The 120,976-nt window shown below is 41.9% G+C and overlaps 1 protein-coding gene across 1 annotated transcript; it reads left to right on the top strand.

Moving 5' to 3' along the window:
- Positions 1-30,192: 30,192 nt before the first annotated feature.
- Positions 30,193-103,619, top strand: LOC308086810 (mucin-2-like; the record flags this gene model as incomplete). Its single annotated transcript, XM_080430455.1, has 43 exons — positions 30,193-30,312; positions 32,680-32,764; positions 49,020-49,143; positions 53,828-53,964; positions 54,651-54,920; positions 55,180-55,440; positions 57,839-57,871; positions 58,661-58,919; positions 60,216-60,330; positions 61,003-61,093; positions 61,987-62,093; positions 64,079-64,211; positions 66,038-66,178; positions 67,358-67,483; positions 68,598-68,715; positions 69,530-69,668; positions 70,990-71,100; positions 74,655-74,658; positions 74,747-74,911; positions 75,351-75,445; positions 76,266-76,392; positions 76,825-77,083; positions 77,890-77,942; positions 78,138-78,242; positions 80,914-81,085; positions 81,666-81,804; positions 84,354-84,464; positions 84,916-85,095; positions 85,951-86,190; positions 87,394-87,550; positions 89,411-89,539; positions 91,837-91,987; positions 92,109-92,152; positions 92,514-92,810; positions 94,212-94,444; positions 94,607-94,772; positions 95,395-95,621; positions 96,961-97,168; positions 97,658-97,829; positions 98,207-98,385; positions 100,383-100,452; positions 101,953-102,086; positions 103,531-103,619. The coding sequence occupies 43 exons, from the start codon at positions 30,193-30,195 to the stop codon at positions 103,617-103,619; spliced, it is 6,276 nt and encodes a 2,091-aa protein (XP_080286581.1).
- Positions 103,620-120,976: the final 17,357 nt, after the last annotated feature.

Here is a 120,976-nt window from a genome sequence, read left to right on the forward strand (position 1 = left end):
GCGCGCCCTAAGGGCGCGCTCTCACCAAAAGTTGGCTGGCCGCTGTTAAACGCAGGTTGTGCGCGGCCACAGTTTTTTGCAGCCAGCGGATAAAAAAAAGACGCTGTGACGCACCTGTCACTCACATTCAAGACCGTCCCCGTAGCCCGCACCGCCTGCTGCCTTGAGCATCATGGTGCTTCCTGAGTCTTGGGACGGTCCGCCTTCAACTCACCCGATTGGACAGAGGGGGAAAATCAGCTCCTGCCTCCAGCAGTTTTCTGCTTACAATGGACAAGTCGTGTAGAGCAGATAAACGCAAGGTCTGCGCGACAGGCGGAAAAATCCGCTCTTGCGTGAATCCACGCATTTACATTGACAATGCATTGGCAGATTCTGCCCCAGAGGTAAAATAAAAGTGCGGTGAGAGCGCGCCCTAACACAGGTGGGAATATACTCTAAGGGCGCGCTCCCACCAAGAGTTGGCTGGCCGCTGTTAAACGCAGGTTGTGCGCGGCCACAGTTTTTTGCAGCCAGCGGATTCTAAAAAACGGGAGTGTCGCGCCTGTCACTCACTTTCAGGACCCACTGCCTGCTGCCTTGAGCACCATGTTGCTTCCTGAGTCTTGAGACAGTCCGCCTTCCACTCACCCGATTGGACAGAGGAGAAAATCGGCTCCTGCCTCCAGCACTTTTATGCTTAGTCGCGGAGAGCAGATAAACGCAAGGTCTGCGCGACTAGCGGAAAAATCTGCTCTTGCGTGAATCAACGCATTTGCATTGACAATGCATTGGCAGATTCTGCAAACAGCGGCCAGCCAACTCTTGGTGGGAGCGCGCCCTAAGGGCGCACTCCCACCGCACTTTTATTTTACCTCTGGGGCGGAATCTGCCAATGCTTTGTCAATGCAAATGCGTGGATTCATGGTCTTGTGGATTTTTTCCAAGAATCCACGCATTTGCATTGACAAAGCATTGGCAGATTCCGCCCCAGAGGTAAAATAAAAGTGCGGTGGGAGCGCACCCTAACACAGGTGGGAATATACTCTAACACAGGTGGGAATATACTCTAAGGGCGCGCTCCCACCGCACTTTTATTTTACCTCTGGGGCAGAATCTGCCAATGCTTTGTCAATGCAAATGCGTGGATTCCTGGTCTTGTGGATTTTTTCTAAGAATCCACGCATTTGAATTGACAAAGCATTGGCAGATTCTGCCCCAGAGGTAAAATAAAAGTGCGGTGGGAGCGTGCCCTAACACAGGTGGGAATATACTCTAACACAAGTGGGAATATACTCTAAGGGCGCGCTCCCACCAAGAGTTGGCTGGCCGCTGTTTGCAGAATCTGCCAATGCATTGTCAATGCAAATGCGTTGATTCACGCAAGAGCAGATTTTTCCACTAGTCGCGCAGACCTTGCGTTTATCTGCTCTCGGCGACTAAGCAGAAAACTGCTGGAGGCAGGCGCTGATTTTCTCCCTCTGTCCAATCGGGTGAGTCGAAGGCGGACCGTCTCAAGACTCAGGAAGCAACATGGTGCTCAAGGCAGCAGGCGGTGCCTTAACTCTATGGGCTACGGGGAGGCTCATGAAAGTGAGTGACAGGCGCGACACTCCCGTTTTTTAGAATCCGCTGGCTGCAAAAAACTGTGGCCGCGCACAACCTGCGTTTAACAGCGGCCAGCCAACTCTTGGTGGGAGCGCGCCCTAAGGGCGCGCCCCCACCAAGAGTTGGCTGGCCGCTGATTGCAGAATCTGCCAATGCATTGTCAATGCAAATGCGTGGATTCTTGGAAAAAATCCGCAAGACCAGGAATCCACGCATTTGCATTGACAATGCATTGGCAGATTCTGCAATCAGCGGCCAGCCAACTCTTGGTGGGGGCGCGCCCTAAGGGCGCGCTCTCACCAAAAGTTGGCTGGCCGCTGTTAAACGCAGGTTGTGCACGGCCACAGTTTTTTGCAACCAGTGGATTCTAAAAAAAACGCTGTGACGCACCTGTCACTCACATTTAAGACCCGCACCGCCTTCTGCCTTGACGTTGCCAGGCAACCACTGACGCACATCAGCATCTGTCACTTGCTTTCAAGCCCCTCCCTCCCCGTTGTGTTGCCCGTAGACTAGCTTTGTCTGTAGCCCGGCCCGGTTAGGTTGCGACTTTATCGAGTTTATTAAACTTTATTATAGGATGGACAGGAGGAGGGCACTTGCCCTTGCATTATTGGAAGGGGATGAGATGCAACAGCTACAACCAGTTGGTCCACTGAGAGCACCATGTTGCTTCCTGAGTCTTGGGACGGTCCGCCTTCGACTCATCCGATTGGACAGAGGGAGAAAATCAGCTCCTGCCTCCAGCAGTTTTATGATTCCAATGGACAAGTCGCGTAGAGCAGATGAACGCAAGGTCTGCGCGACAAGCGGAAAAATCCGCTCTTGTGTGAATCCACGCATTTACATTGACAATGCATGTGACAATGCAGGTGCGAGCGCGCCCGCACTTTTATTTTACCTCTGGGGCAGAATCTGCTAATGCATTGTCAATGTAAATGCGTGGATTCACGCAAGAGCGGATTTTTCCGCTTGTCGCGCAGACCTTGCGTTTATCTGCTCCATGGTGCTCAAGGCAGCAGGCGGTGCGGGCTACGGGGACGGTCCTGAAAGTGAGTGACAGGCGCGTCACTCCCGTTTTTTTAGAATCCGCTGGCTGCAAAAAACTGTGGCAGTCACAACCTGCGTTTAACAGCGGCCGGCCAACTTTTGGTGAGAGCGCGCCCTAACACAGGTGGGAATATACTCTAACACAGGTGGGAATATACTCTAACACAGGTGGGAATATACTCTAACACAGGTGGGAATATACTCTAACACAGGTGGGAATATACTCTAACACAGGTGGGAATATACTCTTACGCTGCATTCACACTGGCAGCTAAACATTCACCCAAGTGTTGTTTAACCGTTTCTACTCACCTTCTCTCTTCACACGACAGCGGGGGGACGGGGGGACGGGGGGCATTCATCATTTCTGTCAGACAATTCCCTGTTCTTTTTAACCCCAGGCTTTATATTTGCTTTATATTGCTGACGTCAACAATCTCCTCTCATGTCATCTAATGTCCTCTAATGTTCTCTATTGTTCTTTATTGTTCTTTATTGTTCTTTATTGTTCTCTAATGTTCTCTAATGTTCTATATTGTTCTATATTGTTCTCTAATGTTCTCTAATATTCTCTAATGTTCTCTATTGTTCTATATTGTTCTCTAATGTCCGCTTATGTCATCTAATGTTCTCTAATGTTCTCTATTGTTCTATATTGTTCTCTAATGTTCTCTAATGTTCTCTAATATTCTCTAATGTTCTCTATTGTTCTATATTGTTCTCTAATGTTCTCTATTGTTCTATATTGTTCTCTAATGTTCTCTAATGTTCTCTAATATTCTCTAATGTTCTCTATTGTTCTATATTGTTCTCTAATATTCTCTAATGTTCTCTATTGTTCTATATTGTTCTCTAATGTTCTCTAATGTTCTCTAATATTCTCTATTGTTCTTTAATGTCCTCTAATGTTCCCTAATGTTCTCTATTGTCCTCTGATGTTCTTCAGGACTACTGTGGCAATCAACAAGCCAATGGCAGCTTCAGAGTGATCACTGAGGACGTTCCCTGTGGAACCACAGGAACCACCTGCTCCAGGGCCATCAAGATCTTCCTCTGGGTAAAATTACACCTATATCTTCAAAAGTAAAAAAAAAAAAAAAAAAAAAAAAAATATATATATATATATATATATATATATATATATATATTTATATATATATATATATATATATATGTGCAGTCCCTTGCTTGAAGGTCCATCTCTTTTTTACATTTTATATACCTGCTGACTAGACTTGCACCTCCAACGGGGTTTTTTGGATGTGCAGGAGTCCCCTTTTTTGTTCTTTTTTTGTTATATATATATATATAAAAGATAATCAATATAATAACATGTGCAATTGTCATGTATAAAATTAAATATGAATATGACTGGGATATGAATGGGAAACAAAGGAAGGCTAATACTATCACTGTACATCAGTGATTCTCTAGCTCCCTTTTACACCCAGTTTGATATGCATATTAGACAATGGACCCCCATTTGATAGGCCTATATTTTTTTTTTCTTATCTCTGGGATCCCAATCATGAATCTACACTGTAAATCATCAGTGTTTATTTAACTCTGAGAGTGTACAAATGGAACCAAATGGTTCCGTCCTGTGTACATGTTCTTTTAGAAACATTAGTATCATATATCACTGTGTGAAAAACGTGCTGCCATAAGGCTGTGTGAAAATAAATTAAATTTAACACTAAAAATAAAATTTAAAAAAACAGCAGAAACAGAGTCACACATTGCATGTATTTGTGTCCTTAGGACTCAGAGTTGCAGCTAAGCGACGGCAGCTACCAGCTGGTCCACAGCGACGGGAACCAGGCAGTCCCGTTCCACTTCAGTTCTGTAGGAATCTACCTGGTGGTGGAGGCCGACAACGGACTCATCCTCATTTGGGACAAGAAGACAAGCATCTCCATCAAGATCACTCCAAAATATGCGGTACATTAACCACCTTGTAGTCAGCATAAGGTACAGTAACCGCCTATAGTCAGTACAGTAACCGCCTACTTTGACCTCACTTTGAGAACCACTGAATTAGAGAAATGTAAACCGGGTTAGAATCTAACTAGAGTCTACTCAGGCTTTTGTGAGCACCCCAGACAGTATTTAAGTAGCTTGATTCAGTATTTAGATATTTGGTATTCATTTTATCTGACACGCCCCCTTCTTATACAAACCCATTGTAACTTCAAACTCTATTTTAGCCGTGATGGATTCATCGACAACACCCGTCTTTGGTTCTGGTGACTAATATTGTCCTTGAGGGATGCATGAGGGGGCCGCATTTTTTCAATTACTATTTTCATTTGTTTGATTTTATATAAAATAAAATAAAGAATTAATTTAAAAAAAAAAGTAATTTAAAAAACACGGCCCCCTACCTCCTCCCCCACGACAGCCGGGGCGCCTGATGGAGGGGAAGGGAACTGGTTGGAATAATGTGTTCCTTCCACGCGCTACGTCCTACCGGGGAAACTCCCCCCTGTCAGGTGACAAGAAAGTCAGTTGGCTCTCATCCATTGAAGGAGGCATGAGCTCGGCCCTGGCCTCCGTGGGCTGTGGGGGGGCTGGTGTAGCGCTGGTGTAGGGCTGGTGTAGCGCCCAGGGTTACAAAAATCGCGGGATAACATAAAAAATAAAAAAAAGGCCCCCTCACGCATTAGAAGGACAATATCACTCACCAGAACCAAGGACAGTGTTTCCAATGCATTTATCATGGTTAAAATGGAGTTTGAAGTTACAACGAGTTCATATAGGAAGGGGGTGTGTCTGATTATAAAATATCTAGATATTGAACCAAGCAACGTAAAAACTGCCTGGGGTGCTCACAAAAGCCTGGTTAGACGTTAAAATTATCCCAAACATGGTTGAAAATCTGAAATATCCCTTTAACACTTTTACGGACTGTTGGGCTGAAAAATGGGCTCTCGAACCATAATGGGCAGAAGTTAGAACCCCTTTTTGTACTTCCTGAAAAAGTTACAGTTTTATAAATCCAAGGTTTCCGCCCAACAACGACAAATGATGCCATTTTTTGAAAGCCAGGTTAGGGTTCTGATCATTCAGTCCAAATGACCTTACATTTGTTCTGTTTCTTCCCCCTATACGCAGGGTCATTTGTGCGGTCTGTGTGGGAACTACGACGGCAACGGCAACAACGACTTTGCCACCAGGAGTCAGGCGGTGGTGGTGAGCCCCGTGGTGTTCGGAAACAGCTGGAAGCGGTCCGACAGCTGTCCGGACGCCACGGCAGACGGGCCAGACAGATGCAACAACCCGCACCGGTTGTCCTGGGCCCAGAAACAATGCAGCCTCCTCCAGGGCGAGGTCTTCTCCGACTGCCACGCCGTAGTACGTAGCCGATCAGCCGTCCGGGCTGGTTCAGATTCTATTACCTAGAGGTCCCGGGTTTGTTTGTCACTATGTGTATGTATCGTATGGAGTGGATTCGAAAAGACCCATACTCAGGGCTGATCGGGAGAGAAAAGAATGAGGTGCTGTGTAACTTGTGTGATGATTTATCGTCTCTTATTGTAGGCTGCTAGCAGCTACTGTAGATTCCCTTATGGCAGGGGGGGGGCAACTTTGATGATGGAGAGGGCCACTATATTTCTACACTCACTCCAGGGGGCCACATTGCTTATACCGTCGGGCAGACACGTCTTATCTCCGTATTTTAACTTTTTCCGTAAATTAATGCCATACATGACCATTCTGTGTCACCCAAAAGTAGCAAAAATAGCAGATCTACAAGCTCAAAACGCATCGCACTGGGACGTGTTTTGATCTGCTATTTTTTAATTGGAATCCAGATTTCTTTTTTCCATTTTTGAATTAGAATCCTGAAAAGTTACATTTTTATTTAATTTCAAATGCATTTAGTTATACTTATGTTAACTTTGTGAATTTAGCCGGGGCGCCTGATGGAGGGGAAAGGAACTGGTTGGAATAACATGTTCCTTCCACCCGCTACGTCTAACCAGGGAAACTCTCCCCTGTCAGGTGACAAGAAGGTCAGTTGGCTCTCATGCATTGAAGGAGGCATGAGCTCGGCCCTGGCCTCCCTAGGTTGGCAGAGGGAAGGTAGTGCCCAGGATTACATAGACAATTGGCAATGGGTGTATAAAATGGGGTTACAAAATCGTGGGATAAAAATTTTGAGAGATAAAAAACTTTGTGAACTTAAACACAAATACATTGGACATAAAAAAGACAATAGAATTTTAATACTAGTCATTAAGCTACTAATATAGACTGAAGTAATTAAAGCGGGTCATGTTTGCATGTTTGGAATTGGAACAGCTGAAATCAATAATATATCAGTATTCCGATATTAACCTGCGGGCCGCATTAAGTGAAGGTGGGGGCTGCATGTGTGCCTTATGGAGTAGTCTATAACTGGCACGTACAGTATACTGTACTGGTAGAACGGCATTTTTACCAGCAGTTGTCATTATTAGATTTGTCGGTTGGTTCTGTGATATCTCAGAGCAAAGCCCATGTGGCCTACACGCCCTAACCACTCGGCTATCGGGTGGTTCCTGTCACCCCAAGACATGCTATATCTCACTAGAATTATATCTAACGGTTATGATTTCTCTGTAGGTGGATCCCACTCCGTACCACAATGCATGCGTGTTTGACTCGTGCGCCTGCGACAATGGTGGAGACTGTGAGTGTTTCTGCACGGCTGTGACAGCATACGCTGCAGCATGCAATGCAGCTGGTGTATGCGTCGCATGGCGAACTCCCAGCATCTGCCGTGAGTATACTACCACCATACCGCTGGTATTTAACCAAAGCTATACACAGTAAAAACCTGAGAGTGAGTAAAAGGGATAGCATTTCACTTTCAAACATGTTTGGGGTCATTTGAACATCATCATTTTGTGTGCACCCCAGACCCCAGTTTTTAAGTTGCTTGATTCAGTATTTCGATATTTGATATTCATTTGATCAGACACGCTCCCTTCCTATATATATACCCATTATAACTTCAAACTCATATTTTTTTAATGTATTCTATTTGTTCTATTTATACATTTTTAAATTTTCCCTAAAGAATTAATACATGAAAAAAGTTATAAAAACACGGCCCCCTCACGAGTTAGAAGGAATATCAGTCACTAGAACCAGGGGCCGTGTGTTTCCAATGAATCTATCATGGTTAAAATGGAGTTTGAAGTTACAATGGGTTTATATAGGAAAGGCGGCGTGTCTGATAAGATGAATATCAAATATCTAAATGCTAAATGCAGCAACTTTTAAAAAAAAGAAAATCTGGTGTGCGGGTGCTCACAAAAGCTTGAGTAGGCGTTCAAATGACCCCAAAAGAAAATGAACTATCCCTTTAACAACTGAGAGTGTACAAAGGGTCCATGTGGTTGTGGATTGGGTTTCAAGAGCCTCACATTTTGCATTGGAACACCATGGGCTTGTAAAAGTCCAGCAGATTAATACTAGCAATACTATTTGTGTTTTTCAGCTCTCTTCTGTGACTACTACAACCCCCCTGGTGGATGCGAGTGGCATTACAAACCATGTGGATCTCCTTGCCTGAAGACGTGCAGAAACCCCTCAGGAACCTGCTCCTCACAGATACCTCCTCTAGAAGGTACTTTGTGCAATATATACCTCCTCTAGAACAGTGTTTCTCAATCTTTTACATTTCAAGGACCCCCTTAACTTTGACAGTTGTATACCGTCAGAGTTACAGACTTTTAAGGGTCAATTCAGAACTCCCTCAAGGAACACTGAGAGTCCCTGAACCTGACTTTGAGAACCACTGCTCTAGAAGGTACTTTATAGAACTAGAGGTTTGGGCTGCTACGCGGCCATCACATCTAGAGTTCGTGCCGCTACGTGGCCCTCACCCTTACTGTACATCACACGCCAATCCGACCTATATAACGGACCGCGGTCTCTGTCTGACTGCCGAGCGGCTGTGCCGACAACGGAGTTATAATATATTGCGACAACTACGCAGCAGCAGCAACAACTCTCTTCTTCCGGTCTTACCTTCACTATAAAGTGATCTCCCATTTACTTCCTAATGCAGCACATTTTACGCTGGTTATTATTAACAGGAAATAGGTGTAACTTAACAGCGTGTGACACACTCTTTCTCTCTTTCTCTCTCACCCAGAAACACACAAGAGAGAGAGAAAGAAAGAAAGAGAGAGAGAGAGAGAGAGAGAGAGAGAGAGAGAGAGAGAGAGAGAGAGAGAGCTTGCAAAGCAGAGGATTTGAAATGTGCCTGATTTGCGGTGATAATTAATGACCGGTTGTCATTGACAACCGGTCAGGATGTCCGGAGAGATTCATTTTTTCCAGTCTTTGTCAGAAACAATTATCAGACTAGCGCGACCTCTGATCCATATATGCCTATATATGGGCATATCGGTCGGATCGGCGGTTCTTGGCAACCGCATATCCGAACGACTCGGCGGCAGGCACCGCACTCCCTCGTGTCCTTGGCGATGGTCGCGCGCCGAGTTTGAAGTCGGTCGTTCCCATATATGTGCATGAACAAATACAGCCATAGCTGTAGATCTGTGGCTCTGGACAACCAGCTCTCCATGACCTATATATGGGCGTATCGGTCAGATCGGCGGTTCTGGACAACGCCTATCTGACTGACTTACAGTAGTAACCATAAAGACCGGAGTTCTAAGTTATCCCTACCCAAATGTATATGGGTCCTTATGTGATTTGTTTGATCGTCTACAATCATTGTAGAGATTGAAAAGAAATTTAAAGCCTTTCTAATTTCTATGTTTGACATGAAGCTATCCTGAAAGTAATTACCGCAGTGTGTCCCCTGCATACCGTCCCCTACGCCACAAGGTGGATTTAAGCCAGTTAGCCAGATAACTGAATAATTAATAATATAAAACTGTATGAATCCAAGGCATTCACTGGCCCTCATTTATCAATGGAGCGTAAAAACTGGTTTATTTTTTGCCTTAATTCTGGTCTTAGGCCAATGTCTAAGTGGCATTTATCAAGCGATCCTATACAGCCAATGCTAGCGTACATGGTCGGAGCTTTGATAAATCTCACGGCTGAAAACGAGCGTCATTTAAATAACACACCCTTAAATATTCTCGAAACGGCCCGATTTTCCGACATGAAGAACCAGAATACCACCAAACAAAGCATGGAAAGTCAATAAGAAAGCGTTTCCGCCGCTCGCCTCGCTGCCTGTCAAGTCACACACACACGCACGCACACACACACACACACACACACACACACACACACACACACACACCTTGCACACCCAACTGCGTAACGATAAATCTTTGTCAAGTAGGCTAGTAGTCTACATGAATGACAGATTGTGACACCAATCACATCGCCAAGCAGTGTGCGTTCGAGTTACACTAAAATAAAGCAGTCATGTAGGCTATTCCCCGTGAGACTCGGGCGGGCTGCATTCAGTCCTGTGTTAATGAGAGATAGCCTGGTGAGAAAATGTATGCTCACAACGCGTGGTGATGTGATGTGTTGTGTCCAGATGCCTGTCAGACAGTGAGACAATGCTGCTCCACAGATCTAGGATGGAACAAACAGGTGTAGCCCAAGTCAACAACTGCCTCCGACCTAGTCTGGGAGGCTTCGGCTCAAAGCCTGAACAACAGGGGCGCGGCCACTGAGTTCTGATTCAAATCAACAGCCAATGAAGAAAAGGGGGCGGGATCCACATGCAGTGGGTGTTAGATGTAAATAGGAGCGACGGGAAGCAATTTCCCCTTGAGACATTGCGGCCGCCATTGTTGTGTACTGCTGTTTGCCTCTCGTCGGACTTTTTAGACGAGTTGCACAGCTCTCAGACCGGTAAGTGACGTGTCCGCTCAGATTCTGAGCGTAAATTACATCCCGCCCACAAATACCAGGGCTCTGGCCCAGAAGTTCCTCGCCGCTCCCGTTTGTATGCGAGGCGAAAAACTTCTGGGAACTCAGATTACCTCCGACCTGACGTGAGATCTGATCGGGCCATACGCTCAAGTCAAAGTCGGGATATACTGATAAATGCCGAAAGCTGCGGTGACGCTGCCGTACGCCCATTATTTGGTCTACATCACGTTGATAAATGAGGGCCACTGTGTCTTGTTTTCCTAATAGGTTGCTATCCAAAATGTCCTCCCGCTCAACCCTACTTTGATGAGGATTCCATGAAATGTGTGACAAAGGGACAATGCGGCTGCTACGACCAGGACAGGAAACACTACAATGACGGTGACACCGTACCAACGACAGAGAACTGCCAGACCTGGTAGGCCTAAACACCCACTACCACTGTCACTTACACATCTCTGTTAGACACATCCAAAAATGAAATCTGAACATGCCCCTTTTATGTTTTGTTGTTGTTGTCGTTTTTCCCTCTCCTGAAGCATTTGTAATTCCTCTGCCATCGAATGCCATTATTATACCCAAGGTATGGACGCATTACTACTCATAGAAAACAAAAAACAAACAAAAAATTGGGGGGGGGGGGGGGGGTTGAAAGTGGTTAACATTCTGCTGAAAATATACATTATGTGTTCCACATTACAGAATGTTATTGTACATACAATCAAACGGAATATCCCACTGGACAATCCATTTACAACACAACAGATGAACATGGTAACTGCATCACAGCTGTCTGTGGGGCCAATGGTACCATTCATTATGATGCCCAAGGTATGGACGCATCACTACTCATAGAAAACAACAATGTTTATTTTTTTGGGGGGGGGGGGCAGGTTGAAAGTGGTTAACATGCTGCTGATAATATACCGTATCTGTATGTGTTCCACATTACAGAATGTTATTGTACATACAATCAAGTGGAATATCCCCCTGGCCGATCCATTTACAACACAACAGATGGACATGGTAACTGCATCACAGCTGTCTGTGGGGCCAATGGTACCATTCTGAGGACGGTCTCCCAGTGTCCAACAACTCCATCACCAACTCCATCATCAACTCCATCATCAACTCCATCACCAACTCCATCACCAACTCCATCACCAACTCCATCACCAACTCCATCATCAACTCCATCATCAACTCCATCACCAACTCCATCACCAACTCCATCATCAACTCCATCACTAACTCCATCACCAACTCCATCACCAACTCCATCACCAACTCCATCACCAACTCCATCATCAACTCCATCACCAACTCCATCACCAACTCCATCACCAACTCCATCACCAACTCCATTACAAACTCCATCACCAACTCCAAGTATGAGACATTTTACTACTATTAAAGGAGCTTCACCCATTTTCAACCTTATCTTTGTATAATTTGTATTTTAATAATAATAATAATATTTTTTATAACTGTCTACCAGTCATAGTGACAGGTGGACCAACTACAGCACCTAGTACCGACAAAGTACCGACAGCACGTAGTACATGTGTCTGCCATCATGAACGAGCAAACTTTACTGTTGGTAAGTTCAGTTATGCTTTTTGTTATTTCCTGTCATATAGTTACAATGTTGAATGCTAAAACTTTAAGTACACTTGGCCAAAGTTTCAAATAATTCAGACTTTTCTGAACGCCAGTTTTTTTCTACCTGTGAAGCTGACATCAACTCGTGACAGAACTCTTTGGTCATCGTCTTTGCCTACATTGCATTTGGCCAATCAGAAGAAAGTGTGTTGTTAGGGAGGGGGGCCTTAAAAAGACACGACTTAACTTGGCTTTTTTCAGATAGAGGCTGAACTGAAGGGCTGCATAAAGAGTCATACATGTTCACAATATTTATCTGTGGAAGCGAGTGAAACTAAATGTAATGCCTAAACTCCTACAATTCCAAGTGCTTGTCAGGGTGGGAGGTCCCCAGTTCAAATATGATTATTTTGGGGGGTCCCCAGTTCAAATATGATTATTTTTGGGGGGTCCCCAGTTCAAATATGATTATTTTGGGGGGTCCCCTGTTCAAATATGATTATTTCGGGGGGTCACAGCCTGAAAAGGTTGAGAAACACTGAAATAGGCCAACATCTAATCTAAGATTACTAGTGGGACTCATTCAAATGTGTCCCGGGACTCACTTAATTGAAAACCTAACAACATCACTGTATTATATTAGATTTATTAGATATTTATTAGATATTATATTGATATCATATAGCCATTTGATTTTATTAGATATGTGATGTTGATACCTGACCATTAGTTGACTTATGGTGAAAAAGACTGCATATATCGGTATCGGTTGATATCGGTATCGGAAATTAAGAGTTGCACAATATCGGAATATCGGTAAAAAAGCCAATATCGGACATCCCTAATGTGAACCATACAAAGCTATTTTAGTGGAGTCCCATAAGAATAAGAATGTAGGTGCTAGACACAAGCTTATAAGGTCCCTTTTAACTAAACATGTTCCTTAATATGATTCCTTCACCCCGCTACTGTACAGTAGGACTTGTGGTGGAATACACACTCCTGCGGAAGAGTTGAAATGATTATATTACTTAACATCAAAAATGGATTCTGTCTTAATTCAAATACAATGCATAAGTGGCCTTTAAAAAAAAAGTGTAGTTGTATTGGGGAATGTATCCCACTGTGTGTGTCATACAGCATTAATACCACGGCTCTATTCTCATCTAATAAGCGTTCGGTGCCACTGATCTACAGTATTTAATTGATTGTCTCTCCCAATACCGTCTTTAGGTTCGGTCGTCTACGTGTCTGACGACAACGGCTGCACTGAAACGTTTTACTGCAACGACAGCTGTCAAGTACAGACCCTCAACTTCACCTGTCCGCCTACGCCTACACCTACACCTACACCTACAGGAGACCCTACGCCTACACCTACACCTACACCTACGCCTACACCCACCACGAGCTGTACCAACACTCATCCTCACCGAAAGGTACATACTGTAGCAGCAATTGAGAACCAACGTCTGACATCACTGCCGCTCGAGGTGGCTATCCCCCTGGGTCACAGAGATATTTTTTTTCATTGAACATACCATAGGGTCTCAATATAAAATATTTTATTGTATATCATTGTGATTTGTTCCCAATTACAGAACGGTGAAAGTTGGATGGAAAACGAGTGTCTCAGAGCGGAGTGTTTCAACGGAGAGATCCGTTATGAGCGTGAGGTCTGCCATGATGAAGATGTGGTGTGTGCAAACGGATACCTTCCTGTTCCTGTCAATGTGTCTGGGTGCTGTGTTCAGAAACAATGTCAATGTAAGTCCTACCTGTTACCAGGGACGATCTCTAAACAGGGCAGGAGTTTTTTTTAGTTTTTTCTTTTTACCCCTTTTTCTCCCCAATTTAGTCATCATGCCAATTGATTCATCCCCACACACATTTTAAATGTGTTGTCACTGCTGTTGTATCCTACTGGCTCACCTGCCAGTAAGAAGCCCCCACCGGGAGGACGTAGGCTACTCCTCCCACCCAACACTCTCCGCTGACAGGTGCCGCCGCAGCTAGTAGGAGCTCGCCTGGTAAACCATCCCGGTCACGTGAATTCACATTTTCATGTGTCTTCCGCAGAATGTGAATTCATGTGACCTGTATGGTTTACTAGGCTACAGTGGGAGTATGTGCATTTTTTTTTTTTTTTAATCAGCCGGTGTTTTGCCTACCCAAAATGTAAATCCTGGCTACGCCACTACTGCAGATAATGATCTTTATATTGTATTAACATACTCTACCATACGGATCTACTAGTTATGTGGTATTAATATACTCTGGCATACAGCTTGGTTAAACTCACCTTTTATTCATAAAAAATGTAGGCCCCGGTTTGTGAACTTAAATATTAGTTTGTAAATGACACCAACCTCTTTTCCTCTATAAAGGTGTCTGCCACGGCTGGGGTGACCCCCACTATGTCACCTTCGATGGAACCTCCTACAGCTTCCAAGGCGAGTGCTCCTACTGGCTGGTGAAGGAGATCGTCCCCAGGTACAACTTCAGTATCCTGGTCGACAACTACTTCTGCGGCTGGGGCGTGTCCTGTCCTGGGTCCATCGTGGTCTTCTATAGGAGCTACAAGATCCTTATCAAGAGGGTTCCCACCAGCTTGGTAACAAAATGTCTCTTTTCAACTACAAAAACTAAACGAACCGTGTCGGGCCGTGTGATGTATGTAATGGGTTCCGGATAGGGTTGGGATCCGTAACCGGAAGAACCGGATCCACCATTGAGGGGAACCGGAAATCGATTCCATCACATTCGGAAGCGTTTCTGGAACCGGGTTTTATCACACTGTCAGAGCTGGTATGTGGACTTCATGTCTGCTATACAATTACAATTCCGGTGGTTCTCAAACTTTTTTACATCAAGGACCATAACTTTGGAATCGTATAGGAATCGTTAAAGGGAACCGTTAAGGAACCGCAATCGTTAAAATCCTAAAGGATCCAAACCCTATGGCTCAGTTTCAAATAATGTTATGAATTTGTGTCCATACTGTCATGTACTAGGGAACACATGGCAAAAGAGGGAGTCCACACACAAGTCAAACTTTTAAAGATATATTTATTGATCTAAATGAATTAAAGGATGTAAATAATCAAAAACAATCAGGTATGAGATGTGAGCAAGTCAGTAATCAGTAATGTCTGCAGTGTATGCTGCCCTGCCAAGGTAAAGTGCAGTAACTACGTTTTTGGACACACCGACTTATTTGTGTATCCCAAAGGTCAAATTAGCCTTAGTGATTTTGGGGGATAAACAATTAGGCTACCTCAAGAACAGATGTAAAATTTGTGTAATATCACTTATATGCCGATATCTCATTTGGCTGACCAGTTGAATCACCTTTAATTTTTCAGTGATTTTTTTTTCCGTAGTTACTGCACTTTACCTTGGCAGGGCAGTATGGATGTGTGGGATGTGCTGTGTGAGTGTTGTATAAAAGGTGTGTAAAAGGAATTGAAACAAAAGGGTTAGGCCCCACAGGCCAGGTGGCAAGTCTGGCAACCCAAGCAGAGATCCTGCTTCCAGGGAGGAGAGAGAGAAAGTTAGATGCTGGTGGGAGAGGTCCCTATATACTCTCCCAAACCACCCCACCCAACTGTACCCAGTTGGTCTGACGGCCTGCTCCACTCCGCCCTACTCACTCAGGCTGCCGGCTAGCCAACAGTGAAGGCAGAGGGGGCAGGGCCGTCACAATACGCTATGGCTTGGTTTCAAATGTTCTGGATTTGTTTCCATACGTTATGGCTTGGTTTCAAATAAGGTTCTCAGAACTGAATGTGGGCCTTGCTCATCAGGTGGTAGGCCTACTAACCCTGAGTTCTGGGAGCTCAGAACTCAGAAAGTACACATTATTTTTGCGTTTGTTTTTGTTCTGAAATGTTTTTGAAATGTCTGAAATTGTTTACGAAACAGCGCAAATCACATTCTCTTATAGGTTTACGTGAACGACAAGCTTGTGAGTGCCGCCGCCTATAAGAGCAAGAACGAAGACTTTGTGATCACCACCTGGGGTGTCGGCACTCAGCTGCTCGTCCCTGCCATCGGTGCCACCGTCATCCTCGGCAGGCCGCGGAATGGCAGGCCGTCCTTCGTAGTCACGCTGGCCTACGACAAGTTCCATGACAACACCCAGGGACAGTGTGGTCAGTGGCCCTTTTCACTATCCTTCTGTAAAAGGAAAATAACTGTCTGTCTGTCTGTCTGCCTGTCTGTCTGTCTGTCTGTCTGTCTGTCTGTCTGTCTGTCTGCCTGTCTGTCTGTCCTCATCCATCCATCAGCTCCTTATTTGATTGACCAGTTGATCTCAAATTGCAGGGAATGATTCTTCACTTTTCCCACTTTTTATTTGCATTTACGCCACCGACTATGGAATCTGTAAAATGCATACATTTAGGCAGGCCTTAATGGCGTCGTAATGCATGATTTATACTTTTGGCTGTGTGCCAAAAAGTGCTGATTTTACCTACAAGCTCACAACGCTGTGAGCTTGTAGATAAAATCCTTAAGTGTTGATTTAGCTCTCAGAGTTACAGACCCGTAATAAATGCTGAGAACCGTTGGAATAGACTCTGCTGTGGCATGTACAGTAAATTATTAATATTACAGTACATGTCTCGTTATGGATGTCATAAAAATTCAGGTACATGTGACAACAACCAAGCTAACGACTGCAGGCTGCCCAGTGGCAGAATCGACCCGTCTTGTCCCAGCATGGCAAACGAGTGGCGCCTGAACGATAACTGTGACGCACCCCCCACCCCCCCTCCCCCAACCCCCTGCCATCCGGACATCTGTGATGTCTTCAATAGCAGGTATGTGTGTGTGTGTGTGTGTGTGTGTGTGTGTGTGTGTGTGTGTGTGTGTGTGTGTGTGTGTGTGTGTGTGTGTGTGTGTGTGTGTGTGTGTGCGTGCGTGTGTTTACAGCCTATGTCATACCTGCCAACACTCGGCTCCTGAATTGAAATTTATCGTGAAATTCTTCTTATTTTTGGGGCTGAAGTGGTTAATGTATGTTTTATAATAATAATCAAAATCTACAAAGTAACTAGTAACTAAAGTTTTCAAATAATTGTAGTGGAGTAAAAGTACAACATTTGCCTAAAGAAAGAAATACCTCAAAATTGTACTTAAGTACAGTACATGAGTAAATGTACTTCGTTACTTTACACCACTGCGTGTTGTCTGGTCCTGGCAGTGTGTTCGAGGCGTGTCACAAGGTGCTCCCCTACGAGAACTTCCTGGCGGCGTGTCAATTTGACGTGTGTCATATGAACACCAGCGCCGCCGGCTGCGACAGCCTGCAGGCGTACGCTGACGCCTGCGCCAAGGCCGGAGTGTGTCTGGACTGGAGGAGGGACACCCACGGCCAATGTGGTGAGCTTTGATCATGTGGTTTATTGATTGATTGATTGATTGAACACTTTATCAGTCAGAAATGTAAACAGCAGGGGGTACAGTCACAGACAGGGACGCATCTGTATCATTTTAGATTTCTTTGGCTCACAGAGCTTGTACATCTGCTATTTAAAAAAAATCGTGAAACTGTTTATTATGTAAAGTAAACAAAGTGAGTAAGCGACTGTCCACGGTGGCGTTCTACTGTATGTAGTGACTTTGTTCATGGTTTAAGTTTGAAATTGTGATCTGAGGTACCCTCGCCTCACCAGACTTTCCACCTTTTTTCTGCGCCGCTTTCTTTTCGTTCCACCTGTTAGCATTGAAATGCTAAATCGCGTATAACTACTAGTTTAGTCTCGCCAGTCGCTACGAGTTGGAATAAAGGATGGATATACCAAACAAACTATTTCTACAAGTTAAAAACGCTGCATCAAGGGTTTTATTGGGCAGGCCCTAAAAATGCCCTTGATTGCAGGGAATTATTTTGAGGTGATGCACAGGCACCCGTGGTTCCGGCTTGTGCGGGTTCCGGCCGCCTGACCGGATCAGAAACCCGAAAATGGTATTGATCCCAGGCTACAGTAGATCTTAGGGGTTACAAAGGAATTGGGACTTGTTTGGGTTGGGAGGGGCTTGTGAAACAAATATGGATTGTTGATGTCTTTGTTTATTTATTTTGTTTATTAGGGAAAGAGCTATACTAGGGACAGTAGTTAAAATCCCGAAGTGTTTACTATTTGCTGTGTCAATTGGGAATTTTGTGGCTTAAATATAAAGTAGTCCAGTTGAACACCTGCCGATCCCGTTGTTTTTTCTTTAGTTAATAGTTATCCTTTCAAAGGTAAAGGCAGATTGTCACATAATACGTACAAAGGAGAAAAGGGGAAAATGTCGGCAGAGAATGTCACCTCCTTTCTATGGGACATTGCATTTATCTCCCCTTGTGGTCTCCTGATAGATGGTTTTTCAGGTTAGTTTTGAAAGAATCCAGTGATTTACATCTTTTAATGGATGGCGTCAGGGCATTCCACATTTTTGTGGTAGAGCAGTAGAATGAGAATGTTCCAGGTCTTTTTCCCATAAAGACCTGAGTCCGATTCTACAAATGCCTTTTAAATCAGTAGCCTAGTTCTCACACTTTCAAGATTTTGCAAAACAGTGCGCTTGTATATCTGCTATTTTTGAATAGCCAACCCAAAAATCTAAAATGACACAGATGCTTTCCCGGTTTTAACAGGTTATTCACCCACAGTCATTGTGGTAAGCTTTTATCATGTGATTTATTCAAGGTTCCAAGATTATCTTTATTCATTGAGACACCCTTATGGGTATTTGGGGGTGTGGCCAAGTCCGCCATTGTATTGTAGGTGTAAACAACCCGTATTAGTGTCGCGAGCCAGACGGTTGCCTCCCACAATTTTCAAATGCTTCCGTCATACAGTCTGGACGCCTCCTCCCCGCTTCTGTTTCGTCTTTACAGTCGCTCAAATTTGTCCTAATATAAATCAAAATAATCAAAGCATACAGAATATAGCTAGCTGCTTATCAGAAATTGAAATTCTAAAATAAAATGTCAAGATACTTTAAAATATATTTTCGTGAACAGATGACAACTTCCGTTCTCGGCTTTCGGGAGGTGTAGTTCCTGACTCTACAGTATAGCATTCTATGAGATTGTTGAATAGTTGTTTGGCTACGCGAGCCTACACGGGTATCAGCATTGATCATATACAGCATGCATCTGGGACCCCTAGGGGTCCTCAGTGTTACTACAGGGGGGACAGATCTACAAATAAATATCTTCAACAAGCTGAGTGGCTGAGTAGTCAGTATTTGGTGTTCAATGTTGACATGTTTACTGCTTCTCTGTACAGATTATGGATGTACCAGTCCGAAAGTGTACCAGGCCTGTGGTCCCGCTGTGGAGCTCACATGTGATTTCAGGTACTGTAGGTTTTCACCATGGCATTGTGGTGATCATAATGTGGACTGTATGTATGTATTGTGTGTGTGTGTGTGTGTGTGTGTGTGTGTGTGTGTGTGTGTGTGTGTGTGTGTGTGTGTGTGTGTGTGTGTGTGTGTGTGTGTGTGTGTGTGTGTGTGTGTGTGTTTGTACAGAAGTATCTACGGATACTTATGTATACAAGAGATGCTGATTTGTATTGGATTTTGTTCATTTGTTTAGGAGGAGTCAAATTGTCGTTTTGCACCCTGTCTGTCCGTCCGTCCGTGTGTGTGTCTGTCTGTGAACAGCTAATCTCCGGCACTGTTGGCCCGGCAGCTGCAAAACTGTGCAGACACACTCCCTGGATGTCAAAGCCGAACTTCTGCCCCAAATCTTTCAGATTAGACTGTTATAGCGCCACCAGGAGGCCAATTATTGCAAAACCATTTTTTTATATCACTCCTACAGAGTTGGTCCAAACCTCACGCAAATCGGTACACAATATCTCTATCATGTGATCAACACGGATCTGTCGATTTTCCATATTCCATCTTGATTGGCTAAGATAGGCTTCCAAAGTTTGCAGGATTGGTTTGTTTTGAACAAAATGCCTCAAATCACGCAATAACGCAGCATGCGATTTCCGTGAAATTGTGCACGCACATTCCCACTAGGCAGTGGAAGAAATGCTACTTGAAATTTTTTAAATCAGCCTCATGGTGGCGCTTACAACAGGCCAATTCACGTTTTTACCTATAACTGCACCGATCTACGTGAAACTTCGCACGCACTCTCCCTAGAGGACAAGGAAAAACCTTTGCCATGCATTTTTCACATCTGCCTATTAGTACGCCACCAGGAGGCTGACATTTGTAAAAAAGAAAAATGCTATTACTCCTTCAGATTCATATCGGTACACAGAATCTCTATAGTCATTTGATTAAGACGGAAGTGTCCGATATTTCATATTCCATCCTAATTGGCTAATATTGGCTTCCAAAGTTTGCTGGATATGTCCGTTTGGACAAAATGCCTCAAATCATGAACGCAGCGTGCAATTTCCGTGAAATTTTGCACATACTAGGCCAAAGAAGAAATGCCACCCTTTTCACATTGTTCTGTTATAGCGCCACCAGCAGTCTAATTTAGCAAAACACATTTTTGGAACAAAATGCCTCAAATCATGAATGCAGTGTCCGATTACCGTTAAAGGCCTAAGAACAAATGGCGCCCCTTTTCACATTGGCTTATTATAACGCCACCAAGAGGCCACAATAACCTACCTGACCTGGCGGAAACTTGTGCTCCGAGGAGCACTTTTTCATTCGTTTTAGTATTTTGTGTCTGCTGCTGTTTACACTTTTGTGTTGTTGTGTACACAGTGCTTTTGACCCAGTGTGTTGTTGTGTACTCAGTGCTTCTGACCCAGTGTGTTGTTGTGTACTCAGTGCTTCTGACCCAGTGTGTTGTTGTGTACTCAGTGCTTCTGACCCAGTGTGTTGTTGTGTACTCAGTGCTTCTGACCCAGTGTGTTGGTGTCTACTCAGGTACAACCATGATTTCATCCATAACTGTGAGTCAGACTTCACCACCTTGATGAAGCCTGAGGGATGTTACTGTCCCAACGGAACCTTCCTGTACGGTCCAAACTCCAACCAATGCCTGCCCACCTGCGGTAAGAGACCACCTCACACACAGACCACCTCACAGAGACCCCCTCCAGGGGTGGAAAAAGTACTCAAATGTTTTACTTAAGTAAAAGTATCAATACTGCAATGTAGAAAGTACTCTGTTACAAGTAAAAGTCCGGAATTCAAAATTGACTTGAGTAAAAGTACAAAAGTATTGGTAAGAAAATGTACTTTAAGTACCAAAAGTAAAAGTACAAAAATGTTTGAAAATAGCAGATCTACAAGCTCACAATGCTTTGCGATGCGACACTTTGTGAGCTTGTAGATCGGGTATTTTCAAATAGCCTAGGTATAAAATAGGGCTAAAGTGGTTAATGTATGTTTTATAATATAATAATGTATATCTGCAAAGTAACTAGTGACTAAAGATTTCAAATAATTGTAGTGGAGTAAAAGGACAATATTTACCTCTGAGATCTAGTGGAGTAGAAGTAAAAGTATAGACAATTGGAGATACTCCAGTAAAGTAAAATTACCTCAGAATTGTACTTAAGTCCAGTACTTGAGTAAATGTACTTAGTTACTTTACACCACTGACCACCTCACACCTGCACGGTTATCAACTGAGGGTCATTTATTGATTTGATTGATTAGAGCAGTGGTTCTCAACCTTTTCATGCCGGGATCCCACCCAAAATAATCATTTAAACTGGAGACCCCCCGACCCTGACTAGCACTTGACGATAAAACATTCATTTTTAAAAAAAAATAAGAAAAATAAAGAAAACAATCTTACTATGTTGATTCCATTGATCAAAACCGGAAGACAATTGATTGATTTATCATTAAAATAAACAGAAAAAGCGAGTGAAAATAAATATTGTCTACTCTAAAAAATAAAATAATAAACAAGCCAATGTTTTACCATTCTAGCATGTTTCCATTGCTTGTGTGTTGTATTGTATGCTGTAATTGATCTTATTCCAATTTCTCCTGTATCCAAAGATACACGTAGGCTAAGAACATTTTTATACACTATGTTCTCGTCTCTTTTCCAACAGACATTTGCCGGCTGCCGAATGGAAAATGGAAGCAGGTAAAATCACTCAACAACCAGTTTTGCAATGTGATGGACTCTCACACTAGTTAACCCATTAAGACCGGGAACGTGTCTGTGTCATTTCTAGATTTCTTTGGCTATTCAAAAATAGTGGATATACAAGCTCGTAGTGCGGCACTATGAGCTTGTAGATCTGCTATTTTTATTTTGTTATTGTGACAATTTTGTGCAAATCTTTGAATATATATATCTTTTTAAAGCGAACATTTGTAACTCAAATCTTTGCTTCTGGGGGTCCCTGGAACAACATATTTTTGAGATGGGGGTCCGCGGCCAAATACATATCATTTTGGGGGTCCTTGACATGTAAAGGTTTGAGAACCACTGATATAGCAACATACATTTTTTTTCAAAAAACTGTTAGGATTTAGAAGACATTTGTAGAATCCCCCAGAAGCAAAGATTTGAGTTAAAAATGTTCGCTTAAAAAAAGGTATATATTCAAAGATTTTCAGGATTAAAAAAAAGAATAGCCAAAGAAATCTAAAAATTACACACAGATGCTTCCCTGGTCTTAAAGGTATCATGACATTCATTTTCACTTTTTTTTTTTTCAATGTTTTATTTGGGGTTTTATGACCTCAATTACACCCAAAAAATCTGAACTTAGAACATTCAGTGGATTTTCTGTGGTCTTGGGTTTTCTGAATAATTAGGCTGAAAAGTAATCTGAGCTTGGCCCTTCGACAGTGAGGTCACAGTCAATTAATCCCGCCCACTCTCCTCCTCGCCCCTCCCCTCCCCTATCCTTTCCTTTGGGGGGGGGGGGCGGAGCAGAGGCGATGATTGACAGGCAAAATCCCTCACCAGCGACACCCGCAGGCAAAGATTTCTTTTTTCATTGCAGTTGAAAAGGCTTTAGAAATGTGAGAGAAAAACACCTGCCATGGATCACTGGAATGGAATTTTCACTTAAAACTTTTTGTACACTTTTGAAGGACCAGGACAAAGACTTTGAATGTGGTGTAAAAGTGAATGTCATTAAACCTTTAATGGGTTGATAATGACATTTTTTGAAAAACTTCAAACTTTTTATTAAAAAAATACAAAAGATTTATGTTGCTATATAGTAACAAGTAAAATGACACAGAGGTGTTCCCCGCTATAAAGATATATATAGGTCAGTGTAACAGGTCTAAATGGGCTATGCAGTACATCACTTTGTATCTGTTATCGGTTCAACTAAACTTTATTGTCACATCACAACTTTACAGGTGTAAAGGAGTGGGTGAAATGCTTCTGTATGCAAGCTCCCCGTCTTTCGAAGTTACACAATAGTCCTAAGAGAAGAGAAAGAAAGAAACAAATGAAAACGTTTGATAACAGGACAACAATGTCATATATCCCTTGCATTGTGTTAGAAACCTGCTGACACTTTTGGAGTTAGCGGGTCAAATTTGACCCGTGATTTAACTCAGCCCAAAATACTCAAAAGATTATAATTTGCATTTATTTTTTCCCCCACCTCATAGCTGACTTGTTATGCACATATCCATGTAAACACTTTTTAAAATATTATTTTGGGTTAGGGTTATGGTTTCATCTTTCAATATATCTCGTTTTCAATTATAAGAACGTAAACATTCACTCATTACATAATGAAGACAATGGATAATGATGTTATCTAGCTATAATAGACTACCGGTAATATTAGAACACACTTACAAATGTATTTATTTTTTTTAATACTTTTTTCGTTTTTTAACTTTAAAAAATGATAATATTATTAAAAATAGTGACATCTGTGGTGTTAAGGGACAAAATTGACCGATATACCATAGAAGGTAAAAAGTAATTAATTTTTCTCCTAATAGCAAATGCTAATTGAGGACAAGTTTCTCTCACTCTCAATGTAATTGAATATTGACAATTTGTGGGGAATTGAGCCACACTTCTCTGCCGGGTCAAATTTGACCCTTAACACCACAGATGTCACTTTTTATAGAAACCATCAGAATCAACCAAAATGGTAGTAATTCATTTTGCTGCATTAAAATAGCTGTTTCTGAGGATATCATGAAGCCTTGTTCCTATAAAGAAATGTAAAGGGTACTTTTTACCCATTTAAACTTGAATGGAAGGGATATACATGTTTTGAGGAGTGTAAATGTGATTATGATGATTATGATCATTATTATTTTCATCAGGTCAATGACAGGTGGGAGGAGGGTTGTGACGAGTGTCAATGTGAGGAGACGTTGGAGATCACCTGCAACAGGAAGTCATGTGCAATCAGCTGTGAGGAAGGTCAGGTGGAGGTCACCCAGACCCTGGACTGCTGCTCAACACAGAGATGTGGTATGTACCCTAAAATCATTATGTACCCCTTAAAATCATTATGTACCCCTTAAAATAATTATGTACCCTAAAATCATTATGTACCCCTTAAAATCATTATGTACCCCTTAAAATCATTATGTACCCCTTAAAATCATTATGTACCCTAAAATCATTATGTACCCCTTAAAATAACTATGTACCCTAAAATCATTATGTACCCTAAAATAATTAAGTACCCCTTAAAATCATTATGTACCCTAAAATCATTATGAACCCTAAAATCATTATGTACCCCTTAAAATAATTATGTACCCATTAAAATAATGATGTACTCCTTAAAATAATTATGTGCCCGTTAAAATCATTATGTACTCCTTAAAATCATTTGTACCCTAAAGTTATTATGTACCCCTTAAAATAATTATGTACCCATTAAAATCTACAGGTACTGACACAGGTGAGGGCGTAAGCCTAATAATGACGCCATAGAAGACTGTGTTGAGTGTCGTGATGGAGGATGGGACGACAAATCATGTTCCGCACATGACCATTTGATTTGTGAAATAGTTATCTAGTGTTATGCATCATCTAGTAATAGTTAGGTTTATTAGTTATGTGCAGGGCTGTGCAAACCAAATACACGACACGATGTGAGCTTGTAGATCTGCTATTTTTGGCAAATGTTCTCCCCAGAATAGGCATGCTGCAGGGTTCAAGAAAATATTCATATTTTCATGATTTAGTTAAAGGGGAGACTATGTAATGTAATATGTAATAAATGAGTAATAGCCATCTGTTTCATTTTAATACCATATGACAGATAGATCAATAAAGTGTTTTGTATTCTGTGTTGTATTGTGATGGAACTGGATTTGGTCCAAAGCAGTTTGTTGAAACAGTGAATGTTAAAACACACATGAATAAAACAGTACATGAACACAAATTGCAGACTGCACTGTAAATTACTGTTACATTTCAGAATTAATCAAATCAATGTTATGTTTGTGACACCAGGGAGTTGATATAAACTGTTGCACCTCTATGATTTAAAGGGTAAACATTTGTAACAAATGTACAGTATGTGCAAATGAATGATAAACGCCCCTGGGTTTGGGCTTCTTTAAATGTAGGGCAACAGATAAGGAACAACTTCAGATACTTACATATAAGCCCATATCTACACAACTATATCAGTTGCATTTTTAAATATAATTATCTGGAAATGACTTAAAACACAGTGATGACATCACCAGTGGAGGAAGTTACAAGTTGTACATACTATAATGATGGTACAATATTGGCCTATAAATGTATATTGTAAATATCTAGCATTCAAGGTTTTGTTTTTCTATCTATCTCAAGCTCCTTACCAAAAATAGCCGATCTACAAGCACACAACGTCTCACGCTGCGAGGCGATGGAGCTTGTAGATTGGCTTGTAGATCGATCTGTCTGTCTGTCTGTCTGTCTGACCTGTCGAAGCTTGACAGGTCAGTGACACAGAACAGAGATCACACACAATTCAATTCAATTCAATTCAAAGGGCTTTATTGGCATGAGAAAACATACGTTTACATTGCCAAAGCAGAAAGCACAATACAACAATACAGCAATACAATCAAAACAAAAAATACACACACACACACACACACACACACACACACACACACACACACACACACACACACACACAAATTAAATATGACCGCGTGCGTGCGTAATGACGCACAGATAAGCAACGATGTTAGGTAATTGTACCAGCTGACAGGTGTGGATAACACTGGGGGGCTGGTGGAGGGGGCGAGGGGGGGCGTGTGTGGGTCCTTGTCATGCCAAGGACCCCCAAAATTTGATTTAGGTTACTTGTCTTCAGAACACAGCATTCCATGCGCTTTCTCTCTCCATCTCTCCTCTCTGGGATCCACGGCCAAATACGTATAATTTGTGGGGTTCCTGACATGAAGGTGTGTCCCCCCCCCTCCTCTGAATGGAACAACTACCGTAACAGAGGAATTTCTGAGGTTACATTTAGAAGATGTCAATATAGCCTTTATTTGTACGCAAATAAAACCACTCAATATTATCACCCAAAATCAGTTTCCACAGCTGTTGCGTCGCATAGCAACCGATCACGCCAGCTGCGTCAAATCAATTATAGGCCTACATTAGAAAACTTGTGAAATGGGACCTTCTGCATTACGAGTACTTGTACTTTTGGTATTTTAAGTACATTTTGATACCAATACTTGGGCTATGTAGTAGGCCTCGGTGATTACTGACCAAAAGCAACTCAATGTCGTCATTCTAGGCCGCTGTCAGTCAGAGAAACTCAATGTACGACAGTGTATTGACAGCAGTATTGACAGCGTCCTTCCATTTGTTAAAGTGCTAATAACAATAACAGTAAGTTGTTGCGTTGAAATCCGCAGCGTTAATGTAGGAGCAAAGAAAGTCTGACTATATTGTGGTTAATTTAATATACATGTTGATTAATAATCATCTTATTCATCTAAACACTGACAAGATGCAGCAAGGTGGATCGGCAAAAATAACATGGGAGACAGTTATTCGACCTAAAATCCCAACAAATGATGACACTGATGAAGAGGGCACGGAAGAATGAAGATCTCCATTTATGTTAAAATGTCCATTAAAGCCGGACTTTGATACAATTTTTGGTATTTTTTTTGGAGCAAAAACATCTCAGACATTTGTCTTTTTTGTTTAAATGGAAATAAATATCATTTAATAACTTCAAAATTCACTTTATTACAGCTTAATTTTTGCATTCGAAAAACATGGCTCTGAAGTCAACAAGATAAAATAATAAAAATTCGGGGGAAAAAAGGTTCTGCTAATAACTTTCATTGGCATCAATCCAATCTACAATGTCACAATGCGTCGCTTGTGTGAGCTTGTAGATCTGGTTATTTCAAAAGATTTGTATGAAATTTGGACATTTTAAAACATTTTGATTACATTGTAGGCCTACAGCTGCTTTACTGGACCGGCCATAATACACGGACTGTGGGGCTCCTTTCTTTAATATCTAATTTCATTGATTGATATGATCATAACGCATAACGTTACAGCTTTGATTATGTGGATTGACTGCCCTTATCAAAGCATCAAGTAATAAAACGTGCATACCCAAATGCCGCAGTATTTTATTTATTTTGGCTAATCTATTTGAGAACGGCGTAGCCTAATCATGAACGAGTTTAGCCCTGAAACATCAATGTCATATCATGACAGTCATGGATGAACTTCAACCTGTTGTTTGCAATGTCTCCCTTTTTAGACCGTAAATCACATAAACGTTTATATTTTAAATAAATAAAGTGCTGACCTCATGGCCACGGATGTTACATTTATGGACGTTTACTCATTAATACCAGTATCTTCTGTATTGTTCAATAAAAAACATTTGAATCGGATTGGTGGACATGTCTTCCGTATTTTCTCTATGTGCTTTAAAATACGTGACCCCATTGGTTGAGAGGTGTATTGCACTCATATACACATGAGACAATGGCCACCGATCGGATTAAAGTATTTTTATTGAACAATACGGTCCGGACGAGACGAGTACTTTGGAGGGCCCGAACATAATTTTAACATCCCTGGCCATGGGGTAAGCAATTCATATTTGGAATTTGAACGTTTAGGCAGATGAGTCGAACCTATAAAGTCTGTTCACACCAAAGTAGCCTACGATAAATATAACTGCATAACAATAATCGTCCACACTGATGAACATCCCCCCCACCCCCCCAGAACAGAAGTGTCATTTTATCTGACGGTCTGAGGTTGGCAGGTATAGCCTATAGAGAGACAGCGGTATCCGAAATCGACCTGATAGCCTATGCCAACAGCAGCTGTCTTTTTTATAAGTTTCCTTTTTTCCTTTTTTATTTTCTGAAACCGCTGTCTTTGTTTTAAGTTTCCTTTTTTCTTTTCTGAAACCGCTCCATAGGTGGCGCTAAGGAGGAGCTTGGGGGTCCCTAAGAAGACCCCCAAGAATGTTAGCCTACAGTGAGCTATATAGGTACAGTACATGTTGTGTATTATTATGTTACAACATGCACGTATACGTGCGTAATTACGCACGTGTAAATTTCCGCTGTTACGGTAGTTGTTCCATTCAGAGGAGGGGGGGGGACACCTTCATGCTGTCAGGAACCCCACAAATTATATGTAGCTTATTTGGCCGTGGACCCCAGAGAGGAGAGAGGGAGAGAGAGAGGGAGAGAGAAAGCACATGGAATACTGTGTTCTGCAGACAAGTAACCTACATAGTGTCCCAGGCTTGTATTTGTTTCAACTGTAGTGGGTACCGGGCTTTTATTGAAAGGAGGCATGTATAAGAGAGAGGCCTATAATTCTATTTTTCAAACAGATCAGAATGAATAAATCAACATTTTGTGTCAGTTGGAAGTGGAACCTAGTAAAATGTACTGGGTTCATTTATTGAAATCAACTGTGTGAAATAAACAGTGCATTTACAGGTGGTCGCGGCTTGTTTTCATAGACCTCGTTGCCACTAGCAGTGTTGCTTAATCTCTCGCAGAATCTTGCAACGCTGCTCGCCCAAAACGGACGCTGAGCAGCTCGTCTGCAGATGTGTAAAGTAACTAAGTACATTTACTCAAGTACTTTACTGAAATGTTGTCTTATACATTACTCTGTGTCACGGTGATTTGAACCGACGGCAGGCGTATATAGTAGCCGAGGCGAGAGTCTTCAGACTTTAAAAAAAAGAGGATTGTAATAGAAGGGTCGGCTTCTATTAGAAGGGAGGCTTTTAATTACTTATTTCAAGGCGCTCCCGGTCATTAATAGAGGGCCGGTTTTTAATTGAATAGAGGTCACTATTAGAGGATTTACTCACAACGCCTCGCAGCGTGTGGCGTTGTGAGGTTGTAGATCGGCTATTTTTGGCAAAGAGCTATCGGTGTAGAGGGAAAAAAGACCAGGAGACCTGGTTCTGCCAGACCCAGACTTCACGTGACGTGTCAGCCTTATATGCCCATTAATGGCCGGGCTTCGCACGACGTGTGTCCCTTCTATGCCCATGTATGGACAGACTTTTTTGGGGGACAGAATTTTTTTGGGCTGGGGCCGGAGGACAAAGTGACCATGCCCATGTATGGACGAAACAGGTACAAAGCCTCATGCAAGCCCGACCCCTTGGGTCTGGCAAAAAGAGCAGACCACGTAAACAAAAGATAGATAGACAGACAGACAGACAGACAGACCCAGGCCGTTGGAGCACACTCACTTTGATTTCGTTTTGATATGATTTCAACGGGGCATCATTCGAGAAGGCTTTCTGTCCGTCAGACATTCACTGTTTGTCATTATAATAATAATATGAATAATAATAACCATCTTATTTACTATATGCGCGGAGTGTGAGCTTGGAGATCGGCTATTTTTGGCAAAGAGTTATCGGTGTAGAGGGGGGGGGGAAGAGCAGACCACGTGCGTAATTACGCACGGAAAACTCCGGCTTGATATCGTTTTACATTATAATAAATTATACAAAAATATATAATCATTTCATGACTGATAGACCGGAAAATATAAACTTGACAGATCATATAAACATTAAAATTATAAGAATTCAAGTAAAATTGAGAAAGATCTGGCCGAATGAAATCTCAACTGCTCCTCTGTCTCAATGCGCAAAATATGCCACGGTCATGGCGGAGGCTTGGTGCTCGTGCCAGAGGCGCGGCGGAGGCTTGGCGCTGGTGCCAGAGGCGTGGCGGAGGCTTGGCGTTCGTGCCAGAGGCGTGGCGGAGGCTTGGCGGTCGTGCCAGGTGTGGCGGGTCCGTGGCGGGGCGTGGCGGGTCCATGGCAGTCAGTGGCTGTCAGTGGCGGACCGCCACTGAGAGTGGCGGGTCGGGCGGTCAGTGGCGGGTCGTGGCTGTGAGTGGCGGCCAGTGACGGTTCGTGGCGGGAGGCTTGGCGTTAGTGGCGGGAGGCGACGCTCGTGGCGGGAGGCGGCGCTCGTGGCGGGAGGCGGCGCTCGTGGCGGGAGGCGGCGCTCGTGGCGGGCGGCGGTCAGTTGCGGTCAGTGGCGGGTCGTGGCTGTCAGTGGCGGTCAGTGACGGGTTGTGGCGGGTCCGTGGCGGTCAGTGGCTGTCAGTGGCAGTCGTTCCGCCATGGCGGTGGCGTCTCCGCCGCCGCGGGTGCGGCGGAGAACTGACGGTCTGTGGCGGAGAGGCAGAGGCTCGGCGCTCGTGGCTGAGGCTCGGCGCTCGTGCCAGACGCGTGGCGGTCGTGCCAGATGCGTGGCGGAGGCGCGGCGGCCGCCAACGCCGTTTTGGGATCTCGCTGTCTCTCACTTTTTCCACCACTGATTGTAGGAAATCAGTGGTGGTTGTCTACACCCTCCCCAAGAGCAACCAGTAGGGGTCAGCAGCAGTGTCAGGGACTATAGACGGGTTTCCTGTTTGTAAACATGAGAGGATATGCGCGCGCAGTGGAGGGGTGAGCCTATAGAGGGCGCTATAACCCGCAGCAGCTCTGGTCAAATCTACATTCATAAAATAAATGGTCTTCACCGGGTTTAATGAAAGATTCAATTATGCAGTTTGTAATATCTTGTTTACTCAATAAAAATTTGATTTGTCGAAAGTTGGATCTGTTCGTCTTTTATTTGTATACAATAGCAGCATTATGCCTATTATGCCTATAATAGCAGCATTATGCCTATCTAACTCCCAAACACAACAACGGAGTGAAGGGCACTTCCGGGTTGGTTCTACCCCGGGCATGCGCAGATTGCGCATTCTGCTCTGTGATGACGTCGTGCGGAAACCTGTCTATGTGGGGCTGGCAAAACAAATAAACTGGGAGAAAAGGGCAAAAAATTATTGGGGGGAATTTGATATTATACTGGAAAAGAAAGGCTTGCAGTGCGCTAGTCTGACCAGCAGAGAGTAGTGTCTCCATTTATAACAATTTATTATTGATCTAGTTCCCCAGCCAGTGCCTCAACTATACTAACTCGACACCTGGGTGCAGGAGATTTAATTCCTGGAACAGTCGTTTTGTTGCACTTTGACTTTATGTGGCCATGTAGCAAATCTGTGACACGCCTCTTTATATTTCACTTGATTTATTCCTTTCTCAGCCGCTAATCTCCCATCCCTGGGACTGGTTTCAGTGCTGTGTGTGTGTGTGTGTGTGTGTGTGTGTGTGTGTGTGTGTGTGTGTGTGTGTGTGTGTGTGTGTGTGTGTGTGTGTGCGCGTGTGTGCGTGTGTGTGTGTGTATATATATATATAGTTAGTTAGTCACTTTTCATGACCTTGCTGGTTTTTAGTCATGGCTGCCAGTTTCCACCTGATGTTGTGTGGGAGTTCTGACTGCTCCAGATTGTACTGAATCACTGCCAGCTGGCATAATGTCTTCAGACTAGGACTGAAGTCTAAGATGAACAGTTCAGGGGTGTAGTGGAGGGGGAACGCGGGGGAGCGGCGCTCCCTCACTTCTCTAACTGCTGATTGTTTTTTCTTCTTTTTTTTGTATCATTTGCACATTTAAAAGCAACACATTTCTAACAACAGCATAATATTGGGTTGTGCAGGTGAGATTTAGAAAACCCTATCTCACCTCATTTAACAACAGGTCAAATACAATAAAATACGGGCGGGCGCGGGGGGGGCTAAAGTGGGTGCGGGGGGACTATCGCGGGGGGGCTATCTGTCCACAGATTGCTGAAGATGTCTTCACCGCATCTGTACAGCCGTGAAGCTCTCAGTCTCTAGGAAAGGCGACAAAATATGTACAGCTCTCGATTGTATGCAAGGACTGATTGATTGATTGAATATTTTATTAGGCAAAAAATCACAATTACATTTATAATACTTTGTCTAAAAGGTCCTTTCAAAAAAGTCCTTGCGGTCTTGTTTCCATTGGGGTCCTTGGTATGAATGGTAGAATGCTTTTGGTTGAAGCAGTGCAGAAGGCACGCTCAGCCAGCAGGACTCTGTGTCAAACACTCTGATGTTGTTGTAGTCATAGTCCCCAAACGGTTGGCCCTCAAATACAAACATCTTCCCGATGATGGTGGCAGAGTGCCATAATGAGACGTTGGCACGGTGCCATTGGTGTTAATTAAAGACCAGACCATTGTGGTGGTCATAAGCGTTATTATCTCTGCAGCACATATCCTCCACAGATGTACATGACCTTCCCCAAGACGCAGGCTGAGGGGTTCTCCCTCCCCTCTGGAAGGTTCCATAAACCTCAGGCTTCAACCACCTGTGGGTGTCCACATCAAACGCATAAAGAATGTTGTCTGCGAGGCCTCCCCACATGTAGATAGTATCTTCTATCAGCACAGCTGTGTGGTAGGAGCGTCCGGAGGGAACCTCAAAGGGGATTTGATTTTAACAGTTGACAATGGTAACCCTGCCATCCTTGTGCTCCTTGATTTATCTGCTGCTTTCGACACAATAGACCACCAAATTCTCTTAAATAGGCTCCAACATTACATCGGTATCACTGGCTTAGCCCTAACCTGGTTTGAGTCATACCTCTCAAACAGAACCTTTTCCGTTCACTTGGGGGAAATCTCCTCGCCTAGCGCCCCCCTTACATGTGGGGTCCCCCAAGGCTCCATCTTGGGCCCACTCCTGTTCCTTTTATATATGTTGCCTCTAGGGTCCATCTTTGACAAACATAATATATAATTTCACTCCTATGCTCACGATATCCAAATTTACCTACCCATACAATCAAACTCCACTAACTCTTTCCAGTCACTATACTCACATGTCTACATGACATAAAAACGTGGATGAACAATACATTTCTCACTCTTAACGAAAATAAAACTGAAATCATACTATTTGGCCATGAGACTATCCCACCCTGCAATATCCCGGACACTGTCACCCCTCATATCCGCCCATCTGCCAAAAACCTCTGTGTAACCCTTGATACTGCCTTCAAATTTACTCAACATATCAGCTCTGTCGTTAAAACCAGCTTTTTTTCAGTTAAGGCTTCTGGACAACAATTAATGCAAGTGCAATTGTTAAAGATAACCTGAAATGCTTATTTGAGAGTATGTCTTTTCAATGTATGACATACTTCATTCTGAAAATAGCCGATCTACAATCTCAAAACTTTTCAGATAGAAACGTGTTTCTGAGCTTGTAGATCGGCTGCTTTCACTGGTTCAATTTTATCTTCAACAGACAACCTCAGCCTAGACAAAGCTATAGCACTATAGGTAGTGTTGCAGCCTGTCAATCCGAAGGTTGAGGGATCGATTCCTGTTAATGGCAATAGGTTGAGACGTCCAATCAATCCATTCTGCTTCCATCTTTCTCTCTCTTCAATCTATTATGTTTCCATGTCTCTCTCTCTTCAATCTATTCCTTTTCCATGTCTCTCTCTCCGCCCTTAGATTGTCCGCAATTTTGAGCAGTTTGAAAAACACTTAAACCCAGGATTTTTCAGTTATTTGCATGAAATGGTATCATCTGTTTGACCTCCGTTTTCACTGGATCAGGTCTGTTGGTCCAATGGCTTCCCGCTTAAGTGAATGTTTCACAACATCAAGGTTGCCGGTTCAAGCCTCACTTGGTGGAGACTTCATTTAAAGTGCATTGCAAACAACAAGACTGTATTAATGAATACATATGCAATTGATAAAGATAACATGAAATGCTTATCTGAGAAGGTATGTTTTTGCAATGTATGACATACTTCATTCTGAAAATAGCCGATCTACAATCTCAAAACTTTTCAGATAGCAACGTGTTTCTGAGCTTGTAGATCGGCTGCTTTCACTGGTTCACTTTTATCTTCAACAGACAACCTTAGCCTGGACAAAGCTTGTCAATCCGAAGGTTGAGGGTTCGATTCCTGTTAATGGCAATAGGTTGAGAGGTCCAATCAATCCATTCTGCTTCCATCGCTCTCTCTCTCTTCAATCTATTATGTTTCCATGTCTCTCTCTCTCTTCAATCTATTCTGTTTCCATGTCTCTCTCTCTCTCTCTCTCTTCAATCTATTCCGTTTCCATGTCTCCCTCTTCAATCTATTTCGTTTCCATGTCTCTCTCTCTCTCTCTCTCTCTCTTGAGGGGCGGCCATAGCTGAGTGGTTAGTGAGCCAGCCTAGGGAGCCAGAGGCCCTAGTTGCCCCAGGTACGATTCCAGGAAATGGAAATGAAATTTGCTGAAATTTGCTGGGTCACAGAGATTAAGAACACATTGTATGTATATGTATATAACTCATTGGTGTTATGTATCAGTGTAATATGACTAAGAGGAGGAAACTGGCACCGATAGTTACAGTAAGTCGAAACAAACAAAACAAATAGTGGTGGCCTGTGAAAGAAAGCCGATACAGAAATGAATTAAACTGGTGTAGAAAAACATCCCGTCTCACACCCTGTGTCATTTTAGCTCCTAATCCTTTTATACTTTGTTTGCCTTCCAAAAAAAAACGCTTTGTGTTTTAGCCCAAGTGTGTCATGATCACGGCCCCTGTTTTGTCCATGCTCCTATTTCTCCTCAGCCTCTTTCTCCTCAGGTGGTGGACATGAGACTGTTCATGTCCACCACCATTTTGCCAAGATTAGACAGACTGTGTGCAACTCACCATGCTCACAATAAAGTGTAACTTATAAAAGTTATTGATGCTCAATTCTTTAACTTTTTACTTCAGTGATTGGAATAGGCTTGAATTGAAACGCTGCATGTTTATGGTTTTGAATTGTCAAGAAGCATGTACCTTGTACTCATTCATAAAATATATATATATGTATACAAATAAAGAAAACAAATTTTGCATTTGAAACTTGTATCAAGCCTGCTGTGAAATGTGTCTTCAGCGTTACACATTTGTCTCACATCACACACATGTGTGATTGACTGAAAGGGACTTATTTTGAGAGAGGACTGAGGCTGTCCTGCTTGGTCCAGGGAAAAAATATATAGTTGATGCATTCAAATGTGGCAGTATATCCAACAAAAAGGTTGTGCTTCTTGCCAAATGATTTCCCTGCTCTTTACTGATATAAACATGCTTTAATGTAGCCTGTGACAGTGTGATTAGTGAGTAACAAGTAAGAAAAAAAAACCTATAATCTTTGTATCAGGTGAAGACAACAAGACAGCTAGAAGAAAAGAAACGATTGCCAATAGCTGCCTTAATACTGTGAAAATCCTTTGTTTGGTTTGTTTTTAAGACAACGGATTAATGGAGTGTATGTGGTGTGATCAGACAACGAAACAATTAAAGTCAACGACATGCAAGGGAACACAGTGCAAAATGGCGCAGGAAAGTTGAGAGAAATTAAGTGTTTCAAAGTGTCCAATAATGACAACAACAATAACAAATATAGCTGCAAGCAGCGATAAGCGGGGCCAGGGAAAAGAGACTAATGAGGAGTGAGTGAGGGCAGGTGTGATTATGGATTGAGAGGGAATGACAGCAGGTGAGGTGGGTAGATCCAATCCATGGGAATAGGCCAGGTGGACTGTTGCTGTTGCTCACTTTCTAAAAGAACATAATTAGGAGAGAGAGAGAGAGAGAGAGAGAGAGAGAGAGAGAGAGAGAGAGAGAGAGAGAGAGAGAGAGAGAGAGAGAGAGAGAGAGAGAGAGAGAGAGAGAGAGAGAGAGAGAGAGAGAGAGAGAGAGAGAGAGAGAGAATAGATTGAAGAGAGAGAGAGAGAGGGAATAGATTGAAGAGAGAGAGAGAGGGAATAGATTGAAGAGAGAGAGAGAGAGAGAGAAACTGAATAGATTGAAGAGAAAGAGAGAGAGAGAGAGAATAGATTGAAGAGAGAGAGAGATAAACGGAATAGATTGAAGAGAGAAAGAGAGAGAGAGAGAGACAGAGAAACGGAATAGATTGAAGAGAGAGAGAGAGAGAGAGAGAGAGAGAGAAACGGAATAGATTAGAAGAGAGAGAGAGAGAGAGAGAGAATCGGAATAGATTGAAGAGAGAGAGAGAGAGAGAGAGAGAGAGAGAGAGAGAGAGAGAGAGAGAGAAACGGAATAGATTGAAGAGAAAGAGAGAGAGAGAAACTGAATAGATTGAAGAGAAAGAGAGAGAGAGACTTGGAAACGGAATAGATTGAAGAGAGAGAGAGAGAGAGAGAGACTTGGAAACGGAATAGATTGAAGAGAGAGAGAGACACATGGAAACGGAATAGATTGAAGAGAGAGAGAGAGACATGGAAACGGAATAGACTGAAGAGAGAGAGATGGAAGCAGAACGGATTGAATGGACATCTCAACCTATTGCCATTAACAGGAATCGAACCCTCAACCTTCGGATTGACAGGCTGAAACACTACCTATAGTGCTATAGCTTTGTACAGATTGAGGTTGTCTGTTGAAGATAAAAGTGAACCAGTGAAAGCAGCCGACCTACAAGCTCAGAAACACGTTGCTATCTGAAAAGACATGGAAACGGAATAGATTGAAGAGATAAGGATAATTCCTTTAACGGGTCCGTTCATGAAAGTCCTTGCGGTCTTGTTTCCAATGAGGGCCTGTGAGCAATTAGGGGTTAAGAGTCTTGCTCAGGGACAAATTTCATTTGCTGGCCTGGCCTGGAATCGTACCTGGGTTAACTAGGGCCTCTGGCTCCCTAGGCTGGCTCACTAACCAGCTATGGCCGCCCCTCAAGAGAGAGAGACATGGAAACGAAATAGATTGAAGAGGGAGACATGGAAACGGAATAGATTGAAGAGAGAGAGAGAGAGAGACATGGAAACAGAATAGATTATAGAGAGAGAGAGACATGGAAACATAATAGATTGAAGAGAGAGAGAGAGATGGAAGCAGAATGGATTGATTGGACATCTCAACCTATTGCCATTAACAGGAATCAAACCCTCAACCTTCGGATTGACAGGCTGCAACACTACCTATAGTGCTATAGCTTTGTCCAGGCTAAGGTTGTCTGACATACTCTCAAATAAGCATTTCAGGTTATCTTTAACAATTGCACTTGCATTAATTGACACAAGTAAGACGCGCGAACGCTGGAAGCGAACGCAGATTGACTGAGGCTGCTATATTTCAACCACACTGTAGTAGTGCACTCTGCCGCACTCTGCCGGCTGTATACAGGCAGTGCAACTGCTGGCATTTCAGCACGGAGTTTCGAGTCACATGGGGGGCGCGAGCCAATGAGAGCGTGAACACACGCTGTATACAGGCAGTGCAGCTGCTGGCATTTCAGCACGGAGTTTCGAGTCACATGGGGGCGCGAGCCAATGAGAGCGTGAATACACACGGAAAGACCATAAATAAGGGACAGACACACACACACACAACCCAAGCACGGTGATATAGTAAGCTCCACTTGGTCGGAGGCCTCCTTCCGCTTTCGCAACAATCATGTTGTGTGCAATGCAACTTAAATGCATCAAGTGAGGCTTGAACTGGCAATCTTGAGGTTTTAAGGCACACACTTAAGCGAGAAGCCATTGGAACAACATACCTGACGAATGAGAGAGAGAGAGAGAGAGAGAGAGAGAGAGAGAGAGAGAGAGAGAGAGAGAGAGAGAGAGAGAGAGAGAGAGAGAGAGAGAGAGAGAGAGAGAGAGAGAGACTCAACCTATTGCCATTAACAGGAATCAAACCATCAACCTTCGAATTGACAGGCTGCAACACTACCTATAGTGCTATAGCTTTGTCCAGGCTGAGGTTGTCTGTTGAAGATAAAAGTGAACCAGTGAAAGCAGCCGATCTACAAGCTCAGAAAGAACGTTGCTATCTGAAAGGTTTTGAGATTGTAGATCGGCTATTTTCAGAATGAAGTATGTCATACATACTTCATACCCTCTCAAATAAGCATTTCAGGTTATCTTTATCAATTGCATATGTATTAATTGACACAATTACTGGTAGTGTCTGTTGATATTTATAAGTATTTCCGTCCATTATGAACCAAGCGTCTGTGTCCCGAACTACTCTAGATCACTGGTTCACAAACCATTTACCAATAAAGGCATTTTTGTGTCTCCTCGGAACGAAAACTAGTGAAAGTAGCCGATCTACAAGCTCACAAAACGTTGCTATCTGAAAAGTTGTGAGATTGTAGATTGGCTATTTTCACAATGAAGTTTGTTATACATTGCAAAAACATACTCTCTCCAAGAAGCATTTCATGTTACCTTTAACAGTTGCACATGCATTAATTGAGAGAGAGAGACATGGAAACATAATAGATTGAAGAGAGATGGAAGCAGAATGGATTGATTGGACATCTCAACCTATTGCCATTAACAGGAATCGAACCCTCAACCTTCGGATTGTCAGGCTGCAACACTACCTATAGTGCTATAGCTTTGACCAGGCTGAGGTTGTCTGTTGAAGATAAAAGTGAACCAGTGAAAGCAGCCGATCTACAAGCTCAGAAACACGTTGCTATCTGAAAGGTTTTGAGATTGTAGATCGGCTATTTTCAGAATGAAGTAGGTCATACATTGCAAAAACATACCTTCTCAGATAAGCATTTAATGTTATCTTTATCAATTGCATATGTATTCATTAATACAGTCTTGTTGTTTGCAATGCACTTTAAATGAAGTCTCCACCAAGTGAGGCTTGAACCGGCAACCTTGAGGTTATGAAACATTCACTTAAGCGGGAAGACATTGGACCAACAGACCTAATCCAGTGAAAACAGAGGTCACACAGATGATTCCATTTCACGCAAATAACTGAAAAATTCTCGGTTTAAGTGTTTTTCAAACTGCTCAAAATTGCGGACAATCTAAGGGCGGAGAGAGAGACATGGAAACGGAATAGATTGAAGAGAGAGAGACATGGAAACAATAGATTGAAGAGAGAGAAAGACGGAAGCAGAATGGATTGATTGGACGTGTCAACCTATTGCCATTAACAGGAATCGAACCCTCAACCTTTGGATTGACAGGCTGCAACACTACCTATAGTGCTATAGCTTTGACCAGGCTGAGGTTGTCTGTTGAAGATAAAACTGAACCAGTGAAAGCAGCCGATCTACAAGCTCAGAAACACGTTGCTATCTGAAAAGTTCTGAGATTGTAGATCGGCTATTTTCACAATTTTGTCATATATTGCAAAAAATACTCTCTCCAAGAAGCATTTCATGTTACCTTTAACAGTTGCGCATGCATTAATTGATACAGTCATGTTTTGTGCGATACAATTGAGAAGTAGCCAGCAAGAGTTGAGGCTTGAACTGGCGACCTTGGATCCAGAGGCTGATGCTGAAGCAAGACGCCATTGGACCAACAGACCAGAACCAGAGAAAAAAGAATTCACAGTAACACTAAGATCACTCGTTCACAAACTATTTACCAATAGAGAAATTGTATGTCTCCTCGAAACCGAAACCAGTGAAAGCAGCCGATCTACAAGCTCACAAAACGTTGCTATCTGAAAAGTTGTGAGATTGTAGATCGGCTATTTTCACAATGAAGTACGTCATACATTGAAAAAACATACTCTCAAATAAGCATTTCATGTTATCTTTACCGTTTGCACATGTATTCATTGATACAGTCATGTTTTTTGCAATTCAACTTAAATGAGTCTGCATCAAGTGAGGCTTGAACCGGCAACCTTGCAGTCGTGAGGCACTCGCTTAAGGGAGAAGCCATTGGAGCAACAGACAAGAATCTGTGAAAAAGGAGATCACACAGATGATACAGTTTCACGCAAATAGCTGAAAAATCCTGGGTTTAAGTGTTTTTCAAACTGCTCAAAATTGTGGACAATCTAAGGGCGGAGCTTACTGGTCAACGTGATACATGTGTTCCTCATGAGTCAAGGCACATGTGTAAGCAGGTTTAATGGCTGTCGGCCAAACGAGGCATGACTTTTGCCTGTTTAAAGTTTGCACTTTCAAAAAAATCGCTATAGCGCCCCCCTTTGACCAATTGGAGTAAGATTGGTTTCAGTAATATTTGGAATGACCCTCAACATTAACGCAAAGTTTCAAAGAAATGTGAGTCTGCATGTATGTGTTAGGGGCAGATGAATAATTGTCATAAAACTGCAATATTCATTGGCTCATTAAAGCTTCATTTTTTCACTTATGGAAAATCTTTTGCACAAGTTTGTCGGCATAGGTCCAAAGTTCATGTGTAAAACGTTTTGTGCAGATTGCTAAAAAATCCCAGGAGGAGATAGATTTTAGCTGCTTTTCATATAATTCAAAATGGTGGGAGATCTAAAGGTCAGAGGTCAAAAGTCAGAGGGTTAAAGTTGTTCATCATGAGTAGACGCATGTGTGTATTGAAGTTTTATGGCTGTAGGTCAAACAGGGCATGAGTTGTACCTGTTCAAAGTTGGCATTTTCAATTGAGTGCTATAGCGCCACCTTTTGACGAAAGATTGTGAGATTTATTTCTTGATAGTTTTTCATGACCATCTACCATATGGCCGAGTTTCGTAAAAAGCGACAGCACGGTTCACCCAGAACTGCGAAAAGTGGCGGAAACAGAAGAATACAGACAATATTAAAACAGGTCCAGAGCTGAGCTCTGGCCCCGTAATAACGCTCCACAATCATAATCCATGGAAACCCTTGATCCACAAGCCTGTTGGCCCGCTATCCCCATCAGACCTCCAACCAAAAAAAAAAAAAAAAAAAACGTTTTGCTTACCTCTGATCAAAGTCAGGTGCCTTCGCATAAAAACTATTGTGACACTGCATTCAATTACAATCCTGGCATGCCATTCGTTAATCACTAATCATCATGTGCATATTTCTGTTTTGACTCTCAAGTAGAGTTTTATTCCTTGTACCATTAGCATACCGGCATACCTTTGTTGTGTTTTTTTTTTTTAATCCTTGATGTGTCCGTGACAATCAGACAACATGTGGTTCTCTTGTAATCTCATACCATACATGCCATAGGGCTGGACCACACATGGACAAATGACGTCAACTTGCGACGGGTGTTGTCCCCCTTGGTTAAAGATGAACTCTTTCTAAAATAAATGAAACATTTTAAATGATTGTTATAGAGGGCAATTATAATATATTAAGGCATATAGTGCTTATTAGCCAGGGATCTCTATAATAGCCATATACAGGGGTCTTCAATGTTTTTTCAGCCCAAGAACCCCCTAGCTGAGAGAGAGATGAAGCAGGGACCCTAATTACAATTTTTCATAGCATCATCAATCCATGTTGGATTCGTGTTCATGTGTATTTCCAGACATTTAACCACTTAAACCATCAATACTTAGTAAACTTGACCTTTGCCTCTGTACTTGATCTGCTCTTTTTCCCCCTCTACACCAAACCTCTTTGCCGAAAATAGCAGATCGACAAGCTCAAAAAGCCTCACGCTTCGAGGCGTTGTGCTCTTGTATATCTGCTATTTTCGGCTAATGTTCTCCTCAGAATAGGGCTGCTATAGGGTTCAAGTTCTTAATGTAAAATGAATATCATATCACACGAAGATTTGGCGGCCCCCCTGTAGTAACTCTGAGGACCCCCTAGGGGTCCCGGACCCCCTGTTGAAGACCCATGCTCTGTAATAGCCATATGATGTATAATACGCACCCTCTCCCCTTTGCAGCTAAGTGGCCATTCTGTAATGGAAGCTACTCTGTACTGATACGACTCAATTAAATGAAGAAAAAAAACACGGTCCCCATTAGAAGGACAATCGGTCACAAATTTCACCCAATCAGGAGAGATAACAGCAACTGGCGTTGGCTTCCTCACGAGGTGTCTTTTTTTTAATTTAATTTTGTAACACTTTGTTTTTATTTTTCCATATATTGCAGACAAAATACAAGCATATGACATTATGTACGACATCTTATTCCCCCAATCCCCCACCCTCCCACCAAGGTCATAACAAGACAAATGACAAGACAAAAAAATGAATAAATAATGATAATAATCACTTGACAATAAAGAGAAAGACAAGACAGACAAACAAACGGACAGACAAACCAAACAGTTTAACTGTTGACAGAATATGTTGTTCCTTTCAGGTCAAGTTAGACAGTTCCATTGTTAAGAGCAATGAATAAAAATAAAATGAGAAAATATATATTTCGTATCCAACCGTCTATATCTTGTCGGCCTCCAGCCAGAAGCCGACAGAGTCAGATTTGTTGGGCGTTGTCAGTTATACAAGGGAGTGTGTATTCAAGTGAAAGGTACAGTTTGTTTTCAACAAATTCTATAAAAGGGGTCCAGGTTTTAATGTATCTATCTTTGGAGCCGCTACGATTATATCTCAATTTCTCCAAAGGTATCATAGAGAGTACCTCTTTGACCCACTGTTGGAATGAGGGAGGTTTCTCTGATTTCCATTGTCTAAGTATCAGCCTGCGAGCCATCAGCGTAGTGAATGCTACGGCATTTGCTTGGAGACCCGTGAGCCGTTCCCCGATTGGAGACACCCCAAAGACGGCAATCACCGGGCAGGGATCCACCACTCCACCACCTATATAAGAAATCGCTTCAAAAATCCCCTCCCACAATCTGACTAATGAGTTGCACGACCAAAACATGTGACCCAGCGTGGCTGGTCTGTGCTGACATCTCGGACACCCAGCCTCAAAGCCAGGTTAAATCTTGGCTAATTTATCATCTTACATATAATTTGAGTAAGCTCTGTCGGTCTGTCTGTCTTGGTGTCTTGGTGTCTTGGGTCGTCCGCTCAAACTGCGCATGCGTTGCATCCAATCCAATCCAGCCGGCTCTACCAGCCGGCTCTGTGTGTGCGTGTGCGCGCACTACACGACTCGCGCTAAACTGTGTGTGTGCTAAACTGTGTGTGTGTGCTAAACCACTGTGTGTGTGTGCGTGTGCGCGCACTACACGACTCGCGCTAAACTGTGTTACACGACTCGCGCTAAACTGTGTGTGTGCTAAACTGTGTGTGTGTGTGTGTGTGTGTGTGTGTGTGTGTGTGTGTTGTGTGTGTGTGTGTGTGTGTGTGCGTGTGTGTGTGTGTGTGTGCGTGTGTGTGTGTGTGTGTGTGTGTCAAACAATGGGATATCACGCTGCGCAGGGTTGCCAGGTTTCGCGAGACAAACAAGCAGCAAGGTCTATGAAAACAAGGCCAAACGAAGCGAGCCCTACAAGCAACAAGGTCTATAAAAAGAAGGCCAAACGAAGCACCGTCACACATATACATTGCCTCTTGGAAAACAGCCAATCTACAAGCTCACAACGCGTCCCCACACCCACCTGCACTTTCACAACCAACGCCAAAAACACACTTCCACCAATATTGCCCCTAAACCGCTTACAATAGGCGAACATGGCAACACCAAAGTCTGTCACACCATAGACTCCGCCCACTCTCTGGGCCGGGGTGGGAGCCAGTCTTCTTTTCGCAGATAAGTGAGGCTGGGACCGAGGCTAGGGTGGGAGCCAGTCTTCTTTTCGCAGATAAGTGAGGCTGGGACAGAGGCTAGGGTGGGAGCCAGTCTTCTTTTCGCAGATAAGTGAGGCTGGGACCGAGGCTAGGTGGGAGCGGGAGCGGGAGCGGGAGGGGGCGGGCGAGTAACATGCCTACGCCAGAGAGTCACATTTCATTCTACATCGTGGCTCCGTGGTGGTGTGTGTGAGATGATCGCACCACAACTTGGGTCCGCGCCCGTGTATGCGTGGACACGCACGTGCGCATGCACGTTGGGGAGGCACGTGTGACATGTCACAATGTACATTATTTGTGTTTGCGCGACGCCCGTGTGTGTGTTCGCGACGGGCCACGGGCCGCAGTACCGTGTGTGTGTTTGTGTGTGTGTGTGTGTGTGTGAGCGCTCGCAACGGGTCGCGCGCGCGTGTGTGTGTGTTGAACGTGCTTCGCCCAATTCACAATCTCAGCTGTTTATTCGCATTTTTATGTCAAACACAGTCTCAATCAGACAATCTCGCCGTGCTTATGATGGCTGGAGAGAGAGAGAGGGGGGAGAGAGAGAGAGAAAGAGAGGGGGAGAGAGAGAGCTGTGTGTGAGAGTGAGTGAGTGAGAGAGAGAGTGTGTGCATGAAATGCACTGCAATCTTTTCGTGCAAAGGTGGTAGCACGTCGCGTTTACGTAAATCTCTCCACCAGAGACACAAAAGTTAATCTCATCTAGCCATTACACCGTGTCGAGTCTCCGAAAATCTGTACAAGCTAACGATACGACCGTTCCACAATCTCGCCCCTAAACACGGTCGCCCCGGCTCGCACCGAACGGTCTGGGGTGAGCAATCTGCGCCTAATTGTCTCGCCCCTAAACACGGTCGCCCCGTATCGCAACGAATGGTGGAGAGCGTTTATTTGTTAAGGACGCCCATACATTCTCCACTGTTGAATGTGCACCCTTTAAGTGCATATCTGCATGCACATAATTATATTGTTGTTGTTAAGTTGAAATAATAGTTGTACAAGTTGTAATAACAGTGTTGTATAATTATTTTTGCTGTAGTAATCAATTCATTATAATATAAGTACAATGAATGACAGAATATATATGTATGTATGTATGTGTGTGTGTGTGTGTGTGTGTGTGTGTGTGTGTGTGTGTGTGTGTGTGTGTGTGTGTGTGTGTGTGTGTGTGTGTGTGTGTGTGTGTGTGTGTGTGTGTGTGTGTGTATATGTATATATGTATATGTATGTATGTACAGTAGGACGTGCAATAACCCCACGTTTGCAACTACTTTTGCCTGCGCACTTCACCGGGTATGGTCTAGTTAGAATAATGAAGACATTTAGACGGTCTACATAACATAAAATTCCCAAGTTTCAGCTCTGTCTGCTGCTCAACTAGTTCTGGTGCAGATAAGAGGCTTTGCGCTTCAACATTTTAGCACTAATTGGCACTGAACAAGATAGGAGGTTTTAGTCAAATGACTTTTTCTGACAAAATGAGGGGCGGGACTATCTTGCAGACAGACTGAGCATGTGCAGCATAGCCTATAGTCCTCATCCACAGTGAAATCCGAAAATCATGAAATTTGCACATAGGAGGTTTTGCATTTTGGCCATCGATATATATTTCAAAGCGAACATTTTAACTCAAATCTTTGCTTCTGGAGGGTCCCTGGAACAAAACATTTTGAGATGGGGGGTCGGCGGCTAAATACGTATAATTGTGGGAGGTCCTTAACCAAAAAAAAGTTAGGATAGCACAAAAAATGTAAGCCTGTCACCGTCGCAATCCAAAGCATCAAATGAGCCATCATCACATTCAGAGGCAATACGCCCACACTGAACCCATACTCCATGTTGTGAGAAGCTTAAGAGACCCTTACGGGTCCATTTGGTTCCATTTGTACACTCTGAGAGTTAAATAAACACTGAGGATTTTACGGTGTGGTTTAGGGGTCACAGATATTAAGAACACATTGTATCTCTAACTCATTGGTGTTATGTATCAGTGTAATATGACTAAGAGGAGGAAACTGGCACCGATAGTTACAGTAAGTCGAAACAAACAAAACAAATACTGGTGGCCTGTGAAAGAAAGCCGATACAGAAATGAATTAAACTGGTGGAGAAAAACATCCCGTCTCACACCCTGTGTCATTTTAGCCCCTAATCCTTTTATACTTTGTTTGCCTTCCCAAAAAAACGCTTTGTGTTTTAGCCCAAGTGTGTCATGATCACGGCCTTGCAGGTATCTAAAGAAGTGGGTTTTCGGAATGTCATTGTCCTGCTGTAACATTGCAAATGAGGCAAATGAACCCTCAATGAAGAGGTCTTCGAAATAAACCAAGCCAGATCTATGCCAAATCTTAAAAGCTGCATGACACATCGTTCTGTGATGGGGGGAACAGGTGATTGCCAACCAATGGAAGGACCGTGCCTGCCTTGTTGAGGCCAAAATGTTACCTGAATTGGAACCAAATTTGAATAGTGTGTTTAACCACCGGATTTACACCCTGTAGGGCGGAGCCAAAGGGCAAAGGACAGCTCAAGGCAGAAACCAGTGGGATTGACAAATCAGATTTAAGTTCCATCGAGACCCAAGCTGGTCCCTGACCAGTCTCATGCATGGAAAGCCTCACGAGGTGTCTTACAGAGCTCCCCATACATATGAAATATGTTGGGTGGAGAGATACGTTCGGTTACGTATCTCTCCACCTCGCTGTCGCTCGGCAGTGGTGTCGATCAAAGTAAAACCAGTGTAATCACGCACACCTTGGCCTTATATAGCCGTGTGTGCCATGTAGGACTGGTGTGTCTTTAAGAAATATCCACGTTTTAAGCGAGGTGGGGTCATTCACCCATACATAGGAAATATGTTGGGTGGAGAGATAGTCTCCACCCAACAGAGAACAAAGGTTACAACGTAACCGAACGTTTCTGCCCGACAGCAACAATACAATGTTTTATGATTGAGGGGCTTCATTCCAACAGATCATAGGTGTATAAGAAGAACATGATGGGGTCTTCATTAAGGGGGAAATCTTGTAATGCTGTTGTTTTGAACTATGTGTTTGTCCATGGACCCCCCCATCTGAAAAGCATATAGGAAGATGCAGGGGTCAAATAACCTCAACTTAACTTTCTTTAATAACTTTTTTATAACAAAGAAAATAGGCTCTATGCACAGCAGCCATAGTGGAAAGAAATTGTGCCTCTTCCTTATTTCCTTCAGTGTTACCAATGATACTAATGAAGGCTCCGTTCCATTCTGGTCAAACAGAGTCAGGGTGCTGATATTGTGCCCTTGGAAACACTCTGCTACACCAGAGGGTCTCAAAGTGTGGTCCAGACACCAGCGACCCTCATGGTCCCTTGAGGGGGTTCCACAATGGCCCCTTTACAGGTGTGTAACTCTGAGAGTGTACAAATGGAACCAAATGGACCTGTGACGGCCCATTTGGTTCCATTTGTATACATTGACCATTTGGTCAATGACATTAAAATGTCTGAGAACCAGTGGCGTGCACAGACATTTTGAGGGGCTGGTGCTCAAGTAAAAAAAAAAGAGGCGCCTTGCGCAGTGCGCGGAACCGCCGGCTGCCCTAGTAGTGTGAGATTTATAGAAGAAAATTGCAATGCACATTTTGGGGAATTGTTAATATATTAGAAGCTTTTAATCCAGAATTGATCGATGTCACCATGGGCTACATACTGTAAACTGGGGGGGAAAAAGAAGAAAAATAACTTCTTTGTTATCCATCCAGGCATATAAAATCATTTAAATGGGATTAGTGAAGTTATGAGGAAGAAAAACTAGTGATTCTGACAAGTTTGGATGGATGACAAGGAAACTACATTTGCCACAACAACGTGATGCCAAAATAGTGAAATATGAGGAAGAGATAATAATGGAGGTCGTATGACAAGGAAACAAATACTTTTTGCAAGGATAAATGTAATGTTGTTCCATCACTAAATATCTAGTGTAATTTATAGCTTTGGGGCGTTCATGTGCTTATTGTGGAATCCATGCATCCATGGTATCCCACGGAATTGGATAGACATACAACACTCGTGACATAGTTAACCCCCCCACACACACACACACCCCGGCTCCTAAGTAACCACTACGCCGTTCAGTTACATTAAACCCATTAAGACCTGACGCCGATTCTACAAATGCCTTCTAAATCAGTCTTTCTCAAACTTTTTTGTGCCACAAGGATATTTGCTGAACCGAATTCACAATTCTGAACCGATTGCTATAAGTTCTCTTTGTGATCGTCAAAGTGCAGTAGTTCATTCGGTGTGTCAAATTATGATGTTATTACGAGTCATTCACAGGTGTGGAATTCAAGGAACAAGGAAGTTATAGGGCAGGCCATGGTGGCATCATCAGCTCAGTGGCCTTGTCATTAGTTTAGTTTAGTTTATTGCACATTCTAAAACAATGACGATAAAAAACTAAAAATGAAAAAAACTATAATTTATTTACGGAAAGGAAAAAAAAACTAAATAAAAACAAGACGTGCCGGAGAGGCCAAAAAAAAACAGATGGGCCTGTCGAGTGGCCTTCCCATCTTAGAATATATAGATATAGAGGATATATCTAAAACAACAATAATAATAATAATAATAATAATAATAATAATAATAGTAATAATAATAATAATGATATAATTAATAATAATAACAAATATAGAAATATCAAAATATCCATAAGAAATAGGAATATGACTATACATATATATATTTATACATACACATACCTGTATATTATATAAACACACACACACACACACACACACACACGCACACACACACACACACACACACACACACACACACACACACACACACACACACACACACACACACACACACACACACACACACACACAACCTACAGCAGAGTGGTTAAGCTGTGCTACTTAAGTTTGATAATAATACGTAGCTGCAGTGTTTGTCTCTTGAAAGAGATTTGAGTGTTGGATTGCGGTGTAAGTCCCTTGGGGGTAAGCTGCCTCGTGCTACAGAAACAGGAGATGGTCTCATGCCACTTTACATGGTGGCATCTGGCTGTGACCTGCCCACGTCCCAGTAAGTATAAAGCATGTGGCCTTGGCTTCCACCATCTTCACACCTGCCTGTGGAACGTGCAGATGACTTCTCCTTCTCCCCATCAGCGGTCAGGAGGCATGGCTACCAGCGGCTGGCTGCTGTGGCTGACCCTGTCGGCCACGCTGCTATCTACGCCGGTATCGCTGCAATCTATCTTCGGTACAGGTACGTAGACACTCAATTGTGGAAAGTACTCATTTTTTTTACTCCAGTAAAGGTACAAAAGTATTGGTACCAAAAATGTAGTTAAAAGTATGTCAAAAGTACTAGGCTACTGGACTGCCATTTTTAAACATCTTGCTGAAGCTTGGAACATAGAGCTGTCACCAGGTGCAGAGATGGCGTTGTTTGGAATTTGTCCAGATCATCATCATATTGGAAGGGGTATGAAGCAGAATCTTGCCTTTATATCTTTATTAGCAAGAAGAAGGATACTACTGGAGTGAAAATCACCACTGGCCCCTAAAGCATCGGTATGGCTTAAAGACCTCATGATGTACCTAAATTTGGAGAAAATTAAATTTAATCTGAGAGGATCACCGGGAAAATTCGATCAGGTTTGGAGCCCTATGATTAAATATATAACTAAATTAAAGACGTTACAGGACAGATAAAACTAACACCGCCATCGACACATTGACAAGCTCTAGGTTAGTATGCTAAAGGAAGAAAATAATGGATTCCTACTTTTCTTTTTTGTATACACTCCATATGTACCATGGGGAGGGTTAGCGAGGGAAATCATAATACATATGAATTGATTATTCTGTATTTTTAATTTTTTTTTTTTATTTTGAGTTAAATGTATGTTTATGTTACATGTCTGAATGTTGTATGTTGTATGTGGGATTGGGGTGGGGGGTAGAAAAAAAAAAAAAACGTTTGACATCCTATGGCAACTGTATTCTCATGTATGTGCTGGTCAAAAGCAATAAATACTTAAAAAATATATTTAAAAAAAAAAAGTATGTCAAAAGTAGAAAGTACTCGAGTGTCACATTTCACAAGTTTTGAAATGAATAAAATGTGTGAAAATATTTTGAAAATAGCAGATCTACAACATCACAATGCGTCGCGATGCCACACATTGTGAGCTTGTAGATCGGCTATTTTCAAATGTCTGAAATGTATATACGGCTGAAGTGGTCCACAGACACACAGTGGTGGAAAAAATACTCAAATTGTTTACTTAAGTAAAAGTATCAATACTGCAATGCAGAAATACTCTGTTAAAAGCAAAAAGTCCAAAAGTAAAAGTACTAGTTATGCAGAATGTTCCGTCTATTCCTATCTATTATAAGCAAATTCAGGCTTGTTGTTTTATGTAAAGTCACTTGTAAATATTGGTAGTCGTGGGTTGTGGCTTTTTTGGGCTTGTTTCTAAAGTGAAGTTGCTTATTTGGCCTTGCTGTCTAATGTTGTTTAAACCTGTGGTTCTCAAAATTTTCATATCAAGGACCCCCAAATTAATATCGATACGGACCCCCATCTGAACATATTTTGTGCCAAAAATGTTTCAAAAACATTCCACATTCTATTAAGATTTTTTTGAAAATAAAAAATCTACAAGCTTTCTAGATGTGCTATTTTCAAATAGCCGATGGATATGGGTTCAAGTGCTAAAACTGTTTTTTGATGGTATATTAACTAATTATGCTTGTTTTTCTCGCAAAATCTGGCAACACTGTTATTGAGCCTTTATTATGATGTCAGATATGATTAGTGGATGCTTGAGTAGATGTGGCAGATTGTATTTCACACGAGGAGCAGAAAAATACATTTTCAGGTCAGGATGACAATTTTTCTTCCAATCCAAGTGAAATTAGACGCGATGCAAAATTGAAGCTGGTAAAAGGGTTCTCTCTCCTGATTTGGTGAAATTTGTGACCGATATTGTCCTTCTAATGAATGAGGGGGCCGTGTTTTTTTTCTTCATTTATTTAATTGAATGTATGTATTATTTATTTTCAATTTTCCCAAAACATTTAGCATAATAAATGAAAAAAAGTAATTGAAAAAACAGGGCATTAAATGTAGCTTCATGGTCCAAATATATTCTGTTTGGGATTTCAATAATTGAGTCGTATCAGTACAGAGTAGCTTCCATTGCAGAAGGGCCACTTAGCTGCAAAGGGGAGAGGGTGCGTATTATACATCATATGGCTATACAGGGGGTCCGGGACCCCTAGGGGGTCCTCAGAATTACTACAGGGGGGCCGCCAAATCTTCGTGTGATAGGATATTCATTTTACATTAAGAACTTGAACCCTAGTAGCAGCCCTATTCTGAGGAGAACATTAGCCGAAAATAGCAGATCTACAAGAGCACAACGCCCCGAAGCGGGAGGCTTTTTGAGCTTGTCGATCTGCTATTTTCGGCAAAGAGGTTTGGTGTAGAGGGGGAAAAGAGCGGATCAAGTACAGAGGGAAAGGTCAAGTTCACTAAGTATTGACTTCAAAACATTGAATACCCCTGTATGGCTATTATAGAGATCCCTGGCTAATAAGCACTATATGCCTTAATGCATTAGAATTGCCCTCTATAACAAACATTTAAAATGAAAAACATCTTAAATGTTTTATTTATTTTAGATATAGTTAATCTTTAACCAAGGGGGACAACACCCCTCGCAAGTTGATGATGTCATCTGTCTATGTGTGGTCCAGCCCTATGGAATGTATCAATGCATATAAGCTACATAAAAAACGTAACACTTCCTACACTTCCACTTCCATTAATATGAGCATCAAAATAATATTAATATATGTTGACCCTATGGACAAATGACATCATCAACGTGCATCAGGCGCTGTTCTGAGTAAAAGATTTTGGTAAAATAAATAAAATATTTAAAGGTAGGGTAAGTGATATACTTCGGTTAAAATAGCTTTATATTCTGATTGCACTCATTGCTTTTTGTTGAATTGTGTTTTTTTCTTATTTTCTGTAAAGCACTTCTGCTTTATATATGTTTTTGTTTTCACCCTGTAAAGCACTTTGAGCTGCATTTATGTCATGAAAGGTGCTATATAAATAAAGTTTATTATTATTATTATTATTATAGAGTGTTTGTTCAGTAAAAGGAGTCTCCCATGTCTCTCCAGCTCTTTATTAAACAGAAAATGCATTTCCAGTGCTCTCTCCTGATTGGCTTAAATGTTGTCACCTACCTGAAAATGTACTATATTCTGTTTACTAAAGAGCTGGAGAGAACCCTGTGACCGAACAAAGGCTCTGTAGCAATGATATATATATATATATATATATATATATATATATATATATATATATATATATATATATATGTATATATATATATATATATATATATATGTATATGTATATATATATATATATATATATATATATATATATATATATATATATATATATATATATATATATATATATATATATATATATATATATATATATATATTATATATATATATATATATATTATATATATATATATATATATATATATATATATATATATTTATATATATATATATATATATATACATATATATTTATATTATATTATATTATATTATATTATATTATATTATATTAAAGCATATAAGGCGTATTAGCTTTAACTAATAACTAAAACAACCCAGAATTAATTGTTTTTGGAAGGCATTAAAAACCTGTGTGTATAAAAGGATTAGGAGCTAAAGTGACACATCACATCAGGGCGTGAGACAGGATGTTTTGCTACAATAGAGAAATGAGGAGACAGAATAGCAGGTGCTGGAAAGTTACCAGTTTTCTCCACCAGTTTAATTAATTTCTGTATCGGCTTTCTTTCACAGGCTGTGTCAATATTTTGTTCCGTTTGTTTCGACTTATCCATCGGTGCCAGTTTCCTCCTCTTAGTCATATTACATCGATACATGACACCAATGAGTTCCATGACACCATATTTCATTAACTTCCTTACTGGAAATTAGCTGCTGTGTTTAAAATGACAAAGGGTTCCTGTAACAATAACCGAGAGGAACCAGGACTGACAGCTCATCATGTTGCATTATGACCAGTGGTGGAAAGTAACTAAGTACTCTCTTTTTGTTTAATTAATCCAGAACACAAGTAGATTGCTGTAATTTAAAGTTCTCTATAACCAGGCAACTTCTCTCTTCCATGGGCAGAGAGCAGCGTTGCCAGATTTTGCGGGAGGAATAAGCAGCCAGGTCTATGAAAACAAGCCCAAAAGAAGCGACTATAGGCTACATGAGCACTTCAAACCTATATATGTCGTACAAGCTCACAACCGCAACCCGCAACTACCATTATTTACAAGCAACTTTACAGAGAAATAAGCCCAACGTGGCTTATAATAAGCAGACCTGGCAACACTGGCAGAGAGGGAGAGAGCGTAAGATTGCATTGGGGATAATGGCTTGCGTGGTCTTTTCTTAAAGGCAATGGCATCTGGCACGGTGATTGGTCTTGTAATGCCCAAACCACACCTATGCATAATGTAACGCTAGTGCAGGTGTTTTAGGGATAAGGCTGGTGTCCGAAAATAGCAACTTTTGCACCGGAACGCCCATTGCGCAATGCTAAATCCCCAAATTGTGGGTTTTGCCACTCTTGACTAAAATAGGGCTTTCAAACTTCAGACTCTTGCAGAACCTCGGTTTCTGATCTGGACCTTTGGAATTTCTTCCATTGCATAAATAACGTCTCAGTGGTGTGGGTTACAAGAAGAGCACAAACCGTATTTAAGTCACTTTGGCAAACGCTCAATTGCAAGAACATTACAAGGTGTTTCCTTTATTTTCTGTACATGACATGTGCACTCTGTGGTATCCTTAATCATGTACTTATTTCTCTTTCCCAGGTTGTGTCATTACTTCAATATCATCTCCCTCAGCATCGTCATTGCAAGTGGTATGGGACGCTACCACTGGTGCATCACATTATTCATTGGACCTCCAAGTTGTGGGCTCAACAAGCATCGCTCCAGTTGTGGTGGAAGTAACCAATACGAATAAACTGGTCTTGGGGCTGCTGCCAGGACATTTATATGAAGTGACACTAAAGGCTATAGGGTTTTGGACGTTGGTGTGTGAGACCAAGAATACGTCATGGACAGGTACACAAAGAAAAGTTGCTTTCAAAATTAACATTGAAATAAAATGTAAGAGAAAGAGAAGTTGCTTCACAACTGATTAACTATAAATCCTTGGTATTACTTTCCTACAGTACCGGCCGCATCCCAATTCACCGTTGGGGAAGCCATTTCCAGTACCTCCATAAAGTTTGAATGGTCCAACATGACGGGGGCGACTGAGTACGTTTTGAGCCTCTTTAGGGCCCCACAACCGTTGTTCAACCAGAGCTTCACATCCACCAGTGCACTGGTGGATGGTCTAACTCCATCCACAACCTACACATGCTATGTTTACTCCTCTAATAGTGCTGGCATGGGGGCCAGGAGTGGATCTAAGACAATCACAACATGTAAGTCAGCATGAAAGTAGTAATGACTATAGGCCACATTGAATGAATTAAAGTAGTTAGACGTTGCCTAAATACACTGTTAGTTAAACTCAGTGTGCAAACTATATAAAGGAAAACTAGAAATGACACTTCATTGACGTTTGTAAACGGCGGGGACTTGTACATGTACAGATTTAACAGCGCATATTCTTTCCTCACAGTGGTACAGCCACCAACAGATGTGCAACTTACGGCAACGTCAAAAAGCACAGCCAGAGTCACATGGACTGCCGTGAGCAATGTCCTGTTGTATCAAGTGACCCTTAGTGACACCGATGACTCCAGCATCGCCCCGGTCGTCAGAAGAACCTCAGCTACAACTATGGACATCAGTGATCTCCAGCCTTGCTCCAATTACGTAGTTGGAGTGTCATCAGTCAACAACTTCCTGGTGGCTGGCGAGCCTGCTAACATCAACCACACAACCAACAGTGAGTATTTATTGATCTGATCATCTGATTATCAGCATGATTTCCACAAAGTGCATTCAAGCTTGTTGCACTTTGAGATTTTCTGTCAATGTTTTATAAATCAACTGCCTTACCAGGATGCAGTCGTGAATCAACCAGTCCATTTGTGAACCACATTGTAATAAGGGACATGCCATCACCCTCATATCTTCATCTTCCTACCAAAAAATACATTATCCTTTTTTATTAAGCTCTGTTTATGTTTTTTTATCTCTCACAGCCATAAACAAAGTCGATTGGATCTCAGTGACCTACAACTGTACGACAAGCATAGTGACGGTGATCTGGGGACAGGTGTTTGGGGCCAACTCCTACAAGGCCATGGCCATCGATGGTACGGGCGCAGAACTCAACTGCACCTCTGCCTCCACTAGTTGTACCATCGGCAGTCTGAAGTGTGGTGAGAAGTACCAGGTCCGCGTCACAGCCATCTCCGACGACTGCGAGAGTGTCTCCCACACCACCACCCTCTTCGACACAGGTGTGTGTGTGTGTGTGTGTGTGTGTGTGTGTGTGTGTGTGTGTGTGTGTGTGTGTGTGTGTGTGTGTGTGTGTGTGTGTGTGTGTGTGTGTGTGTGTGTGTGTGTGTGTGTGTGTGTGTGTGTGTGTGTGTGTGTGTGTCTGTGTCTGTGTGAATTAATGAATGAATGAATGAATTTTTATTTTCGTGTCTTGTCAAAAATGACCCATCCCTTACGGGATTATTAGACACCAAAACATAAATAAACAATGTACTCAAGTACTGTACTTAAGTACAATTTTGAGGTATTTCTTCTTTACTGGAGTATTTCCAATTTTCAATACTTTTACTTCTACTCCACTACATCTCAGAGGCAAATATTGTACTTTTACTCCACTACAATTATTTGAAAGCTTTAGTTACGAGTTACTTTGCAATTATCAATTATTATATTATAAAACATACATTAACCACTTTAGCCCTATTTTATAGGCTATTTGAAAATAGCCGATCTACAAGCTCACAACGCGTGGCATCACAACACGTTGTGAGCTTGTAGATCTACTATTTTAGTACTTTTACTTAATACTTTTGTACTTTTACTCAAGTACATTTTGAATTCCAGACTTTTACTTATAACAGGTTATTTCTATATTGCAGTATATATACTTTTACTTAAGTAAAATATCTGAGTACCTTTTCCACCACCTGATGTGCTTGTGTGTGCTTGTGCTTGTGCTTGTGCTTGTGCTTGTGCTTGTGCGTGCGTGCGTGCGTGCGTGCGTGCGTGCGTGCGTGCGTGCGTGCGTGCGTGTGTGCGTGCACATGTGTGTGTTTGTTGGTGGGCAGGGGTACACAATCATTTGGGCCGGTGGACATGGCAGTGTCACTTCCATTTACTTTCATTCGTGCTTTGTTCTCAGTGTTGTGTTCCCATCACCTGCCTCATACTGAGATGTCTGTACATCTCTATACCGCTCACCAGTGGTGTAAAGTAACTAAGTACATTTACTCAAGTACAATTTTGAGGTATTTTTAACTTTACTGGAGTATTTAAAAAATGTCAGTACTTTTACTTCTACTCCACTACTCTACATTTCAGAGGCAAATATCGTACTTTTTACTCCACTGCAATTAATTAAAAACTTTAGTTCCTTTGTAGATTTTGAGTATTATTAGAAAACATACATTAACCACTTCAGCCCTTTATACAGTTCGGTCATTTGAAAATAGCCGATCTACAAGCTCACAATGTGTTGTGATGCGATGCATTGTGAGCTTGTAGATCAGCTATTTTCAAAAGATTTTTATACATTTGAAAACTTGTGAAATGGGACTTTCTGTATCAGTACGTTCTACTTTTGGTACTTTAAGTACATTTTGATACCAATACTTTTGTACTTTTACACAAGTGAATTTTGAATTCCGGACTTTTACTTGTAACAGAGTATTTCTACATTGCCGTATTGATACTTTTACTTAAGTAAAACATTTGAGTACTTTTTCCACCACTGACCATCACTGAGCAGGTGCTGTTTACAACAGGTAGGACAGAAGGAAGATAAGATTATAAATGATTGTCCAAATACATGGACATGTGTCTTGCATCACATGCTCCGACAATCATGACAATGACATCATACCATTGTCAATACATCATCTAAAAACATGTATGAGTTCTTTATCCATCCAACATGCATACCCATTCTTACTCATGCATTCAAAGTGTCACATTATTGCACACACCCAAAGAAGAGCATATCCTCATGCAAAGTCCACGAACTTCAGTGAACAACCTTCATAGTCAGGGTCTCCTTAGCCTGCCCCAGCGCGTCTGATATCTGGTCTAGAGGGGCGGATTCAAAATCTCTGGCGAAAGCATCCGTGGGCTCCCATTGGTTCACCGATCTGTGCACCCGCCCCCGCCCCGCAACGCGCCCCTTCTCCTCCACCAATGTGCAGCATTGAGAGCCCTGGCGTCACAACATTTGGATCGACGCCCACTGCACTCTGGTTGGTAGGGGGAAATGAAAGGTTGACTCCCACTTTCTATGCCAGGAATGTCAACAGCTTGGTCCAGGCTTTCTTTTTGAGCAAAACGCAAAGGAAAATAAAAGCCTGGAGATCGAGGCTAGGGTCTGAACTAAAATGTTGGCATAGGAGAGTTGGATTGATTGTGACATGAGGGAAATGTCATGATATGGCTATGAATGATGTCTCTTTTTACTCATTTTTCATTTACTCTTTTTACTCATTTTACTCATGGAATATCTGAGATGTGATTGTGAGAAGTTTTGCTACAATGCAATAGCATAACAAAAAATACTATTGCCATATAAGCCATTTCCTTATACATTCTTTGAAAGTAATCCAATCAATGTCACATTACTATTCCTAATTCTTCCTAACTCTTTTCCAGGACCCTGCCGAGGCAACTGTCCAGCGGTCACAGGTGCTTATGGAGAAATTATTATATTATTATATTATTGTTTACATTTCCTTTTTTTAAACGTATCAGATAATTTTTAAAGAAAAATATATCACTATTTATACCATGCTCAGAATGTCTGTCTGTCTGAATGAATAAATGCATGCATCTCACAATGGAAAATGTAGGTAAAAGACAAATGAGACTTTGATTGTGATTTATTGCTGAACTTTATTAAGATCGCAGACATCAATAAATTCACAAGTATAATTAATTTGCAGATATGAGTACTTTTACTCATATCTCATATACTCATAAAAAGTTTGAGAACGAAAAAGTACTAAAAAATTTTACTCAAGTAAAAGTATCAATACTGCAATGTAGAAATACTCTGTTACAAGTAAAAGTCCGGAATTAAAAATGTAGGCCTACTTGAGTAAAAGTACAAAAGTATTGGTATAAAAATACAAGCTCACAACGCGTCGTGATGCAACACGTTGTGAGCTTGTAGATCTGCTATTTTCAAATAGCCTAGGTATAAAATAGGGCTAAGGTGGTTAATGTATGTTTTATAATGTAATAATTTACATCTGCAAAGTAAGTAGTAAGTTTTCAAATAATTGTAGTGGAGTAAAAGTACATTATTTGCCTCTGAGATGTAGTGGAGTAGAAGTAAAAGTATAGAAAATTGGAAATACTCCGGTAAAGCACAAATACCTCAAAATTGTACTTAATTACAGTAAATGTACTTAGTTACTTTCCACCACTGTACAAATACAATAACTATACAAAAGTGTCCGTTGTTGCGCGCAGATCCCGGCCATAACGACCGCGTGTGCAGCACCTGGGGCAACTTCCACTACAAGACGTTCGACGGAGACGTGTTCCAGCTGCCGTCCACCTGCAACCACGTGCTGACGTCACACTGCGGCGCCACCTACAGCGACTTCCACGTGCAGATGCGTCGCGGCGTGCTGGGCGGCTCGCCCACCATCAGTGGCATCGTCATGAAGCTTGATGGCACCGTGGTGGAGCTCTCCTCCAACGGCTCTGTCGTCGTCAACGGAGAGACGTGAGTCACAACCAGAAGCACAACTCAATGAGATAAAATATGAGTTGGAAACACTTGCTATGCATGCATCCCATCACTGGTGGAAAAAGTATTCCACATTTTTACTTAAGTAAAAGTATCAATACTGCAATATAGAAATACTTTGTTACAAGTAAAAGTCCGGAATTCAAAATGTACTTGAATAAAAGTACAAAAGCATTGTCATGAAAATTTACCAAAAGTAAAAGTACTATATTATAAAAGTACTATTATCCCATTTCAAGTTTTCAAACGTTTAAAAGTCAGAATCAGAATCAGAATCATCAGAATGACTTTATTTGTCACTTTCTCCATGTACTTTGTATACATACAGAGAATGAAATATCGTTCCCCCTCAGTCACTAGCAGTGTAACGTAAAACATCAAGCCTATCTAAAAAACATAAAAGACCCAGACTAAAAACAGCATAAACAAACATAAAAACAGCATAAACAAACATTAAAAAAGCTACCAACCCCGCACATATAGTAGGAAAAGTGCCATGGTGCAATCCTTCAAAAAAAGTTACCAGCACAGTCTTGGTAAAGTGCTGTTGTGCATTTCAAAAGTGCAATTACACATCATGTCCAGTCCAGCACAGTCGAATCAGTTTAGGTCAGTTGGCCTGCAGGGGGGGGGGGGGTGGGGTCATTTGACAATAGCAGATCTACAAGCTCACAATGCGTCGCAACGGGACTCATTGTGAGCTTGTAGATCGGCTATTGTTTTCAAATAAATGTAGTGGAGTAGAAGTAAAAGTATTGGAAATTGGAAACACTCAAGTAAAGTACAAATACCTCCAAATTGTACTTAAGTACAGTACTTAAGTAAATGTACTTAGTTACTTTCCACCACTGCATCCTATGTATATAATGCACTGTTTCCCAAACAGTGGGTCGACCTATTCTTATGGGTTGCGAGTAATTATCTCCTTTATTCCATTGCCTATGGTTAAAAATATATATATATTATTTCAAAAGATTTAAAATAAAAATCTAAATCACAACTGTAAAAATCTAAATCACAACAAATCCAACATTTTTCAAAAGTATTTAATACAAAATTAAAATAAATCTAATAATTTCCGTAAATAAATGAATAAAAAGTTTAAGAAGTAGTGAAAATAGCAGATCTACAAGCTCACAACGCGTTGTGTAGATCTACTATTTTGACCCACTAAAACTTGCAAATACAAGTGCTTGGCACCCTAATAATAATAATACAATTAATAATAATCCTCATCATAATCATAATAATCATAATCTGTTTTGTGTGTAGGATCATCCTTCCATACAGTGAATCAGGAGTCCTCATTGAACAGACTGTCTCCTACATCAAAATCAAAGCCAAGCTGGGGCTGGTAGCCTACTGGAACCAGAAGGACTCTTTACTGGTGAGTAGCACTCACCATTACGATTAACCACTTGAACCCCAGCATCTCTATTCTAGGATATAGGGTACAAGCTTACAGCGTGTCGCATCGCAATCCGTTGTGAACCTGTAGATAGGCTATTTTGGCTACTATTGCGCATCACTCTTATATGATAGGACCACAATGGAAACAAGTCCCCAGGACTTTTTTGTGTTACCCTTTTAGCCTTCATGTCTGACTGTACCTCGTGCTGTTTGCATTTCTGACTAATAACGTATTCAATCAATCAATCAATCAAACGACCAAGTACGACATAAATTTACAAAACAAAAAGGAAAAAAACACAAAGTTGAAATACCGGTATGGAGATATGAGGTTTTTGCCTGACAGCGATGATACTGTATATCTCTTTGTCTTAACAGGTGCAAAATGTCCCAAAACATGACATGTCTGTCCTAATCCAGTCATCAGGGTTTTCACCCTGGATTTTCTAGCAGCCTGAAAATCTAGGCATGAAGGCCGCGTACACATACGGCTGAAGTGGTTCATTCATAATGCACTTTTTCTCTTCCAAGAAATGTAGTGGAGTATGCAAAAAGTATAAATGCTCAAGTAAAGTACAGATACTCAAAACATGTACAGTTAAGTAACAGTACTAAAGTAGATGTGTTTTGTAACTGTCCACCAATGCAGGTGGAGCTCGACGCAAAGTACAAGAACCAAACCTGTGGTCTGTGTGGTGACTTCAACGGAGTCCAGCTCCACGACGAGTTCTACAGCCATGGTAACCTTTTTATATGTGTGTGTGTGTGTGTGTGTGTGTGCGTGTGTGTGTGTGTGTGTGTGTGCGTGCGTGCGTGCGTGCGTGCGTGCGTGCGTGCGTGCGTGCGTGCGTGCGTGCGTGCGTGCGTGCGTGCGTGCGTGCGTGCGTGCGTGCGTGCGTGCGTGCCAGGCCCGGCGCAAGGCCCCCGGGCAAATTGGTCAGAAATGCTTTGTACTGACGTCATAGCGAGCGCAATAATAACTAAAATCTTTTTCAGCTGTGGTGGCACAGCTCCCTTTGGCGCCCCTATGGACTTGGCCCCCAGGGCAATTGCCCTGTTTGCCCAGCACATGTGCCGCCCCTGATGTGTGTGTGTGTGTGTGTGTGTGTGTGTGTGTGTGTGTGTGTGTGTGTGTGTGTGTGTGTGTGTGTGTGTGTGTGTGTATGTAAGCGTGCATGTATGTATGTGCGTACGTATGCAAGCATGCATGCATGTATGTATCTATGTACTGTATGGATGTATGCATTCATTGATTCATTAGGTGGTAAAATGTCCCCCTCAGTTACCGTCAGCGGTTCTCAAACCCCCAAATTGACACATATTAGCCCGCGGACCCCCGTTTGAAAAGATACAGTATTTTGATATTTGGGAGTCGGGACCCCCAATCTGCACGGTATAGTATCATCAGCGTTGATGTAACTCTGAGAGCATACAAATGGAACCAGCTTGTGTTCTAGTTCATTTGTACGCTCTCTCAGTTACAGACAGATAAGGGTCAATTTGGTTCCCAGCTTTCAATTTGGCTGGGGACCCCCTGGAACCACCTCAAGGACCCTTGAGGTTACCCGAACCCCACATTGAGAACCACGTGCCGTAGGTAACATTTCAACCTTGCTTTTTAATGTTTCATCAGGTGCCAGGATGACCCCCTCAGACTACGGTAACATGTGGAGAGTCAATGGTCCCACTGAGAGCTGCTCTGACTTCATCTTACATCCGGCAGAGAGCTGCCACAACATGGTACAATTTACTATTCACAATCAGTGGTGGAAAATGTACTCACATTTTGTACTTAAGTAAAAGTATTGCACTGCAGTAAAAAATACTGCAGTGTAGAAATACTGTTACAACTAAAAGTCTGGAATTCAAAGTTTACTTGAGTAAAAGTACAAAAGTATTGGCATCAAAATGTGAGCTCTACAAGCTCACAATGCGTCGCGCTGCAACGCATTGTGAGCTTGTAGATCGGCTATTTTCAAATGGCTGAAATATATAGGGCTGAAGTGATTAATGTATGTTTTGTGATAATAATCTAAATCCGTAAAGTAACTAGTAACTAAAGCTGTCACATAATTGTAGTGGAGTAAAAGTATAATATTTGCCTCTGAGATGTAGTGGAATAGAAGTAAAAGTATTGAAAATGAGAAATACTCCAGTAAAGTAAAAATTCCTCAAAAGTGTACATAAGTACACTACTTGAGTAAATGTACTTAGTTACTTTACACCATTGTTTACAATATAGGCATTTAGCAGATGCTCTTATCCAGAGTGACTTACAATAAACAAGGTGAACACATACATAGAATGCAGAGAGACAGTGTAGTGCCTCAAGAAACTAAGGATCAGGTAACCCAACTGTCAGTCTAAACAATATATTATCAAGATAATAATCTGTGCATTGAAGCTATAGGATACCAGGTTAAACAATGGGCCTAGTATCAGTTTAAACTCTAAACAACATGCTATCTAAATAACATTCTGTACATTTGAAACTATAGAATACTGTGGTCATTTTAAGACAATACTTTCCTTTTCTTAAATAAAGAACAAAGCTTTTCCCTCGAACTTCGTCTATCCAGCTCTATAGTAAACAGAAAATACATTTTCTGGTGGGTCACACATTTCAACCAATCAGGAGAGAGAACGCCACAAAGATCATTGATCAGCTTCTGTTCTCGTTCAAACTTTTTGTCTGCTCATGTTGTTGTGTTTCCTCATTTCTAATTTCACTTGTTTATCCTGTATCCTGTATATTATAAGATCTCTGTCCTGATGGGATGAAATTGGTGTCCTGACCTGAACATGTATGTTCTGTTTACTAAAGAGCTGAAGAGACACTCCTGTTACTGAACAAACACTCCATAGCAGGGATCGGCAACCTTTTTGAGATGAAGTGCCATGTTTATATTTTTTTGGGCGGTGAAACCGCCCCTATAAGTGAGATTTGGAAAAATGTACATTTTCCTGCGCTGTGATCTGGGCCCAGGAAATTAGTAGAATTATCCTGCGATGTGATTGGCCAATCACAGCCTATTCAGGACTGTGATTGGCCAGTGTCACATGACACTTGTGCATAGCCCTATATAAGCAACCATAACTTGAAAAAAACCAAATATTTGTTTTTTTCAAGTTATGGTTTTGTCCATCATAAAGAGTGTTTCAATAAATGTATTTATCCTTTGTACATGATTGATCGACTCCATTCAGTATTGTGATTAGCTAGCAAGACACCGCCCACTTCACACAGGGTGTGATTTTAATATTTTTGATATATGTGCCATATCAACATTAAGTTTGATTATGACACCACATAAAAATGTTATATTTCCAACATATTTTGATTGTCCATATACATAACAACATATTTTTTTCTTCTTCTTGAGAAATATTTTCTTTCACATCAGGATGTATTGATCTCATTGGCAATAACCCACCTATCTCCCAGACTCCCTCCCCAGTCAGAGTTCAGAGTTTGAATGAATTTAGATAATTTGCATATAGATGTGAGGGGACTTAATTTAACCGAGTTTTTTTTGTTCCTCTCTCTCACACTAATACCAGTGATCACCCTCCCCTGTGCCAATGTTGGCACCCGTGCCTAAGGTTGACCAATGACTACTATCAGAATATAGAGCTATTTAAACACATATTTTAACCCAAACATATCACTAACCCTGCCTTTAATTTGGTCTCATGTATGTCTTCTCTCCTGTCTTGCTGTACAGAAGCCCATGTGTGAGCAGCTGTTCTCAGCTCCGGCGTTCAGCGACTGCGCGGACGTGCTGGACTTGACCTCGTTCGTGGACGTGTGCGCGGCTGACATCTGTCACTGTGCCAACGACAGCAGCCTGGTGACAGGTGACAAACTCACTAAACTGCTGCATATCACTGTTATCATCGTTTCAGTGTTTGTTATTCACAGGTTTTTATTATTACTATAGTGGCTTCTTCTTCACTTATTAATGTTAGGATGTATGTCTAAATGCACCTTTTTGGCTGTTACGGTTTGGTATGTTACTCACTCATAGACGCCGATACCGCGGGGGCCTCGGGGCTTAAGCCCCCACTCGAAATGATCAGACCCCACATCAAACTCAGATGTCGGGGCTCATTACTAGGGGTGTAACTATACGTTTTAACAACGATTCGATACGTATCACGATACTTGGTTGTCGATACGATACATGAACGATACAGGTTCATTTAGAACGATACGTTTCGATTCAGTGATTTAGTCGATACGATACATGAACGATACAGGACAGGTTAATTTAGAACGATACGATTCGATTCAATGATTTAAAATCGATATAGTAACTATTTATTTACCCAAAAATTCTGTGTGAAAAATAAATACCTGGATACTGGATATAAACCCCTCTTTCTCTTTTTTCTTCTTAAAAGTACTTAGTATTGATAAAATTGATTATTTGCATTGCAAAACGATTCGATACGATTATTTGCATTGCAAAACGATTTGATACGATACAAAGTCAAACGATACGATATTTTGCTATTTGCATATCGATATAGTAGATCATTGGAAATTCAAAAATATTTTTCGATGCAGTTACTATATCGTTACACCTCTACTCATTACCATTACTATAGTGGGGCGCAGCTATAATGCTTGCCAACGTGTCGTTACCGCGGGGGGCGTGGCATAGTAGCTGCAGACATACTTGTGGGGGTCAATGTTCAATCAACCTGTTTATACCCCACCAAGATGTTCGCGCTACCAAATGACACTTGTTGACGCCCCCTTCAGGATTTTTTGGTACGCACTATAGAACAATAGCCCAGGCCCCAGACAGAGAAAAATGACGTGGCTGGGGGGGGCGGGGCTAGTGGGGGTCGAGTTGAGCCCCCACGGCCGCGCACATAAATCGGCGTGCCTGTACTCACATGTTGTCTCTGTATACTGTACATCGTCACTGTCGGGTGGAAACCTTGTATGTCCAAAACCGTTCCCTTTCTATTATTATTTTTAAAAATTATTTAAAATAATGAAGATAGCTGATCTAAAAGCTAACAAGGCCTGTGAGCCTGTAGATCTGCTATTGTCATTACATTTGTGTGACACCCTTGTATGATAAATTAGTAGGGTGTTAATTTAGCAAAAAATACATGGGTTATGGAGATATGAGGTTTCTGCCTGACAGCAACGTGTTGTAACTGTTTTATGTTATATGTATGATTTGGCAATGTAAAACGGTGGAAAGTAGTTTGAGTATTTCCAATTTTCTATACTTCTTCTACTACTACTCCACTACATCTCATCTCAAATAATGTACTTTTACTACATTACAATTATTTGAAAACTTTAGTTACTAGTTACTTTGTAGATTTTGATTGTTATTACAAAACATTCATAACCCACTTCAGCCATATATACATTTTGGACATTTTAAAATAGCCGATCTACAAGCTCACAATGCGTCACAATGTGACGCATTGTGAGCTTGTACATCTGCTATTTTCAAAATATTTTAATACATTTGAAAACTTGTGAAATGGGACACAACGACAACGACTACTTTCTACTTTTGATACCAATACTTTTGTACTTTTAGTAGTTTCTTTATTACGGACTTTTACTTGTAACGGGGTATTTCTACATTGCATTATTGATAGTTTTACTTGAGTACAAAAAATGTTGTACTTTTTTCCATCACTGTTGACAGGTACCAACAGCATTGCGGTGGCGGCTAACGTGACGCTCGGCAGCAGTGACATGTGTCTGTGCACCACGCTGTCCGAGTTCTCCAGGCAGTGTGCCCACGCAGGACGCACGCCGCGTCAGTGGAGGACGCCCCAGCACTGCTGTAAGGACCACGCAAGCCGACACATGCTTTTTTTTATTCCATTCTGCTGCATCTGTGGATTGTTTTGTTGAAATTAAACGGAAGTGAAATTGGAAGTGACGATACAAAGAAATGAGCAGACAAAACTGGAAATGGAACACAATTTAAGCTGGCAAATGGGTAGTCTCTTCTGATTGGCTGAAAATGGCAAGTCTTTTCTGTTTATTAAAGAGCTGGAGAGACAGGGAGACCCCTGTTACTGAACAAACACTCTATAGCAATGATTACTATCAGAAGAGATTTGAACAAGTTTTTTTTTTCTCCAAAAAAATAAATCGTACTTATAGTACCCTAGCCTGGTAACCCCCCCCCCTCTGGAAATCTCATTTGTATTTGATTTCAATAGTGAGTCTGGCATGAGGGCCTGTTTAGATTTTTGGCTGTGGGCGGGAACTGGACGGGAGTAGTAGCCTACCGTTGACTGACAACCCGTTCAGCCAATCAGCAGTTTCGTTCCACCACCACCACCACAGAGCAACGTGACGCAAGGGGACTTTTGAAAGGGCCATGACGAAAATAGGTTACTTTATACGGATACAAGAGTATCACTGCCCGCCCCTGCCGGTTCTCTGATTTTTATTTTTTAAATAGGCTCTGTCATGATTGACCACATATATGAAGTTAAACAACTGAATGCTATCCGAAAAATATCTTAAAAGTAAATTCCGTGCCACAAAAAATAAGTTTGAGAGTGTTTTGAAGTTTTAAAACAGCGGACAAAACAGCAGAGAGAGTTTTAATGGCCGCCGTTTGTTTTCGCTCGGCTGCACTCGGCTCCATTCGGGTTCACTCGGGTTCCACCTGATTGGCCAACGTTGGCCAACGCTGATAGGCTAGTCTATTTTGTGGACGACGCAGAAACGCCCAGATAAGCTTGCAGGCCACACCCAATAATAAGGGGGGGGGGGGGTGTTACCAGGCTAACAGTAGGCTACCCTACCTTTAACCATTTAAGCCACGTAACCAATTATTTTATACTTCTATACAGTTCTGGCGTGCAAACACAATTGTGAAAATAGCAGATCTACAAGCTCACAACACATCACATTTTATTAATTAAAATCAATCCCAGATTGTAACTTTAAATACAGGAAACCACATGCTGCTATTAACCAGGTGTGATGTGATGTTTGTCCACAGGGAGGCGCTGTCCCGCCAACATGGAGTACAGAGAGTGTGGCAGTCCCTGCACTGACACCTGCTCAAACCCAACTGCCAGCCACATCTGTGACACCCACTGCACCGACGGCTGCTTCTGCCCCCAAGGTACGGCACACGTACTGTACACACCCAAGGGCCCAGCATCCGCCTATGAAATTGAGTCTATATAGGAAGTGACAGTTCATATGAATGGCCTGTAGTTTCGCTGTTTTACCCCTGCTGGTGTCAGAAGAAATAACTCTCAATGCAAGCGGATGGGTACGGTCTGTAGAGTCTATTGGCGTATTGATGTCCATTATTATTTTTATTTTTTCTGTCTATGGTACACAGGCATGTGACCGTCCATACAGTCCAGTACATCCACGGTTCTCAAACATTTTTGGCTGAGGGCACCCCACTCTATACATAATGTATTCACCCATGGCACCCCGAAATTGCATTATTACTTTTCACACCTTTAACACCTTATATTTTTGCCTTATTTTACAACTTTGACCATTAATATAACAGTATGATATGTCCTATTATAGTTGTTTGTTTCATTATAATGATTGTTACTATTCTTATCATCATCATAAGACAGTGGTTTTCAACCCTTTTCACATCAAGGTCCATGATTTATTAGACATTATCAGCCCACCGATTTAGCCTCTCAGACCCAAAACGTAGACTGTTTTGTTATCGTTGCATACGATTTTGTCCACAATTCCATGCTGTATTGGTGTTGGTACCATAGGAGAGATAACAGGCAAGCGTTGATCAAAATAACAATTCTTTAATTAAGTAATGCAGATGTTTAACAATAATTTAACTCTTGAGAGCGTAAAGGGTTAGGGTAACATAATGCTGTGTAACCTTCAGGCACGGCGCTAGATGATGTGAATAACATATTGTATAGAGTAACATAATGCTGTGTAACCTTCATGTTAATAACATATTGTATAGAGTAACATAATGCTGTGTAACCTTCATGTTAATAATATAATGTATAGGGTACCATAATGCTGTGTAACCTTCATGTTAATAACATAATGTATAGGGTTAGGGTAACATAATGCTGTGTAACCTTCATGTGAATAACATATTGGATAGGGTAACATAATGCTGTGTAACCTTCATGTTAATAACATAATGTATAGGGTTAGGGTAACATAATGCTGTGTAACCTTCATGTTAATAACGTAATGTATAGGGTAACATAATGCTGTGTAACCTTCAGGTATGGTGCAGGATGATGTGAATCAGACAGGCTGTATCCCGCTCAAAGACTGTTCCTGCACCTACAACAGCAAGATCTACACAACTGGACAGTCCTATGATGGAAACTGCAAGACCTGGTAGGACACTGCATGGAGCTTGTCTGTCTGTCTGTCTGTCTGTCTGTCTGTCTGTCTGTCTGTCTGTCTGTCTGTCTGTCTGTCTGTCTGTCTGTCTGTCTGTCTGTCTGTCTGTCTGTCTGTCTGTCTGTCTGTCTGTCTGTCTGTCTGTTTCAAGAATCAACGTTACTTTCATATCACTGGTTTGCAGGTGTAAATACGTTTTTATTGCTTTTTCTTTTTTTCTTTTTCCACAAGTTCCATTTTTCAGAAAGGGAAAAGTAGAAAGGGAAAGGGAGCAGGGGGAATCAAATCAGACATTAAAGAAGCATGTTAAAGAGAACATAAAAACAAAATATCTACATACACATAGCATAAGACCAGCAGATGCAGTCTGTCTGTCTGTCTGTCTGTCCTCATGTCTTGTCCTGCTGTGTGTTTATAACAGTGGTTCTAAACATGTTTATGTCAACAGGGGGTCCGCAGAGTTAGTTAATACATATTAACATGTATCTAATAGAAAATAGAAAATATAATGTGTAAACAAACAAACAAACAAACAAACAAACACACTGATGATAGTGCTGTCAAACCAGTCTATGAAGCTATCTATGCAATCTATGAAAATGTTTAATCTGCAACACAATTTTATACTATTATGTAGTAGGGGTCCCTGCTTCATCTCTCTCTCAGCTAAGGGGTCCTCCTTGGCCTGAAAAACTTTGAAGACCCCTGGGCTTAAAATCTTCCTTATTTTGCTGGGGACCCCCTGGACCTCCCCCAAGGACCTCTGAGGTCCATCAGTGTCTAACATCATCATTGTCTCGCCCCGCAGTGTGTGTGAGGGTGGCCAGTGGAACTGTCAGGAGAAAGAGTGCACAGGAACCTGCTCTGTGGAGGGAGGGGCTCACATTAACACCTTTGATGGTCAATTCTACACCTTCCATGGAGACTGCTCCTACATGCTGGCCAGGGTACTACAGCTGCTTTCTCTACCAACATTCTATACTAAATTATATCCTTTTTTATTTCAAACAAGATTTTTTTAAAGGCATGTTACTTTGAATCAGAATCAGAATCAGGTTTATTGTCACATCACAGGTTTACAAGGTAAAAAAGTGGGTGAAATTCGTTTTTGTACATCGTTCCCATCGCAACGTTAATTTCCATAGAAAGAAGAGGGGGGGGGGGGGGGGGGAGAAGAAGAGGGGTGGGGGGCAAGTGGGAAGGAGATCAAAACAAGAGAACAACAGAAGGCCAGACAAGTTATCTACATATTTACAAAGTACCTGAGATAATAAAAAACTAAGGTGCCTGAGCATAGCAGCAATGTATGTATACTGTGCATGTTATACTTATACTGTGCATGATATACTTATGGACGTTAAGGTGCTTAGAGAAAAAAAGAGCACAATAAAAAAGACAAAAGAAGTCAGTGCGTTATACATGGGATTAAGGTGCAAAAGGTCAATGTGTGTCCACCTAGGGTAGACTGACCCTAGTATAATCCGCAAGTAGCTCCATGAGGGAGTGCAACAAAAAGTCATTTGTAACTGGTGTAGTCCACAGGTATGTCCGAGGGGGAGCTAAGTCCAGGTCATTTGTCCCTGGTATAATCCACAGGTGTGTTCAGGAAGAGCCAGAAAAGTCTGCGACCAGCTGGACAGTACCGCCTGTTGTCAGGCTGCTGAACAAGGCTTATGCCTCATTCAGCATTCTGACAGCAGCCGGATTAAAACTGCACCAGAACCTGGTGGTGGAACTCTTGATACTGCGGTAGAGCCCCTTGCCCGGTCGCGGTCGTTGTAGGGGTTTGAACAGTTTGTGACTTGGGTGGTGCTTGTCCTTGATGATGCGCTTGGCTTTGACCACGCACCGCTTTTTGTACAGTTCCTGGAGCGCTGGGAGCTCGCCTCACATTATTCGCTCTGCCGATCGCACTACTCGCTGTAGGCTGTAGGCTGTAGGCTGTGTTTAGCCTGTGTTTAGCAAACAATGTATACATTTGTATCCATCATTTCTCTCTATATCAGCAGTTATTAGCCACTAAGGTACAGGGTACATTTTTGGGAAACCAAATCAAATATCGCTATATATATATATATATACACATATACATTATGTATATGTATATGTATGTATACATATGTATGTTGTGTGTTTATCTTATTTGATTACCTACTTGTGCTATACCTACTTGTGCTATGTGTATAACTTACTAAGTTGCTCATCTCCAGGTCTATACAGTATATGAGTCCATTTCTCTGAAGTGAACATCACTGTTTATGTCTTCAGAACTCTACCGGCGACCAGTATGTGTTACTGGGAGATCTGGAGCAGTGTGGACTGACAGCCAGCCAGACGTGTCTGAAGTCTGTTACCCTGGCTCTGCCGGCACACAACACAGTGAGTATATGCACATCACTACAATATGTATTATTTTGTGTTTACGAGAATGCTACGCACACCATAGTCCTTGTAGTGGTGCCGGCCCACGGCAGAATAAATAGTTTCTGAGTTGGTGGTTAGTTGGGCGGGCCACAAACGCTTCCAGGATTTTACATTTTCAAAATAATACCCTGAAGAAGGCAGTTACCTGCAAAAAAGCGTTTGTGGCCCGCCCAACTAACCACCAACTCAGAAATAAGGATATCTAGCGGAGCCTCACTATAGCTATTGTGCAGTGTATCCCAAACATTTACAAGTTACTGCCACGGCTGCTCTCTTTGCCGCTCGTACTAAAAGCTTGCAGGAAGACAATTATGTGGTTGTATGAAGGAGTGCCTCAGCCCAGTGGTCCCGACCCCCAGGGGGGGTCCCCCAAATGATTTTGGGGGGGGTACCCAGATGATTTGCTTAATCTGCCACATTGTTTTCTCACTCAACAGTAAACAAACCAACATACAGTATAAGTGTATACAGGGTATCTGCATTTCTAAAGTGACAATTGAACGACTTTCAAAAAAAGAAAGACCATTACTGTTTCAAAAGTAATCAATAAACTATACTATTAAAAAATTGTCAAACATTGGCCAAATTGTCAAATATCACCAAAGAAAGAGGCAAAACAGCTGAGCTACATTGCAATATGTATTTGTGGAACAGAGTCAAACTAAATTCCTCAACTCCTACAATTCCAAGTGCTTGTCAGGGAGTTCAAATATGATTCCTTTGGGGGGGTTTAAAAAAAATATATATATTTAAAGATTTGCACAAATTTACCACGAATTAAAAAAAATTGCAGCTCTACAAGCTCATAGCGCGGCACTCGGTGCCGTGCTATGAGCTTGTAGATCTGCAATTTTTAAATAGCCAAAGAAATCTAAAAATGACACACAGATGCGTTCCCGGTCTTAATGGGTTAAATGGGTCCATTTGGTTCCATTCGTGCACTCTCAGAGTTACAGACCTGAAGGTCATTAAAGGCTATTTACGCACGCCAGACTGGGCAGTAGATCAAAGTAGCCGCACACTCATAGCTTCAGTGCCGGAAATGTTTCTTTATTACTGACGACAAAGAGATTAAAACAACGGTTCCACAAGCTAAGTTTGATTTAGTTTTAGTCATAGTCTTTTGAATAAAATTCCATTTAGTTTAGTATATTTTATAGTCAACTGAATTTGTTAGTTTTTGTCCAGTTTTAGACTATTTATTAAACAAACACTTATTTCAACAAAAGAAAATACCACTTACACCATCTTTAACTACGTAACAGCCTCTCTGAACTCATACATCAGACATATCTACTAACATGTTCTTTTCTTTCATGCAGGTCATCAACATCCTGCCCAGCGGCAAAGTCTTTCTAAATGGGATCTACTCTGAGCTGCCCTTCTCTGTTGGTGAGATGTCTAAAATGACATTTAGTTTTAGTCATATTTTAATCATCTGAGTTTTAGTTGATTAAATAGCATAAGATTTTAGTCAACTATCATAGCTTAGTTTTTATTTCGTTTTTGTCGGTGAAAAAAAGGTATAGTCGACAAACATTTTTCGCCATAGTTTTAGTTATCAAAATGAACACTGTTGTACACAGTGGTGGAAAGTAACTTATTTTGATTTACTGGAGTATTTCCAATTTTCTACACTTTTACTTCTACTCCACTCCATCTAAGAGGCAAATATTATACTTTTACTCCACTACAATTATTTGAAAAACGTTAGTTACTAGTTACTTTGTAGATTTTAATTATCATTACAAAACAGCTCACAACATGTTGCGATGGAACGCGTTGTGAGCTTTTAGATCTGCTATTTTCAAAATATTTAATACATTTTAGATATATATGATTCTGCATAATGACTACTTTTACTTTTGGTACTTTAAATACATTTTGATATGAAATACTTTTGTACTTTTACTCAAGTAAATTCTGATTTCCAGACTTTTACTTGTAACAGAGTTACTTCATTGCAGTATTAATACTTTTACTTCTACATATATAGAAGTACATTTATATATTATATTTATACTACACCTACACCTACAGTATTTTTACTACTACATTTGTTTTTAAATGTAGTACTTTTTTCCACCACTGGGTGTACACATGCATTGAGGTAAGTCCTTTCCGGCTCTATAAACGGCCGAACTGGCACTAATTTGGGATATAGCACTAGGCAAGGGGCGTTCCCCCGCAAAAGTTTCTATTTTCGGACACCTGCCTTACCCGCGAAACACCTGCACTACCGTTACATTATGCATAGGTGTGGTTTGGGCGTTACAATAATAAAACCAATCACCGTGCCAGATGCCATTGCCTTTAAGAGAAGATGCTTTCCCAAACGTGTGTGAGCAAGATAGCAATTTTGGGGATAATGCAACAACACGCCCACAGCCGCACCTCCAGGCGCAAATAGTGGAGTAGGCATAATTAATAGCGGGTATAGCGGCCGCAAAATAGTGCTTAGTTAGGGACAGTGCCAGCTCACTTATCCCTAATTCACGGGTAATGGGCCGAAATTCGCGGCTAGTGGGCAGTGGGTGCGGGTTTAGCAGTGCCAAAAAAAGAGCCCTCCTTCTTTCTCCACCTTGCAGCTGGCGTGTCCACGTTCAGAGCGTCCTCCTTCTACCTGGTGGTCCAAACGTCTCTGGGTGTGCAGCTCCAGGTCCAGATCCAGCCCGTCATGCAGCTCTACATCACTGCAGACCACCGGCACCGGGGCAACACCCGTGGTACGTATTACGGCGTTAATGATTTTGAACTGTGATTTAGTTTTAGTCATAGTCTTTTGAATAAAATTCCATTTAGCTTTTAGTCATGTTTTAGTCATCTGAAATTTTGTAGTTTTTGTTTAGTCGACTAAATCTACAGTTGATTTAGTCGACTAAGATGTATTTTGGCGGTGCCTTGATGGCGTCGTAATGCCTGATTTTGCACTTGGTTGCATGCTGAAAATAGCCGATCTACGTGTCGCGCTGCGAGACGTTGTGAGCTTGTAGATCTGGTATTTTCAGAGTGCAGCACCCGAGCGCAACCAAACATAAAATGACTTGTCTTTTAATTCTACTGGATCTCTTCTCCACTAGTCCCTCCCTAACAGATCTACAAGCTCACAACGTGTCACATCGCGACACGTTGTGCAATATTGTGAGCGGGCCCCCACATGACAAGATTTTAATGATAAAATAAGTGTAGAAACAATTTCATGGTATACATACATTGTTTAAAACTTGAAAGAAATAGGAGCTTAAAGTATAGTTCTTTAGTTGAAACGTCGTTCTTGTGTTTGCTGCTGTGAATAAAATTGGAGGTTTATCTTTTGCTTCATAATTTCAAGGACCCCTGTTACTTAGTGTTACAGACCTCTAAGGGTCCATTTGGAACCCCCTCAATGAACCCTGAGTGTCCCTGCCCCTCCAGTGTGTGTGTGTGTGTGTGTGTGTGTGTGTGCGTGTGTGTGCGTGTGTGTGTGCGTGTGCGTGTGCGCGTGTGTGCGTGTGTGTTTGTGTTTTTAGGCATGTGTGGGAACTTCACCAGTAACCAGGGTGATAATTAGATCATGATAATGGCTTTAATTAAAGTGTTTTTGTTTTGTGTTTTGTTTTAGGTCTATGTGGGAATTTCAACTCTAACCAGGGCGATGACTTCATGACCCTGGGCGGGGTCACGGAGGGCACGGCCGTGGGCTTCGTCAACAGCTGGAAGAACCTCGCCATATGTGCTGACGTCAAAACACACTTTGACAATCCCTGCAGTCTGAGCATGGAAAAAGGTAAATGATACCATGATCTCTGCGTACACAATACCATGTCATTTGTACACTATCAGTAGTTACAAATGCATCATTTAATACTGATTAATGTTACTGTGTATAAATAAATAATACATTTTCAATCAATACATATTCTCCACTCCACTGCTAAAAATCTTTCAAAGTCACTGTTTATATCAACTCGCTTTATTGCACCAGCATTCTAATTCATTGAATAATTCATAGTCATGAAATAGGTTTTCTTGAAATAGAAGTGATGTCAAGACAGCAGATATACAATGTAATTAATTAATTCATAATTCCAATGCAATTAATAGTCTCTATTAAATAGAGATAATTATGTAAATTATGTAGGTATGTACATTTTACATTTCCTTACAGAACATCTACTGTACTAAACTAATTATTGAATGAACTAATTGTTTGTGTGTTGTTACAGAGAAGTATGCACAGCCCCGGTGCGCTCTGCTGACCGACCAGCAGGGGGTGTTTGCTCCGTGTCACTCCGAGATCAGTCCTGACACCTATAAAGACGTAAGTCCCAGCACAATGTGATGCCATGCGACGATGCTGAGAGTACTGTCTATAGCTAACACCAACTCGGGACTCCTGAATAGGAGTCTGGTGGCGTAGTCACACATGTGTGGCACGTGTGTGACAACGTTGTTTATGAGTTGTTTCTGTATTCTGTCTCCTTTCCATAACTGCATGTATGGCACATGTACCTGTGTTGTTTCTGTTGACAGAACTGCATGTATGACACGTGTACCTGTGTTGTTTATGTTGACAGAACTGCATGTATGACACGTGTTGTTTATTTTGACAGAACTGCATGTATGACACATGTAACTGTGTTGTTTATGTTAACATAACTGCATGTATGACACGTGTAACTGTGTTGTGTATGTTAACAGAACTGCATGTATGACACGTGTAACTGTGTTGTTTATTTTAACAGAACTGCATGTATGACACGTGTAACTGTGTTGTTTGTGTTAACAGAACTGCATGTATGACACATGTAACTGTGTTGTTTATGTTAACAGAACTGCATGTATGACACGTGTAACTGTGTTGTTTATGTTAACAGAACTGCATGTATGACACGTGTAACTGTGTTGTGTATGTTAACAGAACTGCATGTATGACACGTGTAACTGTGTTGTTTATGTTAACAGAACTGCATGTATGACACGTGTAACTGTGTTGTTTATGTTAACAGAACTGCATGTATGACACATGTAACTGTGTTGTTTATGTTAACAGAACTGCATGTATGACACGTGTAACTGTGTTGTTTATGTTAACAGAACTGCATGTATGACACATGTAACTGTGTTGTTTATGTTAACAGAACTGCATGTATGACACGTGTAACTGCGAGAAGAGTGAGGACTGCATGTGTGCTGTCATGTCCTCCTACGTTCACGCCTGCTCTGCTGCTGGTGTCCAGCTCAGCGGCTGGAGAAAATCTGTCTGTGGTGAGTAGGCCTATAGATAGGTCTGAAGTAAACAGAAGTAATGTATATGTATTGTAACAATAATCCAAAGTAACTGTAAAGTAACTGAAGTTTTCAAATAATTGTACCGGAGTAAAAAGTACAATATTTGCCTGTGAGATGTGGATGGATGGACATACTCCCAAGTAAACTAAAAGTACCTCAAATTAAATTAAGTATAGGTATTTGCATATTATATATATATATATATATATATATATATATATATATATATATATATATCTACAAGCTCACAACGTGTCACATCGCGACACGTTGTGAGCTTGTAGATCTGCTATTTTCACTAGTTTGGGTCCCGGGGAGACATGACATTTCTCAATTTGGGTCTGGAGCAAAAAGGTTTGGGGACCACCGCTTTACACCACTGATCTTGCCATATTACCCCCCTCTCAGGTAATTACATGACGTCCTGCCCCAGTACCATGGTATACAGCTACAACATCCCGTCCGCCAGGCGGACATGCCGCTGCCTGGCCCAGTCTGACCCCACCTGCTCCGTCACCTTCTCCCCCATGGACGGATGCGTCTGCCCCGACGGGACGTACCAGGACGACTCCGGGGAGTGTGTGCCTCCCGCCGACTGCCCCTGTTATGACAAGGGCTTAACGCTGCTCCCTGATGAAGTCGTCATCAACAAGGACGGCATCATGTGGTACGGCTGTTATATTCAGGGGGGGGGGTTAAAGGAGCTACACCATGAATTTAATTTTTGTTTTTAATATTTAATATCATATGGTGTATGTCCCTCAAACCTTTTTCAAAAGTTTGAGCCTAAATCATCACTCAGATATACTCATCCCAAGTCAATTGTGTCTGTTAATAAAAAAAAATATTTAAAAAAAATATAGCATCTAAGAAAAATACAAAATCGAAAAAAAAACACTTTGAACATTTTTGAACAATTCCACCAAGTGTTTGAGGTGCCTGTTTCACCCACTTCCGGGGGGCGGAGCCAAAATCAGAGCCCAAAGTATTTGTTCGTAGACCCCCACTTAGGGGGGGTAGAAAAAGTTTCGGAGCGATTCGGGCACTTTTCATTTAACATTGGGTTTGCCATCAATAATGTTTGTGACCTCATAAACATTTCTGGAAATCCATGAAATGAGAAGGAATGACTGAATTAAAAATAAAAACATTTTTTGGGGTACAAGAGACACTGGGGACCCAAAAAATACAAAAAAACAAGAAAAAAGTGATTTTCATGGTGTAGACCCTATATAACGGGAGGAAAGAATTGTATCTGAAAAAAGAATCTACGTGTGTATATATAGGCCTATTGATGGTATCTACATACTGTATATATATCTATGGTAGGCCATACGATAGTCCACCTGTACGGTGAGTGTTATTAGGAATCTGCTGCACACAGGTTTAAGTCATAAAGGTATGCCCGCCCCCCAAAAAAAAAAAAGTTTATGTAATTCATGCATCGTAATACATAATTATGTATTTGTTCAGCACCTGTAAGATGGGACATCTCAGCTGCCTTGGAGAGCCAAACCCTAATTCATGTAAGTTTAATGTTTACAAACAAACTGTTCCTCTTTAAACTGCGTGTACACTGACGTTAACTAAATCAATTGATTCATCTATGGCGCATACTGTAGTGAGTTATGTGAGTGTAAAAGAAATATTACACGTTTTAATGCATCAAAATGATCAGCGTAATTAAAGTTATAATAAAGTGTAATTTTGTACCCTTGCAGCCTGCAGCCATCCTATGGTGTTCTACAACTGTTCCAGAGTGGGACCCGGAACCAAAGGTTCTGAATGTCAGAGGAGCTGCCAAACACTGGACGTGGACTGTGTACGTACACACGCGCACGCTAGGGCATTCACCGAATAGTCGAATATTCGAATATTCGAATATCAAACCGACTATTCGACTATCAAACCACTATTCGATTATTCTTTTTCTTTTTTTTTTTTTTTTGTATGGCTTTTCTACAGCAGACACGCAGCTGTGAGCTCTGGTGTGACGTCAACTCGCATTCCTTGAGTCGAGTCATCAATGCCATTAAAAAAAAAAAAAAAAAAAAAAACGTTTTTTTTTAATTTTTTTATTATTTTATTTTCTATAATCAAATCGATTAATCGAATATTCGAATACTTATAGGTCGAATAATTTGAATACTAAAAATCAATATTCGTGAATGCCTTAGCGCACGCAGGGCCCTATCTTCTGCCGGGCGCGATGCTGTTTACCGCCCAGTGCCAGGCATCGCACACACCTTGCGCCCACGTTGTCTAGACACTAAGCCTGCACGATATTAGGAAAGCATGCGATATTCAATAACGTTGTTGACTACCTCGATAATGATAGGTCTCACGATAAGTAAAAAACAAAATGAAGTTCATAGTTTTAATGTCTTTTTGCTTCTGGTTATTTTTTGCAAACTAAAGACATATTAATTCAAAACATTTAAAATAGCTTAACAAAAGGCAATATAATGCCTCTGAACTTTGGCTTTCAGCTGCATTATTGCACATAGCCTAAATGCAATAATAATATTAGGCCTGCTGCCATTCAGAATGGAAAATAAAATTGGCCTTTTGGTTTTGGAGTGAAGTAGAAGTCAGTTTCATGAGGGGCTACTGGGAAGTACTTGATCTATAAACAGAAAACGTTCAGTTGGACACACACACACACACACACACACACACACACACACACACACACACACACACACTCACACTCACACTCACACACACTAGGCTACGCTAAAGACAAACGTTTACACCTGCCGTTAATTTCAGCTGATTGTCTTTTAAGTGAAATGTGCATACAGGTTACATGCACATTTGAGTTGAAAACATATCCACAACACAGAGAGATCGCTACTCTAATCTAATAGCAACCCACCTGGATTTTAGTTTGGTCAATTCGAGATGACAACAGCAACAGCTTGGCTACATACAAAGGTTAGTATTTTTGAGATGTAGTGTTGATGGGCATTCCAGTCTATCCAAGGCGAGAGATAGAGTGTGTGTGTGTGTGTGTGTGTGTGTGTGTGTGTGTGTGTGTGTGTGTGTGTGTGTGTGTGTGTGTGTGTGTGTGTGTGTGTGTGTGTTTGTGTGTGTGTGTAAGCCTGGTGACGCAAGGTTAGTGTGTGTGAGAGGGGCGGGGAGGAGCAGCTGTGCTCAACTTGATTTATACTTCTCCACTCCACTGTGCTTTGCAGATGATTGCTCAATAATAAATAAATAGATAAATGCCATCTCCCGCGATACGTATATCGCGCATGATGCTACCTCGATGAACGTACATTTTCTATATATCGTGCAGCCCTACCACATAACTCAAAGCCGGGCCGGGAGGCACAGCACAGTGATCAGGCCCCCCCTGCGCGTGCGTGGGTGGGCGAAGCGCGCGCGACATTATGCGGGTTTTCGGCGGATTCGGTCACTTTTTGGGGGGCTTTTTGTCACTTTATTTCAGTTTTAGGGTTAGGGTAGGGTTAGGTTAGGGTTATGTTGTTTAATTCTTATTTTTGCCTGATTTTACCGATTTATTATCTGACGGCCCGGGCCCTCCTGGGTCACGGGCCCGGAGGCGGCCGCCTCCCCGGACGCTCCGCCACTGCACATAACCATGCGGCGGCGGCGGCGGCGGCTTCTCTTCTCACTGGCGCAGTGACAGCACAGGTGATTCCTTGTTATTTAGGGAGCATCATGAATCGGTCATTGTGCCATTCTTTATCTGTCTCTGTAACTTTCATCATCATCATCATACCTTTGGAGTTCTGAGGGTGCACAAACACAATGTCATTGGCATGCTTTAATATAATAACCTAACTGAGAACGAGCATGTTGAATATAAAGTTTTGATTTGTCAGGCAACAGTGATTCTGACCACAGTAACGGCCATGCACTGTTTGGACACCTCTCGTTTCAATGTGATGTTTGGGTGAGCAGAGAGATTTTGTTTCCCCCACATCATTATATCACATAAGTGATGCTGAGATTTGAAGCTTGCAGGCTTTCACTTCATGCACGAGGACATTGGCTTCGTCTCCACTACCACATAAATAGGAATGCGCATAATTATGCATAGGTGATGGCAGCCGACAATCTAATTGGTTTAATTAATGTAATGCTGAAAACACACCCATGACTAATTCAGGGCATGTTGTGCCAGACACTAACAAATTGCACCCACCATAATGCGTCTGATAGTAAAATTGGTGTGGACGCACCCCCAAGGTGCAACTGAAAACCATGCTCCATGCTATAAAGTTCCGCTTTTAAAATAGGACCCGCAATGTGTTATTGTTTTAAAGCATTGTGAGTACGTATGAGTGCTTATAACTATAACTATAGAGTTCTAGGCAGATTATATTATAAGTAGGTTTATAATGCATTATAGCCATGGGCTTCATAGAAAATGTATTTTACCATTGCCTTGACAAACCATACAAGTTGATAACTATTAATTATTATACAGATCTATTAATTCAGAGGTTGTATAATTTTAACGCTCAGAGTTCTATTTTAACCCTCAGGTCAGCACAGAGTGTGTGTCTGGGTGTGTTTGTCCATCTGGATTGGTGTCGGACGGTAAAGGAGGTTGCGTCAAGCCAGACGTGTGTCCATGCATTCACAACGGCGCCCTCTATCAGCCTGGAGCCAGTATCAAGGTGGACTGTAACACCTGGTAAGATAGAGACACAGCAGGGGTTCTCAAACCTTTTCATGTCAAGGACCTCCAAATTAATTTGGCCACAGACTCCCAACTGAAGATATTTTGTGCCATGCAGGCACCCCATTCAAGATTTGTAAAAATTATTACACATTTTTCACATTTTCCAAGGTTTTTTATTTACTCTTAATAGTAAATAATCTTACCAAAGAAAAGCATGGTAGAAATCCTGCATCCTGTATGAGTTTTCTCTCCTGCTTGGGTGAAATTGGTATCCTGACCTGAAAATGTGTTTTCTGCATACTAAAGAGATGAAGAGAAAGGGAGACCCCTGTTACTGAACAAACACACTATACTGTAGCAATCATTAATATGGGAATATGGAGATATTAACACTTAATTTAACAACAACAATCACTTACAACACCTTTAACTAGACCTGTGGCAACATATTTAATAGTTTTAACATGCAATCAAGAATGTCATACCCTTTATTGGGAATCTAACATTAATTTCTCATTACTTTATAATTATTATTATTATTATTATTATTATTAGTTGTATTATTATTATTATCTTCTTCCTCCATGCATAGTACCTGTAAGGACCGCAGTTGGCAGTGTTCCAGCGACCGGTGTTATGGAACGTGCTCGGTCTACGGCGACGGACACTACATCACGTTTGACAGGAAACGCTTCAACTTTGCAGGCAGCTGTGAATACTCTCTAACACAGGTGGGAATATACTCTAACACAGGTGGGAATATACTCTAACACAGGTGGGAATATACTCTAACACAGGTGGGAATATACTCTAACACAGGTGGGAATATACTCTAAAACAGGTGGGAATACTCTAACACAGGTGGGAATATACTCTAAGGGAGCGCTCTCACCAAAAGTTGGCTGGCCGCTGTTAAACGCAGGTTGTGCGCGGCCACAGTTTTTTGCAGCCAGCGGATTCTAAAAAACGGGAGTGACGCGCCTGTCACTCACTTTCAGGACCGTCCCCGTAGCCCGCACCGCCTGCTGCCTTGAGCACCATGGTGCTTCCTGAGTCTTGGGACGGTCCGCCTTCCACTCACCCGATTGGACAGAGGGAGAAAATCAGCTCCTGCCTCCAGCAGTTTTCTCCTTCAGATGGACAAGTCGTGTAGAGCGTTTATCTGCGCTACAGGCGGAAAGATCCGCTCTTGCGTGAATCCACGCATTTACATTGACAATGCATTGGCAGATTCTGCCCCAGAGGTAAAATAAAAGTGCGGTGAGAGCGCGCCCTAACGCAGGTGGGAATACTCTAACACAGGTGGGAATATACTCTAACACAGGTGGGAATATGCTCTAACACAGGTGTGAATATGCTCTAACACAGGTGGGAATATACTCTAACACAGGTGGGAATATACTCTAAGGGCGCGCTCCCACCAAGAGTTGGCTGGCCGCTGTTTGCAGAATCTGCCAATGCATTGTCAATGCAAATGCGTTGATTCACGCAAGAGCAGATTTTTCCGCTAGTCGCGCAGACCTTGCGTTTATCTGCTCTCCGCGACTAAGCATAAAAGTGCTGGAGGCAGGAGCCGATTTTCTCCCTCTATCCAATAGGGTGAGTGGAAGGCGGACTGTCTCAAGACTCAGGAAGCAACATGGTGCTCAAGGCAGCAGGCAGTGGGTCCTGAAAGTTAGTGACAGGCGCGACACTCCCGTTTTTTAGAATCCGCTGGCTGCAAAAAACTGTGGCCGCGCACAACCTGCGTTTAACAGCGGCCAGCCAACTCTTGGTGGGAGCGCGCCCTAACACAGGTGGGAATATACTCTAACACAGGTGGGAATATACTCTAACACAGGTGGGAATATACTCTAACACAGGTGGGAATATGCTCTAACACAGGTGGGAATATGCTCTAACACAGGTGGGAATATACTCTAACACAGGTGGGAATATACTGTACTCTAACACAGGTGGGAATATACTCTAACACAGGTGGGAATATACTCTAACACAGGTGGGAATATACTCTAACACAGGTGGGAATATACTCTAAGGGCGCGCTCCCACCGCACTTTTATTTTACCTCTGGGGCAGAATCTGCCAATGCTTTGTCAATGTAAATGCGTGGATTCACGCAAGAGCGGATTTTTCCGCTTGTCGCGCAAACCTTGCGTTTATCTGCTCTACGCGACTCCATTGGAAGCATAAAACTGCTGGAGGCAGGAGCTGATTTTCTCCCTCTGTCCAATCGGGTGAGTGGAAGGCGGACCGTCTCAAGACTCAGGAAGCAACATGGTGCTCAAGGCAGCAGGCGGTGCCATAGATATATATAAAGGCTAGGTGACTCACCCGCGCTGCTGGCCAATGGAGTATGACGTTGCCACATGGCGGCCATCTTGGGACGGTCATTCATAACATTATGTCTATGGTGCATATACTTTGAAATAACCATAGCGTGCTCAATTTTCATCCGATTTTCAAATGGTTTGGTGTGTTGTAAACACCAAAGATGTATTTATGATACTTAATGTTATTTATTTTTTTAAACACATGATTATAATTATAAGTATGCAGTATCATAACTACATCTTTGGTGTTTACAAAACACCAAACCGTTGGAAAATCGGATGAAAATTGAGCATGTTATGGTTATTTCAAAGTACATGCACCATAGACATAATGTTATGAATGACTGTTGCAAGATGGCCGCGGTTGAGCTACGCTTGCGACGCCCCCTTGAGCCATCTAGCCTTTATATATATCTATGGGCGGTGCGGGCTACGGGGAGGGTCTTGAAAGTGAGTGACAGGTGCGTCACAGCGTTTTTTTAGAATCTGCTGGCTGCAAAAAACTGTGGCCGCGCACAACCTGCGTTTAACAGCGGCCAGCCAACTTTTGGTGAGAGCGTGCCCTTACGCTGCATCCACACTGGCAGCTAAACATTCACCCAAGTGTTGTTTAACCGTTTCCACTCACCTTCTCTCTTCACACGACAGCGGGGGGGGGGGGGGGGGCATTCATCATTTCTGTCAGACAATTCCCTGTTCTTTTTAACCCCAGGCTTTATATTTGCTTTATATTGCTGACGTCAACGATCTCCTCTCATGTCCTCTAATGTCCGCTTATGTCATCTAATGTTCTCTAATGTTCTCTATTGTTCTTTATTGTTCTTTATTGTTCTCTAATGTTCTCTAATATTCTCTATTGTTCTCTAATGTTCTCTAATGTTCTCTAATGTTCTCTAATATTCTCTAATGTTCTCTAATGTTCTCTATTGTCCTCTGATGTTCTTCAGGACTACTGTGGCACTCAACAAGCCAATGGCAGCTTCAGAGTGATCACTGAGGACGTTCCCTGTGGAACCACAGGAACCACCTGCTCCAGGGCCATCAAGATCTTCCTCTGGGTAAAATTACACCTTTATCTTCAAAAGTAAAAAAAAAAAAAAAGTATATATATATATATATATATATATATATATATATATATATATATATATATATATATATATATATATATATATATATATATATATATATATATATATATAAAAGATAATCAATATAATAACATGTGCAATTGTCATGTATAAAATTAAATATGAATATGACTGGGATATGAATGGGAAACAAAGGAAGGCTAATACTATCACTGTACATCAGTGATTCTCTTTCTCCCTTCTACACCCAGTTTGATATGCATATTAGACAATGGACCCCCATTTGATAGGCCTGTATATATATTTTTTCTTATCTCTGGGATCCCAATCATCAATCTACACTGTAAATCATCAGTTAAATTAACACTAAAAATAAAAATAAAACAGAGTCACACATTGCATGTATTTGTGTCCTTAGGACTCAGAGTTGCAGCTAAGCGACGGCAGCTACCAGCTGGTCCACAGCGACGGGAACCAGGCAGCCCCGTTCCACTTCAGTTCTGTAGGAATCTACCTGGTGGTGGAGGCCGACAACGGACTCATCCTCATTTGGGACAAGAAGACAAGCATCTCCATCAAGATCACTCCAAAATATGCGGTACAGTAACCGCCTACTTTGACCTCACTTTGAGAACCACTGAATTAGAGAACTGTAAACCGGGTTAGAATCTAACTAGAGTCTACTCAGGCTTTTGTGAGCACAAGTTGCTTGATTCAGTATTTAGATTTTTGGTATTCATTTTATCTGACACCCTTCTTATACAAACCCATTGTAACTTCAAACTCTATTTTAACCGTGATGGATTCATCGACAACACCCGTCTTTGGTTCTGGTGACTAATATTGTCCTTGAGGGATGCATGAGGGGGCCGTATTTTTTCAATTACTATTTTAATTTATTTAATTTTATATAAAAAATGTAAAAAAATATGAAAAAAATAAAGTAATTGAAAAAACACGGCCCCCTACCTCCTCCCTCACGACAGCCGGGGCGCCTGATGGAGGGGAAGGGAACTGGTTGGAATAATGTGTTCAAGGTGTTTCCAATGCATTTATCATGGTTAAAATGGAGTTTGAAGTTACAACGAGTTCATATAGGAAGGGGGTGTGTCTGAATATAAAATATCTAGATATTGAACCAAGCAACGTAAAAACTGCCTGGGGTGCTCACAAAAGCCTGGTTAGACGTTAAAATGATCACAAACATGGTTGAAAATCTGAAATATCCCTTTAACACTTTTACGGACTGTTGGACTGAAAAATGGGCTCTCGAACCATAATGGGCAGAAGTTAGAACCCCTTTTTGTACTTCCTGAAAAAGTAACAGTTTTATAAATCCAAGGTTTCCGCCCAACAACGACAAATGATGTCATTTTTTTAAAGCCAGGTTAGGGTTCTGATCATTCAGTCCAAATGACCTTAAATTTGTTCCGTTTCTTCCCCCTATACGCAGGGTCATTTGTGCGGTCTGTGTGGGAACTACGACGGCAACGGCAACAACGACTTTGCCACCAGGAGTCAGGCGGTGGTGGTGAGCCCCGTGGTGTTCGGAAACAGCTGGAAGCGGTCCGACAGCTGTCCGGACGCCACGGCAGTCGGGCCAGACGGATGCAACAACCCGCACCGGTTGTCCTGGGCCCAGAAACAATGCAGCCTCCTCCAGGGCGAGGTCTTCTCCGACTGCCACGCCGTAGTACGTAGCCGATCAGCCGTCCGGGCTGGTTCAGATTCTATTACCTAGAGGTCCCGGGTTTGTTTGTCACTATGTGTATGTATCGTATGGAGTGGATTCGAAAAGACCCATACTCAGGGCTGATCGGGAGAGAAAAGAATGAGGTGCTGTGTAACTCGTGTGATGATTTATCGTCTCTTATTGTAGGCTGCTAGCAGCTACTGTAGATTCCCTTATGGCAGGGGTGGGCAACTTTGATGATGAGGAGAGGGCCACTATATTTCTACACTCACTCCAGGGGGCCACATTGCTTATACAGTCGGGCAGACACGTTTTATCTCTGTATTTTTTTCGTAAATGAATGCCATACTTCGCCATTCTATGTCACCCAAAAGTAGCAAAAATAGCAGATCTACAAGCTCAAAACGCGTCGCACTACGACGTGTTTTGAGCTTGTAGATCTGCTATTTTTTTATTGGAATCCAGATTACTTTTTTTCCGTTTTTGAATTAGAATCCTGAAAAGTAACATTTTTATTTAATTTCAAATGCATTTGGTTATACTTATGTTAACTTTATGAACTTAAATACGAATACATTGGACATAAAAAAGACAATAGAGGGGCGTCCGCTGGCCTAGCGGTCCAGGGCGCATACCATGTACGCTGGTAATCCAGCATGACAGCGTGTTCGACACCTGTTCCCGACGACCTTTGCTGTATGTCTCCCCCCCATCTCTCTCCCATTTCCTGTCAGCCTACTGTCCTGTCCAAATAAAGGCGTAAAAGACCCAAAAAATATCTTAAAAAAAGGCAATAGAATTGTAATACTAGTCATTAAGCTACTAATATAGACTGAAGTAATTAAAGCGGGTCATGTTTGCATGTTTGGAATAGGAACAGCTGAAATCAATAATATATCAGTATTTTGATATTAACCTGCCTTCAATGCATTAAGTGAAGGTGGGGGCCGCATTTGGCCCTCGGGCCGCCAGTTGCCCATGTATGCCTTATTATGGAGTAGCCTACAACTGGCACGTACAGTATACTGTAGCCTACTGGTAGAACGGCATTTTTACCAGCAGTTGTCATTATTAGATTTGTCGGTTGGTTCTGTAATATCTCAGAGCAAAGCCCATGTGGTACACGCCCTAACCACTCGGCTATCGGGTGATTCCTGTCACCCCCAGACTGTAGCTTCTAACGGGACTATGATTTCTCTGTAGGTGGATCCCACTCCGTACCACAATGCATGCGTGTTTGACTCGTGCGCCTGCGACAGCGGTGGAGACTGTGAGTGTTTCTGCACGGCTGTGACAGCATACGCTGCAGCATGCAATGCAGCTGGTGTATGCGTCGCATGGCGAACTCCCAGCATCTGCCGTGAGTATACTACCACCATACTGATTTAACCGCTGGTATTTAACCAAGCTACCCACAGTAAAAACCTGAGAGTAAGTAAAAGGGATAGCATTTCACTTTCAAACATGTTTGGGGTCATTTGAACATCATCATTTTGTGTGCACCCCAGACCCCAGTATTTAAGTTGCTTGATTCAGTATTTCGATATTTGATATTAATTTGATCAGACACGCCCCCTTCAAAAAAAAAAAAAACTAGAAAATGTGCTCCTCGGAGCACAAGTCTCCGCCAGCAGACCTGTGCTATTTTAATAGCACGGGTCGTCTTGGTAGAACGGGTCGTCTTGGTAGAATGCGCGTGGTTTTTGGTGTTCTGCAGGGGCGACTGAATATGTAGTGTCTGCATCTAAAAAAAAATCTTCTTCAAGCAATGTGTCATATGGGAGTCGTCGTAATTGACTGGTTTGTTCAAATGCTTGTCTGTCTTCTTCATCTTCATTCAGTTTCAGCAGTTGATTGGTGTGTTTGATCTATGTCAGTTTTCTGTAGTGCTACATAATGTATTTGATCTAGGTGGCCAATTGTTTTTTTTTTTTTTTTATTCTAAATTTTTATCCCACGATTTTGTAACCCTATTTTTTACACCCAGTGCCAATTGTCTATGTAATCCTGGGCACTACCTTCCCTCTGCCAACCTAGGGAGGCCAGGGCCGAGCTCATGCCTCCTTCAATGCATGAGAGCCAACTGACCTTCTTGTCACCTGACAGGGGAGAGTTTCCCGGGTTGGACGTAGCGCGTGGAAGGAACACGTTATTCCAACCAGTTCCCTTCCCCTCCATCAGGCGCCCCGGCTGGCCAGGGGGAGGCAGTATAGTGACCAGGATTACTGCATGTTTTTGTGAGGGTACCTACCCCTACCCTAGGAGACACGGGGAGAACATGCAAACTCCACACAGAAAGGCCCTTTCGCCAACCCCACCTAGGGTATGGGCACTGATGACGCGGAGGAGAGAACACTCCCCCAGCACCCACAGCGTCCCCTGCGGGAATCGAACCCAGGACCTTCTAGCTGTGAGGCGACAGCACTACCGACTGTGCCACCGTGCCCCCTAGGTGGCCAATTGTTACAGTATTAGGACTTCGGCCTTGTTGTGGGATCAATTCAACTCTATAGTCCTCTTCTGTGTTCCTGTTGTAGACGAGTATGCTTTCTTAGCTTTGGCCTTCTGCGCCGTTGCTTGACCAATGTTAGGTGTTCTCAGAGGGACACACACACGCACGGACGAGTGTTTTGTACTGGAAGGTACTGTTTCAATCAAGACTGATTGATCCTGTCTTAGTGACACACCTATTTATAGGATTTTATTTCGTCATGCGTCCCTCTAGCCAATCAAAGGCATTGGTGTATTGACACATGTCACGTGGAGCTTGACCAATGTTAGCTTGGCTAGGGGCCATGCTAACACACGGCGGGACGAAGCAAAAACATACTCTCCACCTCCGGCGGAGACAAAAAACAATATCAGTCACTAGAACCAGGGGGCATGTGTTTCCAATGAATCTATCATGGTTAAAATGGAGTTTGAAGTTACAATGGGTTTATATAGGAAAGTGCGTGTCTGATAAGATGAATATCTAATATCTAAATACTGAATGCAGCTTTTTTCTGGTGTGCGGGTGCTCACAAAAGCTTGAGTAAGGCGTTCAAATGACCCCAAAAGAAAGTGAAATATCCCTTTAACAACTGAGAGTGTACAAATGGAACCAAGGGTCCATGTGGTTGTGGATTGGGTTTCAAGAGCCTCACATTTTGCATTGGAACACCATGGGCTTGTAAAAGTCCAGCAGATTAATACTAGCAATACTATTTGTGTTTTTCAGCTCTCTTCTGTGACTACTACAACCCCCCTGGTGGATGCGAGTGGCATTACAAACCATGTGGATCTCCTTGCCTGAAGACCTGCAGAAACCCCTCAGGAACCTGCTCCTCACAGATACCTCCTCTAGAAGGTACTTTGTGCAATATATACCTCCTCTAGAACAGTGTTTCTCAATCTTTTACATTTCAAGGACAGTGTACAAATGGAACCAAATGGACCCGTTAGGGTCCTTTTGGTTCCAGTTGTATACAGTCAGAGTTACAGACTTTTAAGGGTCAATTCAGAACTCCCTCAAGGAACACTGAGAGTCCCTGGACCGACTTTGAGAACCACTGCTCTAGAAGGTACTTTATAGAACTAGAGGTTTGGGCTGCTACGCGGCCATCACATCTAGAGTTCGGGCCGCGACGTGGCCCTCACCCTTACATCACACCGCCAATCCGACCTATATATGCCCATATATAGATCCCTGATGTCATCAGTATATGCCAATGGAGATCTCTGGATCTGTTTGTCCTTGTCCCTTGTTTGCCCATATATGGAGATCGCTGATGTCATCGGTTCGATCGGCAGTTCTGGACAACTGGAAATCCATATCAGGGGTCGCGCTAGGATTTTAATCTGCCGGTCCCTGCCGGTCCGGAATGATTCATATTAATCGTACATCTGATAAAAATAACGGTCATAATTATTTTTATGCATTAATGACAAGCAGGTGCGTAAATACAGCCTAACACCAAGGCCTACAGCATTATATTATGGATTGAACTATTTGAACATGAACCATGATGAACGAGTATTATACACATTTTATATAGCGGGGTCATCTTGCATACATTAATTACCTACATTACCATTTGCGCATGCTGCGTGGCTTGGACGCATTTTCTAATCAAAGGGCAGTGCACAAAAATGGGCATTTCAGATTAATCCTTCATAACGTGGCTCAGCTGACCTGTTAGGGCAATGAATTATAGACCACTACTCACTCACAGGAGGTTATACTGTATAGTTAGGCAGTGGATGCCGTCCGTGCGTCTGGTTGGAACAGCCGTGGGAAAGTTGATGAGTTGTAACTTGTGAGAATCTTGTATTCTCCTCATAGAGCTATCCAGTTCAAGTGGTAACGTTTTAACGTGTCCACCTTCATGATTAATGTCAAGTTTCACCTGGATACCACAGTTGCAGTATAGCTGTTGTGAAGAGTCTTTACGCATAATGTTGGATGTTTCATCTTCAAATTGCATTGTTTGTCTGTAGTAGGGCAACTTGCCAACTTTATTCACAAGTGCCCTAGTAGCCTAGTGTCTGTGACATCTACCTCGTAATGATACAACTTGTGTTTGCAACTTTATCGAATATAAACGGGCCGCGGTCACACTCTTTCTTTCTCTCTCTCTCTCACCCAAAAACACACAGAAAGAGCGAGAGCGAACGAGCGAGAGAGAGAGAGAGAGAGAGAGAGAGAGAGAGAGAGAGAGAGTGTGCAAAGCAGAGGATTTGAAATGTGCCTTATTTGCGGTGATAATTAATGAACTGCCGTGACATTGACAACCGGTCACAATGTACAGAGAGATTTATTTTTGGAATGGAGCGTAAAAACTGGTAATTGTTTTGCCTTAAATCTGGCCGTAGGCCAACGTCCAAGTGGCATTTATCAAGCGATCCTATACAGCCAATCCTAGCGTACATTTGGTCGGAGCTTTGATAAATCTGACGGCTGAAAACGAGCGTCATTTAAATAACACGCCCTTAAATATTCTCGAAACGGCCCGATTTTACGACATGAAGAACCAGAATACCACCAAACAAAGCATGGAAAGTCAATATAAGAAATCGTTTCCCCCGCTCGCCTCGCTGCCTGTCAAGTCACACACACACATGCACACGCACACTCACACATACACACACACACACACACACACACACACACACACACACACACACACACACACACACACACACACACACACACCTTGCACACCCAACTGCGTAACGATAAATCTTTGTCAAGTAGGCTAGCAGCCTACAAGAATGACAGATTGTGACACCAGTCATGGTCATGGAATATGTTTTATATTAATTTATTTAACCCATACCGAGCAGTGTGAGTTCGAGTTACACTAAAATAAAGCAGTCATGTAGGCTATTCCCCGTGAGACTCGGGCGGGCTGCATTCAGTCCTGTGTTAATGAGAGATAGCCTGGTGAGAACATTAATGCTCACAACGCGTGGTGATGTGATGTGTTGTGTCCAGATGCCAGACAGTGAGACAATGCTGCTCCGCAGCCCAAGTCAACAAATGTCAAAGTCAAAGTCGGGATATATTGATAAATGCCGAAAGCTGCGGTAATCTCGCCGTACACCCATTATTTGGTCTACATCACGTTGATAAATGAGGGCCACTGTGTCTTGTTTTCCTAATAGGTTGCTATCCAAAATGTCCTCCCGCTCAACCCTACTTTGATGAGGATTCCATGAAATGTGTGACAAAGGGACAATGCGGCTGCTACGACCAGGACAGGAAACACTACAATGACGGTGACACCGTACCAACGACAGAGAACTGCCAGACCTGGTAGGCCTAAACACCCACTACCACTGTCACTTACACATCTCTGTTAGACACATCCAAAAATGAAATCTGAACATGCCCCTTTTATGTTTTGTTGTTGTTGTCGTTTTTCCCTCTCCTGAAGCATTTGTAATTCCTCGGCCATCGAATGCCATTATTATGCCCAAGGTATGGACGCATTACTACTCATAGAAAACAAAAAACAAAAAAATGGGGGGGGGGGGGGTTGAAAGTGGTTAACATTCTGCTGAAAATATACATTATGTGTTCCACATTACAGGATGTTATTGTACATACAATCAAACGGAATATTCCCCTGGACGATCCATTTACAACACAACAGATGAACTTGGTAACTGCATCACAGCTGTCTGTGGGGCCAATGGTACCATTCATTATGTTGCCCAAGGTATGGACGCATCACTACTCATAGAAAACAACAATGTTTTGGGGGGGGGGGGGGCAGGTTGAAAGTGGTTAACATGCTGCTGATAATATACCGTATCTGTATGTGTTCCACATTTTACAGAATGTTATTGTACATACAATCAAGTGGAATATCCCCCTGGCCGATCCATTTACAACACAACAGATGGACATGGTAACTGCATCACAGCTGTCTGTGGGGCCAATGGTACCATTCTGAGGACGGTCTCCCCGTGTCCAACAACTCCATCACCAACTCCATCACCAACTCCATCACCAACTCCATCAGCTCCATCACCAACTCCATCACCAACTCCATCAGCTCCATCACCAACTCCATCAGCTCCATCACCAACTCCATCACCAACTCCATCACCAACTCCATCACCAACTCCACCAAGTATGAGACATTTTACTACTATTAAAAGAGCTTCACCAATTTTCAACCTTATCTTTGTATAATTTGTATTTTAATAATAATAATAATAATAATTTTAATAACTGTCTACCAGTCATAGTGACAAGTGAATCACCTACAACACCTAGTAGGCCTACCGACAAACTTGAATGTGTCTGCCATCATGAAGGAGCACACTTTACTGTTGGTAAGTTCAGTTATGCTTTTTGTTTTTTTCCTGTCATATAAATTATGTTACAATGTTGAATGTTAAAAGTACACTTGGCCAAAGTTTCAAATAATTCAGATTTTTCTGAACGCCAGGTTTTTTCTACCTGTCGTCTTTGCCTACATTGCATTTGGCCAATCAGAAGAAAGTGTGTTGTTAGGGAGGGGGGCCTTAAAAAGACAAGACTTAACTTGGCTTTTTTCAGATAGAGGCTGAACTGAAGGGCTGCATAAAGAGTCATACATGTTCACAATATTTATCTGTGGAAGCGAGTGAAACTAAATGTAATGCCTAAACTCCTACAATTCCAAGTGCTTGTCAGGGTGGGAGGTCCCCAGTTCAAATATGATTATTTTGGGGGGTCCCCAGTTCAAATATGATTATTTTTGGGGGGGTCCCCTGTTCAAATATGATTATTTCGGGGGGTCACAGCCTGAAAAGGTTGAGAACCACTGAAATAGGCCAACATCTAATCTAAGATTACTAGTGGGACTCATTCAAATGTGTCCCGCGACTCACTTAATTGAAAACCTAACAACATCACTGTATTATATTAGATTTATTAGATATTTATTAGATATTATATTGATATCATATAGCCATTTGATTTTATTAGATATGTGATGTTGATACCTGACCATTAGTTGACTTATGGTGAAAAAAGACAAGGCATAGACAAGGCATACAAGGCAAGACAAGGCATATATCGGTATCGGTTGATATCGGTATCGGAAATTAAGAGTTGCACAATATCGGAATATCGGTAAAAAATCCAATATCGGACATCCCTAATGTGAACCATACAAAGCTATTTTAGTGGAGTCCCATAAGAATAAGAATGTAGGTGCTAGACACAAGCTTATAAGGTCCCTTTTAACTAAACATGTTCCTTAATATGATTCCTTCACCCCGCTACTGTACAGTAGGACTTGTGGTGGAATACACACTCCTGCGGAAGAGTTGAAATGATTATATTACTTAACATCAAAAATGCATTCTGTCTTAATTCAAATACAATGCATAAGTGGCCTTTAAAAAAAAAGTGTAGTTGTATTGGGGAATGTATCCCACTGTGTGTGTCATACAGCATTAATACCACGGCTCTATTCTCATCTAATAAGCGTTCGGTGCCACTGATCTATTTAATTGATTGTCTCTCCCAATACCGTCTTTAGGTTCGGTCGTCTACGTGTCTGACGACAACGGCTGCACTGAAACGTTTTACTGCAACGACAGCTGTCAAGTACAGACCCTCAACTTCACCTGCCAACCCCCTACGCCTACACCTACACCTACAGGAGACCCTACGCCTACACCTACACCTACAGGAGACCCTACGCCTACACCTACACCTACACCTACGCCTACACCCACCACGAGCTGTACCAACACTCATCCTCACCGAAAGGTACATACTGTAGCAGCAATTGAGAACCAACGTCTGACATCACTGCCGCTCGAGGTGGCTATCCCCCTGGGTCATAGAGATATTTTTTTTCATTGAACATACCATAGGGTCTCAATATAAAATATTTTATTGTATATCATTGTGATTTGTTCCCAATTACAGAACGGTGAAAGTTGGATTGAAAACGAGTGTCTCAGAGCGGAGTGTTTCAACGGAGAGATCCGTTATGAGCGTGAGGTCTGCCATGATGAAGATGTGGTGTGTGCAAACAGATACCTTCCTGTTCCTGTCAATGCGTCTGGGTGCTGTGTTCAGAAACAATGTCAATGTAAGTCCTACCTGTTACCAGGGACGATCTCTAAACAGGGCAGGAGTTTTTTTTTTTTTTTTTCCTTTTTACCCCTTTTTCTCCCCAATTTAGTCATCATGCCAATTGATTCATCCCCACACACATTTTAAATGTGTTGTCACTGCTGTTGTATCCTACTGGCTCACCTGCCAGTAAGAAGCCCCCACCGGGAGGACGTAGGCTACTCCTCCCACCCAACACTCTCCGCTGACAGGTGCCGCCGCAGCTAGTAGGAGCTCGCCTGGTAAACCATCCCGGTCACGTGAATTCACATTTTCATGTGTCTTCTGCAGAATGTGAATTCATGTGACCTGTATGGTTTACTAGGCTACAGTGGGAGTATGTGCATTTTTTTTTTTTTTTAATCAGCCGGTGTTTTGCCTACCCAAAATGTTAATCCTGGCTACGCCACTACTGCAGATAATGATCTTTATATTGTATTAACATACTCTACCATACGGATCTACTAGTTATGTGGTATTAATATACTCTGGCATACAGCTTGTTTAAACTCACCTTTTATTCATAAAAAATGTAGGCCCCGGTTTGTGAACTTAAATATTAGTTTGTAAATGACACCAACCTCTTTTCCTCTATAAAGGTGTCTGCCACGGCTGGGGTGACCCCCACTATGTCACCTTCGATGGAACCTCCTACAGCTTCCAAGGCGAGTGCTCCTACTGGCTGGTGAAGGAGATCGTCCCCAGGTACAACTTCAGTATCCTGGTCGACAACTACTACTGCGGCAGCGGCGTGTCCTGTCCTGGGTCCATCGTGGTCTTCTATAGGAGCTACAAGATCCTTATCAAGAGGGTTCCCACCAGCTTGGTAACAAAATGTCTCTTTTCAACTACAAAAACTAAACGAACCGTGTCGGGCCGTGTGATGTATGTAATGGGTTCCGGATAGGGTTGGGATCCGTAACCGGAAGAACCGGATCCACCATTGAGGGGAACCGGAAATCGATTCCATCACATTCGGAAGCGTTTCTGGAACCGGGTTTTATCACACTGTCAGAGCTGGTATGTGGACTTCATGTCTGCTATACAATTACAATTCCGGTGGTTCTCAAACTTTTTTACATCAAGGACCATAACTTTGGAATCGTATAGGAATCGTTAAAGGGAACCGTTAAGGAACCGCAATCGTTAAAATCCTAAAGGATCCAAACCCTATGGCTCAGTTTCAAATAATGTTATGAATTTGTGTCCATACTGTCATGTACTAGGGAACACATGGCAAAAGAGGGAGTCCACACACAAGTCAAACTTTTAAAGATATATTTATTGATCTAAATGAATTAAAGGATGTAAATAATCAAAAACAATCAGGTATGAGATGTGAGCAAGTCAGTAATCAGTAATGTCTGCAGTGTATGCTGCCCTGCCAAGGTAAAGTGCAGTAACTACGTTTTTGGACACACCGACTTATTTGTGTATCCCAAAGGTCAAATTAGCCTTAGTGATTTTGGGGGATAAACAATTAGGCTACCTCAAGAACAGATGTAAAATTAGTGTAATATCACTTATATGCCGATATCTCATTTGGCTGACCAGTTGAATCACCTTTAAACCCATTTTTCAGTGATTTTTTTTTCTCCGTAGTTACTGCACTTTACCTTGGCAGGGCAGTATGGATGTGTGGGATGTGCTGTGTGAGTGTTGTATAAAAGGTGTGTAAAAGGAATTGAAACAAAAGGGTTAGGCCCCACAGGCCAGGTGGCAAGTCTGGCAACCCAAGCAGAGATCCTGCTTCCAGGGAGGAGAGAGAGAAAGTTAGATGCTGGTGGGAGAGGTCCCTATATACTCTCCCAAACCACCCCACCCAACTGTACCCAGTTGGTCTGACGGCCTGCTCCACTCCGCCCTACTCACTCAGGCTGCCGGCTAGCCAACAGTGAAGGCAGAGGGGGCAGGGCCGTCACAATACGCTATGGCTTGGTTTCAAATGTTCTGGATTTGTTTCCATACGTTATGGCTTGGTTTCAAATAAGGTTCTCAGAACTGAATGTGGGCCCTGCTCAGGAGGTGGTAGGCCTACTAACCCTGAGTTCTGGGAGCTCAGAACTCAGAAAGTACACATTATTTTTGCGTTTGTTTTTGTTCTGAAATGTTTTTGAAATGTCTGAAATTGTTTACGAAACAGCGCAAATCACATTCTCTTATAGGTTTACGTGAACGACAAGCTTGTGAGTGCCGCCGCCTATAAGAGCAAGAACGAAGACTTTGTGATCACCACCTGGGGTGTCGGCACTCAGCTGCTCGTCCCTGCCATCGGTGCCACCGTCATCCTCGGCAGGCCGCGGAATGGCAGGCCGTCCTTCGTAGTCACGCTGGCCTACGACAAGTTCCATGGCAACACCCAGGGACAGTGTGGTCAGTGGCCCTTTTCACTATCCTTCTGTAAAAGGAAAATAACTGTCTGTCTGTCTGTCTGCCTGTCTGTCTGTCTGTCTGTCTGTCTGTCTGTCTGCCTGTCTGTCTGTCCTCATCCATCCATCAGCTCCTTATTTGATTGACCAGTTGATCTCAAATTGCAGGGAATGATTCTTCACTTTTCCCACTTTTTATTTGCATTTACGCCACCGACTATGGAATCTGTAAAATGCATACATTTAGGCAGGCCTTAATGGCGTCGTAATGCATGATTTATACTTTTGGCTGTGTGCCAAAAAGTGCTGATTTTACCTACAAGCTCACAACGCTGTGAGCTTGTAGATAAAATCCTTAAGTGTTGATTTAGCTCTCAGAGTTACAGACCCGTAAGAAATGCTGAGAACCGTTGGAATAGACTCTGCTGTGGCATGTACAGTAAATTATTAATATTACAGTACATGTCTCGTTATGGATGTCATAAAAATTCAGGTACATGTGACAACAACCGAGCTAACGACTGCAGGCTGCCCAGTGGCAGAATCGACCCGTCTTGTCCCAGCATGGCAAACGAGTGGCGCCTGAACGATAACTGTGACGCACCCCCCACCCCCCCTCCCCCACCCCCCTGCCATCCGGACATCTGTGATGTCTTCAATAGCAGGTATGTGTGTGTGTGTGTGTGTGTGTGTGTGTGTGTGTGTGTGTGTGTGTGTGTGTGTGTGTGTGTGTGTGTGTGTGTGTGTGTGTGTGCGTGTGTGTGTTTTCAGCCTATGTCATACCTGCCAACACTCGGCTCCTGAATTGAAATTTATCGTGAAATTCTTCTTATTTTTGGGGCTGAAGTGGTTAATGTATGTTTTATAATAATAATCAAAATCTACAAAGTAACTAGTAACTAAAGTTTTCAAATAATTGTAGTGGAGTAAAAGTACAACATTTGCCTAAAGAAAGAAATACCTCAAAATTGTACTTAAGTACAGTACATGAGTAAATGTACTTCGTTACTTTACACCACTGCGTGTTGTCTGGTCCTGGCAGTGTGTTCGAGGCGTGTCACAAGGTGCTCCCCTACGAGCACTTCCTGGCGGCGTGTCAATTTGACGTGTGTCATATGAACACCAGCGCCGCCGGCTGCGACAGCCTGCAGGCGTACGCTGACGCCTGCGCCAAGGCCGGAGTGTGTCTGGACTGGAGGAGGGACACCCACGGCCAATGTGGTGAGCTTTGATCATGTGGTTTATTGATTGATTGATTGATTGAACACTTTATCAGTCAGAAATGTAAACAGCAGGGGGTACAGTCACAGACAGGGACGCATCTGTATCATTTTAGATTTCTTTGGCTCACAGAGCTTGTACATCTGCTATTTTAAAAAAATCGTGAAACTGTTTATTATGTAAAGTAAACAAAGTGAGTAAGCGACTGTCCACGGTGGCGTTCTACTGTATGTAGTGACTTTGTTCATGGTTTAAGTTTGAAATTGTGATCTGAGGTACCCTCGCCTCACCAGACTTTCCACCTCGGAGGAAAGCCTGGTATTCGTTTTTAAATGGCCTGTGTGATCCGGTCTACGCCACGCCGACTGGAAAAAATAAACTGGAAAAAAACCTCGTTCCGGGTGTGGTGAGTTCCGTTTTTTCTGCGCCGCTTTCTTTTCGTTCCACCTGTTAGCATTGAAATGCTAAATCGCGTATAACTACTAGTTTAGTCTCGCCAGTCGCTACGAGTTGGAATAAAGGATGGATATACCAAACAAACTATTTCTACAAGTTAAAAACGCTGCATCAAGGGTTTTATTGGGTAGGCCCTAAAAATGCCCTTGATTGCAGGGAATTATTTTGAGGTGATGCACAGGCACCCGTGGTTCCGGCTTGTGCGGGTTCCGGCCGCCTGACCGGATCAGAAACCCAAAAATGGTATTGATCCCAGGCTACAGTAGATCTTAGGGGTTACAAAGGAATTGGGACTTGTTTGGGTTGGGAGGGGCTTGTGAAACAAATATGGATTGTTGATGTCTTTGTTTATTTATTTTGTTTATTAGGGAAAGAGCTATACTAGGGACAGTAGTTAAAATCCCGAAGTGTTTACTATTTGCTGTGTCAATTGTGAATTTTGTGGCTTAAATATAAAGTAGTCCAGTTGAACACCTGCCGATCCCGTAGTTTTTTCTTTAGTTAATAGTTATCCTTTCAAAGGTAAAGGCAGATTGTCACATAATACGTACAAAGGGGAAAATGTCGGCAGAGAATGTCACCTCCTTTCTATGGGACATTGCATTTATCTCCCCTTGTGGTCTCCTGATAGATGGTTTTTCAGGTTAGTTTTGAAAGAATCCAGTGATTTACATCTTTTAATGGATGGCGTCAGGGCATTCCACATTTTTGTGGCAGAGCAGTAGAATGAGAATGTTCCAGGTCTTTTTCCCATAAAGACCTGAGTCCGATTCTACAAATGCCTTTTAAATCAGTAGCCTAGTTCTCACACTTTCAAGATTTTGCAAAACAGTGCGCTTGTATATCTGCTATTTTTGAATAGCCAACCCAAAAATCTAAAATGACACAGATGCTTTCCCGGTTTTAACGGGTTATTCACCCACAGTCATTGTGGTAAGCTTTGATCATGTGATTTATTCAAGGTTCCAAGATTATCTTTATTCATTGAGACACCCTTATGGATATTTGGGGGTGTGGCCAAGTCCGCCATTGTATTGTAGGTGTAAACGACCCGTATTAGTCTCACGAGCCAGACGGTTGCCTCCCACAATTTTCAAATGCTTCCGTCATACAGTCTGGACGCCTCCTCCCCGATTCCGTTTTGTCTTTACAGTCGCTCAAATTTGTCCTAATATCAATCAAAATAATCAAAGCATACAGAATATAGCATCTGCTTATCAGAAATTGAAATTCTAAAATAAAATGTCAAGATACTTTAAAATATATTTTCGTGAACAGATGACAACTTCCGTTCTCGGCTTTCGGGAGGTGTAGTTCCTGACTCTATATAGCATTCTATGAGATTGTGGAATAGTTGTTTTGCTATGCGAGCCTACACGGGTATCAGCATTGATCATACAGCATGCGTCCGGGACCCCTAGGGGTCCTCAGAATTACTACAGGGGGGACAGATCTACAAATAAATATCTTCAACAAGCTGAGTGGCTGAGTGGTCAGTATTTGGTGTTCAATGTTGACATGTTTACTGCTTCTCTGTACAGATTATGAATGTACCAGTCCGAAAGTGTACCAGGCCTGTGGTCCCGCTGTGGAGCTCACATGTGATTTCAGGTACTGTAGGTTTTCACCATGGCATTGTGGTGATCATAATGTGTGCTGTATGTATGTGTGTATTGTGCGTGTGTGTGTGTGTGTGTGTGTGTGTGTGTGTGTGTGTGTGTGTGTGTGTGTGTGTGTGTGTGTGTGTGTGTGTGTGTGTGTGTGTGTGTGTGTGTGTGTGTGGGTGGGTGGGTGCGTACAAACATTCGTATGTACGGATACTTATGTATACATAGAGATGCTGATTTGTATTGGATTTTGTTCATTCGTTTAGGAGGAGCCAAATTGTCGTTTTGCACCCTGTCTTTCTGTCCGTCCGTCCGTGTGTGTCTGTCTGTGAACAGCTAATCTCCGGCACTGTTGAACCAAAGTTTGCAGGATTGGTTTGTTTTGAACAAAATGCCTCAAATCACGCAATAACGCAGCATGCGATTTCCGTGAAATTGTGCACGCACATTCCCACTAGGCAGAGGAAGTGCTACTTGAAATTTTTAAAATCAGCCTCATGGTGGCGCTTACAACAGGTCCATTCGCGTTTTTACCTATAACTGCACCGATCTACGTGAAACTTTGCACGCACTCTCCCTAGAGGCGAAGGAAAAACCTTTGCCATGCATTTTTCACATCTGCCTTTTAGAACGCCACCAGGAGGCTGACTTTTGTATTAAAAAAAATGCTATTACTCCTTCAGATTCTGTCCAAAAATCACACAAATCGGTACACAGTATCTCTATAGTCATGTGATTAAGACGGAAGTGTCTGATATTTCATATTCCATCCTAATTGGCTAATATTGGCTTCCAAAGTTTGCTGGATAGGTCCGTTTGGACAAAATGCCTCAAATCATGAATGCAGCGTGCAATTTCGTGAAATTTTGCACACACTAGGCCAAAGAAGAAATGCCACCCTTTTCACATTGGCCTGTTATAGCGCCACCAGCAGTCTAATTTGGCAAAACACATTTTTGGAACAAAATGCCTCAAATCATGAATGCAGTGTCCGATTACCGTTAAAGGCCTAAGAAGAAATGGCGCCCCTTTTCACATTGGCTTATTATAGCGCCACCAAGAGGCCACAATAACCTACCTGACCTGGCGGAAACCTGTGCTCCGAGAAGCACTTTTTCATTCGTTTTAGTATTTTGTGTCTGCTGCTGTTTACACTTTTGTGTTGTTGTGTACACAGTGCTTCTGACCCAGTGTGTTGTTGTGTACTCAGTGCTTCTGACCCAGTGTGTTGTTGTGTACTCAGTGCTTCTGACCCAGTGTGTTGTTGTGTACTCAGTGCTTCTGACCCAGTGTGTTGTTGTGTACTCAGTGCTTCTGACCCAGTGTGTTGTTGTGTACTCAGTGCTTCTGACCCAGTGTGTTGTTGTGTACTCAGTGCTTCTGACCCAGAGTGTTGTTGTGTTCTCAGTGCTTCTGACCCAGAGTGTTGTTGTGTACTCAGTGCTTCTAACCCAGTGTGTTGTGTACTCAGTGGTTCTGACCCAGTGTGTTGGTGTGTACTCAGGTACAACCATGATTTCATCCATAACTGTGAGTCAGACTTCACCACCTTGATGAAGGTGCAGCCTGAGGGATGTTACTGTCCCAACGGAACCGTCCTGTACGGTCCAAACTCCGACCAATGCCTGCCCACCTGCGGTAAGACACCACCTCACACACAGACCACCTCACAGAGACCCCCTCCAGTGGTGGAAAAAGTACTCAAATGTTTTACTAAGTATCAATACTGCAATGTAGAAGTACTCTGTTACAAGTAAAAGTCCGGAATTCAAAATGTACTTGAGTAAAAGTACAAAAGTATTGGTAAGAAAATGTACTTAAAGTACCGAAAGTAAAAGTACAAAAATGTTTGAAAATAGCATATCCACAAGCTCACAACGTGTCGCGATGCGACACTTTGTGAGCTTGTAGATCGGGTATTTTCAAATAGCCTAGGTATAAAATAGGGCTAAAGTGGTTAATGTATGTTTTATAATGTAATAATGTATATCTGCAAAGTAAATAGTGACTAAAGATTTCAAATAATTGTAGTGGGGTAAAAGGACAATATTTACCTCTGAGATGTTGTGGAGTAGAAGTAAAAGTATAGACAATTGGAGATAGTAAAATTACCTCAAAATTGTACTTAAGTCCAGTACTTGAGTAAATGTACTTAGTTACTTTACACCACTGACCACCTCACACCTGCACGGCTATCAACTGAGGGTGTCATTTATTGATTTGATTGATTAGAGCAGTGGTTCTCAACCTTTTCATGCCGGGATCCCACCCAAAATAATCATTTAAACTGGAGACCCCCCGACCCTGACTAGCACTTATAATTGTAGGAGTTGAGGCAGTTTGACTCGGTTCCACAGATAAATGTTGTGACAATAGTTGAGTGAGTTTGTAGATCGGATATTTTCAAAAACATTTCCACTTTCTTATTATTATCTGACAATTTGGGCCAATGTTAGACCAGTTTTTATATTATAGTTTGTTGAAATGGTCTTTTTTCTTTTCTTTATTTTTTTCCTTCTTTTAGGTATTAAAAAGGTCTTAAAAGTCCTTAAATTGTCAAACCACTGTCATCTGGGGACCCCCACAGAATCATCTGGGGACCCCCACAAAATTATCTGGGGACCCCCCCTGGGCCCACATGTTGGGAACCACTTGATTAGAGCAGTGATTCCCAACCTGTGGCCCGGGGCCCAAAAGAGGACGTGAGGATATAAGTGGACCCCCAAATAATTGGCAAAACACTGAGATTTTAATGACGATAAAACGTTTTTTTTTTTTTTTTTTTAAGAAAGAAAAATAAAACAATCTTACTATGTTGATTCCATTGATCAAAACCGGAAGACAATTGATTGATTTATCATTAAAATAAACAGAAAAAGGGGGTGAAAATAAATATTGTCTACTCTAAAATAAAATAAAAATAATAAACAAGCCAAATGTTTTACCATTCTAGCATGTTTCCATTGCTTGTGTGTTGTATTGTATGCTGTAATTGATCTTATTTCCAATTGCTCCTGTATCCAAAGATACACGTAGGCTAAGAACATTTTTATACACTATGTTCTCGTCTCTTTTCCAACAGACATTTGCCGGCTGCCGAATGGAAAATGGAAGCAGGTAAAATCACTCAACAACCAGTTTTGCAATGTGATGGACTCTCACATTAGTTAACCCATTAAGACCGGGAACGTATCTGTGTAATTTCTAGATTTCTTTGGCTATTCAAAAATAGCGGATATACAAGCTCTGATTTGAGTTAAAAATGTTCGCTTAAAAAAGGTATATATTCAAAGATTTTCAGGATAATTTTCAGGATGTCCGAGTGGACTAGACGGTCTCCGAGGCTTCTGGAGCGTCTGAAAGAGAAGAGAGGAGGATCAGTACACATGTTAGCAAGTTTGGGATCACTTTTGAGGACGTGCCAGTGTTTTAGGAAAGCATTCTTAATTAACCCTGCCGCTGGAGAATATCGTGTAGAGAAACAGAACCGAGTGGGTGTCTGTTTGGGCTTTTTTATGAGTAGGGACGTTCTGTCTGTATCGAGGGCTCTATTATACGCTGCAACTAGGTCCACTTGGTTATATCCTCTTTCTATGAAGCGGTTAGTAAGCTCTGTAGCTTTAAATTCAAAATCTGTGGTGGAGCTGCAGTTACGTCTAAGGCGCAAGTATTGGCCAATAGGATTATTCCGGATGAGCTATTTAGAGTGGTTACTGTTTGCTCTTAGTAAAGTATTCCTGTTCCTGCTGAGAGGTTTACGGTAGATAGTGGTATCAAATAGACCATCACTACTTTTGAAGATGGTGAGGTCTAGAAAGTTTATTTCATTATTGTTAAACTCCAAGGTAAAAGTTAAGTACCTAGTGGTGGAGTTTACATACAGGAGGAACGCTTGCAGCTCATCTACGGTGCCCTTCCAGATCAAGAGCACATCATCGATGTACCGACGCCATAGAGCTATTTTAGGGAGAAATATATTATTTACAGGGTTATATATGAACCGTTCTTCCCAAAAACCCATGAACAGACAGGTATATGACGGGGCAAAAGCACTACCCATAGCTGTCCCTTGGCAAATTACCAGAATACCTTTCTCCCCAAAATAGCCCTTTTGGCGTCGGTACATCGATGATGTGCTCTTGATCTGGAAGGGCACCGTAGATGAGCTGCAAGCTTCGCGCGTGCATGCGCGTTCATGAGGGCCCGCTGTGACCACCTCGCGTCGGGGCATACTGTTGCCTCGTTACGTGACTGGTCTCTACCCTTGTGACGCACCGGACTGGCCGTTTAAGGCTGAGGCGCAACAGTAGAATCCCTTTGTTAAACAAATGAAAACGTTTGATAACAGGACAACAATGTTATCCCTTGCATTGTGTTAGAAACCTGCTGACACTTTTGGAGTTAGCGGGTCAAATTTGACCCGTGATTTAACTCAGCCCAAAATACTCAAAAATTATAATATAATTATAAATTGCATTTATTTTTTTCCCCCACCTCATAGCTGACTTGTTATGCACATATCCATGTAAACACATTTAAAAATATTATTTTGGGTTAGGGTTATGGTTTCATCTTTCAATATATCTTGTTTTATTATAAAAATGTAAACATTCACTCATTACATAATGACGACAATGGATAATGATGTTATCTAGCTATAATAGAGTAATATTAGAACACACTTACAAATGTATTTATTTCTTTAAATACTTTTTTAGTTTTTAAAAAAAATGTTAATATTATTAAAAAATAGTGACATCTGTGGTGTTAAGGGACAAAATTGACCCATATACCATAGAAGGTAACAAGTAATTTATTTTTCTCCTAATAGCAAATGCTAATTGAGGACAAGTTTCTCTCACTCTCAATGTAATTGAATATTGACTATTTGTGGGGAATTGAGCCACACTTCTCTGCGGGGTCAAATTTGACCCTTAACACCACAGATGTCACTTTTTATAGAGACCATCAGAATCAGCTAAAATGGTGGTAATTAATTTTGCTGCCTTAAAATAGCTGTTTCTGAGGATATCATGAAGCCTTGTTCCTATAAAGAAATGTAATGGGTACTTTTTACCTATTTAAACTTGAATGGAAGGGATATACATGTTTTGAGGAGTGTAAATGTGATTATTATGATGATTATGATCATTATTATTTTCATCAGGTCAATGATAGGTGGGAGGAGGGTTGTGACGAGTGTCAATGTGAGGAGACGTTGGAGATCACCTGCAACAGGGAGTCATGTCCAATCAGCTGTGAGAAATGTCAGGTCATGCCCGGGGACCAAGGCATAACACCTCAAGCCACAACCCCCCCTCCCCCCAGGTTCCCCACGTCGAAACCTCCCACCAAGGTAAAACACAGGAACCCTGTATTCAAAAAGCACAGATCCACCAATATTTTTCAGACACTAAATCAAGCTAAAACTGTGTGGGACCCCTGGTGCAAACCAAAAGGGCTGTTTTGCGGCCACTTAAACATTCGTAGTATGAAGAACAAAAAAAGTGAAATTGAAAACCTGCTTGTAAATTCAAACATTGACTGTTTGGGACTGACGGAAACTTGGTTGAACCAATCATCCCCAGATGCTCTTGTAAGCATGCCCGGGTACAATGTCTTCCGACGGGACAGAGGTACAACAGGGAAGGGTGGGGGGGCCCTGGTTTATGTAAAAAGCAGCTTGGAGTGTAGACAGATTACATGGCCTAATGAGATCAAGGCAGAGTGTGTCGGTGTGGAAATCACACTCTCAGCCGAGATGTCTTTTACCTTAATCTGTTTATACCGCCAACCATCAGCCAAGGTTGAAGTCTATGAGCAACTAAAATCTATTTTGACAGCCTGTGACTTTAACAAAGAGGTAATATTAATTGGTGACATAAATGTAAATTGGGATGACAAGAAGATTAGGAAAAATCTCAAACAAATAACATATTACTACAATCTCACTCAAATGATAGAGCAGCCTACGAGAATCACTAGCCACTCAGCAACTAGAATTGATTTACTGTTTTCCAACAAAGTGGAAAGAATCACCAAAACATATAATTTCCTAACAGGTCTGTCAGACCATAATATAATATTTTTTGCCAGAAAACTTTCAAAACAACGGTTCAGTAAAACCCAGCCCCAACCAATGGTCAGCACCATCCCAAAGAACCTACAACACAGCTTTGAGGTTGCCCTAAAAAGGGTTGAGTGGGATGACATCTACACATGTGGTGATGATATTGAAATTGGATGCAGTGTTTTATTGTCCAAATACAAAGTGTAATGGAATCTTTCACCAGGAGGAGGAGACAAAGGAAAGGGCAAAAAATTACCCTACCCTGGGTTGATGAAACTTGTAGAGCTCTTATGAAAAAAAGAGATGTACTACTTAAACAGTCATTAAAATCTGGTTTAACAACTGACAGGCAGAAATTTGCCCATGTACGAAACCAAGTCACCCAATTCCTAAGGAAGGCGAAAGCAAAATTTTACACCTATATCATAGACAGTGGTGGAAATGGCCTGGATTCGCTTTGGGAACCCTACTAGTCACACATGCACGCGCGCGCACCCGCGCGCGAAGCGCGAAGCGCGCACGCGCAATTTTTTTTTGCGGTTCTGGGCGGATTGGGTTAGTTTTTTTCGCGGTTCTGGGCGGATTGGGTCCGTTTTTTTTCCAGTTTTTGGTTTCTTTATTTTGGTTTTAGGGTTAGGATTAGGAGTTAGGTTAGGGTTATGTTATTTAATTCATATTTTTGTATGATTTTACCAATTTATTATCACAAAAAACAATTTCTGCCTAACAAAATGGGTTTATACTAATGTATTTTGTGGATTATATTAGACAACAACTAGACCGTTTCTCAGCATAGGCATATTAGCCATATAAAGTGTATATTAGCCTATAAAAATTACTAGTTACTTGCAAATAAATAGTAAATGAGCATTCATTTTAATGTTGTCAAAATATTCCACGATCAGTGTTGCCAGATTCTGTGAGAGAAACAAGCGATGAGGTCTATGAAAACAAGCCCAAAAGAAGCGACCAGTTTCACCACTTGAGCCCTATTAAATCAGCTATTTTCAAAAATAATCTTGAAAGCAAGCCCAAATAAGCAACTACAATTCAGAAACAAGACAAAAGAAAAGCAACCAGCAACTGAATATTTACAAGCGACTTTACAGGAAAACAAGCCCAAAGTCGCTTATAGTAATCAGACATGGCAACACTGAGCAGGCTCAGCGCACCACAGGACTTACTTGATAACTTTTCATTGCAGAGCAAACATTCAGGAAATCCATCTGAAGTGGCAATGAAAGCAAATGCCTCTGTCCAGGAACTGTTAAATCCTGTTTTCCTCAGCTATCTTTCCTTTTGCCTTTAGAATCCATAGCGTAGCAGTGAACCACACCATCCACCGGTTTGTTTACATGGCTGGCTGGCGCCGTGCCGAAACGTGTGTCGCAGGCTATGGGTACAGCAGCCACACATGTCCGTAAAGCGTCCGTCAAGTTGCCGTACGGACGCCGGAAGTCCCATCCACTCCCATGTTAAGTTTAAAACCGGAAGTACCGTTCCGTTTTTTTTTTTACATGGGAGTGGACGGGGCTACCGTCACGTAGCGTACCGTTGCACGCCGTTGTACGGACATGTGTGGCTATGATGTAATTCTTAGTTGACAGAATTGTTGAAACTTAATATTTATTCTACACATTTTTACAACATTGGAAAACGTAAGAATGTTTGTGTCACGTTTGGCCTCATACAGCAACCATAAATTAAAAGTATTATGTCAACAAAAAAAAAAAGATATATAAAAAAAAAAGAAAAAAAAGTTGGACGCTCTGAAGAGCGTTCCCCCGCAACGGTTGCTATGGGAACGCCGTTCCCAAGCGTGCAACGCCATTTCCACCACTGATCATAGAGAGTGCAAAAGGAAATGGTAAGAAAGTCTGGGAGTGCATAAACAAACTGACAGGGAAATACTACAAACAGAACAATAATAGCTTAGAACTAAAAATAGACAACGCCCTGGTGAAAGATCCCCAAACCCTTGCTAGTACCCTAATTATGTTTTTTCTAAACTCTGTTAAAGAAATTACACAAATGTTTAATCCCTCAAAGTTTGTACCCCGCCCTGTCCAAAAAGACCTCCCCATCTTTAATCTGGAGGAAATTACGGAAACCGAGGTGGCAAACATCATCAAATCACTGAAAGCATCCAAAGCCAAGGATGCCTATGGGCTCGATACAAACTTTTTAAAAACAAATGCAGATTCTCTGGTAGCACCGTGCACACATCTGGTAAATCTGTCCATCAGACAACGCACTGTTCCTCCTCAATGGAAAGTTGCTGTAATAACACCAATCTACAAATCTGGCGCTAAAACTGAAATATCAAACTATAGACCCATAAGCATCCTACCAGTTATATCAAAGGTGGCTGAAAAGTGGATTGTCAAATCTATCATCAAACATCTATACAAAGGCCACACCCCACTGCATCCCATGCAGTTTGGGTTTCGGGCCTTTCACTCCACTGAATCAGCAAACTGCCTATTCATAGAAAATTTTAAATGTGCTTTGAACAGAGCTCCCTGTGCAATAGCGGTGTTCCTGGACTTCAAGAAGGCGTTTGACACCGTCTGTCACCAGGTTCTCCTGTCCAAATTAACACATTTTAATTTTTCCCCAGAAGCTATACAATGGTTTAGTTCTATCCACCAGAAAACAGTGTGTAAGTGTAAACAGTGTTAAATCCCCCTACCACACCTGTTCGGTCGGTGTCCCCCAGGGCTCAATACTAGGTCCAATTCTGTTCTCACTGTACATAAATGACCTACCTGAAGTATGTAATAATCTACATGTCCAGATGTATGCAGATGATGCCGTTGTACTTGCCCATGGTAAAAGCTATGCAGAGGTGTCAATAATCTTAACCTCAGCTCTGACAAGCATTCAAGACTGGCTTATAGATTCATGTCTGCTCTTGAATGCCAAAAAGACAGTCTGCATGGCCTTCTCCAAAAGACCAGTTTTGTTGGAGTCCTCAAATGTGTTTCTGGGTGGGGAGGAACTTGAACTTGTCCCAGAGTTCAAGTACCTCGGAGTCATACTAGACTCAACCCTAACTTTTAAAAAACATGTGAAGAAAGTCACAAATACGATTAAATTCAACCTTCAAAATTTTAAACAAATTAGACCCTTCCTGACAGTTGCAGCTGCCAGATCGTATCTTCACTGTATGATCCTATCACACATTGAATACTGTTTTACAAACTGGTCTTGCACAGGCGTGACGATTCTAAAACCCATCGAACAGCTCTACAAAAGTGCGCTCAAGGTGTTTGACAGAAAGCCTCACTCTTATCATCATTGTAACATACTCAGGAGGCTCAATTTTTTTTGCTTCTACAATTTCAAAAAGTTCAAACAGGTTGGGGTCATATACAAGACCTTACATGGTCTGTGCCCGCCCCCCCTAAGGGAATTCATTAAAAGGAAGCCTGAAAGAGGAATCAGTACCAGAGCAACCACTCGTGGAGATTGTGAAGTGCCACACCGGCAAACAACCTTCGGTCAAAATGTCCTCTCAGTACAGGGTTGTGTAGCATGGAATGGCCTTCCTCTACATATAAGGGATTGTGCTACATTTCCATCTTTTAAATTCAATGTGAAAAGATGGTTGCTTGAAAACCAAAGCTGCAACCATTTGTGATCATATTTTAGGTTCATTTTTAGGCTATGTGATGTTATGTAATTGTATTTCACCGTTTGTCTGTTTTCTGATGTTATTGTTTTTCTGATTTTATGTTTTGTGTGAGGACTGCGGATGAAAATTAGCATCTTTGCTAAATCCGGTGTATTTACGTTCATGTGACGTTCATTAATATGCTTCAATAATAATTATGTACCCTAAAATCATTATGTACCCTAAAATCATTATGTACCCCTTAAAATCATTATGTACCCTAAAATCATTATGAACCCTAAAATCATTATGTACCCCTTAAAATAATTATGTACCCTAAAATCATTATGTACCCTAAAATCATTATGTACCCCTTAAAACCATTATGTACCCTAAAATCATTATGAACCCTAAAATCATTATGTACCCTAAAACCATCATGTACCTTAAAATCAGTGCCTGACTTATTTCTGTCAGTTTGGCTCTGAGTGCCAGAGCCAAAAATACATAAATAAAAATAAAAAAAAATACATACAAAAAAAGTGCTTAGGAAGCGAGATACAGCCTTTTTCAGTAAGATGTTAAACAAGAAGTGAATGGAGCAGCAAATCTTCAAATCATGATATCGTGGGTTCTGAAAAAAAAAATTCAAAATAAAAAATAAAATAAAATATCATGACGTCGGCAACGTCATTGGCACCCTGGGCTTATAAAAACGTGACGTTGGCGACGTCAATGGCACTGAATGAGTTAAAATCATTATGTACCCTAAAATCATTATGCACCCTTAAATCATTATGAACTCTAAAATCATTGTGTACCCCTTAAAATAATTATGTACCCATTAAAATAATTATGTACTCCTTAAAATAATTATGTGCCCGTTAAAATCATTATGTACTCCTTAAAATCATTTGTACCCTAAAGTTATTATGTACCCCTTAAAATAATTATGTACCCCTTAAAATCTACAGGAACTGACGCAGGAGAGGGCGTAAGCCTAATAATGACGCCATAGAAGACTGTGTTGAGTGTCGTGATGGAGGATGGGACGACAAATCATGTTCCGCACATGACCATTGGATTTGTGAAATAGTTATCTAGTGTTATGCATCATCTAGTAATAGTTACGTTTATTAGTTATGTGCAGGGCTGTGCACACCAAATACACGACGCAATGTGAGCTTGTAGATCTGCTATTTTTAGCAAATGTTCTCCCCAGAATAGGCATGCTGCAGGGTTCAAGAAAATATTCATATTTTCATGATTTAGTTAAAGGGGAGACTATGTAATGTAATATGTAATAAATGAGTAATAGCCATCTGTTTCATTTTAATACCATATGACAGATAGATCAATAAAGTGTTTTGTATTCTGTGTTGTATTGTGATGGAACTGGATTTGGTCCAAAGCAGTTTGTTGAAACAGTGAATGTTAAAACACACATGAATAAAACAGTACATGAACACAAATTGCAGACTGCACTGTAAATTACTGTTACATTTCAGAATTAATCAAATCAATGTTATGTTTGTGACACCAGGGAGTTGATATAAACTGTTGCACCTCTATGATTTAAAGGGTAAACATTTGTAACAAATGTACAGTATGTGCAAATGAATGATAAACGCCCCTGGGTTTGGGCTTCTTTAAATGTAGGGCAACAGATAAGGAACAACTTCAGATACTTACATATAAGCCCATATCTACACAACTATATCAGTTGCATTTTTATGACTTAAAATGAGAAGTTCTGAAACTGCATCAGAATGGAATTGCACAGTGATGACATCACCAGTGGAGGAAGTTACAAGTTGTACATACTATAATGATGGTACAATATTAGCCTATAAATGTATATTGTAAATATCTAGCATTCAAGGTTTTGGAAATTACATGTATTAATGATATAAGTATCCTAGTATTTTGTTTATAGGGTGTTTAGGTGAGTTTACCAGGGTGGAATTCTAACTGCTCTAAATATTGAATGTTTGAGGTGTGGCAGATGTAGCTGTTCAGCTGTTTGACAGATTTCCACTCTCCTCAATCCAACAGTTGAACTATTATCTACTACTTTAAATGCTATTATAAAATACAAACCTACCACACTAAGACAATTATACCTCTTGTCAACTACACTATCCAGTTAAGATTGCTCCCCTTCTTGCAACGACCTTTCCATTTTCTGGATCTTAAGCTCTCGAGTCGTCCTCTCTTCCTGATTGATTGATTGAATACTTTATTGGCGGTTTGCAAAAAAAAAAGCACAGGAAAGTAAAGTTCAATACAAGGTCTGCTATGAGGATTTTAAACCCAAGAAAGCACTATGGCTTGTTTCCATTGGGGTCCTTTGTACTCAATTCATCAAAACATTTAATGACAGATGTCTTTAATCCTCTTTTCCATTTTCATCATCTCATTTTTCATATCTCTATACTTCTCTATTAGCACTCAATTCATCTCCTTCCATTCATCCACTTCCTTGTCTAAGATGTTTTTAATGTTCAACATTGTTGTCATGTTCAGCATTGCACCAAGGCTACAAATCAGGCATTAGGACGCCATCAAGGTCTGCCAAAATACATTTTAGTCAACTAACTAAATTACAACTAAAACATTTCAGGTGCCTAAAATATGACTGAAACTAAAAGGAATTTGAATTAACCTCTTAAGCCCTATTTAAAATATAGTGAAGATAGCCGATCTACAAGCTCACAACACGCCACAGCACGACACACTGTGAGCTTGTACATCTGCTATTTTCACTATTTTGACAATTTCTGAAAATGTACTTTGTAATTTGTACTTTTGAATACTATATTTACTTGAATATATCGTCTCCATCGGGTGGAAACATCATATCGATGGCCAAAATGCAAAACCTCCTATGTGCAAATTTCATGATTTTCGGATTTCACTGTGGATGAGGACTATAGGCTATGCTGCACATGCTCAGTCTGTCTGCAAGATAGTCCTGCCCCTCATTTTGTCAGAAAAAGTCATTTGACTAAAACCTCCTATCTTGTTCAGTGCCAATTAGTGCTAAAATGTTGAAGCACAAAACCTCTTATCTGCACCAGAACTAGTTGAGCAGCAGGCAGAGCTGAAACTTGGGAATTCTATGTTATGTAGACCGTCTAAATGTCTTTCAGTTTGTAGTCCTCTATTATTTTCAAAATAAAAAAGTGTCTTCCCCCTTACTAGTTAAGTATTTGTTAGTAACTCTGTCAAGTTAATTGCATTGCCTTGTTGATTGCTAATGATTAGTGTCAGGTGGTGACACTTTTATCACACAAAGAGTGTGAGTTGATAAAAAAAATTATGGTAATACTTGATACAGTACTGTAGAATGTCTTGATCTCAAAATGAGCATAAAAAAGCATTATTTAACAAAAATAATGTTAGTTTGTAAGCCTAACTATTTCTAGGTAAAAACCTCCTATGTGCATCTATGTAGATAGGAGGTCATTTTTAGGTATAGATAGGAGGTTTTGGCATTGAACATTTTGAACTTGTGGTTAGAGGTTGTCATTGCTGCTTAAATGTGAACGTCATTGTCGTGATTTTGTATTAATTGCAGATCAAAATCACACATGAACACCGTGGCAGCCAACAACCCTGTGAAAAAATTGTGGTGTGTCGGTTGGGGGGTATGGTAAAAAAAAATGGTAAATGGTGCATTTATATAGCACTTTTATCCAAAGCGCTTTACATTGATTGTGCCATTAACCCATTCACACACACATTCATACACCAATGGCAGAGGAAACCATGCAAGGCACCAACCTGCTCATCGGGAGCAATTAGGGGTTCAGCGTCTTGCTCAAGGACACTTCGACACTAACTCTAGGGGAGCCTCCCAGCCCGGGATCGAACTGGGAACCTTGCGGTTTTCCAGTTCACTCTACCCGGCCACTCTACCCCTGAGCCACTGCCGCACCCGTATGAGGGCATGGGGGTGGGATGGGGTTTGGAGTTATAGGGTGTGGGAGGTGTGGGTGGTGGTTGGGGGGGTTTGGGGTGGGGGGTGCGTGAGGGTTTGGGTGGGTGAGTTTGGGGGTTGTGGTGTGCTGGTTGGGGGCATGGGGACCGGGGTTCTGGGAGTGGGGGTAATGGGTTGGGTGGGATTTGGGGGTATGAGGGTATGGGGTGGGATGGGGTTTTGAGTTATGGGGTTGTGAGGTGTGGGCTGGCAGTTGGGGGGTATGGGGTTTGTGGGAGTGGGGGAGTATTGCAGGTGGTGGAGTTGGGGGGTAGAGGGTATGGGGGGGATTATGTTGAGGGGGGCATAGGCCAGTTAGGCCGGATCACACAGGATAGGGTCTTTGCGATGCGAGAGTGTGGTCTAGCCAACACCAACTCGGGACCCCTGAAGTGGGATGGGGTTTTGAGTTATGGAGGTGGAGAGGTGTGGGCTGGCAGTTGTGGGGGGGGGGTTGTGGGAGTGGGGGAGTATTGCAGGTGGTGGAGTTGGGGGTAGAGGGTATGGGGGGGATTATGTTGAGGGGGGCATGGGTCAGTTAGGCCGGATCATATAGAATAGGGTATTTGCGATGCGATGTGTGAGTGTGGTCTAGCCAACACCAACTTGGGACTCCTGAATCGCTGCCCTCCACACTCTCCTAGCATCAGGGTATTGAGCTCTACAGTATTGTTGGCTAAGCTGTTACGCCGAAGTGCATCTACGTAGGTGGTGCACTTCTTGTCTCTCCTGGCTTTGCCCTGGGTTGGCTCTCATAGTGTTAGTTTGCTTGCCACTAGTTATGGGTCCCTGACGCAGTGCCCTGCCTCATCCTTCTCTCTCTGACTTTATCTGTGACCCATGGTAGGTTCCTGTAGAGGACCACATTTCTGATGTGGTCCGTCCATGTGACTCCTAGTGCCATTCATAGCATTCTTGTGTAGACTCCATCCAAGGCCCTTTCCTGTTGTTCTGTGACGGTCCATGTCTCAGCCCTATACAGCAGTACTGACTCCACTGTAGATATACGATCAGCCGCCTCTTGAGGTCTTCTTCCATGTCTGATTTCCACACTCTCCTCATCCCATGCAAGGCATTCCAGTCAAGTGCCCCCCGGACCTTCAGGTCCTGTTCCATTGAAGCAGTCCAGGCCCAGGTTATTAGAAGTCCTGGACTGCCTCGAGTAGCTTGTCTCCATCATCTGAACCATCTTCTCAGGAACTCCATAGGCCCGGAGAATGTTCATCAGATTCCCCCGGTGGATGGTGCCAAAAGCCTTTTGGAAGTCATGAAGGTGATCACCACTGAAAGATTCCGCTCCTTACTCCTTCCAGTATCCTCCTCAGCACCAGTATCTGCCCGAGTTTCTCATTACAGGGTCTAAGATGGGTCTAAGACGGTTGAGGATCTTCCTGTTAGCCGTCTTGGCAACTTGTGAGCTCAGGCTAATGCCTTGGTGAGTTCGCCTGACTTTGGTACTGGATCGATGATCATTTTGCTCCACAGCTTCGGCAGCTTGCTAGACGTGTGTGCTTGATAAAATCCAACACCACCTCGTCTATGGGCACATACATCAGAACCTCTGCTGTCACTCCATCTTCCCCGCAGCTCTTGCCTCACTTGATAGTAGCCTTGGCCCTCTGGTACTCATCCATGGTGAACCGTCTGGTTTGGGAAGGTCATGGAAGACAGGAGCATCGGATCATCCTCTTCTTCGGTTGAAGGAGGATTTCCTAGGGGTGTTTTGAAGTGCTGGTACCATGTTTCAACTCATTCCTCTGCGCTTTCTCCCCAGATCTTGGAGGTCTGAGACGAGCTTCTGCCAGAAATGTCATTGATGAGCTTCCAGCTCTTGCCATGTTTCTGGTTAACATGCACCTCTTTAATGTCCCTGAACTTCTGGGTCAGCTCCCGTTGTTCCAGTTGCATACACTTGATATAGCTCCTCCTTACTCCGCTTATATTCCTCCCTCAGACCCTCTCCTTTTTGGTCAGCGACAAAGTCCCTGTGTGCTGCTCTCATCTCCTCCCTGGCTGTGGTGATTCTAGGGTCAAGGCATCCGTCTTTCCTCCTTGCTTATAGGCTCTTTAAGACATTCAATGATTTTACATACTATTCCACTATCCACACCGGACACAAGGTTGGTGATCCAGTTGTATGAGTTAGGGGAGTTGGAGGGCATGAGGGTTTGGGGGGTATGTTGTGCTGGTTGGGGGGAATGGGGGTTGTGGGAGTGGGGGGGTATTTCAGGTGGTGGAGTTGAGGGTATAGGGGGGATTATGTCGAGGGGTGCCTGGGCCAGTTGTTTTGTAGTCCACCTAATTGTTGTTGTTTTTGGAAAAAAGCGTATACAGTCTACTAACCATTTCATCCATTGAAAATGCGCTAGCGTATACCCACGACCACGCGCATCTCGTGCAGGGAATGATTATTGTATACCTCAGAAAACAAACCTAGACCACACCACTGATGCAACTGTTTGCAGCTGTAAATGTATGTATTTACAGCCTGTACTATGTATCATTATTTAGTTATGCAATCACTTAACATCACAGTGCAAAAGCTCCTATCTGCAGAATTATCCAGGAAAAGTGGGGAAAAACCTCCTATCTGCATTTGCAATATGAGATCAGTGTAATTAACATATAATATTGTAATATAGTCCAGAAATCCAGAAATGGTGAATTATGTGATGGGTATCATAAAAAAATAGCATTGTGCAAAAAAGATACAACATTTTGTAGTTTTCTTTTTCATTTTCCCAACAATGAACATTTTTCAGATAGGAGGTTTTGCGTTTTGGCCATCGATATGTCCAAAACTGTTACTTTTCAGGATTCAAATTCAAAATTGGCAAAAGTAGCAGATCTACAAGCTCAAAATGCGTCGCAAGCTTGTGTGACGCTGTAGTGTGATCAAGTAGGAGGGTAATTTACGAAAAAACACCCAAAGTTAAAATATGGAGATAAGAGGTTTCTGCCCGGCAACAACAATATACTTGGTCTACTACTACGTCACATATTACACATTACAAGTTAAGACAGTTTGCACACAGCCAACTAAACAACTGACATCCAACAGTCTGTACATAGCAACCGTTGCTATACGTACTATTTCCCAGTGGTGGAAAGTAACAAAGTACATTTACTCAGGTGCTGCTTATGGGTAAAATTTTTAGGTATTTTTAATTTAATTCAGCATGTCATTTTTGTCCATTGTATCAAATTGTGTTTGACTTTCATAGATAAATGCATAGACTTGTTTGACAGCACTATCATCAATGTTGGGTAAATTCATGATTTTTGTTTGCACATTATCATTATCTATTATGTTGAATTCATGTTAATGTATATTTTCAGACATTTAACCACTTAAACCCTCAATGCTTAGTAAACATGCCCTTTGGCTCTGTACTTTGTCTGCTCTTTTTTCCCTCTACTCCAAACCATTTTGCTGTGAATAGTAGATCTTGTGTTGGGTTTGCTTGAGCTTGAGTTGTGAGCTTGTTGTAGATCTGCTGTGATCCCGGAACCCCAGTTGAAGACCCGTGCTTTAGGCTATACTTCTACTCCACTACATCTTAGAGTTAAATATTGTACTTGAAAAAACTTTAGTTATTAGTAACATTGTGTATAGAAAACAGTAACAAATTAAAGGTAGAGTAAGTGATATTTTTTGGTTAAAATAAAGTTTTGTATTAAAAGGTTAAAGCACTATATTCTGATAGTAATCATTGCTATAGAGTGTTTGTTCAGTCAAATGGGTCTCCCTGTCTCTTCAGCTCTTTAATAAACAGAAAATACATTTTCAGGTAGGTGACAATGTATTGTGTCACCACTTCCAATTTCACTTGTTTAATCTGAATCCTGACTGAGTCTGTATCCTGGTTGGATTAAATAAAGAGCTGGAGAGACATGGAGACTCCAGTTACTGAACAAACACTCTATAGCAATGAGTACTATCAGAATATAGAGCTATTTAACACGTATTTTGACCAAAGAAAATCACTTACCCTAAATCTTGCCCCTGACTACCCCATATTACAATAAACAATAAAACAAATAAGTAAAACTAACCCTAAAACTAAACTAAATTCAAGTCTTTTCAAATAATAAAAAATAAACTAAATTAGCAAACCCACTAAAAATATTCACTAAACAAAACTACAAATAAAAAGAAAATGGATGAAAAATACAAAACTATAATAACATGGTATGTTGTCATTATCAAACATGATGTTAGAATGTTACATTATGTTCTGGATATGAGGTTCTAACTGGAGCCACAAACCAGGAAACAAGCGTTTCAATCAATTATCCACTGTATTTATCCTGATAATAATGGAATGGTGTGAATGATGATTGATTGGTTCTAAAGAAAGAAAGAAACTAATTACAATATCTTAACCTCACAAACCCTAAATCCGGCCTTTACATCATGATGAATATCATGCATTAAAGTCACATAGAATAGATAATGCAACTAACAATTAGCCAAACATTTGCTACAGAATGTTAATTACATAATGTCCAAAATGATTATCTGAACAACATTGCATTTAGCGGCAGTTTTCTTCTCAACAATATTTATCTCAGCGTGCTGTTGTGATCGGCACTGAGCGAGTGATAACTGTGGCTAACGTAAACAAAGCTGTGCTCTAGGCCAATGTTCATTTTGACAGCAAACGTTTTAGTCTTTTGAATACAATTCTATTTAGTTTTAATCACATTTTAGTCATCTGAAATGTTTTAGTTTTAGTCGACTAAATCTACAGTTGATTTAGTCGTCTAATGTTGTATGTTGGCCGACATTGATCGCGTCAAAATGCCTGATTTATACTTAGCTGTGTGCCGAAAATAGCCGATCTACAAGCTCACACCGCGTCTGCTTGCACGTGCAAATATACATTGAAAAAAAAAACACCTCAAGGAGTGGGGACCAAATTATAACATCCCATAACCTGGAGGGACTATGGGGTGTTGCCCATCTGCAGTTGGCTATTCAGTTGTTAGGCCAACCAATGATAGACTTTAGCCCGGTGGTACAATTTCTCTGGGACCAATGCTGTAACTTCATCACTCTGTGACAGTCGTTCGTTCAAGTCAGTCAGTCAGTCAGTGTCTAAATTCCAATACCCAAAATCTCTGCTCACTCGCTCACTTTGATTGATTGAATATTTTATTTAGAAAAGACATGGAAACAGTACATGGAAGTACAATTCACAATACAAGGTCCTCTAATCTGGATCGCTCATAAAAGCATAATGGCTTATTTAAAATGAGATCCCCACGCATTCGAATCGTGATGACATTTAAGAAAACAGACAGATATACTCCACTATGCAGAACGTCATACAATCAGCTTACAGGTTACTGGTATGAAAACAAGAAATATGTACAATAAACAGTTCAAGGAGACGGGGGGGGGGGGGTTAGGTTAAGACTTTGACTGGGGCCAGTTTGGAATTGCAGCCTCCTGAAGGTGTTTCTTTAGGGCAGTTTTGAAAGTGAGTAGGGTTTTACACTCCTTTAGGCTACTCTTTTTTGGTAGGGCATTCCACACAGGTCATAATAAAGTAAATTTTCTACTGATTTGTCTCTCTGAAAAAAAGCCATTTTAGTATGAGAATCTTATGAAGATTGTGTGGCTTGTGATGATCTGGTCCAATATTTAGTTCAGTGACCATGGGGCTATTTTTGTTGGTTTGTTGGGTTTCATGCCTCTTCGCAGAGACATGGCCCCGAAACACACTTTTAACAAAAAAAAACGTTGCTGTCTCAGTGAAGAGGGACACATTTTGTTTGTTCGGTATACGAGCAAAGGGACGTGGTCAGCTTTCCATTCGCAAATGTAAGTTTGCACATCTAGGTGCTTCATTCAGTCTTTTTCAGTGCCTTTGCACGCCAACAATGTTAAGATAACGATGTGGCCATCCACATTGATCAATTGTCTATTCTTCTATTCTGTACTATTCTATACCTGCATATTTTTCTATGCATGCATATTTTCATGGCAAAGACAAACTACATAAGCCGTTGGTTGTGATCCAGCTGTGTGACACGCCATAAGTGATCGCCAAATTTGCCGTCGCTTTGAAATGACACTGGGTGAGCCGAGCGTATAGTGCATTCCGATCCTATGAGGCCAACGCAGTCGATCACTCCGTCCTCGCATCTAATCCTCTCCTCCTCGCTGGGGGCGTGGCTAAGGCGCGAGTGGAGGACGCGAGGGGAGTGAGCGAGTGTGAATATTGGGGTATTGGAATTCAGCTAAAGACATGCTAATAGAGCTCGGTTTCTGGTACAGCAACCTAGTCCTATTATACTCTAAATAACACGCAGCCTATCACGCAGCCTACTGCCACCCCAATTCTAGCTCCAATGCCCAGGGGTGCACATAACTGGTGCGCAGGTGCGCATGCGTCGTCAAAATGCATGCTGCGCGGCACATCAGACGAAGGGAAGCGCTCTCGCGTACCAACAGCTGGGACCGCTGGGACAGGAATTTACTTCCTGAAGCCACACTCACACAATCACGCTAAAGCACGCGTCGGCCCCATGAGTGCCCCATACACAGCCATTAGGCGGAGGGGGAGGGGACGCATGCTACACGTGATTGTGTGAGTGTGGCCTCGAATCCTGACACACAGACACAGTCAATCGCGGGACTCGCACGCAGCAAGCTGCTGGCTGTGTTACAGGCACTCGTCACCGATGATGAATGCACCGTGATGGTGCAAAATATGCCGTGAACATCCCAATCTGGCGGATAAAAGCAGTGCCTTTTATACAGGGACAAATAATTTCAGTCACCCAGCTTTTCATCAGCTTTTTGGAAGTTTGTCCCAGCACCTTATACCATTGCAAGTGCCTGACCAAGT

The sequence above is a fragment of the Gymnoscopelus braueri genome, assembly GCF_963280865.1.
Source record: "Gymnoscopelus braueri genome assembly, chromosome: 6".
NCBI classification, from domain to species: Eukaryota; Metazoa; Chordata; class Actinopteri; order Myctophiformes; family Myctophidae; genus Gymnoscopelus; species Gymnoscopelus braueri.